General features: G+C 57.9%; 6 protein-coding genes across 19 annotated transcripts in view; 4 read left to right on the forward strand and 2 right to left on the reverse strand.

The window, feature by feature from the left end:
* The first annotated feature begins 1,177 nt into the window (after positions 1-1,177).
* Positions 1,178-8,563, forward strand: LOC119848289 (cocaine- and amphetamine-regulated transcript protein-like). Its single transcript, XM_038383910.2, is given in 4 exon segments — positions 1,178-1,328; positions 1,331-1,372; positions 4,219-4,302; positions 5,218-8,563. Coding segments are annotated over 4 exon segments (369 nt in total). The 5' UTR covers positions 1,178-1,193; the 3' UTR covers positions 5,326-8,563.
* A 2,436-nt stretch (positions 8,564-10,999) lies between these two features.
* Positions 11,000-19,050, reverse strand: LOC119848374 (zona pellucida sperm-binding protein 4-like). 2 transcript variants are annotated; one of them, XM_043502643.1, is made up of 12 exons: positions 18,818-19,050; positions 17,764-17,885; positions 16,503-16,582; positions 15,939-16,099; positions 15,382-15,569; positions 14,493-14,590; positions 14,046-14,173; positions 13,295-13,484; positions 13,067-13,214; positions 12,464-12,551; positions 11,741-11,857; positions 11,000-11,175 (listed from the first exon to the last, which is right to left on the reverse strand). In XM_043502643.1, exons 1-12 carry the CDS (start codon positions 18,990-18,992, stop codon positions 11,021-11,023), a joined length of 1,650 nt encoding a protein of 549 aa, XP_043358578.1. In that variant the 5' UTR covers positions 18,993-19,050; the 3' UTR covers positions 11,000-11,020. The 2 variants fall into 2 exon arrangements, with proteins under 2 accessions (XP_043358578.1, XP_038240051.1); XM_038384123.2 differs by having other exon boundaries at positions 15,939-16,094; positions 16,501-16,582.
* A 9,236-nt stretch (positions 19,051-28,286) lies between these two features.
* On the forward strand, positions 28,287-51,544 carry MAP1S (microtubule associated protein 1S). The gene is made up of 7 exons (XM_038384022.2): positions 28,287-28,482; positions 35,806-35,907; positions 41,725-41,807; positions 42,196-42,336; positions 43,438-46,768; positions 47,732-47,949; positions 49,222-51,544. The coding sequence occupies exons 1-7, from the start codon at positions 28,326-28,328 to the stop codon at positions 49,375-49,377; spliced, it is 4,188 nt and encodes a 1,395-aa protein (XP_038239950.1). The 5' UTR covers positions 28,287-28,325; the 3' UTR covers positions 49,378-51,544.
* A 7,525-nt stretch (positions 51,545-59,069) lies between these two features.
* Positions 59,070-85,956, forward strand: FCHO1 (FCH and mu domain containing endocytic adaptor 1). Of its 9 annotated transcripts, none has more exons than XM_043502744.1 (30): positions 60,167-60,487; positions 66,816-66,885; positions 68,663-68,747; positions 69,808-70,002; positions 72,303-72,394; positions 72,703-72,777; positions 73,130-73,271; positions 73,585-73,737; positions 73,952-74,056; positions 74,356-74,454; positions 75,194-75,290; positions 75,465-75,509; positions 75,769-75,841; positions 75,998-76,019; positions 76,461-76,518; positions 77,363-77,544; positions 77,767-77,791; positions 78,342-78,461; positions 78,895-78,946; positions 79,322-79,413; positions 79,717-80,331; positions 80,871-80,983; positions 81,761-81,866; positions 82,057-82,168; positions 83,541-83,696; positions 83,813-83,945; positions 84,303-84,502; positions 84,823-84,887; positions 85,283-85,447; positions 85,795-85,956. In XM_043502744.1, the coding sequence occupies exons 3-30, from the start codon at positions 68,721-68,723 to the stop codon at positions 85,815-85,817; spliced, it is 3,342 nt and encodes a 1,113-aa protein (XP_043358679.1). In that variant the 5' UTR covers positions 60,167-60,487; positions 66,816-66,885; positions 68,663-68,720; the 3' UTR covers positions 85,818-85,956. The 9 variants fall into 9 exon arrangements, with proteins under 9 accessions (XP_038239763.1, XP_043358682.1, XP_043358679.1 ...); XM_043502743.1 differs by having other exon boundaries at positions 78,399-78,461; positions 80,871-81,058; XM_043502745.1 differs by having other exon boundaries at positions 60,170-60,487; positions 78,399-78,461.
* A 9,678-nt stretch (positions 85,957-95,634) lies between these two features.
* Positions 95,635-111,145, forward strand: B3GNT3 (UDP-GlcNAc:betaGal beta-1,3-N-acetylglucosaminyltransferase 3). Of its 4 annotated transcripts, XM_043502752.1 has the most exons (5): positions 95,638-95,965; positions 105,715-105,905; positions 106,622-106,884; positions 107,309-107,424; positions 107,952-111,145. In XM_043502752.1, the coding sequence occupies exon 5, from the start codon at positions 107,958-107,960 to the stop codon at positions 109,113-109,115; it is 1,158 nt and encodes a 385-aa protein (XP_043358687.1). In that variant the 5' UTR covers positions 95,638-95,965; positions 105,715-105,905; positions 106,622-106,884; positions 107,309-107,424; positions 107,952-107,957; the 3' UTR covers positions 109,116-111,145. The 4 variants fall into 4 exon arrangements, with proteins under 4 accessions (XP_043358686.1, XP_043358687.1, XP_038240076.1 ...); XM_043502751.1 differs by lacking the exon at positions 107,309-107,424 and having other exon boundaries at positions 95,635-95,965; XM_043502750.1 differs by lacking the exons at positions 95,638-95,965; positions 107,309-107,424 and adding an exon at positions 101,716-101,733.
* A 7-nt stretch (positions 111,146-111,152) lies between these two features.
* JAK3 (Janus kinase 3) overlaps positions 111,153-135,920 on the reverse strand; it is a 25,228-nt gene continuing 460 nt past the window's right edge. Inside the window, exons 1-24 of one of the 2 annotated variants that reach the window (XM_038384147.2) lie at positions 135,315-135,920; positions 132,891-133,105; positions 131,886-132,009; positions 130,612-130,723; positions 129,740-129,885; positions 129,081-129,378; positions 128,113-128,235; positions 125,826-125,983; positions 124,787-124,892; positions 124,187-124,373; positions 123,590-123,711; positions 122,720-122,851; positions 122,471-122,555; positions 121,354-121,487; positions 120,417-120,555; positions 119,866-120,017; positions 118,513-118,663; positions 117,925-118,064; positions 116,975-117,164; positions 116,081-116,205; positions 115,556-115,728; positions 114,536-114,653; positions 113,348-113,458; positions 111,153-113,248 (exon numbers count right to left, since the gene is read on the reverse strand). The exon at positions 135,315-135,920 is cut by the window's right edge and continues 460 nt beyond it. In XM_038384147.2, coding sequence (XP_038240075.1) covers positions 113,132-113,248; positions 113,348-113,458; positions 114,536-114,653; positions 115,556-115,728; positions 116,081-116,205; positions 116,975-117,164; positions 117,925-118,064; positions 118,513-118,663; positions 119,866-120,017; positions 120,417-120,555; positions 121,354-121,487; positions 122,471-122,555; positions 122,720-122,851; positions 123,590-123,711; positions 124,187-124,373; positions 124,787-124,892; positions 125,826-125,983; positions 128,113-128,235; positions 129,081-129,378; positions 129,740-129,885; positions 130,612-130,723; positions 131,886-132,009; positions 132,891-133,105; positions 135,315-135,421 — 3,465 coding nt within the window. In that variant the 5' untranslated portion in view covers positions 135,422-135,920 and the 3' untranslated portion in view covers positions 111,153-113,131. Of the gene's footprint in view, positions 113,249-113,347; positions 113,459-114,535; positions 114,654-115,555; positions 115,729-116,080; positions 116,206-116,974; positions 117,165-117,924; positions 118,065-118,512; positions 118,664-119,865; positions 120,018-120,416; positions 120,556-121,353; positions 121,488-122,470; positions 122,556-122,719; positions 122,852-123,589; positions 123,712-124,186; positions 124,374-124,786; positions 124,893-125,825; positions 125,984-128,112; positions 128,236-129,080; positions 129,379-129,739; positions 129,886-130,611; positions 130,724-131,885; positions 132,010-132,890; positions 133,109-135,314 lie in introns of both variants that reach the window. The other variant, XM_038384146.2, reaches the window with a different exon arrangement.

The following is a 135,920-nucleotide window of genomic DNA, read 5'->3' on the forward strand; positions in this document are numbered from 1 at the left end:
TCTATTACAGCAGTGGGTGGGTGAGGTTCTGTGGCTTGCAATGTGCTGGAGGTCAGACTAGATGATCACAATGGTCCCTTCTGACCTTAACATCTGTGAGCTCCGAAGGGTGACATCACACAGCCAGAGCCCCATCACTCTGCACCGAGGGATGAGCCAGGATGTAGCCTTCAAAGAGAAATCCCTTCACCGGCCTGTCTGCCACTTTTCAGCCCCTGCCATGCACCGAGGAAATCCCGTGCTCCGGCCTCATACAGCCGCCCAGGGGCTGGCTGGTCCCCATAGGCCCATTAGTGTGTGTGGGCTGGACAGTTCCAGTGATTTACCGGCGGGGACGCAGCGTCCTGGCGGAGCAGCCCTGATGCTTCTTGACAAGGTGGAATTGCTTTGTGATGAGGATCTGGGGGTCCCAGCCCTGGCCCGTTTCATCCATTGATTTTCCACCCTTTGGAGTTAAGCTGTCTAAGCGCAGCTCTTGGGCCTTGTCTCCACCTACTTAAGACTCTCTGAGCCAGGCAGCCTGAGTTATTGCCTGTCTCTCAAGCAGCCTTTGCCCCTTCCGCTCGGTTCACTGTCGAACCGGGTTCCTTGCAGAGCTTAGGGCCTAAATGAAACAGGGGTTTCACCTCCCCACAACAAGCTCCGGCGCTTGGGGTTCCCGGCTGCATGGCTCCAGCTCTTCACAAAGGCATCATTAACTATTGTACAGACTGGGGATACTGAGGCAGGAAAAGTGGGACTGGCTCAGTTACCTGGTGGTAATGGGATTAGAACCCAGCTGGTCCAGAGCCGCTTGGCTTGTGCTGCTCCTGCTGAGCCAGGCCTAATTACCCTGCTCCCAGGGCTAGCCTTAGCCCCCGGAAGGGCCCCTGCCTGGCAGTGTGCCGGCAGCCCAGTGCTGGGCCCGGGGCCCGGTGGTGTTGCTGCCTTTCAGCCCTTGGCAGGGTGCTCCTGGCACTCAGAGTCACTGCGCTCTGGGGGAAGCTGGGTGGTGGCGGGGGGGAGCGGGGGGTGCCCTGGGGCCAGGAGGCTAAAATTCATCACAGGAGGCCTGGTGCTACCAGCCAGCTCCAGCTCCCCGGCCAGCCCCCCAAGGCCGCCCTCGCCCCATTTCCACCAATCCGGTGCCTGTGGAGGAATTCAAAGTGCTGGCGACACGCTGCATAAAGCCGGCCACCCCCAGCGCAGAGCTGATGGAGCTGCCGTACCGGGGTGAGCCAAGGGGGGGGTCACGCCTGAACTTCAGGACCATGGCCAGCTCCTGGCTCTGCCAGCTCTGCTCCTTGCTCTTCCTGCTGGTCGCCGGCCAGGAGACCCTGGGGCCCAAGCTGCAGACAGCCCGGCTAGCAAAAGCCAAGAAGAAAAGGAGCTGGTAAGGGGTGAAGGATGCTGTGACTGGGGGCAGCGTGCAAGGGGCTGCCCGTCTCCTTAAGGACTAGGTGGGAGGACAGGCGGGTGGCTCAGACACTCTGCTGGGCCTCTGGGTTCATTGCCCGGCTCTGCCGCTGACACCGTGTGCCCTTGGGCAAGTCGCTTAGGCTGAGATTTTTTTTTCTGCGGCCCGGCCCAACTCCCACTGAAAACCCCTGGCAGCAGGTCCCTTCACCCCTGCCCCTGAAGGTGTTATTTCCAGCTCACGTGGACTTAGGCACGCTAGCTCTAATCAGGCTAGCTGCCCCGAGCACCGCCCTGCCTGGGACCCTAGGTAGCTACTGCTATGGCAACACCGCTAATTTTAGGATGCTAGTTCCATCAATGCTTGCCTGCGCACTTCTACCCGAGCTGGCAATCACAGCTCCAGCTCAAAGGGTAGCTGTACTCTGGTCTCTTTCACGCCCCAGGTCAATAGCATGGGCTCAAGTCTATTGCTGAACCAGGGTAATGCTTGGGTATTGCAAGGATAAAGTCACTGATGCTCAGGAGGTGTTTGCATGCTACTGTAATCAGCTCAGATAGATAGAAAGGGGCTTCCTATGTCCAGAACAAACAGGCTAGCCAGTGACTAGGAAGTGGGTCTAGCGAAGTAACAGTGACAACTAGACTCTCCGTTCTCTGCCAGCCATAAATCAGTCATGGCTGTTGATTTGCTAAACCTTTGTCCAATGAAAACCAGGCACTTTCTTTAAAAAGCTGATTGTTTTTTATTGCACTGATTTATAGATGTTGTTTGGTTAAAACCGACATGAAACAAATCATAAATATGCCTGTATAATTAGATTAAACCACACCCAGCCTCTGCGTACAGATTGTTGCATAAAGAAACTGAATGGATCCCACTGCTTTATTTTCCTTTCATTTCTTGACCTGGATGCAAATGTATCAGCGTGGATGATTTTTTTTCTGGGTCTGGTATTTTAATGAATGTTTTAAACTTTTTAACTAGCAGTTCAGTGCTCGAGGTGGGTTATTGGAACAAGAAATATGGACCGGGGCTCTGAATTTCTGAGCTTTCATGCTGTTTATCTGGTCTCCATTTTTAAAGTTTGTCAGCAAATGGCTGTTCTAATGCATGTGAATCTAACACTCCTTTTTGTGTCACATTTTATCCAGGGTTGCAGCAGCAACAGGCAGTAGAGCTTCAAGGAGTTAACGTAACAATAGTGGATAGGGCCGGAAAGATACAAAGATCCCTTCTCGCTATGTGAGAGAGATCTACAGAGATCCCTGCTTGTCCTGGGTAGTAGAATGGGAAATAATACTTCAAGAGGCATTTAGATACTGCAGTAATAGGGACCATCAAAGTACTGAGCGAGAGGGCGGGTATTTACTGTTGTCATAGCATCTAGAATCCTGAACTAAGATCAGGGCCCCATTGTGCCACACGCTGCACAGATGTGCACTGAGAACAGTCCTTGTGCTAAAGAGCTCCCAGTCTAAGCAGCCAAGACAGAGAACGGGTGAGGCCCAGCTTCGTACAGGTGCAGACAGGTGACTAGTGGGATTTTCAAGATCACCTATAACTCCATCCTTAGCTGCCTAAGTAACTCTTAAAATCTGGGCCTTGCCACGCGACTCACCCAAGGTTGCACAGATACATGAGATGCCCAGCCAGTGTTTAAAGTAAAGGGGTAGCAGAGGGTGGAAGATGGAACTGAGCGAGAGAACAACCTCCCTCCATAAAAAACCCCAGAACGCATTCCGCTTACATGCCCTTCAGTGTCCTCCTTTGTGGAGTGATGGCTAAAATCCTAAGCAACAGGAAAACACCAGTGGACTTGCAGAATAAACATGCCTCCCTGCTGGGACGGGGGTTTGAGGCTAAAGCACCAAGAGAACGCGGGCAGCACCGGTCCTGGTTTGTTCGTGCCACTGGCTGCTCCAGTCACCCAAACAACCCCCTAGAGACACTGATTCAGGGGCTTTGAAAGTAAAGCAGTTGGGCTTGTGGCTATGGCACTTTGGGGTCAATTCCTCGGGGGACTCACTGAATCTTTCGTGGTGCAAATATTCTTTGGGGCAGGGCCCATCTCTCGCTCAGGGTCCATCCACACTGCCAATGAAATGTGATTACAGCGCAGGTCGGCACACCCGGACTAGCCTTGATCTAGCTAGTGTGGGTAACAACAGGAGGGTAGCCGGGGCAGCTAGACTACCCAGGCTCCCCTGTGGGCTTGCAGTCCAGTTGCCAGCCCATGCTGCCACGTCCACACTACCATTGTTACCAGCACAAGCTATATTTAAGCTGGCACAGGTATGCCAAGCTGGGCTGTCCATGCAGATGTCCCGTGTGTATCTTTGCAGCCCCATGCAAGGTGAAGCTTTCCAGCCCACCTCAGTGACGTAAGCTCCTAAGCCCCATTGACTTTCACAGTGGCTACACGGACAATTCTTAGCACCCTAGCTCCGTCGCTCAGGGTTGTGAGAAATTCACACCTGAATGATGGAGTTAAGACAACCTTCCCCCCCACCCCCCCAATCCCCTTGTATCAACGCTGCTAGGGTAATGGGCGAATTCTTCCATCAACCGGGCTACTGTGGCATGGGGAGGTGGAAGGGAAACCCCATCAGGCGCGGCAGGAAATAGCTACACTATGGCACCCATAGCGTAGCTGTGGCTGAAGACTCCAGTGCTTGTGACAAGCTGATCCTCTTGTCATGCTAATAGCTGGTGCGACCAATCTCAGCTCCCCGCTGCACGGCGGCCTGCAGTGCTGGCTGTGGAGAAGGACCCTGGCGCCCTGCTCAGTGCCCACCCGACTCGCTCTTTCTCGCCCGCAGATTGAAGCTCTCCAAGAGGTGCTGGAGAAACTGAAGACGGAGCGGCTGCCCTCCATAGAGAAGAAGCTGGGCTCAGTGCCTTCAGTAAGGAGCCTTTATTTCGGGCCCTCACAGCTCGCTCCACCCGTGTCTGGCTCAGGACCGAGGCTTTAACGAAGGCCTGGGGGTAAACGTGACCTGGCCGATTTGCCTTGGGGAGGTGGTGAGTAAATCTCCCTGCAGCTGCGAGTGCCACCTCGGCACGGCCACCGCGATTGCTGTGCTCAGCTCCCACTTGGGAGCCTGAATGACGAAGCCAAATCTTCTGTAGGGCCCAGCCCCCAGTAGCTCCCATGGCGAGCAATGGAGACATCCCGTGTGCCCCTGCCAGTGAGAGCAAGGGGGGGCTCCCCCAGCCCCCCGTGTTCCCCCACCAGTATGAGCAATGGGGGCTCCCCCAGCCTCATGTCCCCCTGTATTTGGCTCCTTGAAAGATACGGTTAACCCCCCTTCCCCCCCCGACACACATTCTGCCCTTGCCAGCGGTTACGCAGGCAGGTCTCGTGCTCTGGAAGCAGGCCAGCCATCTCCCAGCTCTCTGCAAACACACTCCACAGTCCAGAGCCCCCCCCCCATTAAAGAGACAACGCCCAGTAACCTAAATGCAAACAATGCAATATCCAACGTGGCTCCCCGAGACAAGGTTTTGCCATATAAACTCCTTGTTTGGCAGTCTTAGATTTGTAGTTTCTCAGGCCAGCAGGGTCCCTCGTGATCCTCTAGTCTCACCGTTCTGTTTACTCCAAGGTCCTTACCCGACAGCCTCGGCTGCAGTGTTACTGGGAGTTGATTGTGAGCTCTTGGGGCGGGGGCCGTGTGCCATGCACATCTGCAGTGCTGTGTAAGCCCTGACCGAACAGATCGGCGCCTGGGAATGGCTTGTCAGCCAGGCGGACGGCAGCTTTGAGCCAGGGGCATCCGACTGGCTGTTCCAACCCGAGTGGCCCTTCTCTCCCCCAGTGCAATGCCAGCGAGCCGTGTGCCATGAGGAAAGGAGCCCGGATCGGGAGACTCTGCATGTGCCCCCGCGGGACAGCCTGCAACTTCTACATCCTCAAGTGCTTGTGAGGAGGACAGGAATGCAAGGACAGGACGGGGCGGGAGGGGGAGGGCTTGGGGAGCAGCTTCTGATCCTAATATCTCCACCTTGCCTGTTTCAGGAGGTGGGTTTGGTTTTTCTCCTGTGCTAGGAAATGTAGCTCGTCACTTCCCCCACGGCCCTTAAGGCTCCCCCCTCATTCCAGTGCCTGCGATGGAAGAAGCTCTCTGTGCACAGTTTATAATTGCTTTGATCCCTTGCTGCCCTGCAAGATGCTAGGAGAAGCCAGCCTCGCCTGCTTTTCTGAGGTGCCAAGCCCCTGATCTCAGTGGGGCCAGCAGGGGCTCAGCAGCTCTGAGAATCAGCCTCCAGCCCCACTTACATTTCCCACATCCCTTCTTCCCGCTTTCCCTGCCTGGAGACACGTGACCAAAGATTCTCTGCTTGGTCCCTGGCTGTGGGTAGAGTAGCCTGGGGGTTGCTCTAACATGTCCCCGAGGTACCAGCCACCAGCACGCTGCTCTCCTGCCCCATCTCACCCTGCCGTGGCTCCTGCACAAGAGGCCGTGAGGAGGCTAGCATAGGAGCCAGCTATGGAGACTTCAGAGCCTTCTGGGAATCCCTCATGCCAGGTGAAGGGAAGCAGGCGGAGGAGCTTTGCTCCCAGGGGCTGGCTGTTGAGGCATGGTCTCCAAGTTCTCTGTTATCTGAGCACTAGGGGCATCCCTGCAGCGTCAATAGGGGTGGTTTTGGATTGTCTCTCCAGGGGAGGAAGGAGCAGCAGGAAGAGGGGACCTGAGCCAACCATGCTGCATGCAAACACCAGAGATCAGCAGACTCTCAAGGAACGTCCCCCACACACGTCTAAAACCTCCCCCCAGCCAACTGTTCTCCCTGCTCCCCAGCTGCTGCACGAAGCCCACTCACCCTGACACTGGGCAAAGAGCCAGGCTGTGCAGCATGGCAGCAAATGGGGTGGAGGAAGGGGGAGCGCTGGAGGCAATAGGTAACAAGAGGAAGGCTGGCCTGGGAGGTTAAGGCACGGGGCTGGGATCCAGGTTCAAGCCCCAGTTCTGCTATTGACTCCTGGTGTGACCGGGGCAAATCACTCAACCTCGTGGACCCCCGGTAACAGGGATAATAACGCTTCCTTGGCCCATCATGTCTGTTTAGACTGTGAACTCCGTTTAGACTCGGTGTTTGTGCAGCACCCAGAAAACAGGGCCCCCATCCCAGCTGGGACCTCTAGGCATAGAGAATCAGACTTGGTTCCAGGTAATCTTCTAGCATTCCCCAAAGGCAGCAGTCAGTGTATGTGGGGATTTTGTCTTGCTTCCAGATCTTAACTGCTTTAGCCCATCTCTGCAATTCAAACTGACATTGGGAAATAAACGGAGACCAAGACATGCCACATCAGCAGCATGCACCCATGGAAATACAGGGGGCAGCTGCACTGTCTGTGCTCTCCGCCTGTAGCAGCAGCAAAGAAACCTGCCCCCCTACCCCTACCTGAGACACAATATGAAGTGTGCACATAGACCCGCCCATTGCAATGACCACCAGAGCTCCCAGTGCTGGAGCAGAAGGGAAGCTCTAGCTGCTATTGCAGCAGGAAAACCGTCACACTGAAGGCCCTGATTTGCCAGGTGTTTATTAGCCCCGGTGCCAGCTGGGTATGAGAAACGTTCCCGAAGCAGCATGGTAAAACAGCTGCTGTGCACTTTGCCTGGTTTTGTGAATGGCCAAACAAGGGGCAGGCCAAGGGAGGGGCAGTCCCCAAAGGGCCTGGAGAGTAAAGGGGGATGGGAAAGAAATAATGACACTGGCCCTTAAAGGGGTCAGTTTATTTCAAAAGCTGCATCTGCCCTGAAATTCCACCCCATTCCTTTTCCAGAGCACATTGAGCCTGTGCGGAGCCCAAACAGTGATGGACAAGAATGGGGGTTCTAACACCTGGTCCCTATTAAATTATTTGTACTCAGGCCCCTGCCTCAAGCCTCCTCTTCTCAGTAATGTACCATTTCCACTTCCCTACCTGCCAGCCTCCCAGGGCTTTCAGGGGACCCTGTTCCTGCTCTGAAGGTTTCCCAGACCTCCCAGGCCTGCTCTACACAGAGTTTGTACCCCTGGAAGTGGATCGGTCGGGGTGAAACCGACAGTTCTAGCAGAGACAAGGTGGGGCCGACCCAGCATACAACATAGACCTTATTCCCATACAGGTACAAGCCCCATTTCCATCCTGGGGTGGTGTAGGGGTGTCTACAAACAGCACCAAAGCAGGACAGCATGTATTTAGACCAGCCTCAGGGGTACCTCGTCACATTGTCAGCGCTAGAGGCACGGTGAGGAGCTTTTCAGAGGTGTTGACTCACAGTGGGCCCACGATACCTACATGCCCCTTGAAAGCTTCGGTCTAGCTCTTCCTAAGTCAGCTGGTATTTACAGTAGCACCTTCTAAAAGGGACTGCTCAGGATCAGGGCCTTGTTGGCCAGGGCAAACCCTGCCCCAGGCCCAGCCCGTGGAGAATTTCCAAGTGACCCCTGCAGGAGACCAGGAGAGGGTCTAGCCCCATCAATACATGGCTGCGTGTCCAGTCAGACTCCAGCCACATGCTGGGAAACACAGCTAGAGGAACAGATAAGCAGAACAGAGGAGCAGAGCCTAGCCTGGGAGGGGAGCATGGGTAACAAACAGGGTGCAGACACAGAGCTGCCTCCAGCCCAGCTGGCTTTGGAGGAGTGTAGGCCCTGGCAGCATACAAGCAGCACATACACCCCACAGCAGCTGGCACAGACCTGCTCTGCTCAGTGGCTAGGCACCAGCTGGCCTAGACGGCCTGAAGGGGAAATGCTAATGATCCTCTCTCCTCCCAGGCTCTCTGCAACTTGTTATGGATCTGCCACTTTGAGAGGCCATGTACCCTGCCCTCACCAGCTCTATTCTGTTACAGAGGGAATAGACCATGCAAATACCAGATGCATATGGCCAGCTGACTGCTCCAGCCCTAGAATATTAGATTGGGCTCAGGAGAAGGAAGGTTCTCTCTCTCCCCCTGCCTCACTCCTGAGCCTCAAGGTGGGATTCAAAATCAGCACTAGCAGCAAAGGGAATTCACACTAAAGAAAAACCCACCCACTGGCACCTGTGGGAGTGTCACAGCAGCCTTCAGGCCTCTCTGGGAGCAGCCATTTCTGGCCATGTTCTCCTCCCTCTTCAGCCCAGGCGCTGCTGTCTGTCATACCACAAGAGGACCCAGCACACCCCACAGTGGTTGTTAGCCCTAGAGGGGAAAAGGAGGTTTCCCCTCACACAGCTGACCTAATGCACCCAGGGGGAAGAAACTGAAACCTGCTCTTGTGCCGTGAAGGCCATTTGCTGCAATTCTCTATCATGTGACATACAGCCGCTGAGCTGTGTGTGTTGGATGGGCCAGGAGTCAGAGTCTGAGTCCCACCATGGCAGAAACCCCACAGCCTGCAGCAGGCAGTGGGGTGAGAGACTAGTTCACGCTGGTCCTAAGAATCTTACAGCTGGAGCCCTGTCCCCACCAGCATGTGGCCTGTGGAATAGGCAGACCCCTGCCCAGCTAGTACTTTGGTCCCCACTCCCCACTAACAGGAGGCTACCCATGAGCCTTTGCCCCCCAGTGTTAATGTAACACCATCAAGGCTCAACCTGTTCCCATATAGCCAGAGAAACCACTGATTACCTGCCTCTTAGCTGGGGCAGGGCCTGACTAGCCTCTGCTGCAAGCTGTTTGTTGAAGGCCAAGTGGGGTATTGACCTTAGGCCAGGTCACTTGAACAGCCTAGCCCTGAAGTAAGGAAGGGGAATTGGTTCTTCTCCTCCCCCCCCCCCTCCTTTTTTTTTTTTTTAAGTTTCAAAGTAAGTTGGTTATTGTTTTACTGCAGAATGCCTCAATTAAAAAAAACATACTTGCTAAAAGTTGAGCTGTGCAAAATGGTACAGAGTCCTTAAGTACAATAGACTAGACATGTTTTGTTAACTATGCAAACAATTTTATGGTTCTGTAAGACAGAAAACTAGAGAATGATTAGAGGGCAAATATAAAACCAACAACAACTTTGCCTAAACTGCTTCTGTGGACCCAGAACTACAGCCATGGATATCCCAACACTGATGCAAAAAAAAAAAAAAAACAAAAACGCATGCTGAATTTTCTGTAGACACTGAAACTGACAGTTCAGCAATCTTGAAATGGATCAGTTCCCTTGATAAGTTTAGCCCCATCTACCACTGTAATCTGACCCTGATAAATGAGACAGGAATTTCTTGAAGGTCAATGGTCCATAATGGTAAAGTTATTCTACATGATCTGCTCAACTTAGTTTCCAATTCTAGTTAGGCTGTTTTTAATTCATCATACAGAATGATGACAAAAGCACCACCCATGAATACAAGAGACACTCCCAACATGATCTAGAGAAATGGTGTATCCTAGAACCAGCCCAAAGAGACTCCCTCTTGGACCTGCTCCCCCTCCTCTCAGCCCAGCAGTGGATTACCTGGTTGCCCTGGCTCAAGCATGAGCTGTGGAGTAACTTTGCACCATGTTGTCTGATTGTATAGCCAAGGCTCCAGCCAGACTTTCCACTGTAACCAGTTATTTTTTTACTCACTGTGCTCCACCTAGCCAAGGCACTGCAGTGCTCTGTGGGGAAACCCACTGCAGCTGGGGCAGCACCTGCCTGATCTTCTACCATCCCTGCAGCTACTCACAGGCACTCCAATGAATTGAAAAGGTGATTGAATTTCCCCTTCCCAGGGGTTTGATACCTTCTCAGGGGACAGGGATAAACCTAGCTGCCACCAGGAGCTTAGAGGTAAATTGTACTAGAGGTTGCCTTGTGGCAGGGTGGCATTACCACCACAGACCCTCTGCACAGGGGTCTCTTTTGTTAGAGACACCCCCTTTCCCTGGACTGGGCCCCAGCATAGGCCTATAGCTGAGAGTCCAGAGCACACCTCCCCTCCACCCCATAGGGAGGGACAGAGTCCACTTGTTCCAATAGTGGCAAACAGCAGAATGTGGCTCAGAACAGTAAGACTAGCCCCAGGAAGAGCTGGACAAATTGGGGTTGGCCCTGACTGCCAGCACAGCAGCCCCCCATTTGCCTTTCTGTAGGTGGAGGGTTTAATTTCTGCTGGAGTGCCCTGGCCATTAACCTTCCTCATGTAGCAGCTGATCAGTGTGTTCTGTGGAGGGAAGACATGGCCTGGTGCCCTTGGGACAAGGCTGCCTAGCTGGTTGCTGATACCAGCATGCAGGAATCTCATCCCAGCTCTGCTGTACTGCCCCCCCCCCCCATGCTGCCAGTCACAGGGGGGGCCTGCTGAGCCCAGGGAGCTGGAGACTCAGCAGAGCTCTGGAACCAGCTGCTTTATCGGGCAAGACCTTGACAAGATGCCCACACTTCTCTCCCTATGGGTCTTTGCCTTCTGTGTGCAGGACATTTGCCTCCCTTAAGCACTAGCTGCTACCAGCCCTGCAGGTCCCCCTCTGTACCACTCATCAGCAAGGCCTGCACCCTTGAGCTGCCTCCTGGTGTGATGAGCCAGGACTGCCCAGTGCCTCAATTCCCTTGGGATTCCACGCTTCTCCCCCTCCCCAGTGCACAATGGCAGACCCACACTGCCAAGGAGACTCTGCTATGCACCATCAGTAATGACATGAGGCATCATTCACTTGATTAGTTTATTCCTTAGGCACTTGTGGTCCCATTGGCATGTCCCCACCTGCCCCAGTGCTTCCTCAGGCCCAGAGCCACCACAACAGCAACTGTGAGCGCAGCAACAGCCCCTGCCAGTGGCACCAGCACCTCTCCCCACTCCACCAGGGGCCTGAGTCCATGGGAACCTGTGGAGGGAGGGGCTGGTTAGGAGCAAGGACACAGCAATCAGTGCTCAGGTGGTCACTGCCAGATCCTGCCCTAGTCCTCCCCACTGCCCTGCAGGGGCCTCACCCCCCACAGCCCCCTTCTATTCCACACTAGGCCTGCCAAGGCTTGGCAGAGCTCAGCCATCCCTCTACTGAAGGAGGTGCATTAGCTTTGAGGGGCTCCCTCAGATAATCTCCAGGGTGGGGGTGACTGGCTGCTAGGGAGCTGCTGAAGTGCTAAGTGGCTTTACACTAGGCCCTGACTGGAAGCAAGGGGCTCCTCACATCTCTGGTCAGGTTTAAGCACTGCCTCATGGTGCCACCAGCAGCCTGGGGGCTGTTCTGTGCCTCCTCCCTGACTCAGCTGCTTCACCACTGGATGGAGGGACAAGCCCCTCCTTCCACTGATCCCCATCACCCCCCTCCAGGGGAGGGGAACTGAGGTTCTGAGCTGGCCCCCCCGTTCCCAGAATACCCAAACACCCACCCCATGAGGCAGGTGGGTGCCATGGTCCCATTTCACCCCCAGGGCCTGCTCCATTACCTTCCTGGGCAAGGTCATCCTCTGCTTCTTGGCCAGCCTGGAAGTCCACAGGCCCCTCAGCTGTCACCAGGCTCAGGGGCTCCTCCCCCCAGCCTTGGCTCTCGGAGGCTCTTCTCACTAGGAGAGAGTGAGGAAAGTGTCATCATGACAGTTCTCTTCCCAGTCCCTGAAGAGCCAATCCCCCAACCCTATGTGGGCTAGGGCTTTGCAGACTGTCTCCAGCACAAGGCCTGTGGCCCAGTTCCAGCCCCCATGGGAAAGTCCAGATGACACTCAGATGCCCAGGGTCACTGCTGGGGGAGAGGCTCAACAGAAGTCATTGTGCACACAGACAAGGAAGGGAAGATCCATGGTCTCATTTCAATCCCCTTGGCTAGGGCCTGGGAGCCTTGCCAGAGGCCTATGACCAATCTAAGGAGGGGAGAGGGGTGTCTGAGAGGTGCCCTCCCAACAGGGTCATGTCCCCTGAAGGGGTAACCTGCAGGAGGCATGAAGGTGGCTTCAATCTAGCCAGAAGCAAGAAGGCTTGGCTGCAAGCCATCATGCCCTATGTATCCCTGCAGAGTGGAGACCTTCCTGCCATGGCCTGTCTTAACCAGCACCCCAGACCCATGGATCTGGGTTCTAGAGCTGGCACTTGCCAAGGGAGGAGAGACCCAAGGGTCTCATGCCTGTTGAGAGCCAGAGGCACAAGAGGGAGATGCCAAGGAGGAACAGACTTACTTCTCCCCTGTAGGTCTGTGGGGCATTGGACTACACAGTGTTCCAGCCCGGAGGGCATGCAGGCAGAGGCACTGCAGTGGAAATACACCTGGAAGCAGAGAGAATTCATGTTTGGCAAGGAAGGACTAAGGGGACCTGCACCAGAGCATCACTGCCTCCTTCCACTCTAAGATTGCTTCCAGCTCTTTTGAAAGCTGGAGACATCTCCAGCCAGCTACAGCAATGGGATTCTTTAAGTTCCTGCTCTTAACAGCTCTGCAGGAGGCAGTTTGCCATGTTGCTGCCCAGGTATGACCTGGCATGGGGCTTTGCAGCCTAAGACCATGAGAAATGCAGCAGGGTCATGATTGCCCCCAGACACTGGATGGGGTTTGCTTTAGGCCAGGTAAGCCAGTGCTGGTCACTCTAGGCTACACAAAGTAGCCTAGAATCTGTCCACTCAGGTGCTCCCCACCCAAGCTATCAGGAGAGGGGCAGAATTGCATTTGGAGGTTGCAAAGCAGCTTCTGGTCAGTCTCAGCTGCATTTGCAGAAGGATCCTTGACCCACTGGATTGGCCAAGGGAAGTCCCAGGACTAATCCTCTGGGGGAGTGGGACCATACCGGGCCTGAGAGCGCTCGCTGGGAGGTGATGTCCACAAAGGTGAAAGTGCTGACAATGAAGCGCTGATGGTGAGATGGGAACTGCAGCCCCGAGGCCTCGCCCACAGGCACCAGCTGAGTCTGGTAGTTGTCACCTTCATAAGGGCACCTGGAAGGACACAAGCAGTGATGAGTTGAGGCTTCTTACCTGGCAGAGACTGCCCCGCTCCCATCCCCACCCAGACTCACCCATCCACAAGGATCGGCCACTCTGGCTGCTGCAGGGGGTTGGTGCTCGGGGTAGCCCAGCACTGATGCAGGACCAGAACCAGGCTTGGGTCCATTCTCTGGAGGATGCGGACCTCCACATACACCGGGTCCCGGAGAAGCTTCACCACTGGGTACTCATGGTCTGAGTAGTAGGTGCTGTAATGCTCATCTGCAGCAAGAATGAAATGACCAAGTCCTGCCCTGACCCTGGACAGGATCACTGATTCCATGGGGGGCTTTGCAGGGCAAGTACTGGGGCAGAATCACCCACTTCCCTCTGGTTCCTATTCACTCTCTAGGATCATGGGGTGAGGCTCTCACCTCCTGGTGACCAGGTCCCACCGGCATTGGCCAAGTATCAGAGCCATGATCAGCAGAAGCAGTTGTGCCCTGGGACCCAGCTGGGACACTACAAGGAAGGCCAGGGAAGTCATTTCAGACAGTAGTGATCTCCCTGAAGGGCCAGAGGCTAGTGCAGCCAAGCTGAGAGACCACCCAGGCTAGGTCATGGCCAAGCCAAGCTTCCTTCCCAGTGGGTACCAGCTGCTCTAGGAGCAGAGTCACCCCTACCATCCTGGTAGATGGCCCCCCACCCCCAAGGAGCAGCAATCCAAGTCTTGAGTGCCACTCAGCAGCCCAAGGCTCTGGAGCTAGCTAGGCACAGAAGTGGGCCAGACACTTCAACATTTCAGAAGCATCTCAAGTGCTTGGCAGGCCTGTGTGCAGTCACCTGTAGCAATCCTCATCTCCAAGGCCAGGGGTCCCTGCCCAACTGCGGGTGGAGGTGGAGGAAGGGTGGAGACCATGACATTCACAGGGAGGAAGTCCTCAGCTGAGTAGCTGCAGCGGATGGTCAGCCTGGGTGGGGAAAGGCCAGACAGCTGGTCACCTCTGGACCCCCCTAGAGAGCATGCTCAGACAGGGGGAGAGCTGAGACCTCAGTGAGTGGGGAGTGCCTCCCCCACTTTAATTCCAGGGAATCAGGTGGCCTCCCCCAGGAGGATGAGATGCAGGCAGGGTGTTCAGCAGTGGGCTGATGAAGAGCCAGTGCACATGCCCTAGCCCTCCCTGGGAGGGGAGGTGTCCCCCTGGGAAAGGGACCCAAACACTGCTTGGCTGACAAGGGCCCCCCTCCTCATTTCCAGCAGAGGCCTCCAAGCTTTGCCAGGCCTATTACCTGAAGGTGCTGTCCCGAGTGATTGAGCCAGAATGGGATGTGAGCACTTTGCGGTCTGCTACCAGCTCATTCTCATACACCCTCTGGTCACCAGATGCCTGCACAGGGGGGGAGGAGAGAGGCTAGAGGCACCAGAAAGGCCTTCCCATTGGAGCCGCTGAGTTCTTGTGCAAGAGAGAATTCACGTGTGGTAACCAGCTTAGCCCTCCACAGACAATAGGTCTGAGATCTAATGGCCCAGGCTGCACCTCTCCCTGCCCCTACCCTGCCATGCTTTTGCAGGAGTAGTGTCCTATGAGGATTGACTGGAGTCAGTCTGCATAGGAGACACCCAGCCCAGCTTTACTTGGCTCATGTTCAAGTCAACCAGAAACTGATCAATATGCCAGTCCTGGAAGGGGGTGGGGACAAGCACACACCCAGTGTTCATAAGCCACTAGACTTCCAGCTACACTGAACAGGCTGGTTTCATGGCCAGTCTGTAGCAGACACCAAAGACACTAAGGTTTTTCCATGTAGGCACCCATTGATCTGCCTGGGTGCCATGTCCCCCCTTTAGCTCCAAGGCTATTTGGCCTTTCTACACTTACACAAGCATTAGCAGCCACTGGGGAGCAGGGTCTGTAGGCTGCTTGTGCATCACCACAACTCCACCTTTTGTAGGGCCCAAAACTTGGGAGATCACCCATAAGCAGAGGCTGTAGGCTCAGAACCCCAGGCTGCAAGGGGCAAGTCTGATGGTCTCAGGACACATCAAATACAGCCTCATGGTGACTGTTAGTGACCCCCCCCATAACCTTAAGGACAATCAGGTGGCAGAGAGTGATAAGAGTTCATGAAGTGCCTTGCCCAGCAGAGGGTGGACTGACCAACAGGTGCCCTTCTTTACCTGGGCAGTGGTCCCGCAGGCTGAGAGTGGGAAGCGGTACACAACAAAGTCTTCATTCCTAGACACCGGGGTACATCTGCTGCCATGAGTGCTGACCAGGTGCACGGAGCTCAGGTCCAGGGGTGGTATGGTCACATCCCTTGAGATTGCAACTGAGAACTGGCCATCTGGGGTGCACTGTGCAGTCACTAGAGGAGACCCATACAGCCTCTCAGCAGGGAGCTGCAGCCTCTGCTGGAGCCATTTGCCTGGGGACCCCAGCCACCCCCCCCAAAAACCCAGGCTAGCACCCCAGTGAAGCAGGAGTCTCTAGACACAGGGGAGGAGAAGACTTGCTAGAACTAGTCCTGCCCCCCCAACAGTCACTGGGATGAAAGCGACAGGACAGGCCTGGGCTCAAAGGGACAGGAACTCCATCACTAGGTGATGAAGCCCACCAAGGCCCTGGGGTGGCCCTAGGCCCCAACAGGGTTCTTCCTCCCGGACACACCCTCCAGTATCGGTCCGCTGCAGAGATCCTCAGCAGGTCCCTCTGGCAGAGGAAAGCCCCCGCTCACCCTTGGCGCCATAGTAGCAGGGAGTCAGCCTGTCACCGGGCTGGTAGCAGCAGCCGAGTGCTTCGCAGTCGCCTCGTGTGATGGGTGGGGCAGCGCATGGCAGCCTAGCCGAGGCCTGGATGGCAGAGCACACGCTAGGGCTCGGGGCATCCCGGGCTAGGGAGAGAGGCAAAGATGGTGCTTGCTCAGACAGCCCCCCCTCCACCCTGAACTGCCAGAACCTGTCCATGGGTAGAGGAAGCCCCATGGGGTGGCTGAGAGAGGCCTGGGAACCAGACAAGGCCTGGCCTCCTCCTGCAGCACCATGGGCTGGAACTCCTGCTTCTCTTCAGCCATGCATGAGAAGTTTGTCAGTGCCTGGACCCCCAGTTATCCACCCCAAAGGATGGACCAGGAGACAACAGCCTCTCCCATGGCCCAGTCCCTCCTCAAGGAGGTGGCTAACTCCTGGCAGCTGGTACAACATGCCCAGAGACAAGGCCTCCTGCCACACCAAGCAGTATCCTTCAGGAAGATCCCAACAGTGCAGTCCCTTCCATGGCCAGGGCATGGAGCCCCTTACCTAGGTGGTTTGGGCACCTCAGCTCCTCCTTGTAGGAAACCACAGGGCCTTCGATCTGGACTGTCATCACGAAGCTGCCATCCTAGGCAGGAAGCAGAGATACACCACAGTGATCGTTCAAGTATTCAGAGTCCCTCCTCAGCACCATATGCTTAAGGAGAGCCAGGGGGACGAATGATTTAGGGGGACAGCAGGATTCACAGGCAGCCCAACCTATGCCCTGGGTGGGCACATGGCCCCACAAGTCTCACCAGGGCTGCAAGCAGCAGACACAAGCAGGCAGCCGCCAAGCAAAGCAAACACTAAAGTAGGTTTCAGTTTCAGGGGAAGAAGTACAGCAAAGCCAAGATCACCCTCATGAAAGCTTATGCTCAAATAAATTGGTTAGTCTAAGGTGCCACAAGTCCTCCTTTTCTTTCTCCCCAGCCTTGACACTCTGCCTTTGGTGCCACGGCTCCTCGAGGGGAGAACATTGGCATTGCCTGTGTCACCAACCCTAGCACCGGTTGGCCTGGAGGGGTTTGGCATCTCAGTGGCAGATTAGACAAGAAACCAAGATTTGACTTTCACACCCTGGCCTAGCTGCTAGGCTAGGCTACTCCCCGCACAGGAAGGCACTGAACCATGGTCTAATCAAGAGACAGCCAGGAGCCAGCTTTACAGGGAGAGAAGCAACAAGGGGGAGATTTCAGGCCTTCCATTACAAACTGGGGTTGTTGTCCTCCCCACATTGCTGTGGCCAAACTCCCTCCATGTGGGGGACTCCACCCTCTGAGCTGGGCCAGCAGAGGGATTGCTGGCCAGAGCAGCAAATCCAGGGGCAAGACAAGCCAGCTGCAATGACATCACTCTGGAAGCAGTGAGATCACTAGCTCCCAGCTCCAGGGATGGAAGCCAGGCCAGTGTAAGCATTTCCAAGGCAGGGGTGGGGAAGGAGTGTAGTATGAACATATGTCAAGTCCCCCCAGCTAGTAACACCACATGTTCACAGCACTGGCCAGTCTAGGTTCTCAGGACACCAGCCAAGCCTCAGTCTTCCTGAAGCTCAGGAGCAGGCTTGGGTATGTGTAAACTGAGGCACATATGTGAAGAGACTTGCCACATATGGGAAGTTAGTGGCAGGATTAGCACTCAGGTCTCCCAACTCTGTGCACTAGTGGCTAGGCCCTTGCAGACAGATCCAACCATGGTCTCCTCACACCCCCTTCATAAGCACTGCTACCCATCCCATTCACACCAGGGGGTTCCCAGACAGGGCCTTACTCTCTCGTTGACATAACATCCAGCATAGGACGCTTCAACCACCACGGAGCCATTGGCTTGCTGCTCGACATGTGTCCCACAGGCAGGGTTGCTCTGCAGAGCATGGGGCTTGCCTTCTGCATCTAGAGGCCAAGAGGGGCATCAGACAAAGCACCTTCAGCACTGTTCTTCCTAGTCCCAGATCCACTGCACCCCCCCCATTGCCAGATCCTGAGCAGGGAGGCTCTGCAGAGGAGTTACACCAGCCTCAAGGAGCCACTGACCCCTCCCTTCCACCACTTGACCTTAAGTGGCAGTGCCTCAAGCATCAGCAGTGTGGTTGGGGAGGGGATGGAGTAGGAGCCTTCCTCACAGTGCACAGACTGAGTTTGTTCAGAGACAGGCCAATGCTATGGGCTAGCCCACGTGGTTTAGGGCTAGTTTCGTTCCATTTGGCCTCACAAAGGCCACTCCGCCACTTCCTTGCACCACCTCAGCAGCTTGGCATCCTCCATATTGGGAGGAGGAGAGTTCCCCCCTACAGCTATAGCCAAGGGCTAATATTAGCCAACTCAAGTCATTCAGCATACAATGCACCTCCCCCCAGAGCCAGGTCTCCAGCAGACATGGGGATGGATCACCAGATGATTCCCTGGTCTGTTCATTCCCTCTGGGGCACCTGGCATTGGCCACTGTTACAAGACAGGTTACTAGGCTAGATGGACCTTTGGTCTGACCCAGTCTGGCTGTTATGTTCTTATGCATTACTAGATTTGTTAGTGCACCAGCAGCCAGGGGTTTTGGCTCCCTTTGGGCACTTGCCAGTTTCTGGCAAGTAACTGAACCAATTGCTCCCAAGGCATTCCCTGGTCTAGCATCTGAACAGCTAGAATCTTTGGGGACAGTCAATAAGCATTGACTTTGTACCCTCATTGGAAGCAAGCAGACAAAACACCCCAGGAAGTTACTTGTAAACAAAGACCCCACAGCACCACCTCAGCTTTACCTGAAAGGGGAAGCTTCCTCCCAGCAACGCCTTAGAGAGACCAAAGGATTTTAGCTTTGTTCAACTTACCCAGAGCTCTCAGCACAAGGGGAGCCATCTCAGTCTGGTTTGGGAGTAGGGTGAACACCAAGCTTCTCTGCCCACAGGTCAGCCAGCTAATATCCCAAAGAACCCCCCCATTCCTAAAACCACCCCAAACTCCCCCAATCAGAAAAAAGAGGTCACAAAAGAACCAAAACATCATGGCACCTATCAGCCTCACTTCACAGACTAGCCCACCTAGGCAGCTACTCACAACTTTCCAAGCTATTAGCACAGGTCTTATACCTTTCAAGGAGCTCTGATTGGCCAACACTGAGGTCTAAATTCCCATATTGACCCAGCTGGCCAGCAGTCAGTTTACACCTTCCAATGGGCCTTGATTTGAAACCCACTGCACTTGCTTCAAATTGATCAAAACCTTCCCTTCTCCCTTCTAAAATGTTTTATTGATTCTTTGTCATCCCCAAGCCCTTGTTAAGACCCGTACCGGTTTTGCTAATTCAAAAGGAAATATTTAAAAAGGGAAAGAAAGTGTTTGAAGGCTAAGGAGGTACCTAGTGGACGAGGGGCTATTTATTGGCTGGAAAAAAAAACAACAAAAAAACAAGTTTGGAAAGGGAAGAAAGCCAGAATGCTTTGGAGATTGAGAACTCCTTTTGTCAGACAACTGTAAAGTGCTAGGAGGTTTAATTATTTATAGAGGGGTAAACTGAGCCCCAGTCTTATCCCTCCCTCCCATAGGAGACGTATCTGTGCAAATTAATCCAATTGCAGCTTCCCTAGGCCTATCCTCTCCTTCCCCCACGGGATCACTTTTCTCCTCTCATCCTGTTCCCCCTCAGGTTACGTCTACACTGAAATCCAGGGAGGTGACTGCAGCACAGGTAGGTGTACCCCAGCTAGCTCGGGGACAGGAGCAGAGAAGCTATGTGGCATGGACTATCCAAGCCTGCCTGGGCCCCTGGGTTCTTACTCAGGGGGCTAGCCTGTGCTGAGACCCCTGCTGCTGCAGCTTTGCTGCTGTTGGTACCCACGTTAGCTAGATCAAAGCTGGCTCTGGTCTGTGGAGACATGCCCTCCATGGGCCCCGCGCTTTGCCCCTCCCTGCACGTGTGCCTGCATCTCTCCACACCCCCGTGGTGCTGATGGCACTAGTTCAGGCCTGATTTTGCGATGGTCTCACGTGCCTATTCCTCCACCGGGCCCCCCTCTGCTCCCCTAGGGGACAGAAACCTCCCTCCTTTGCCAGGCACTCCCAGGAAAGTGCGACTTATGAAGGAGCTGGGCCTCTCGGCCTGCCAGGCCAGCCTGGCCCAGCTTGTGAGGGGAACATCACCAAGGCACCACTGATCCCATTCAGCGGGTCACGACCGAAATGATCTCAGCTCCTTGGCACAGCTGGGATTTTGTCAAGTCAATCCCCCCACACCCCGCAAAGAGTAGACACAGACAGCCGGCAAAGAACTGGGGAGAGGACAAAGGGAAAAACACATGGTCTGCTATGGGCAGATGCAGGTGGCTGGTTGTAGACTGGCACCTTCTCCGGAGCTGGCAGGGGCACCTCTATTCATGGCCATTTGGGTCAGGCTGGAGGGCAGGTCAGCTTGACAGACTCGGCAGGGCTCAGCCAGCAGGAGCCTCCTGCAGGACGACAGGGGCCCATCACCCGAACCTGACAGACACCAGGGCTTGCAACTCAGGTGGCTTGGCGGCAGTGTGGCCTATTGGCCAGAGCCCTGGACTGGGGCACTAGAGATGTCAGTTCTATTCCTAGCTGTGACCTGCTGGATGACCTAGGGCAAGTTACTTCTGCTCTCTGTGCCTCAGTTTCCCCATCTGTAAAATGGTGGTTGACCTGCTTCGTAAAGCTCTTTGAGATGAAAGGATGAAATGTGCTGGATGAGACCTGGGTGTTATCATGACTAGACCCACGCTGCAGAGCAGCAAATAAGAAAAAGGAGAGACACCAACATACAAAGTGAAAAAGGCAACTCTTGCTGGGGATTCCTTTATATCGCTTCTTCACCCATGGGTCATCATCAGCCACCATGGCAACGATGGAAGGTTCTCACGCCAACTTCTCATGAGCATCAGGAGCTTGACTTTCCTGGAAAACAGGCATGTTTCCTATAGGCTGGGCCAGACCTGCCAGAGCTGCTCAAAAATGTTTTTTTTCCCCCTGTAAAAATTTCAATTTTTTGGTGAAAATTCGAAAACTGAAAAATTCAGCCAAAACTCAAAATCTTGGACAGGAGAGGCATCATGGGACTCCATAGCCATGGTGCATTGTGGGAGATGCAGTGCAGCCAGGGAGCCCGGCCCATAGAGGAAAATGGGGATGTGGAGTAATTGAACTACAGTTCCCAGGAGGCATTGCAGCAGCATAGCCAAACTGAAATATTTTGGTTGTCAGGTGTTTGGAGGGTTTTTTGTTGGTTTTTTTTCATGAAAAATCAAAATTGTCTGTAGAAAACAGGCACTTGTTCGGAAAAAGTGTGTGGTGGAAAACCCAATTTTTCAAAAACAACAAGGAGTCCGGTGGCACTTTAAAGACTAACAGATTTGTTTGGGCATAAACTTTTGTGCATAAAAAGCGACTTCTTCAGATGCACGGGGTGCATTTTTCAAAGTTTTGATGGAAAATGTTCAAGCAGCCATAACCTCCACCTCAGCAATAGCCCACCTGTGCTCCCTGCAGACAGTGTCCCAATTCTCCAGCGGGAGCTCCCAGCATGAGTCTTCTTCAAGGGAAAAAGACCTTCCCTTAATTCCAAGACAATCGTCTATAGCCCTTAAACCACTGCAGGCTCCATCCCGAAGGGGAGGTCCTTTGGCAGGCAGCTTCCCTTGTTATAACACCCCATCTTGGCACCTCAGGATTCAACTATGTAAATCCATGCAGATTATGCATTTTATGCAAAGTTGTATACATTTAATGCCAGTAAAAATATACAGGGTTTTGCCTTGCTGATATGGTTCTGTCTCTGCTAATGATATTGAGCTACATCCTAGGGTTGGCCGGTGTTTTGACTTGTGCTGTGGGTTATATAGGTGCGGGGAAATGCCTAAAATCCACATCAGGAAACATTTTCATTCACTTCTGAAAGGAAGCAGTGGGGCCTATGGGTGAAAGAAGATGCTCTGCCACAGGAGGCCTGGGGCCTATCCCGTTCTGGGTGAACTCAGGCAAGTCACGTCCCTACTCTGTGGCTCAGTTTTGTCATCTGTAAAATGGGAAGGATCAGACAGGGATAGAACACACCAAATTCCCTCTGCAGTTGGGCAGCTGAGTGAGTGTGTGTGTGTCTGTGTGCATGCATGCACACATTCACACACGAGGGCATGTGCGTATTAGAGATCCAGTCTTGTGCTTCGTTTCTCAGTCAGATCAGCAGGTGGCAGCTGTCAGTTGTAATTTCCCAGTGAAGGGCTCTAGCATGCAGTGGTGAAATCAGTTTCACTTCAGCACAGATCTTTAGATGTTAGTTATGGACTGTAACTAGCTATAGCTTTCGTCGCCTCAGTTTCACCGCCCAGGGGCAAGTCACCTTTCCTGGGACAATGGCTGCAAGTCCCTTCTCAAGTTGCTAGATTTTAAAGTAGAATTGCACAGAATGTGGCTAAGGTATCTCACAGAGGGGACTCGCATGGAGCTGACTTTCCCAATGAATGCTCTGTTCATTTCCCCCAGCACCTTCCCTGTGCCATGGCTCCTCCCCAGAGTCAGATGCAGGAGTTTAACTCCATGGCCCATTTCATCCTCTCCTCTCTGTTGAGCCTGCCATCAAAGGGCCGTGTGTCATGGGTGCCCACCTGGACCAAGACCCACCTAACCTACAAAGAGCCACTGGATGGTCACAAGTTTTGGCCACTGCTAGCCTGACCTTGGGGGTTGCAACTCTTCAAATGTCATCTTCTGGGACAAGGATGTCATGTTGTGACAACACCAGCATCACGATGTCACATTGGCCCCTCCCAAGGTCACATCTATGGTTTATATTTCAGCAGCACCTCCAGGCCCCTTCTGAACTCAAGGAGCAGTTGTGCTTGATGCTGGATATTCACATCATGAGCGACGTTCCCTGCCAGTGCAAGAGACAAATCCCCATTGAGCAGATGGGGAACGGAGATACACAGCGGTTCAGCGACTGGCCTGAGAACACGCAGTCGGGGAGATGGCAGAAACGGGAGTTGACTCCAGGTCTCAGGGCTCCCAAAGCAGAAGGCCACCCTCTCAAAACCAGAGGGCGCTGCATTAGCCCCAAAGGTATTTCAGTTCTGTGGGTGTGTTTCTGTGCAGTGTTTAATGGCTCCCGTGGTTAGGGCTGGGGCTATAGGAGAACCAAATCCATATTGGGAGTGTATAACTTAATCTACCAATTGCCACGGGGCAGAAACCCACACAGGCTTCTAGCTGTGCATGCTGGAGCTTCCCCCCAAGGAGAATGCACCAGAACAGCAGCAGGTGTGGGGTAAGGTTTGATAACCTACTTTCAGCCCCGCTTCTGCAAACATGTTGTGGTTTGGGTGCCACTGGAAATGCAGAAGTGGCCAAGGAGCAGGTGACCTTTGACACAGACTGTCTTGCACCCCTAGCACGCACACACGCACATGCACACACACACTCCGGTGGTTTGTTTTCAGACTGGCTTTTCGCCACCTTTCACACCCAGCAGAGTATGGGGCTGGCTGCCAGCCGGGAAAGCTGTCTCCTGTCCTTGGCCAGCCTGTGCAGGGTGAGGATGCAGATGCAAACTGGCCTGGGCACGGGAAGCAGGGCCAGCCTGGAGGGAGTGGCAGTTCAACTGTCCTGATTGCAAAAAGCCTAACGAGCAGAACACGGGGGAAGTGGCAGCCGCAGCTGTCTGCCTGTCCTGATGCCGCTATCTAGGGCTCTGAGTAGAGCAAAGGGGAATTATTAAGGAAGCCTAGGTTGCGTGTGAGGGTGGGTGCTCACCTGGGCTGCACACCCCTCCTGGGGGGAATGCACAGAGCCAGGTGGGGGAGCATGCAGTTCCCAGGGCTGGGGTGTCCTCGCCAGGCAACGTGATGACAGGGTGGGGGAAAGCTCACGACGTATGACCTTTGCTGTAGCTCCTTGAGCAGAGTTGTGGGAAGTCCAGTGCTCCAACTTGCTTCCTTCCCTTGCAGATGGGCCCAGAAAAGAGGCTGGCAGGGGAATCCACCCCCAACATAGCAAACTCCCACTCAGATGGTCCTCCCTTGGCCAGGCTGCAACCCCCAGCAGTGGAGGAGAAATAGTCACCCTCATGCAGATGTGGCTGTAAACTTAGGCTGTAATGTATTATTATGAATGACGTGTGATTAATAAAGGGGCAAGTTGCGCTTGATGGGAATTTCATATCCTGTTAAACAGAAGATGTTGAAAGGCCCCCTTTAAACGAAGGGTTGATTGGGAGAATGTCAAGCCAAAACTTTTAATCTTTAGTCAGATTTTGAGTCTGTAAATATGGCTCTGTATTCAAAACTTACTCAATGCAAGGGATGGTAGAGTAATCACCCCGCCTGTATGTTTTCTGGTTTCACTTGACTATGGGGCCAGCCTTGTGCAGCATGTCCCGCTCCTTCCCCAGAAGTGGCTGCATTTTGGTGGGGCTGAGAGTAGACAGTCAGGATGCATGGGAATGAAAGATGCTATGGGAAGGTCAGAGGTCATTAGGGATGGACACAGTGGGGAGTACTGCTCTTTGCAAATGTCCCTGCTCCAATGCTCCCCCCACCCCCCCGCTTCCTGCTCTGATGCCCCCACTGCTCCCAACCCTGTGTTCACCTGTGTGTAAGTACATTTGTACTTAAGTATTTAAAGTACTCTACATGCTTGTACTTTCATAGATTCATAGATACTAAGGTCAGAAGGGACCATTCTGATCATCTAGTCCGACCTCCTGCACAGTGCAGGCCACAGAATCTCACCCACCCACTCCTACGAAAAACCTCACCCATGTCTGAGCTATTGAAGTCCTTAAATCATGGTTCAAAGACTTCAAGGAGCAGAGAAGCCTCCCTCAAGTCAACCATGCCCCATGCTACAGAGGAAGGCGAAAAACCTCCAGGGCCTCTCCAATCTGCCCTGGAGGAAAATTCCTTCCCGACCCCAAATATGGCAATCAGCTAAACCCTGAGCATATGGGCAAGATTCACCAGCCAGATACCCAGGAAAGAATTTTCTATAGTAACTCAGATCCCATCCATCTAATATCCCATCTCAGGGGATTAGGCCTATTTACCCTGAATATTTAAAGATCCATTACTTACCAAAATCCCATTATCCCATCATACCATCTCCTCCATAAACTTATCAAGTAGAATTTTAAAGCCAGATAGATCTTTTGCCCCCACTGCTTCCCTTGGAAGGCTATTCCAAAACTTCACTCCTCTGATGGTTAAAAACCTTCGTCTGATTTCAAATCTAAACTTCCTGGTGGCCAGTTTATACCCATTTGTTCTTGTGTCCACATTGGTGCTGAGGTTAAATAATTCCTCTCCCTCTCCTGTATTTATCCCTCTGATATATTTATAGAGAGCAATCATATCTCCCCTCAACCTTCTTTTAGTTAGGCTAAACAAGCCAAGCTCTTTAAGTCTCCTTTCATAAGACAAGTTTTCCATTCCTCGGATCATCCTAGTAGCCCTTCTCTGTACCTGCTCCAGTTTGAATTCATCCTTTTTAAACATGGGAGACCAGAACTGCACACAGTATTCTAGGTGAGGTCTCACCAGTGCCTTGTATAATGGTACTAAAACCTCCTTATCCCTACTGGAAATGCCTCTCCTGATGCATCCCAAAACCGCATTAGCTTTTTTCACAGCCATATCACATTGGCAGCTCATAGTCATCCTATGATCAACCAATACTCCAAGGTCCTTCTCCTCTTCCGTTACTTCTAATTGATGCGTCCCCAACTTATAGCTAAAATTCTTGTTATTAATCCCTAAATGCATAACCTTACACTTCTCACTATTAAATTTCATCCTATTACTATTACTCCAGTTTACAAGGTAATCCAGATCCTCCTGTATAATATCCCGATCCTTCTCCGAATTGGCAATACCTCCCAGCTTTGTATCATCTGCAAACTTTATTAGCACACTTCCACTTTTTGTGCCAAGGTCAGTAATAAAAAGATTAAATAAGATTGGTCCCAAAACCGATCCCTGAGGAACTCCACTGGTAACCTCCCTCCAACCTGACAGTTCGCCTTTCAGTAGGACCTGTTGCAGTCTCCCCTTTAACCAATTCCTTATCCACCTTTTGATGTTCATATTGATCCCCATCTTCTCCAATTTAACTAATAATTCCCCATGTGGCACGGTATCAAATGCCTTACTGAAATCTAGGTAAATTAGATCCACTGCATTTCCTTTATCTAAAAAATCTGTTACTTTTTCAAAAAAGAAGATTAGGTTGGTTTGGCACGATCTACCTTTTGTAAAACCATGTTGTATTTTGTCCCATTTACCATTGACTTCAATGTCCTTAACTAATTTCTCCTTCAAAATTTTTTCCAGGACCTTGCATACTACAGATGTCAAACTAACTGGCCTGTAGTTACCCGGATCACTTTTTTTTCCTTTCTTAAAAATAGGAACTATATTAGCAATTCTCCAATCATTCGGTACTATTCCTGAGTTTACAGATTCATTAAAAATTCTTGTTAATGGGCTTGCAATTTCAGGTGCCAATTCCTTTAATATTCTTGGATGAAGATTATCTGGGCCCCCCGATTTAGTCCCATTAAGCTGTTTCAGTTTCGCTTCTACCTCAGATATGGTAATATCTACCTCTATATCCTCCTTCCCATTTGTCATGCTACCATTATCCCCAAGATCCTCTTTAGCCTTATTAAAGACTGAGGCAAAGTATTTGTTTAGATATTGGGCCATGCCTAGATTATCTTTAACCTCCACTCCATCCTCAGTGTTTAGCGGCCCCACTTCTTCTTCTTTCTTAGTTTTCTTCTTATTTATATGGCTATAGAACCTTTTACTATTGGTTTTAATTCCCTTTGCAAGGTCCAACTCTGTACTTAAGTACTTTACATATTCTGTACTTAGTGCTTGTATTTCAATACATTCTAAAAGTACGTAAAGGATAACTTTCTTTTATCTGCGAGTACCTTTTCAAAATAGTTTTTTGAAACAATCACCTGCCTCCCCACTATCCTCTATTCTGTTTGGCCCTTAGAACCTGGCTTGGGAGCTTCAGGCCCTGAGTTCTGGCTGCCAGGGCTTTTTTCTTGCTTGGTAGAAAATGTGAAGGCAGGACTTAGAAACTGGAATATTTTGCTCCGTGATATAATATTACAGCTGTGAGTAACAGAAGTACAAACAAACATTTGTTGCTGTTTCTGTATCCCATACGTTTTTTAAGTTGCGTTGGCGGCAGGATCAGGATTAGAGAAAAAATGTAAAGGAACTGGGGTTTTTAATAAGATCTGGACTGTTATGACAAATGCTGCCTTGTGTAGATGAATAAAAAGTAATTGTTGCTCTTTTTCTTTCTCTTCCACTATGTGTTATTGTTTACGTAGTTGTTCATATATTGACCAGACAATCGTAGGGAATACAGGAGTTGAAAACACTTGCACGTATACTTTTAAATACATAAATACTATCTCCACAGCCTACTTGTACTCCTATGTACTTCTGTAATGCTGTACTTGGCACCTAGACTTAAGTGCTTTTTATCGGTACTTATGGCAACACTGTGGGAGCAGCGCCGCTTCCTCCCCAGTTCCCAGCCCTGATACTCCCCAAACTCCAGCCCTGATGCCCCCCAGCCCCAATGCCCCTTGATGTCCCAGTCCTGATACCACCAGCCCTGCTACCTCCCCACCTCCGATCCCCCCAGGCCGGATGCCCCCCCAGCCCTGACACCCCCAGCCCAGATACTCCCACCTCCAATACCCCCAGCCCGGATACCCCACCTCCGATACCCCCAGCCCGGATACCCCCAGGCCAGAAACCCCACCTCCAATACCCCCAGCCTGGATACCCCCCACTTCCGATACCCCCAGCCCGAATACCCCCAGGCTGGAAGCCCCCACCTCCGATACCCCCAGCCCGGATACCCCCCACTTCCGATACCCCCAGGCCGGAAGCCCCCACCTCCGATACCCCCAGCCCGGATGCCCCCCCAGGCCGGATGCCCCCACCTCCGATACCCCCAGCAGGCAGGATGCCCCCCTGTGCTGATGCCCCATCCCCAATATCTGAAACCCTGATACCCCCATCCCCGATACCCCCCACCCCAATACCCCCAAAGTCCCCCAAGCCCTGAAGCCCCCCAGCCCCACCCCCTTTGGTTCCTGGTCTTTCCCCTCTGACAGCCCCACCCCCATTGTCCCCTCCTAGTGCCCGGCCCCTTTAAGAGCCCCGCCCAGCCTGGCCCCTCTCCGTGCCCCCTGATTGGCCGGCGATGACATCAGCGGGGCGGGGTTTTCGCCGCGGTGACGTAAAAGCGGGGAGGGGCGGGGCCATCTAGCGCACGTCGTGCTGGAGCCCGGGCCGGAAGATGGCGGCGGCGGGAGCCGCGGAGCGCGCGAGCCAGGGGAAGGAGCCGCCGCCGCCGCCCCTCCGCGGGCCCCGTCGCTACTCGCTGCTCGTGATCGTGGGCGGCGGCTGCCACCGGCCCGGCCTGCTGGGCGCCGTGCTGGCCGCGCTGGAGAGAGGTGAGCAGGGCCCCGCCCGGGCTCGTGCAGCGCCGAGCACCCCCCGGCCGGGCGCCGTTGCAGCCCCCGGGCAGCACGGGCCGAGGCGCCGCGGGCCCCATTCATTGCCCTGCTTGTACCCAATGCAGCGGTGCACGCGGCTCCTGTGTCCAGGGCACCCCCCCACCCCCGCTTTCCCGGGGCTCCCCTTGCAGCGGTGCACGCGGCTCCTGTGTCCAGGGCACCCCCCCACCCCCGCATTCCCGGGGTTTCCCTTGCACCGGTGCACGTAGCTTCTGTGTCGGGGCACCCGCCCCTGTGTCCAAGGGACCCCCTTTTCCTGGGGCTCCCCCATGCGCCAGCGTATAAGGTCGCACTCGTGCACCCTGCAACGTTCCTCTGCTGCCCTTGTCCATGTTGGTGCCCCATGCCCTTATTCCGCAGGGTGCTGTTTTATGCACTGGTGGGTGGCCCTGCTTCTCACCCCCCTGAGTAGCGTGGCCCAGATCTTACACTTGCCCTGCTGCATTTCGTGCTGTTCTGTGTGCATTGATGCACTCGGGCAATTCCCCCTTTGCATTGGTTTATGTACTTGCAAGGTGCAACGCTCCCAGATGTAGCTGTGCCCTGTGTGTGAGTGTAGCGCCCCTCGATTCATTGCAGCACCTCGTTTCCTTTCCTTTCCTTGCTGAGTTGCATGGTCCGGGAGCGGGGGGGCATTGATACTTCAGACTAGGTGGGGGAAGGGTATGCAAAGTCCAGTTGTGGTGGTCTAGTGCAGCCCTCCTTCTTCCCCCCCCCCCCGATTATTGCTTATGTTTAAAGGGAGTCTCTCCTATGGGGAGACAGTTCATGGTGCTTTTAATGTGTGTGGGGGTGATAGCAGATCTGTCCCCAACTGCGTGAATTCTGCACACTTTTATTGCTTAGTGCATATGTATAATTCCATCCCATTTCCCCCTCTAGACTTGCACCTGGGCACCCTATGCGTGGACGCCCGTGGTGCTGAGCGTAGCAGCAACAGACAAAGGTTGGGGGTTGCTTTGTTAACGCTGGGATGGGCTGGGACCTGTTTTCAACTCAAGAAACTAGAGTGGGGCGGGGGAGTATCAGACATGATGGATGGGGCAGCTGGCCCGCACTGAGCCGTCTGCCTGGAGAAGCTTGTCTGGCATCGGGAAGTGATCTGGAGCTCAGGCAGAACACACCCTGATAGACCATAGTGGGTCAGCATGGACTGGAGAAACTGCCAGCTGAAACTAGGAAGGGCTGACTTGTAATTAAACCTGCTTTATAGCTTCCTCCAAGGACTTGCTGTGGATCTGCATTTACTGTTAATGAACTGGTGATTAAAACCTTCGCCTGGAATGGGATGTCTGAGAGTCAGGGAATTCCAGTCTTGGAACTGGCTGGCTGCAGGGGTTCTCTGTTCTTAGCATGGCCCTGGCATAAACTATATTAATGCTGGGGACTTGAGGTGCTGGGAGTAGGGTGAGAGTTGGTGTCTCCTTCCGTGGAAGGTGCTTTCAAGGCCTGGAAGGGGGCACAAATTTGGAAGTGATCTTTTAAAAATAAATAAATATCTCTCTACCATGCGTGAACTGAGAAGGCTAAAACTGTTACGTTGAGCAAGGTTTGTGCAACTCTGCATCTTTCCCTCCATCGCTTCTAATGCCCTAATCTTGCACCATCTCCCTTTGGTTGGAAGGATCGTTAACCATTCCACAGTCTGGGGGATGGTGGGGGAATGAATCCATCGGTATTTTTCTTCATTTGCTGTCCTGGTGGCTCATGCGATGGGCAAGAGGCCTGCCCGCTAAGCCAGTTCGTAAATCACTACTCGGGAGCCTGCTTCCCAGGGACTAGACATGATGGGAGTGAAACAGGCGGCTTCTCTGTAATTCCTGCACAGGGGCCTGGGGTTTGTGTTTTGTTGCTGAGCTGGGGTTAGGATTCCTGAAGCATTAGTGGCCACAGGGAGCAAACCCGCTCTTCTGGAGTGGGGAGAGGAGCCCAGCTGGCTAGTGTGACTGGCCATTGTGGGACAGGAATGAACAGATGGCTGCTGTACAAGGGTGTCTGGTAGCTGGGGAGGCAGAGTGCAGAGAGATGCAGCGGCTGTCGCTGGCTTTTGGAACACGGCTTCTAACGCAGCTGATTGCTGTACGTGCTGCCTCTTGCAGAGCAGCCCGGGAAGGTGGCTGCGCTCGCAGCCGGAGGGAACGCTCTTCTGTCTGGCTGAGGCCGGCGCGGCTGAGTCACTCCTGCAAGGTGCGTGCCTCCAGGGGAAGCAAGCGTGCACCTGTCTTAAGTGGTGAACGTCAAGGAACCTGTAATGTGGTGGGAACCTGAAGGCACGTCTTTGGTGCTGCCTTTAAAGACGCTCCTGACCCACCTCCGTTAATATCCCCTATGAGGCAGGCATGTCCCAGCCAGACCTGTGGAGTGGCTCTGTCCTCTCCAGGGGTGAGGAAGCTGTGAAGGACTAGTGGAGGCACACGGAGAGCTGAGATTGAACCTCAAAGCCTCAGGTAGTTATGTATGCAAAGAAACCAGCAGCATGTGACGTCTAAGGGAGCTTGAAGCTGAGGAGTGAGCTGCTCTGTTCATTTCACCTGGTGCTGACTCGGAGGGCTGTGGATGCTTAAAAATGGATGCCTGTAAGGAAGGGGGCAGAAGTCTAATTGTGAAGATTTCCACCAGCCGTCTGGGGCAGGGAGTGTGCAGCTATAAACCAAGGTTCATTGAACTCTCCGGGGAGGCTGCCCGAGGGGGAATATATATCTAAATATATATAGATGCAGTAAATGCAGATCCACAGCAAGCGGTTTCCTTTCCCCAAGGAGCCACTTGGCGGGCGTCAGGAGTTCTGAACCCTGGGTAAAGCTGTCTGCGCACAGCAGGGGGATCTGATCCTGTTGTCTTCCAGCTGACTCACCATGAGTGATCTGGAGCCGTGACCCCTTCTGACCTTTCGTTTTCAAACCTGAATTGGAGAAGGATGTTACTCTGCCGGGGCTGGGGGTCAGCTGGGGTGTTGGCATGTGTCACCGGGTCCCGGCATCTAGGAAATGCGGCAAATGCCATAGATGCTCTGACTCTATGGGCCTAATTAAGCCTATTCCAGAGCTTAATTATCCTTAGAGTTGAAGAGTCTTTCCTAATATCTAACCTACATCTCCTTTGCTTCCCATCCTACCTTCAGTGGACGTGGCACACAGTTGATCACCATCTTCTTTGTAACAGCCTGTAGCTGTCTCCAGATAGGTTATCAGGTCCCCCTTTGTCTTCGGGGGGCAGCATACTGGGACCTAGTCTCCCCACATGCTGCTCTGGGTGCCCTGGTCACCCTGCATCTGACCCACACCTCAGAACTGTCCGAATTGCCATGGGCTCTTTCCCTGCTGGTGTCCTGTCCCCTACCCGAGCGGGAGCAACAGGGTTCAAAAAAGAGTGAGACAAATTCATGGAGCATCAATCCATCAATGGCTATTAGCCAGGATGGGCAGGGCATCGTGTCCCCAGCCTCTGTTTGCCAGAAGCTGGGAGTGGGTGACTGGGTGGATCACTTGATTCCCTGTTCTGGTCAGTCCCTCTGGGACACCTGGCATTGGCCACTGTCGGAAGACAGGCTACTGGGCTAGATGGACCTTTGGTCTGACCCAGTATGGTCGTCGTTATGTAATGGCAGATTCTCCTTCCTCCCCCCCCCTCCCCCGCAGCCAGACCTGTCCTCACTCAGCAGTCATCCCAGTGGGTTCTTTTCCCACGCTGGAGGGGTGGGGGGACTCTGCTCTTATAGCAGGGGTCTGGGAGTTGGGACCCCTGCGCTGTATTGCTGGCTTTGCCAGGAACTGATCTTCACATCCCAAGTGCATGTCACTGGACATCCATGCCTCAGTTTCCCATCAGTGTAATAGGGTTGATTTCACAGGAGACTATTTACAAGCCTCAAGACTCAGTTCTGTGGACAAAAGTAGCAGGGACGGGGTTGGGGGCAGACTCCGGATCTTCTCCTCTGTTTTCAGCACGCTGATACCACTCCTAGCTAGCATCACATTCTGTGCTGGTGGTCCAGCTGTCCCTCCTTTGGCCTGCCGGGCAGTCACCCAACCTGCAGCCAGTAGCTCTAATGCAAACTTAGGGGAAGCCTCTTAAGTTACTTAAAAGCCTGGGTGACACTATTAGCACTGGCTCTGTTCTTATCTGGCTTGCTATGGATGTTGCTTTCCGTTTTCCAGGCCCCATGATGAGCTCAGCCTCCGGCTGATGCACTGCCCTGTCATGCAGGCCTCTCTCCTGACACCAAACAGGAAGCGAGCCACAAAGGGATTGTAGTCAAGTGTTGTGTACAGCTGAGGTGGCGATGGTTCCTGCCCCATGGGGCGGTTGCTACAGTCTGTCGGGGGGTTTCCTAGCATGTCTGCCGAGTTGACGTAGCAGCAAAATGCTCTCCCCTTTGCAGTGAGAGTTTTGAGCAGGATGCTGCCCCAGCAAGTTCTCCGCTTGGAATGGATGGTCGAGGAGGCAGAACGCAATGCAGCTGGCTCATCCCGGCTTGCACAGGTCTCGGCAGCGTAGGTTCTCATTGGGAAAGGTAGGGCAGTCCTGGTATTGTGCCCCCAAGGGACTTCTTCGATAGCAGGTGCTGAATGAGGCAGCCTGGCTCTGCTGCCTTGTGCAGGAGATCAGAGCAGTTTAAGTAAGTCTCTGTGCAGTAAGGAGCTGGGGAGAAGAAATGGGCAGGTCGGATGGGTTGGTAAATGCTGAGGTAAAGAACAGCAGAGAGCTCAGCTGTGTGGACTCTGCTTGAAGGAGGTGTGGGAGCCATTTGCAGAGTGACCCTGCTTTGCAGCAGGATGTGACTTGAATTTGTTGCAAGAGACCCATGTTAACCTAGTCAGTGCATGTGAGCAGGGACTAGTCAGTGACTCCAAATGCAGGTGAAGTGACAGCCATCATCTGAGTTTTACTTAGCCACAGCTGGTGCCATGCCAACTTCCCTAAACTGCCCTGCCAGCACACCGTAGCCCTGCTTGGCAAGGGCCAGCACTAGAGGCAAGGGGGCTCCTGTTTGGTGGCAGAGACCAAGGGCTGCACAGGCCAAGGGTGCTGTGATGTGAACAGCTGTCTCTGGGGAGCTTGCCTGTGAGCAACTGAACTCCCATGGGGGCCACCAAACAGCGCCTGGTAACGACTGAGCCGCTACTCATCTGGGCCAGGGTTTGAACCCATGACCCCTAGGAAGGAAACCAAGGGGCCATCACTCTGGAAGAAGGCCGCAAAACTGACTCCTAGCCTGGAACGCAGCTGCAGCTGGTTGGTCGGGCTGCATGGTGACTGGGCCACCCTTGCTGCTCATGTCTCTAGTTCTGGGTTGCGAGGAAGAGTCGGTCTGGGAATTGCACTGGGGCAGCTGCAGGTCAGGGGCTGAGAGGTCCCTGGGCTGGACTAGAGGGACGGTCTGTGCAGACATGGAAGAGGTTGTCTTGCGCCAGCCAGCCCGGTAGTCTACCTTCCCTCCTGCCGCCACAAGAAGCTACCTCTTCTCTGCCAGACAGGTTCTGCAGAGAGGCTGGAGGCAAAAGCTCCCGCAGGCACAGGCTGTGCAGCTGCCTTGTGGGCTGGGACTGCAGCAGTCTCGGGGGCCAGGCGTGACTGGGCAGTTCCTCCTGTCAGCTGCAGCATGGCAGCACCTGACTCCCTCACTTACTGAGAAGGGGAGCAGCTCAGACCCTCGCCGGAGCGACTGGACTCCTGTTTGAGGCCTGGGTTCTCAGGGCGTCGAGGCAGGATTGGGTGGCACAGCACTGGCCTGTTGGGTCCAACCTGCCTTTGGCTGAATGTCCCAGGAGTCGGGATCCCAGCTGGAACCTCCGTGTTCCTTGCTGCTGAGCATCGATGCAGACTGACGTGTCCCTCTGGCTTCACCCCCCTTTCCTTCCTCTCCCCGCCTAGTCACAGCCCAGTTACACCAGGACAGCGTTGGAGCAATGGCAACTGAAGGCCAGGCTTGCTGGGTTGCCCGTTGCTGGACACAGGCCCCTTCTCTCTCTGGCAAGGGTTCAGGGCAGCACTTGACTCAACACCCCCTCGATTGGCACGGGGGGCTCCCGCTACCTTTGCGCTGTGCTGACCTCTCCCTCGTGAGGCTGGGAGCGATTCTCGCTAGCCCGGCCCCTGCGAGTGTCTGCAGGTGCTTTGCCCTTTCACTGGCCAATTGGCAGAGGGAAATGGCCTGTTGTTGCCAGAGCCAGAAGCCCATTCCTCCCCCATGGCTGTTCGTAGGCCTCCAGACGTGTCTGTCTCAGGACACGCCCTGCCAGGTGGGAGGGAGGCTGAGGAACCTGAGGGGCTTCCAGTGTTGGGGGGCCAGTGGCAGCAGCTTGTGCCCTGGGCTGGGGCAGCTGTGTGGAGCTGTCAGGGCGCCTGGATCATGCTGCGTTTCATTGAAGGAACTCGCTGGTCTCCTAGAAGCTGCTCATGTTTATAGGCTGCGCCTGCAGGGCTGGACACTAGCCAGACAAGTTGTGGGACCTGCCTGGGAACGCTTATGCTTGCCTGTGGGAATGAGGACAGGGGTAGGGCGGGGGGAGCGGCTCGTATGACCCTGAGGGCTTACAGTGCAGGGTCACATGCTCTTCCCTCCGGTCCATTTTGTGCATTCCCTGTAACTTGTGATGAGGGGCCAGCGATCCCAGGGCAGAGCTCCCATCCCTGCTCCTCGGGCTGCTAGCTGAGTAGGGCACCATACCCCCGGCGTGGGGCAAGAAGATCCTTCACCTGGGGCAGTTCTACTGGTCCTGGTTTTCCTTCCTTGGCTTGTCCTGGCCTTGCAGCTGCCTGGGCAAAGGGGGCCCTATAAGGGCCTGCTCTGGGGGCTGGGAAAGTTCTTCCTTAAATGGCTCAGTAGGAGATGGCTGGGAGCTGACCCTTTTGATAGCCCAGGATGTCCTGTAGGTCCTGCCTTCTCCCCAGGACTCGCTGTCCGTGAGCTGGAGAGGAATCTGCCCTGACAGCCAGGCATGTCCTCTCCCGCTCCCCTGTAGCCAGGTTCCCGCAGGGTCCCCAGTGCTTGCATTCCCCAGGGGTGAAGCCCTTGGAGCAGATTGATTGCTCATCCCTATGCCAAGGCAGCTGGCCTCGTTCCACGGGTGGGCAGGGAGGCAGAAGCCGCTGAGGGTGAAGTTACTTGCCCAGCCGGGATTAGTGTCACAGCCAAGATCAGCCCCTGGGAATCCTTGCGGTGGCTGGTCTCCGTGAGCCTTGTGCCTCTCCTGGCAGCGTTGGGGTGGGGTGGGCTCTGCACAGAGCTGTGGGTGCTGATTGTTCTCTCTCCCCCAGGGATCCGCTGCTGGGACATCGACCTCGCCTCCTGCAACCTGGACGAGCAGCTGAAGCTGTTTGTGTCCCGGCACTCAGCCACTTTCTCCAGCATCGTGAAAGGTAAGGGCGAGCTGCCAGGCCTCTCCTGTCTCCACCTTCCCAGCTGTGCAGTCCCTGAGGGGGCTGTGAGGGGCCCAGCCCTCTGCCGGGAAGAGCAGCCCTGCTGTAGTGGGCTTGGCACCTTGCTGGAGATGGCCCCTGTCTGCACGTTGCTGCTTTCAGGTGGGGACTCCCCAGTGTGAATTTCCAGGGACTGTCCTGTCCCCACACCCTGGGAATTCACTCATCCCTGGAGTATTTAAAGGAGCTCTCCAGGCTGCTTGGCCCAGAACTCGCCCTGCTCTGGTCTGGGGGGAATCTATTGCGAGCCCAACTGACTGTCTGAACGTTGCTGGAGTGAGGCAGCAGCTCTGCTCTGCTGTGAGCTGGGGATGGGTTTCACAAACACCCACCCTGCTGTAGAAGCAGCATTGGAAATAACCTGTCGGGGATACTCCAGTGCCCCCCAGTATCTGAGCATCTCAACTCCTGACTGCTCCCTGTGAGGCAGGGGGTGCATAGGGCTGGTCCCCTTTGCTCCAGTTTCTGGGGGGTTGCGGTGGGAGGGCAGGGTTGTATGACTCGGATCCATGCTGTCTGCCCTTGACAAAGTGCTGGCTACGCCCACCAGGAGCAGATGGCAACGTGTGCCCGGACACATCCAGCGGCAGAAGCAGCATCTGGGAGCTCGTGTTCTGCTTGGCATCAGAAACCTCGTGTGACCCACTCCACGCATGCCCGGCCTGGATTTTGGTGTTTAATTCATGTTGCAATCTGTATCTCGGGCCAGGCCGCCCAGAGAGTTGGAAATAGACACGGAGGCAGTGCCGTCCTGCCTGCTGTGTGGGGAGGGGTCGCTCCGGGGGCTGCCTGTCGGCTGCAGATCCGGACCTTGCCCTCTCCTGATGGTGTTTTGCTGGGTTGGGCAAACATTTAGCCAGGGCTACAAAGTGGCTTTTGTGCCGAGTTGCTTGCGTGTGCTCTCCCTCAGCTGATGCCTCTGTCCTGGCCCCTCCAAGCAGACAAACGCACTCATTCTTCCTGGGGAGCGGCTCGCAGAGGGGTTCCCGGGCTGGGAGGATGGGCTGGCGGCCCTCTCCACGTGCCTTCCAGTGAGGCCTTGTCATACCCAGGCTTGCTCCTGGCTGCACTGCCCCACCGCCTCCAGCTGCAGTGCCTAGACTCGGCCCGGCCCTCCCAGATCGAGGGACGGGCTTGTTCCGTCTAACTCGCTCGGAGTGGGACGTCTTGACTCCAAGTCAAAACCATGCTGTAGCAAGATACTCCTCTGCTCATCTTGTGGGGGGAACCACTGGTTCACCACATCTGTGCCTAGACACAAGTGTTGGGAGGGTCCCTGTTGCTCCACTGTGTGGGGTTAACCCACTTTGGTACTGCCTCCTCTATCCCCTTCTCTAAGGCATCCAAGGCAGGGAGCTTCTTGCATGAGGGTCTGAGCTCCCTGTTGCTTGTCAGGCGTAGCTGGGTCCTGCGGACTATCCCCTTTCCAGGGGGGCTGAAGAACTCAGGGACCCCAATGGGTGGAGCAGGATGTTGGCCTGGCTGTGCTTTTCTAATGTAACCCCCGGAGGCTGGCTGAGGTGAAGCCAGGCCTTGTGCTCCAGAGTGGGGAGAAGTGTGGCTGTTGCGGGGGATGCTAGGCACTGTACAGACAGAACAGAGCCCCTTCCCCAAGGAGTTTAGAGGCTCCCGTGCTGGTAGCATCCCTCTACTGTAGCACAGGTAGAGCAGAGGCACCAGTTGGGCTAGGTTCAAACTCTGTCGGCTAGTGCTGCTGCTATGGGTAAAACCCTCCCCCAGCCTCGGCAAGCAATGGGGCACTGGAGAGGGGGACACCAGCATGTGCACTGCCATGTACCACGTGTCGAGCCTAGGGAGAGCCTAGGGTTGCTCCATCAGCACTATTGTCCCCATGGCCCCGGGCTGCTGCTGGGGCTGGACATGTGTCTGATCCCCGGTCCCCTGCCAGGGAACAGGCCGGCTTTGTGCAGCTAGTTGCTGAGCTGCTGGCTCTCGCCGCAGGTCGGGGCTGGGAGCTGCAGCCTCCGGCCTGGCATCGGGGCTCATCTGTTGCCTTGTGATTTACTTGGGCTGTGGCACATGCTCCGGTTGGGACTTGGGGTGAGCTGAGACCCGTGCAGCCGCTGGCTGGGAGGAGAAAGGGGCTGGGGCAGCGGCCAGTGACCGCGGTGCAGGGAGAGGTGGCTCATGGGCTAGCGCTGTGTGGCATCGTTCCTGCGCTGTCGGTCTGGGAAGAGCCGCTGATCCCGTCCGAGGGGCTGGGCTGAGCCAGCTATGCACAGGGGTCCCGACAGCCCGCAGCCCAGCGCAGGGTCTCCTTGCCGGAACTCGTGTGCTGAGGGTTTTACGGGCCTCTCTCCAGAAGTGACTAGCCAGGGGAGAGTAGAAATGCCTTCATTCCTGACCAGCTCAGGCTACCCTGTGGGTAAGGTAGCTGGGTCGTGAATACAGGTACGTGGACAGAGAGCCCTTCCTCGGGCCCGTCTCTGGCAGCGGCTGGCCCTGGATGCGTTTGAGGAAGGTGGAAGAAATACCCTTGTGGGCTAGTGTCCCACATCTGCCTGTGTCTGGCTTGCTCAAGATCTAAGGGGCTGGCTTACACCCCCAAATCTGTGTGGTTAAAATCCCTTCTGGGTGCCCTGCCTGTGAAATGGGTTCCCCGCAGCCAGCGCTGTGCTCGCCTTGCTCTCCCTCCTGCCCAGGTGTCTCCGGCTGGCCCCTCCAGTCTGGTCAGACCAGCCTCTCCGGATACTTCCCTTTGGGTTTGTTTGTTTTGCTCTTCCAAACGAGCTCTCTGGAAACTAAGGTGGCTGTGCTCACAGAGGCCCCTTCTGTGCACGGAGCTAGGTGGCTCGGGGGCTTGGTAACCAGATAGGGAGCCGCTGACCCCCAGGCTGCTGGTTCAAAGGCAGCCCTGGTCAGCAGTAATGGAATTGCTGCTCGCAGGCAGCTGCTCGGTGGCCTTGTGACCTGGGTGTGGCGAGGGGTGTCCCATTCCCAGTCCACATGCTTGATCAGCCTTTGCTCTGGGGGAGGCCAAGGGTGGAAGGGACTATGGGCTGCTCCGGGGGGGAGGGGCTGCAGCTTCCAGCCCAGCTCAGGTGCTTAGCCCTGGACTGAACCATTTTTTGTTCTGATTTAACTGTGGGTTGGGGTGGGATGTCTCTAAATGGACAGTGGCCCCCATTACAACGGGATGGTGCTATAAAGGTGCCGTGTGCCAGGAAGGTTTAATACCATTCCTGTGTGGGAATAGCTAGTGAGGTGTGAAATGCCTTCACACCGATACAGCTACGTCGGCACTGGGAGGCTGGTCTGCTCTAATGATACTGGGCTGGCTTAAATCGGTCCAGCTTTCTTGTGTCTGAGCCCCTCAGCCCATCCACCACCCTTGTGAGGCAGGGAAATCACCCCCACCCCCCGTTGTACAGATGGGGAAACTGAGGCAGTGACTTGCCCAAGGTCAGTCTCTGACAGTGCGGGGAATTGAATGTCGGTTTCTGAGTCCCAGGCCAGCCCTTAGTGACTCAACTCCCCCGTGCTGTGGGGTACAGGCCTCCAGACCCCAAGGCACTCGGCCCAGCAGCCAGCTGGCTCAGGGAGGGGGAATTTAACTGCCGACAGGCCTGTGCTTGGCAGGCTCGTGAATTCTCTTCGTTCCTGAGTCTGAGCTGCAGTAAACTATCGGCTTACAGGCGCCAACACTCTGAGGTGCCCTGTGGCCTAATTGTCCATCGGATCTTCCTGCCCCCCAGACCGTAAATTGGCCTTCGTGGGCCTGGAGCCCCATGAGCTGGGGCATGCAGAGCAGATTGTTAGCAGCTCAATGGAACCACTTCCCTCCGTGCTCTGGGTGTACGCTGCACACGTGCCCCGGGGAGCTGGCTGCACACGTGGAGTTAAAGCCAACTCGGTTCCCTTCCTGGGGCACTAAAGGTCAGCTCCCAGCTAACGTAGGAGCCGTGCCCATGGCCCCCCCGTTGAGCCTCCAGCCTGGTTCACTAGGCAGCTGGGCTTCCTGCTCGTTTTCCCTTCCTCTGCACTGAGCCATTTCTCTGCCCCATTGCTGCCCTCTAACGAAGGGCAGCGCAGCTCTCTGCATTAGATGCCATCTGCATGGTGCCCAACTGTGTGCCTGGGGGCACAGAGCTTGGGCTCCCAGGGTGTTCCCAACCCTGCAGTGGACTGGCAGGGCCAAGTCATCTAGCTGCTCTGGGCCTGGCCTATCTTCCGGTGGGGGGGCGCGGCAGCGCAGTGGGGGAAGGGGGGCTGGAGTGGCAGCTATGGTCAATCACCCAGGGGGTCTGTGTGGTTTCCAGCTCTCCCGCTGACTACATGGGTGACCTGGCCAGTCACTTCCTCTCCATGGGCCCCGCTCCATCAGTAAAATGTGGGTTATTCTTTGTGCTTTCCATTTAAGTTCTTCAGGCCAGGGCTCCCTCCCCCCATCTGTGGACTCCTAGGACCTTGAGAGTAATGGGGGTAAGGGGCTGAGGTGCCCATGGGGCCTTGGCAGAGCCGGCCACTTAGCAAGGCTGCTACGTTTCTCATTCCAGCCGGAGCGGTAAGGGAGTCCAGAGAGTTGTTTGTAGCTTAAAAACAATCCCTGTCCGGCTCTTGTGCTGTTGCCATATTGGGGGCAGAGCACAGGAGTGGGGGGGTCCCTCGTGGGCTGAGTCAGCCCCTTCGCTTCCTTCTTTCCGCCCCCAGCAGTGGGAAGGAAGTGTGTGTGTGTGTGTGTGTGTGTGTGTGTGTGTGGAGGGGGAGGGGTGTCTCATACTTCAACTCAGCAGATCTGCTGGTCTCTTGTGGCATCCGGGCTCACAGCTCTGCTTTCCGGCCAGTGGGGTCCTGCAGCTGCTGTGCCCCCAGCCTGGCTGAAAGGGGTGGGGGAGGCTGGGAAGGGGGCATGCAGCAGCAGGGTCTGTGTATGGGCCTGTGTCCCCTGCCTGCTGCCAGAATGACTGGTCTTGCCTGGGAGCTTGGCCGGAGCTTGTGCTGGGCAAACTCCCCGTCATACCTGTGTTCTGCGGTAGCTGCCGGCACGCCAATCCCGTCCGGCACCTCTAGCTTTAGCTGGGATTGTGGTATGTTCCGTCAGGAACTCCAGGTACCCCATTCTCTCGTACTCGCCCACCACCCTTCCAGGGGCTGCCTTGGATCACCCTGCTTCCTGGGTGGAGAAACTGTGGCACAGACTTAGCACCTTGCTGCAGGCTACTCGGAGCCTGTGCCAGAGCCAGGGACCCAGAACTCTTGGCTCCAGGGCCTCAGCCCCAAGCCCGGCCTTCCTCTGCCCCTCCCTGTGCCCTGCCTGATAGGCAGTGCAATGCAGACACAGCTGACAGGTGTCTCCTTAGCCAGCCTTGGTTACTGTCCGGCACAGGCATCTCCCTGAAATGCCACCCAGCTGTGCTCTCCATGCCCGGGGTCCCAGAGGTGCTGGGAGGCAGTGCTGCGGCATTACAGAGGGGAGCAGTGCTGCAGAAAGCAGGTGAACTGTGCACGCTCTGAACAGCCTCTTTGGTCAGCCAAGAGCTTCCTGGGGTTCCCTGCTCTCGGACGGGTTGCGTACATTGGGACAGATCATGCCAGCTGAGTGCTGTATGGCATGTTCCAGGCTCCCGTCTGGAGGCTCCTTGCTGCCCGGCCTCTTGCCATTCCATGAATTCGTTGTGCCCTGGGCAGCCACCCTCTGTGCAACTCTCGGGCCAGCCTGGCCCTTCCCTGAAGGGAGTGGGGCCAAAACCTGGAGGGGAGCTGGTCTCAATGCCAAGGCCTCTTGTTCCCGGACAGGTCAGCGGACCCTCCACCACCGGGGGGATGTCCTGGAGACACTGGTGCTGCTCAACCCTTCAGATAAATCCCTGTGCGATGAGGTGAGCAGGTGGGGAGGGAACTGGGTTCCAGTGGGGCCCTTACCATGTTGGGGGGGCAAGGAGGTGCCAGGCCACTGGCCGCAAGAACACCCTGCAGGGATGGAGTGTGGGGGTTGCATTCCCCTCCGTAATCTTCTCGTGTCCTGTCCTCCTTCCCCCTCCATCAGGCCAGGTGCCTACTGCCTCCCCAGCCCAAACGCACCGTGCGCCCCCCCCACCGATACACCTCCCACTCCTGGGACTTGGTCTCTGCTCCATTGTGTGTCAGCAAAGATCCCCTAGAGCTGGTGTAGGCCGGTGTGCCTGGGTGGTGGGCCCGAGTGGGGTGGGGGTGGGTGGGGACAGCTGAACTCAACCATTCTCACTTCCCCGAGCCCTCTGTCCCCAGCTGCGAAACCTGATCACGGATGTGTCCCAGCACAAGCTGCTGGTGTTCGCCGGACCCTGCGTGGAGGAGACCGGGGAGCTGATGCTGCAGACGGGCTGCTTCTCTCTGCGGGACTTCATCCAGATCTTCACGGACAAAGAGGTGTGTCCTGGCACTGTGCCCGTGATCCGTCCCTTGGCGGCTAACCCTCTGGGCCAGGAAACGCCTTCCTTCAGGCAGCTCTGGCTCCTAACAGGGCTGAGGGAGAGGCCTGGGTAATCCCATTACTGTCTGATGCAGAGACAGATGCGTGTCTCTCTCCTGGCTCAGGGCTCGTGTGCCTTTCCATCTCTGGCTGCAGGAGGAAACGCTGCAGAACCTTGATACTGCTGCTGGCAGTGAAGGTGACTCCAGTGTGGGCCCCTCTGGACCCTGGTCACTTTTTTCTCACTAGCCCCTTGGATCCTGAGCCCCAGCTGGACTGGCTGTAAACTGACTGAATGTGCAGCTCCAGGCACCAGCAGCGAAGCCCTGTGGGAAGGGCGTGGGGCTGGCGGAGTCCGTCTCTCTAGTGGTGCTGATGAAGCTGGGTTGTTTGTCAGTTCTGGATGCAGCACTGAGCATTGAGGCCTCTTCATCCCCACCGTCAAGCAGACATAGCAGCAGTTTCAATCCCCTTGCCGTGTGTGGCCAAGGCTTTGCTTTTCCAGCAGCCCTGGAACTGCTCCCCATCCAGGCCCATACTTCTGGGCAAACGTGGCCTTGCTCGGCAGTAGCGTCTCTCCTTCCCCAGCAGGGAGCGCGCTCTGAATCGCACCAGCAGCCAGGGCTGCTCAATTAGGAAGTGGCAGGGGTGGGAACTGGAGGATTGGGTGCAGGGTAGGTGGGGCATGTTCCCAGGATGCAAAGGGAAGAGTCTGGGCTCGCAGTGATCGCCCCTGTGCACAATCATCCGGTAGCACAGACCATAGGGGAAACGATGCTGAGCCGAGCAACGCTGCGGTGTCACAGCCGAGCCTGCTATGGGATGGCTTTCCCTGTACTGGTGAAGGAGGGTGGGGTGGGGCTGTCCAGTGGCTGCCCGCTGGCCTCACCCGTCTGGGAACTCGTGTCTAAGTCCGGGTCAGAGGTGGAGTGTCTGTCTAATCCCTGGGATGGCCTGGCTGGAGCTCTGGATCGGCTGACAAGGGATGACTCAGCAGCCTGTCCTTTACACTGAACTCGGCCAGGTGCTGGCATTGACCATGGGTTGTCTCTCTGTAGGTCGGGGAGATACTGAGCTCTGCAGACCCTTCGGCCAAGGCCAGCCTGACCGTCAGCTGCCCTGATTTCGGGGAGTGGCAGGACTCCAGTCTGGAGCAGTACAACCTCCAGGACTTCATTGAGCTGCAGATCAACCCGGGCTGCGTGCTACCGGAGATGGAGGGGCTGCAGGAGTTCGTGGAATACCTCTCAGAGTCCCTGGAGCCACAGTCCCCCTTCGACCTGCTGGAGCCCCCGACCATGGTGGGCTTTCTGAAGCTCTCCAAGCCGTGCTGCTATGTCTTCCCCGGTGGGAGGGGGGATACAGCCTTCTTTGCTGTCAACGGGTTCAATGTCCTGGTGAACGGGGGCTCCAACCCCAAATCCTCCTTCTGGAAGCTGGTTCGCCACCTGGACCGGATTGACTCCATCCTGGTGACGCACATCGGCACAGACAGCCTGCCGGGGGTCAACAGCCTGCTGCAGAGGAAGGTCGCTGAGCTGGAGGAGGACTCCTGCTCACAAGGCTCCCAGAGCAACGGGGACTGGGTGAAGAACCTCATCTCCCCCGAGCTGGGTGTCATGTTCCTCAATGCGTCCGAGAAGCTGAAGGGTATTGAGGGAAACTCTAGGGTGCTGAAGAGCTGTGACGAAGCCAGCCTGACTCTACGCTACCTGGAGAAGCTGGGGATCAGGCCCAACCCGCTCTGCAGGGATAGCAGCCCCAAGGTGGGGCCCACGGTGCTGTTTCAAAAGATGGGCGTTGGCAGATTGGACATGTACGTGCTGAACCCGGTGCGGGGCAGCAAGGAGCTGGAGTTCCTGCTGCAGCACTGGTCTGGCAATGGCCACCCCAGTGAGCAGGAGCTGCCCTTGCAGTGCCTGACCTCCATCTGCGCCCTGCTGGTCTGGCATCCCGCCAGCCCTTTGGAGAAGATCATCCGGGTCCTGTTCCCTGGCTGCACCCCGCAGGGCAGGATCTTGGAGGGGCTGGAGAAGGTGAAGCACCTGGAGTTTTTGAAACACCCGGTGGTCACTGAGAAGGACTTGAAGGTGCTGGCTGCTCCCCGTCCCGAGAAGCAGCTTACGCCAAAGAGGGCGGAAAGCAAGGAGAGCCTCAAGTCAGCGTCCAAGGAGAGCCTCCGGTCTGCTTCCAAACTGAGCCTGGTGGAGGCCGGGCCTCCAGCTCCCAAGGAGAAAGCCCTCAAGTCAGAGAGGAGGAAGGAGAAGGCCAGAGGGCCGGGCGAGGTGGCCAAGGCAAGGCCAGAGGAGGATAGAGCCGAGGAGGCCAGAGCCAAGCTTGACTCCTCAGCTGAGAAGCTCAAGCCGGATGTGAGGCTGAAGCTGAGCAAGGAGAAGGCCCTGCCCAAGAAAGAGTCCCTGCCCCAGGAGGTGAGGAAGGAGGAGAAGAGGCCTCTGAAGAAGGAAGATGGCGCTGAGGGGAAGGCGGATGGCAGGAAGGAGGTGAAGGCCGTGAAGAGGGAGGGGAAAGCCGAGCTGCTGCGGAAGGATGCCAAGGAGAGCAAGGCTGAGGGGAAGGCTGCAAAGCTGCCTGCCCGCAAACCGCCTGGGCTGGAGCCCCGCAAGCTGGCCCTCAGGACAGGGAGCCTTAAGAAATCCACTCTCAAGAAGGAGCTGGAGAAGCCCAAGGCCAAAGCGGCCAAGGAGGCAAGTGCGGCCAGCAAGAAGCCCCCAAGCCCTGAGGCTGGTGGGTCAGAAGGCTCCAAGTCGCTGTCCCTGGAGGCCCTGACACGGGAGGCGGCATGGGCGGGCACCGAAGCCAGGCAGAAGGAGGAGTCAACAGATGAGGGAATCACCGGGGCGGAGAGCGAGCTGGAGCCATCCCTGCTGGAGAATGGGGAGGCTGGGCAATGTGCCGGCACCGAGGGCCCAGCTGGCTGCGCCAGGCTGGGGCCCATGGACTGCCAGGAGAACGGCCTCGACCCAGAGGCGCTGGACAGCCCCCAGGGGTTCCGGTACCTAGAGACTAGCCCGCTCAAGGCCATCTGGCCCCCTTCCCCCCTCGCCAAGACCCCCAAGAGCGACCGCAGCATGGACTTCGACCTGACGCCCACAGGGCTTCTCAACCACTGCCAGGAGGGCACCGAGGACCCATGCGGCAGCTCCGAGGAGAAGACCTTGGAGATGATGTCCCCCTCTAGCTCGGGGCCAGCCAGCGCCAGGCACACCCCATTCCACCAGTCCCCGGTGGAGAACGCAGTCATGGTAGAGGAGCCGGCGTCGGGCCCCAATGACGACAAACAGTTCAACTCCTGTCATTCCTCCCAGGAGAAGCAGGCGGGCTGCCTGTCCCTCAGCCCCTTCAAGGACGAGCTCCCCGACGTCTCGCCCACCATCACCACCCCCTCGCTGCCAGCTGAGGTGGGCTCCCCCCACTCCACTGAGGTGGATGAGTCGCTGTCGGTCTCCTTCGAGCAGGTGCTGCCCCCAGTGAGCGAGTTGCCCCAAGAGGAGCTGAACAGGCCGCAGGCGGCCAGGCTGACCCCGGAGCCAGATGCCTCGGCGAGCAAAGGCGGCCTGTCCCTGCCCATCCAGCCCTGCCACCATGCCCAGCTGGGCAGCGACAGGGCAGACGGGCTGCGCCAGCATGGGCGCCGCTCCGACTCCCCCCACGACGTGGACCTGTGCCTGGTGTCGCCCTGCGAGTTTGAGCACCCCAAGTCTGAGCGCCCCCCCTCCCTCAGCGTCAGCCCACGGGACCTGTCCAACGACAGCGACCTCTCCCAGGAGCTGGCCAAGCCCCTGGCCCAGAGGAGAGGCCTGAGGAGCCAGGGCCGCCGGCTGCAGCCACCGCACGCCACAGAGACCCCCCCCACTTCTGGGAGCGAGTCCCTCCCCACGCTCTCCGACTCAGACATCCCTCCTGCCACAGACGACTGCCCCTCCATCACGGCCGACGGCGGGCTGGACTCCGACGAGGAGTCGGAGCACCTGCCCAGGGGCCCTGTCCAGGCCAGAGACCCTCCTCCTGGCCCCCTGAAAGACCCCTGCCCCCTTCCTGCCCAACCTGGCATCTGCATGGTGGATCCAGAGGCCATGCCCACAGAGCAGGCCCGCCCAGGGAAGAAGGAGCCCGCTGGCAAGGTGAAGAGGATTCCCTCCCGCCTGGGCTCGACCCCCATGTCCCAGAAGGCCGAAACCCCCAAACACTCGACCCTGGGCAGCAAGGCCAGAGGCCCCATGGGCTCAGCAGACAAGGTCAGGACACTTCCCCCAGCCAAGGGCACCCCCATGGAGAAGGGCCCACGCTTCGGGGACACAAGAGCTTCGCTCACGAGCCGCAGCGCTGGGGCCAGGCCGCTCTCAGGAGCCGGCAGATCGTCTCCCGCAGGTAACTGCTGCAGTCACGCTGAGTGGGGTTGGGGCGTAGAGTCCAGCTGATCCCAGGCCAGGAGCAAGGGCTTGTCACTCCCATGCTAACTCAGCCCCAGGGCGAGGGGACTGGCTGGTTCGGGGGGTGGAGGATATATGGGGTCTTGTAACCCAGGGCAGTCACTGAGGGTGTTTGTTGGCCTGTGGGATGAGCTGTGTTGCTGTCGGTGCCCATGGCACCACCAGAATTTGCATGTGCCAGGTGGGAGCTGCTCTGGCTCGTGGGGAGTGTGCCACGGAGACTGGGTGGCCATGCCCCAGATGTTGGCTCCTTTGGGGCTGAGTTGAGGCATGTGAGCGGGGGGGGGGGCTTGGCCAGCTGTTGCCTGGGCTGTCTGGATCCTGGGAGATCCTGCAGCACATAGGAACTAAAAGGCTGCTGTTCCTGCATGGTGGTGAGCCCGAGTCCCACGTAACTCAGGGCCCAGATGAGATTCCAGAAGAGCCTCTTGCAAAGTTTCTGGAGCCCCCCTGCTGCATTGCAGACCCAGGGAGCAAGTGACCCATTCCTTGCACTGCCAGGCTCAGCCAGATGCAGAGTGACCATCCCTAATAGCAAAGGGAGCAAGATGCTGGATTTAAAATCTAGTTAAAACTCCAGTAAAGAGACAGTGCTGGAAGTGCCCTAGCAGGTGTGGCTGTGCGAGAGAGAGCCTGGGATCGTGGATCGAATGTATCAAGTGACTGGCCATTGTTGGGTGTCCCAACGGGAGATGCCTGGAAGGGCCAGACTGTGGGCTGGCACTCAGCACTGGGCACAAATTGAGCCCTTCTGCAGTGCCCAAAATCAAGGTTCCCAAAATCACTGATCGTGTTTCAATAGTGTGGCCCTCGTGCACCAGGCCTTCTGGCATTCCCTGCTGGAGCCCGAGCCCTGGCCCTGCCCCCTGTGTCTAAAAGGTCCCCCGTCTTGCAATTTCAGGCTCCAAGGCCCTCTCTCCCCCCGAGCCGCCAATCTACTTGGATCTGGCCTACGTCCCTGGCTCCTGGAGCGCCAGGACAGTGGACGAGGAGTTCTTCCGGCGAATCCGCTCCCTCTGCTATGTCATCAGCGGAGATGACCATGTCAAAGAGGGTGTCATGCGACCCATCCTGGATGCGCTGCTAGCGGGCAAACGTCACTGGGGGAGCGATGTCCAGGTGGGGCATGGCAGGGCAGCGGCAGGGGGCAGCGCTGAGCATGGCCAGGCAGGCACGGGGGGGGGGGCTTGGTTGGGGTCTCAGGTAACCATATCCCTGCCCCATGCTCCAACCCCGAGCCCTCTGCTTGTGGGGGTGTTTCTGCCTTGAGCGGGAGCCGGGAGTGCTGCTCCACTGCATGGGCTGCGCCATCCAGCTGGCTGTGGATGCTGCTGGCCTCCTTTCCCCCCCCGCCCGCCGCAGAGTCCTGTGAGGAGAACCTGCTCCCCCTATTGGCCAGATCCGAGAAGACCCCGGTGTGTATCGTTTAGGGTGTCTGGCTCAGCCGGGGGTGGGGGTGTAGGGGTGGCTATAGGGAGTTGCAGTGGGAGGGGGGACTCCGCAGAGGCCACCAAGGAACTGGACTCTGGCCTGGTCTGAACAGCAGTTGTGCCGGGGTAGCTGTGTGGTTGGGGGGGGGGGGGAATCAGAGGATGGGATCAGCTACCCCGACAACCCCGCAGTGCAGAGGCACTTGGGTGGGGTGACCAGACAGCAAGTGTGAAAAATCGGAATGGGGGTGGGGGGCAATAGGAGCCTTTATAAGAAAGACCCCAAAAAGGGACTGTCCCTATAAAATCAGGACATCTGGTCACCCTACACTCAGGGCACAGCTGTGTCTGTTGGCATGGCACAGCTTGGTGGGGGAGGTGGCGGTACTACGCTGACGGAAAAGCTGCGGCCTTGCGCATGTCGACGTAGGGGGCTCAGCCACGTAGCCGTGGCTTGGAGCAGGGGCGGCTGGGTCCTTCTGAAGCAGGAGGGGCCCTGACCTTTGAACTGTGAACTCTGTGACCTCACCTGGGGGTGGTCACTGGTGTGCCTCAGTGTCCCTGTGTGGCACAAGTGTTGGTGGCTGGGGCAGGGCGGCTTTGAGCTGGTGCAGAAGCAGCTGGAGACGTGGTGAGGCTGTTTGTGTCCGTATTTCGAGGAAGGCAGAACCTCCCCTTGCTCTGGCCTCCATCTGCCCCCCCCCAGGGTATTTAATACAGCAGTGTCCCATCCCCAGTTGAGATCAGAGCCCCGTGGGCTGGGTGCTGCTCAGATGCACTGCAAGCAGCTGGGGTCTGAAACAGATGGGACAAAGGGGGAGAGGGGAAACAGAGATGTGACATGCCCAGGGTCCCCCAGCAGGGAAGTGTCAGAAATGGAAGCCCTGGTGCCCTGGCTCAATCAGGGCCAGGCCCACTAGACCTTGCTGCCTCCGAGTGACTGTCAAATTGGTCTCTTCAGGTGACCCTGATCCCAACCTTTGATTCGCTGGTGATGCACGAATGGTACCAGGAAACCCACGAGCGCCAGCAGGAGCTGGGCATCACGGTGCTGGGCAGCAATAGTACGGTGGCCATGCAGGACGAGACCTTCCCAGCATGCAAAGTGGAGTTCTGAAGGGGGCCCGCGTTAACCCTTTCCAGCCAGGCTTGGAGCAGGTGCTTTGGACCTTGCAGAGGGGAGATCGCCCACAGTCGTCACACATTGCAACCCACAGGAGGGGGGAGGGCTTCCCCCTGCAGGACTTGGCAAGGCCCCATTGGCCACGGGTGATTGGGAAGAGGCACTGTAGGATTGGAGTGAGCTCTGCATGGCCAGCTCCCTGCAAGATGGGAGGCGTGGGAAGGAATCTCCCCTGGACTGGAAAGGATTACACGACTGCTTGCCTCTCCCATCCTGTGCGCCACAGCCACTCACCGTCTGGTTATTGCATGCACACAGGCCCCAGCCTATTGCTCTGTATCCCCACGGGGGGAGGGGGGCTGGATCGTGGGTTGGCAGGGTCTGTAATCCCGATTGCTGGCAGAGGTGGGGAGCAGGTTCTGTGGCTGGGGGCTGAGGCGTACTACAGGATAGCTGTTCCTCGCCTCCCACCCCAGCCCAGCCACTTCCCCCACAGCTGCTACATAGGGACAGGCACAGCCCTCTTCTGTCCACCCCAGTGATGGAAATGGGATCAGTCCACCCTCCCTGATGTCAAGCAGGTACCTTACATTGGTCAGGTGATGCAGCAATGGCCACCCCACTGCAGCATTGCGCCAGAGCTCCCACAGGCAGCCTGGAGTGGGGTTCCAGTTGCTGGTGGCATCCAGTTGCTTCCCTGTTGTGTAGGGGCCAGTTGGAGTCCCATCCTCTGGCTGAGGGCACAAGTGAAACCAGTCTGCAAGTCATACACCCCAGTGATGCCCCTGACAGCTTAGCCATGTGCCAGGGAGGGGGGCTGCTATAGTGGTGGAGGGGCTGATCCCAGTTGACTGCCCTTCCCCCAGCTGCTATTTGTCTCCTTTGTGCCCCTCAAAACTAAAGCCCCAGCTGTCCTGTTGCCCCCACAGAGATGCCAGATTCCCAGGTAGACACAATCTCTCTGACCCAGATTAAGGGAGGTTGGAAGCTGAATGGGGGGTGGGGGCTGATGGGTTCCTGCCTTCTAAAGCAGTGGAGCCTGGAGTGGGTTCTCCCTGCATGGTGGTGAGGTCACAGTTCCACACCTGCTAGAGCTTTCCCTTGCCAGTCCCACCCCATGGCAGACCTCAGAAGCCCTAATGTTGCTGTAAATGTTTTAAAGCCAAATTTCACGGGCCTTTTGAAAGTTCGTGTTAAGTGTGATCGCTGGGAGTAGAGGGTCTGGAGGGTGTGTGTGTGTGTGTCTGTCTCCCCGGGAGGAGAGGAATTGGAGTTGTCTTGTAACACCCCCCCCCTTCTCCAATCCCTGTGTCAAAACTGACCGGGAGTGCTCCCAACTTCAGCTAACATCCCCCTTCTGCAAACCCTGCTGCTCCTGTCTCCCGTACCCTGCGTCCCTGCTGCTGACCCCAGCCCTCTGTGTAGGCCAAGCAGATCCAGGGGGCACCGCTGGGCATGAAACTTGTGGGGGGCCTGAATCCCCAGCCACTTCCAGCTTCTCCATGGCTTTTGCATCTTTTTCTCTAACTCATCTTGAAGAGCAAGTTTTGGGAGTGAATGTGACACTAACCTGTTTTGTAAGTTTGCAACTTACCTTTTTTTGTAATTTTTTTTAAATGAAAAAAAACCCCTGCTATACACAGAAGGTTCTTATTTATCTGATTGCCACTGTGAGGCACTAGTACACCCCCTCCAGGCGAGCTGCTGGGAAGGGGGGCTCCCCAGCTCCCTGAAGATTTCATCCTCTTGTATCCATGGCAGAAGGGTTTAATCCTGTTCTCAGTGCTCACCTGGCTGGGCTTGGAAGCCTTTTTACATTTGATTGTATTGTACTGTGTGTCTAGGAGATGTTTGGGGGGTGGGTGGGGAAAGGGGAATTGAACGTTTCACTTTTTAGTGCTTTATATATTTTCTTAGCTAGAAGATCTTTTTAAAGAGGGGGTGAGGGAAGGAGCTCATGAGGTTGCCCCACTTTTCATAGCTCAAAATGTGGCGGGTGGTAACCACCTCTTTCTCCACCCCCTTGTGCCTTCTCCCAGGCCGGGGCAGTGGGTGGGTTTGCTAGAAGTTTTAGGCACCGACACACACTCCACGATGTTGCACACACGATGTTATGGTTTGGTAAATATATTGAACAAGCATTAAAGAGACACTAGCCCAACAAATTGCTGTGCGCTCTGTGGCTGCCTAGCAGGGCCGGGCGACCTTGGTTCCAAACACACAACGAGAGGGTGGCAGTGGGGTTTGTGGGGGTTCTTGGAGCAAGACCCGGGGGCGGCCAGTGAAAGTTCAGGGCTGATCTACCCAAGAACTCAAACTGGTGCACCAGGCTGCAGCTGTTCACACAGACTCTTGCACTGGTTTTCATCACTGTAAATTCCTGCCTCAGGCTATGGGGGTGCAGCTCTCGCATCACCAAGTTCTCCTTGCTGGGCGAAGCCTGGGACGTGCAGACATCAAGCTGGGTCCTTCAGGTTGGACCCTGGTGGAACTGGCCTGTGCTTCACTGTCTCGGCAGAGGGGGATGATGGATTAAATTAGCCTTGGTGACTGCCCTCTGATTGAAGTAATCCAAGCTACGATGTGAGGAGCCTGGGTAGGGCCAGGGCTAGGTAAGCACTGCTAACAGCAGCCTGTACCATGCAGCTGCCAGAGCTAGCTGGGGTCATTGGTGCTAAACTCACCTTGGGTACATCTACAGTGAAAATGCTGCAGCCACTCAGTGTGTCTGCTCACTACAGGGCCTGGAGGGGTTCTCCCTTCCCTGTAAACTAATCCCACCTCCCCAAGGGGCAGGAGCTAGGATTCTTCCAGCAGTGTAGTGCTGTCTACGCCAGGGCATGGCTGTGGATTCTCCCCCTCCTCCCCCCCCCCCCCCCAGCTTGTGGCACTCTCTCCACCAGCGCTAGAGGTGTAACTGCTGGCTGGAGGAGCCACTCATGCTAGCCCTGGTTGTGAGAGCATGCTGAACCCTGCAGTGTCACACTGCTGGGAGGGGCCAGCCAGCCTGTGTCTGTACCTAGGGTTCAAACAGTCACCCTGGGGGCTACTCCTGGGCTCCCTTCGTGGGGCAGCCCTTGGTGGCGGGGGATGTAGCTGCTCAGCAGCCTAGGGTGCCACCCTGCCTCTCCTGATCCTATGGGAAGAGTAGAGCCTGCGTGGCACTGGATGGGAGGGATGCGGGAAGGCGCAGCCCGCAAGCACCGTTTCCCGCTGTCCCTCCTCCCTGGCGTTACCTGTTTCTCCAACACGGGGCAGGGCTGGATTAGAACCAGGCTGTGCAATTGCTGTGGCTCCAGGAGGGGGCGCTGCCTCTGCATCCCTTGCTGGAGGCTGGCCTGGCCTGCACCCCTGGCTCTCCGCGATCAGGACCTGGGTGGGTGGGGGATCCTTGCTGGGCCCCTTGTGGCCCAGCAGCAGCCTGGTGCAGCTGCAGCCAGAACCCTGCTCCTCTTTCAGCTCAAGTGAACTCCCCTCACCTCCCCCCAGGAGATGCCCGTGGGGTGAATCTCCAGCAGCAAGGGGCATTGGCTAAACGGGGGGCCAGGCTCGCTGAGCTGCTCGCTAAGACAGGCCGTGGTGGACGGGAGGTCTAGCTCTCCCAAGGACCTGTCCCCGCTAGGCGTTGCCCCCTCGCCCCCGGCCTGGTGTGGCTGCTGGGAGCCAAGCAGGGCAGCCCTGGGTACCTTAGCAGGGCTGTACGGCCAAGCGGCCCTCCCCATGCGCTGTGCCGGGAGGGGGCCGGGGCTCTGCCTTGCATGCACCGTCATCGCCGCTTGCTGAGGCTGCTGCCCTGAGCCCCTGGCACTGGGCAGCCTGGGGGGAGCACAGGCCCTTCCAGGAGTTTGGGGGGGTGGAAATCCCTGACTTGGGGTGTTTTTGTTTTTAGAGCTGCGTGAAATCAGGCCTGGGAAGCCGGGGCCTGAGCGTTGCCATTGGCTACGTGGCCAGGGATGGGGTGAGGAGTTGCCATGGCAACTGGCTGGGAAACTTCTGAAGCTGAGATCCCTGCATTTGGGGAAGAAGGGCGGGGGGGGGGGTGCCTGGCCTGCAGCTGTAACCGCTTCCCTTCCCAGTAATGGGGGGGGGGCTTTAAGGCCCAATGCACAGAGCAGGGCAGCTGGGGGGATGCACCCTGCAGACCTGTTCTTGCTTCAGTGGTGGTGGGGAGCGGGGCTTGGGGTGGGGTGGGAGTCTGGGGACAGGAGCAAGAAGGATGGGGAGTTGGCCTGGTGGGAGTGAGGGGCAGGGGTGATGTGCAGGGACTGGTACATTTATAATGCCGTGGGGCTATGCATGCCTGCCTGGCCCTGCCATTCCTGCACCCCCGGCTACTGCTGCGTGGCAAGAGACAGCCACTCCACGGAGGCTGAGGAGTCCCTGAGGCCCTGGCTGTGCTGGGAAGTGGGAGTGCATCGCAGGGGGCTCATTGCTGAATGGTTGGGCATTGTTCAGCCCCTTTAACCCAGTCCCCTAGGCCACACCAGCCCCTTCCCTCATCCATCACCCAGCAGAGAGGCTGCCAGCTGGGCACTGTCCTAGCATGCTGGCTCTTGGCCCGGGTTCTACTGTGTCTGTTCAGCCAGAGCGGGGCCTGCAGCCAGTGAGGTGGGGGTGAAGCAGAGGGATGCCCGGCTCTGCAGCCTTCGTGCAGCTCGATGGAGGGGGAGAGGGTTTGAATCCTGCCCTCCAGTGGGCCTGTCCCAGCCCTGTGCCTCTGAGCTCCTGCACTCAGGCCCAGTTTCAGGAGCAGCCACCTTTCTGTTTCCCAACCTCACAGTTGGTTCTTGGAGGGGCTGAGCCCCATGTAAGCCTCAAGGCCCTGAGCCGGAGCTGTGGGTGCTCAGCCCTGCTGGGAATCAGGTCCAAAGGTGGTGCTCCAGGTGTGGGTGTTTTAATGGTAACAGTGTGTGCCCTCAAAGCACAGCACTAGGGTATGTTTGTTAAGCCCAGTCTTGGCCTGAGAGGCAAGTATCCATCCCCCAGGCAGGAAAACGGAGCCAGAGAGGGAATACGACTGGACCCAGGTCATGTGCCAGATCAGTGCCAGAAGCTGGTATGTAGCCCCTTATATCTGGCTCCCAGGCCTCTGCTCCAGCTGCTAGCAGAAGGGAAGAGGTTGGGGCTGGGTTTTGCCCCCCTCCTAGTGAATCCTGAGTGTGGGGTGCACGGGGCTGTACTGACCCCCTGTAACCAAATTGCCGCTGTGCTGCACGGAGACCAGCTGGCGACCGCCTGAGCTACAATTCAGCCTGGCTGCTCCTTGGGGGCTGGAAGCCCCTCGCCTGCACTAGCTGTAGCAGGCGGGCAGCTGGGGGCTGAGGCGACCCCTCCCTACTGCTCGCTGGAACCAAGGCTTGGCCAGAGCAGCCAGATAAAAGCCGGCCGGGCAGCGTCCCAGGTGCCAGAGCGCTGCAGGGAGCTCCCACCATGGGCAGGGGCAGCCCGAGGAGCCTACAACTCCTATGGTGCATTGGTAAGAGCAGGCCAGGCTCTACAAAGCAATCCCCCAGCTGTTCCCACGGTCTGGCTCTGGGCTTCAAGCTGGGCCCTTTGCCTGCTGCAGCAGTGGGCAAGGCTGCTAATCCAGCCTTGGGGAGGCAGGCCTGGGAACCATGCCAGCTTCTGGCACGTGTGTGCTGTGTGACCTGGGCTTTGGTAGGTGTGTCCCTGAGATTCAGTAAGGCACCTCCCTGCCTTTATCTCCAACCACCTGCTGTTAACGCCCCAGCTGTGGGTCAGAGATGGCCACTCCCCAGCGGGCTGAATTGGGTGACGCCTTGCACAAAGCAGCTCCCAGCTGAGCCCAGCTCAGTCTGGCCCAAACCAGTGAGGCCAGGGCTAAGAGAGGGAGCAGCCTCCCAGCAGAGGGTTCCCCCTGGCTCACTAAGGTCTTGGGTCCTAGCTTGGGCCATGTGGGCCATCCCCAGCAGGGACTGTGCTAAGCACTGACTGCAGGGCTCCCCCAGCCCCATGGGGCTGGAACAGCTAAGCACCCCGCGAAGCAGCAGTGCACTGGTTACGAGAGGGCTCCTCAGCAGCAGAAATCCCAGTGCAGCTACCCTTCCCCAACAGCTGCTTCCTGAGGCTGCAGAGGCTGCTTCCCCCCCCCCCCACACCTTTGTTATTGTTTATGTGTAGGTCCTTCTCCCCTCCCTGCTCCCAACCTCCCACCCTGGCCTAAGAGCTTCTCCTCTGCATCAGCCTCTCTCCATCTCTCCCCTGTCCTTGCTGTCTCTCTCCCCCCCCCACTCCCTTCCTCGAATCCTCTCTTCCCCAAGCGCTCTGGGAGGCAGGATTTTCACCCCGGATTCAGCTGGGCGGGAAGTGAAAAGCGGTCGGATAGGCGGACACCAGCTGAGCCGACGGGCCGTTTTCACCATCAGTTGCAATGGCACCTCTTTAAACACAGGGGCCTCCTTCACCACGGCATGGTGCAGCCCTGAACTCAGTGCAAAGTGGGGGTGAAACGCTTCCCTGCTGGCTCGGGGGGGGGGCAGCCGTGAAAAGGGGAGACTCCTTTTCAAACTGGCCATGGCCCTCCCTTGCCGATTCCCTGACTCCAGGGCTCAGCTGCTGCTCACAGCCGCAATCTGTAACCCTGCAGAGGGCAGAGCTGAGCCCAGTGTCTTGGTGGCAGTTGCACCACACGGATGTTAAAGAAGGGGTGGCAGCAACATTGGGGTGAACTCTGACCTACCCGTGACCCCTCCAAAATGAACCAAGTCTTCACAAAGAAACCCCAAGTCCTTCCCCGTTGCTCCTTAGCATTGGGATTGTCTGGAACAGGGCCTGCCCGAGCCCTGATGCCCCAGGTTGGGGGCCCTGCTGCCTAGGGCAGGGGGTCCTAAAGTCTGACCCCCACTGCCCTGCACCGGGGGAGCCAAAGTCTGTAACCCTTGGGCTGCGGCGTCAGCCCTGGGTGGTGGGGCTCAGGCTTCAGCTTCGGCCCCAGGAAGTCTAACACCAGCTCTGGCAACCCCATTAAAACGGGGTTGCGACCACAGTTTGAAGAACTGCTGGTCTGGAATGTGCAAGAGAACCAGAACCAGCTTCCTTCTGTGAGTGAAAATGGGCTCAGCAATTGGAAAGGGAAGAGGGGTCCATTTAAAAGGGTTTTAAAATGAGCTGGGGGTTTTTCCTGCATCAGACTTTAAAAAAATAAATAAGCCCCACGTACCTCAAAGTAGCAAAGAATCCGGCATTGACAGCTTGTTTGAAAGAATGTTTTCCATAAGCCCACCCCATGGGCCAGCTCCTCAGTGTTGCTAACTCTCACAATTTGATGCCATATTGGGTGATTTTCTTAAAACTCCAGCTCCTGGAGTCAGGTGAATATGGGATTAGCTCAGCTTTCATTAAGAAGTAAATTTGCTGTGTTGTTGACCTGTTGTTCCAGGATATGAAAGAGACAAAGTGGGTGAGGGAATATCTTTTATTGACTCGCTTCTGTTGGTGAAAGAGAAGCTTTCAAGCTTGCACAGAGCTCTTCTTCAGGTCTGGAAGCTCTGTGGAGCTTGAAATCTTCTCTTTCACCCACACAAGTTGGTGCAATAAAAGATATTACTTCATCCACCTTATCCTCACATTAAAAAATAAGTAAGTTTCTAACCCTTCTGCTTGCAGAGAAAAACTTGACCCTGAGTGTGGCCCTGAAGGCTCAGAAATCAGAAGCAAAGAAGACGACTCCAGTGTGTCATGTTTTGATAAAATCTCATGATTTTAAAGTCACTGTCATGATTTTGGGGGTGTCTGACTCAGAGTTTTGCATGCTCAGACCTGGCCATACAGAGCTTCTCTGTGGAAGAAGATTGGTGCAGAAATGTCTTCCAATGACTTGGCTAACAGGAAAACCTGAGGCAATCCAGCAACTCAAGGAGACTCGCTGGGGGTCATCGCTGTCATTTGGGTTTAGCTGTCATTTGTGTTACTGTACAGCCTAGGAGCTCCAGTCATGGATCAGAGCCCTGCTGGGCTAGCACTGCACAGACACAGAACAAAATAACAGCCCCTGCCTCCAAAACCTTAGGCTGTAAATACTTACATCAGGCTGTCTGGCGCAGCCTTCCTTTAGCTCTCCTCTGCTTCCCCTTTTGTGATGGGGGGGGGGTTTCTGGCTTGTTCCCTGTGGGGAAGTACCTGCAACTCAGCCAGAGAGGAGTGGTTGTCCACCGGTTAGCACAGGAGAAAGGAGTCAGGCTTCCGAGGTGCTAGTTCTGACGTGTGGTGGAAGTGGAGTCTAGGGCTTAGAACAGGGAGCTAGGAGTCAGGGTCCTGGGTTCTAGTTCTGGCTCTGATGCTGCCTGGCTGCATGTTCTCAGGCAAGTCGTTGTCCTTCTATGTGCTTCACTTTGTCCCTATGTTCCCGGGGACAAGTCATGCCCCGAGCCTTGGTTAATGAATGTGTTTATGTGAAGCCGGTTGAGAGGCACCACTCAGGGCAGGAGAATGAGCAGGGTTGCCCATCTGTTAGTGGGACACGGAGACTGATGGCACGTCAGGGCACATCTGGCAGGCTAGTGAGCGCATCCTCCCCCCGCCACCAGCAGCTGCTGAACAGTCAGTGACGGGCTCCAGCCTGAAAACAAACCTGTCCTGGTGTCAGCTGGAGCAGGGCTATGAGCTCACTTCAGGCTGCAGCCAGAGGAAGGGAAGGTACCAGCCAGCGTGAGCGCCGGCAGCGCAGACAAAGGCCAGTCCAACCAGGACCGCCCTGATCCTGAATATCCTTGCAGGGCCTCTGCGCCTGGCAGCGTGGTAAGGACACTAGACCCAGGCTGAAACGGGATATGATGGAGTCGGGTCATTATACCCAGTGCAGGTGTGTTACAACCAACACAAGGGACGAGGGATTCAGGCTGAGGCGCATTCTAGTGTTAAGAAAAGGAGTACTTGTGGCACCTTAGAGACTAACAAATTTATTAGAGCATAAGCTTTCGTGAGCTACAGCTCACTTCATCGGATGAAGTGAGCTGTAGCTCACGAAAGCTTATGCTCTAATAAATTTGTTAGTCTCTAAGGTGCCACAAGTACTCCTTTTCTTTTTGCGAATACAGACTAACACGGCTGCTACTCTGAATTCTAGTGTTAGGAGCTGTAGATATGGTTTTAAGGGCATTGGCTTGTAGGGTGATTGGATCCACCCGGGTTTAGGTATATTAGCTTCAGGGGCTTTATAGCCAGATCTTGGTGGATTAGAGACTTAGGGGCATTAGAGGCCAATCAGGGCGCCTGATAGGTTTAGGGACATTAAATCCGTGATTGCATTAGTGCTGCCCACGACACCTACTTCACGCCCCTCCCCCGCAGGTGCCCAGATCCAGGTTTCAGGGTTTATTATTTATTCATTGTTTTTCCCCTGGGTCTGGCCCAGCGCCTGGCTCCTTTGCGCACAGGCGGAGGCCCCGGGTCCCTGACCCCAGCAGAGGAGCAGCCCAGCTCGGGGGTGCCTCTGCGGCTCCCCTCGGCGACATACAAAGCAACGGGCTAAGGGAGGGGGGCTGACGGGAAAGGGGGCGCTGTCACTTTAAAGATGCAAATATCCAGCCAAGCGCAACATCGCCGCCGGCTGGGCCAATCAGGAGCCGCTCCTGTTTCCTTTTGTAACCACCACCCGCCAATCCCGACGGGCCCCCCCCCCCCCGGCGGGCCCCGCCCCCGCTCCAGCCCGGCCGGCTGCAGGGCGGGCAGGCGGCTGCCGCGGAGGCTCGGAGAGGTGAGTGCGTCCTGCCCCGGGGCCGGGCTGCTGCTCCGGGCGGGGGTGCCCCCCCCCGGGGTCCCGCCGCCCGTGAGCTGCCCTCGCCATGGGGAGCTGGGGGGGCCAGCTCGCCCCACTGATCCCCCCGCCCATACAGGGGGCCGCCCCTCCCCTCTGCGAGCCGCCTGCGCTTCTTCCCCTCCCCCGCCCGCGGCCGATCCCGCGTGGGGTCCCCCTCTGTGGGCCTGGGGTGCGCCCGGGGGTGACCTGCTGGTCTGAGACCCCTGGCAGGGACTGGCCGCCCCGCAAACCTCCCCCCTCGGGCTGGGGGGGCAGGTGCCTGTCCGTCATGGGAAAGGGAGGATAAAATGAATTCTGTGTGGGGCCACTTTCCCCTCCCCTCTCCGGCTGGTGTCAGTGCGCCCCCGCTCCAGATCCCCTGCCCCCCAATCCCCTCGTTTGGTGGCTCTGGGCCCCAGCCCCACTGAAGACAATAATCACACCAGCTGAGGGTCTGGCCTGGAAAAACCTAGTGTTTGTCATTAGCAGGCAAGGGCTGGGGGAGAGCATGAGCTGAGCCAGGTGCTAGGAAGGTGAGATGGGGGGGCTGGCAAGTGTGTAGCTTTGCTGTGAAGGCGCTTTTAATAATTTTGGCAGAGTCCCTGCGGCTGGGGGATTCACTCCCTGCTCCCAAGCTGCCTGAGCCCAGCCACCTGCCTGAAATTTTCCAGCCTTACAGGTTTGGGGCAGGTGTCTGTGCTCTCGGGTGAAGGCCGTTGGATGAGGACTCAGAAATGTGCTTCCCCCTTGTCTGATCCTTGCAGCGGATGCAAATTTCTCCTCCTGCGCTATGGGGGTGTAGAAGGATTTTAGTGTTTGTGGCGGGGAGGGGGGGGGTTAACTCCAGCCTTACTTGGCGTGCACGCAGGTTGTGATCCCCATGTCGGGTAAGCGGTTGCCCCTTGGCTGGCTTCAGACGGGTGCAAGATGCCAGCAGGTTTCTGCCTGTCAGGGAAGGGTAGGGGTGGGGGGGAGAGAACGCCTTCCCAAGCAGTTGTCTCTGTTGAAGCCTGAACGATGGCGAGGCTGTCAGGTTGTCTCCGTGGCTTGCGTGTGGGAGAGGCAGACCCGAAAGCACACCAGCTCACTAAGTGTTCTTCAGAGGCGCAGTTTAAACGTTCTGTTTCTCTTTCATCTGCCACACACATGGAAGCACGCGCCATTTGAGACCTCTGACGTGGGGCGACAGGGAGTGCTCGCTGGATGTGGTTTGTGGGCGGCCGCTGAGAGCGTTGCAGGGTTGAGTTGTGTGCTGCACACCCTCCGGAGCAAAGGGGCTCATGGGTGGCCGGAGCTCTCCTTGCTAATGCATGGATCCTCTCCTTTGAATGAAGGGCTGACGCTCAGGTGGGTGGAAACATTTTGAGCGGGGGGGAGAGCGGCTGTATGTGTTGGCATCTGGCCTGGGATTACCCATGGTTTCCTTGACCTGTTGCCTATGGAGCAAGTGGGTGGTGGGTCCTTTGAGGTCCATCGTGGACCTCCAGCCCTTCCTGAGATGTGTCCGCAGTGACCTTCTTGCATATTTCATTCCCTGGGATGCTCAGGTTGTCTGGATCTTGTGCCCTTTGTCATCTCAGTTGATGAGGATCCTTTGAGAGTCCGTGTGGTGACTGGATCCTGGGAAGCACCGTTGCTGGGGCTGGTGCTTCAGGCTGGCGGGGCTGGCTGTGTGCTTCCTGCCCCTCTTTGACGAGCTCCAATAATGTTACTGCTCATCTACCATTCTGGCTCCCACCTGCTCTGGTGCTGATCCGAGCAGGGTTTGAACCTGGGATCTTCAGCCCAGACCTGGGTGAGCCAAAGGGGTAAGGCTATTAGCTGGTAGCAGTAGTAGAGTGTTATCCTCCATACACCAGCCACTAGAGGGCAGCATACTGCCCACTTTGCAAGCATGGCACATGCTATGTGGGAAGTGCTGCCATGTCTTGCTCTAGTCTTACGCTGGCAGAGTAGGACAGGGTTGGCACGCAGTGGCTCCCAGATCGGGCCATCCATGGTTGTAGCTAAGGGAGGGCCCGTTTACCTCCTTAAACCTAGGTGTTAGATCTGCTGAGAGCTCGAGAGCCCTGCCTCCCCTCAGCAGAGCTTCCAGGCCAGTTCTGAAACCCCGCACCTTGAGCCGTAAAGCTCCTAGTTTGGGACTGTCGATGGGAAGGGTTGAAAGCCTCGTGGGCCGCTTTGTTCCAGCCTCTCCAGTGTTCCCGTGCCCCAGAGGGTGGGCGAGGGTAGTGGGAAAGGGCTCGCTCTGCCCCTGAGAGCTTGGCTCAGCGATGGGGCATGTTCTCCTATTGCAGCTTCTCCCTGCGTGCGGCTGGATCTGAGCCGGGGAAAGCCTGCTATGCCAGTGACTGAAGGAAGCTGACTGGCAATACCGGACCTAGAGCCCTGGCAGGCCTTGTGCCCTGGCATTTGGGAGGAGGCAGGGCCAAGCACTGACCGGGGGTGAGGGAGCTTCTTGATGCAAATTTGCTGTGGTACCAGTTGCCTGGGGAGGTTTGGCAGCTGCTCCAGGAAGGGGGTGAGATCGGGGCCTGGCGTGCTCATTTCCTGCGTCCACGCAGGAGGTGCTGGCAGTGCCAGGCTGCTGAGACGACCGCTTGTTGTTTGTTTCTGTGTTCATCTGCTCCAGCGCACTGCCCGGTTCCTGCCAAGCCCGGTGCCCGCAGGTCCAGCCCTGCGTGTCTTCCTCTTGCATCTTATTCAGGCCTTGCCCAGAGTGGCAGCTTGGCCTGGAATGACCCCGTGGAGCGGTGCAGCTTCTGTTGCTAGCTGGGAGAGCTGAATTCTGCCCCCCCCATTCCCCCAGGGCTGAGCGGTCCAGCTGGGCACTGGGTTCCAGGAGACGTCTCCCCATGGCTGCAACATCTGAAGATGTTTGGTTGGTTTGAGTGGGGCGTCTGGCAAATCAAAGGCAGGCGTGCGCTCGTGTGCCTAGAGCAGGGACCTAGGGATCGGGGGAGCTGGGGGTTGGAGTGCCTGTGCCCTAGAGATCAGGGCATGCATGGGTGTGGGAGAGCTCCTGGGTTATGGCTCCAGGATGGGCTGGCAAGCAAGGTGCCGCTCCCCCCGTCTCTGTCCCCTCCTCCACTGCTGGGGACCGGGGAGCCCTCAAACCAGCGCCCTGCCCCACCATCCTCTCGCCCTCCGCTTGCGGCTCATCCTAGGATGTGGGGCTGTGCTGGGCTTCTTGATGCTCGTGGAGGGAAGGCTGCTGGAGCGGCCCTAGCTGGGGAGAAAGGACCCAGGCATCCAATTCCGCTGCCAGGTGCACACAATGAGACTGATGTCACAAGCCCCTCCCTGCGAGCTTCCGTTGCCAATGGGAGGGGTAACTCTGGGCCTGCACCCCCTCTGCCCCCCCCAAAAACTGGACCAAGTACCCTCGAGAAGGTACAAGTACCTTGAACCAAGTACCCTGCCCTAGAAGTTGCTGGTGGCATACGGGGGGGGCCAGGCCTTGGGTTAGCAGGGGGCAGCGTTCGGGGTGGGGGCCTGGTACTGAGAAGGGCAGGGGGGTGGCTGGAGGGGGGGTATCCCCATGTTTAAGGCAGGCTCTGTGCTCCCTACCCTAGAATCATAGAATCATAGAATATCAGGGTTGGAAGGGACCCCAGAAGGTCATCTAGTCCAACCCCCTGCTCAAAGCAGGACCAAGTCCCAGTTAAATCATCCCAGCTAGGGCTTTGTCAAGCCTGACCTTAAAAACCTCTAAGGAAGGAGATTCTACCACCTCCCTAGGTAACGCATTCCAGTGTTTCACCACCCTCTTAGTGAAAAAGTTTTTCCTAATATCCAATCTAAACCTCCCCCATTGCAACTTGAGACCATTACTCCTCGTTCTGTCATCTGCTACCATTGAGAACAGTCTAGAGCCATCCTCTTTGAAACCCCCTTTCAGGTAGTTGAAAGCAGCTATCAAATCCCCCCTCATTCTTCTCTTCTGCAGACTAACAATCCCAGCTCCCTCAGCCTCTCCTCATAAGTCATGTGCTCTAGACCCCTAATCATTTTCGTTGCCCTTCGTTGTACTCTTTCCAATTTATCCACATCCTTCCTGTAGTGTGGGGCCCAAAACTGGACACTACTCCAGATGAGGCCTCACCAGTGTCGAATAGAGGGGAACGATCACGTCCCTCGATCTGCTCGCTATGCCCCTACTTATACAACCCAAAATGCCATTGGCCTTCTTGGCAACAAGGGCACACTGCTGACTCATATCCAGCTTCTCGTCCACTGTCACCCCTAGGTCCTTTTCCGCAGAACTGCTGCCGAGCCATTCGGTCCCTAGTCTGTAGCGGTGCATTGGATTCTTCCATCCTAAGTGCAGGACCCTGCACTTATCCTTATTGAACCTCATTAGATTTCTTTTGGCCCAATCCTCCAATTTGTCTAGGTCCTTCTGTATCCTATCCCTCCCCTCCAGCGTATCTACCACTCCTCCCAGTTTAGTATCATCCGCAAATTTGCTGAGAGTGCAATCCACACCATCCTCCAGATCATTTATGAAGATATTGAACAAAACGGGCCCCAGGACCGACCCCTGGGGCACTCCACTTGACACCGGCTGCCAACTAGACATGGAGCCATTGATCACTACCCGTTGAGCCCGACAATCTAGCCAGCTTTCTACCCACCTTATAGTGCATTCATCCAGCCCATACTTCCTTAACTTGCTGACAAGAATGCTGTGGGAGACCGTGTCAAAAGCTTTGCTAAAGTCAAGAAACAATACATCCACTGCTTTCCCTTCATCCACAGAACCAGTAATCTCATCATAAAAGGCGATTAGATTAGTCAGGCATGACCTTCCCTTGGTGAATCCATGCTGACTGTTCCTGATCACTTTCCTCTCCTCTAAGTGCTTCAGGATTGATTCTTTGAGGACCTGCTCCATGATTTTTCCAGGGACTGAGGTGAGGCTGACCGGCCTGTAGTTCCCAGGATCCTCCTTCTTCCCTTTTTTAAAGATGGGCACTACATTAGCCTTTTTCCAGTCATCCGGGACTTCCCCCGTTCGCCACGAGTTTTCAAAGATAATGGCCAAGGGCTCTGCAATCACAGCCGCCAATTCCTTCAGCACTCTCGGATGCAATTCGTCCGGCCCCATGGACTTGTGCACGTCCAGCTTTTCTAAATAGTCCCTAACCACCTCTATCTCTACAGAGGGCTGGCCATCTCTTCCCCATTTTGTGTTGCCCAGCACAGCAGTCTGGGAGCTGACCTTGTTAGTGAAAACAGAGGCAAAAAAAGCATTGAGTACATTAGCTTTTTCCACATCCTCTGTCACTAGCTTGCCTCCCTCATTCAGTAAGGGGCCCACACTTTCCTTGGCTTTCTTCTTGTTGCCAACATACCTGAAGAAACCCTTCTTGTTACTCTTGACATCTCTTGCTAGCTGCAGCTCCAGGTGCGATTTGGCCCTCCTGATATCTTTCCTACATGCCCGAGCAATATTTTTATACTCTTCCCTGGTCATATGTCCAAGCTTCCACTTCTTGTAAGCTTCTTTTTTATGTTTAAGATCCGCTAGGATTTCACCATTAAGCCAAGCTGGTCGCCTGCCATATTTACTATTCTTTCGACTCATCGGGATGGTTTGTCCCTGTAACCTCAACAGGGACCCTGCTCTGCCTGAGCTGAGTTTAATGTTTAAACCCCAGCCCCTGATGTTTAAACCGGGCAGACACGTCTGGGTTTGGGGACTTCTGTCCGCAGGCCTTGCTGCTCCCTGGGGGCCGGTGCTGCTGGACCTGATCAGGCTCCCGCCCCCCCCCCCCCGGTTTGCTTTGTTCCTTGCGCTCTGGGCCTTTTCCATCTTCTGTGCGTTAATTTTAGTGCTTGTGAAATGGAGAGATTGGCAGCGCAGGTGGGTGTTGTGCAAGCTTCTCTCTGCAGCAGTTTGAATCTACCCCCGTCCGCCTCTGCTGATGGCCCTCAGTCCTGACCCACGGCCCCCTGCCCTCCCAGCCCTGCGCCCTCCATGGGCTGGCGCTGTACGTCTCCCTAAATGCTGCGCTGACTCCAGCGGGATGTGACCCCCACCCCCGCTCCAGCGTGCGCTTGTGCCCCCTGCAGGTCAGAGCTGGGCAGCGTGAGTCTGGCACCAGCTCTGGGGCACCCCAGAGGAGTCACAAGCAGCTAGGGCCTCTTGATCCCTCTGACTCCCTTCCGTGCTTCCAGGTGACCAGCGTCTGCCGGGCCTGTGCTGGCGGAGATGGCACCAGCGCCGACAGGTGCCCATCACCATGTGGCTGCTGTACCATGGCATGAGCCAGGCCTTGCCAACCTCTGTGGGCGGTGTGCATAGAAGATCTCGGCCTGCCTGGCAAGGTGGGGGTGGGGGCATTGGGAGACCTGATTCTGGGGTCTTATGGCTGAGATGCAGAGCTCCAGAATGCAGCCTGCGTTGACCTGGTGAGAGTCTGCCCTGGGGAGCTTCCGTCCCTTCTGCAGCTCCATCCGGGGGCTGGGTCCATCCCAGCCTGCTGTGGGGGTTCCCTGCTCTTTGGTGTGTGCCAGGTTGCTGGGTGCGGTTAAACAGCTGCCATGTTCCGTCCCAGAGTTGGCTGCATTTCACCAATAAGCAGGGGTCACGTTGGCCGAGGCGCGGGGGGGGAGAGGAGGGACTATAGAAATATGAACCCTTTTGTTGGCAGAGTGCCCTCCAGGCTGGGAAAGGGGGCAGACTCCGACCTCCCCCCCACACCCGCCAACAATTGCAGCAGATTCTTGCCGACCCTGGGACGCCAAAGCCCATCAGAGAAGAGGGCTGGTGGAGTCGTCCCCTCTGCCTGGCGAGGGGCCGTGCAGGGGATGCCATGGGTGCATCGGGAATCTCTGTGGCACATCTAGGGTAGTCTGGCTGCAAAGCCCATTCCCCATTTGGTGTAAGGGGGTGCCCAGCTGGCGTCCCAGCATTGGGGACGAGGGCCCCTGCTTTGATTGCTTCCTAGCACTGGCGGAGGAGTCCCTAGTTTCCTCCCCCTGCTGGGCAGGGCAGCAGGACTGATCCATTTCCACACTGGGTTGTTGCTCCCAGAGTGGATTCCGCTCCGCTCCCGTTTGGGTCCCCCTCCCTGCTCCTGTGCCCAGCCCCACATCTGCGTGCGTGCGTGAGGCTGCCGTGGAGAGACAGGGCTAGCAGGGATGGGCAGCTCCATCTAACTGGGTTTCTCTGGTAGAGCGGACGGTGGTGGTGGGGGCGTGAGCCTTCAATGCCAGGGGGTGAGTATGACTAGGCCGGAGGCAGAGGGGTGTGGTGGGTAGAGCATTGGCCGGAGACTCAGGAGCTCTGAGTTCTGTTGCTGGCTCTGCTGTGTGACCTCAGGCAAGTTGCTTTCCCTTTCCATGCCTCAGTTTCCCCTAACCATTCTTCTCCTTTAGAAAGTGCCCTGGGCCCCGGGGATGGGAGGTGGTAAGTGTGCAGAGCAGCCCCACGTGTGTGGGAGGGGCAGATGTGGCTTGGCGGGGGGGCTGGTTAGGAAATGCCCTGAGTTGAGACCTGCCCATTTGTGTCACATGCCAGAGGAGCGGGGGTGCCAGGCCGGGCCAGGGGTGGGTGGGGGCAGCAGACACTCACAGGTGTTGGTTCTGCTTAACTGGCTGGTGGCCCCCCCGGGGCCCCCATAGCGGAAGTGGTGCTGTGCTAACTTCTGGTTTCTCTCTCTCTCAGCAGCACTGGGTCCCCCAGGAGGACAGAGCTGAGGATGAACCAGCCGGGACTGTGCGCCCGTCAGCGCTGGGTGAGTCTGGTGGCCCTGGGGGGTCCACGGGGGCTGGCCCTGCTGCAGATGGGGCCAGGGCTCAGCACCGGGGCAAGAACTGAGCAGCTTGGCCCCCACCCCAACCCCAAGGCCCGAAAGAGAGAAGGAAAAAACTGAGCGTGCAAAGATTTTCTAGTTTCCTGTTTTTCTCTCCTGCACGGAGGGGGAGGGGTAGGCTGGGAGGAGAGCTCAGGGGGCTGTGAATGAGCCTAGGGGCTAGGGCTGCCCCCATGGTCTGCGGTGCTGTGCTGGGAACTAGAGACCCCAGGCCCACCTCACGGCGCTGTGGGAGCAGGTGATGCAGGGGACGGTTACAGGCCAGCCAGGTGTGCCCCCACTCTGGGCTAGAGAACTAGGGACCTGGCAGGCTGTGAGCGTCTCTACAAAGTCATGCTTGTGCCTCACCTTGCTATATGGCCCAGGGATCCCCTCTGAGCTGGGGGCTCCAGCAATCTGGCAGAGTCAGCTGAGAGCCAGGACTCCTGGGTTCTCTTCCCCAGCGCTGAGAAGGGAGTGGGATTTAGTGGCTAGGATGGGGGAGGGAGGATTGGGACTTGGGACTCCTGGGTTCTGTTCCCGTTTCTGACTCGCTCTGCAACCTTGGGCAACTCCACGCCCTGTGCCTCTGTTTCCCCATAGGGAAGGTGCCCCAGGCATTAGGTGGTTTGGTGAGTGCGCTGGGACGCTGCAGGCGGAGGTGCTGGGGGAGAATGGCAGAGCCTCATTCATTATTCAGCCGCGTATCTGGTGTCAGCCCTAGCCCTCGCCCTGGCCGCATTCCTGAAGCGTCCAATCCCTGGGTCCTCGCCGTGACATTTAGCACCTGCTCGCAGCCTGGCGCTGATCAGCCCTCCTTGTTGGCTTGTGCCAGCCCCGAGGGAGGCTCCCTGCATGGTGGGGACTCGCTGCCAGGGTCCAAAACCTCCTTGGGTTTGGAGAGAGCCACCCTGCACACGCCACCCGATGGTCCAGGGGCGTCTGGGCGGCAGGGCCGGCCCTGTCGAGGAGGGTGAGGACAGGGCAGTACACGCAGGCACGGCCGCTCTCCGGGCTCCAGCGAGTGTGGGATATAAAGAACAGCCCGTTTCCATGGATACGGCAGCGATTAGTTTTTAAAAGAAACATGCACCCTGTTCCAAAGTGCTTTGCCCCCATTAGACCCTGGCTCTGCCCCCGAGCACCACGCGGGCGCGGCTTGTCCCTGCTGGCCTGCGGGGAGGGAAGGGAGGCTGGCTGGTCCTGCGTTGAGTGGGGAAACTGAGGCACTGGGCTGCACTGACTCATGCAGGGAGTCGGTGGCAGAATCCGAGGTGGAACCCAGGACTCCCGAGTCCTAGTCTGCAGGCTGTCCTTGTGAGGGGCTCTGTGCCTTGGGGGTGGGGAAACCGAGGCACCAGAAGAATTAACCATTACAAGTCTGGTAGAGCTGGGACTAGAACTCAAGAGTCTAGAGTCCCAGCTCCTTCCAGCTCTAACCACTAGATCCCATTTCTTCCTGGAGTTGAGAATAGAACCCAGGAGTCCTGACACCCTGCTTGCCTTGCTCTAACCTCCCAAGCATGTTCCTACCCTTGGAGGATTATGTATCACACCTATTCCCCGGTGTCCCCATGGGCCTGTCCCCTTGTTGTCTCGTTAAGCAGCTCTTCCCTCACCCCCCCGCCCCCAGCAGAGATCTCTCCGTCCCGCCGTGCTCCTTGTGGGGCGTCGGGAAGAAACCTGCCTCGGCACCACCTGATCTCTGTGTTTGCTCCAGAGGCTGGAGAGCTGAGCTGCAGGATCCGGGAGGGAACGTTGTCCCGCCCAGTTCCAAGATGTCCTGTTTTGGGGAGCATTTCTGGGTAAGTGTCTCCTTTGGGGGCATGGGGGAGATTCTGAGCTGTGGGGTTCGAATGGAGCTGGGTTGTTTCTTAGTGTCCTTGGAGAGATGGGTCCTGTCCATAAACCCCAGAACTGACGGAGGAGCAATTGCTGGGGAAGGTGGGGGCAGCCCAGATGGAGGGAGAGCCAAGCAAGACTACATATCCCAGCGTGCATTGCTCCTCCTCCATGGCTCTGGTCCGCTAGTGCTGGCGTGGGGATGGATCTGTTCCCATCGGACAGGGCCCTTCCCGCGGTGGAGCACTGAGGCCCTGGTCCGGAAACGGATCTGCGTGGAGGACAGAGGGCTACATTCCTTCTCTGGCTCCAGCTGGCGCTTGCTGCCTCCTTGGGTCCCAAAGCAGAGCTGGGCCCCGACTGCGGCGTGAAGGTCTGTGTCGGGGTATGTGCCTGGCTCGGACAGTGTCATGCCCCGCTCTGGCTGGGGTGGGGCTGGCTTAGGAGGCTGGTGGACACTAGCTCTGGAGTCTTATTCCCATTACACAGCTGGGAAACTGAGGCAGTAATTTGCCTGAGGTCCCGCTGCAGATTGGTGGCAATGCTGGGAAGAGAACCCAGGAGTCCAGACTCCCCTTGCACCGGACTCTAACTCGCGCTCCTGCTCCTAGGCTGTGCTGCCCCTCTGCCAGTTGGAAATGTGGGGCTGACCATCCCTGCTGCAAACTGGCTTTGAACTGGGACTGCCCCGTGGGGTGGCAGGGCGGATGTGGCCCAGGGGACTGAGCGCAGATCTGGGAACCAGGGAACATAGGTTGTCCCTGGTGCAGAGCTGCGGGAAGGGGCTCCCCGAACGATTGGGCTGTGCTGGCCATGGGTATGCTGGCCCGGATTTCCCCGGCTTGGGTGGCTCTGACCATCTGGTGCATTGTAACACCCTGGCTGGGCTTCCCCCCCCCCCCCCCCCGCGCCCACTCTGCCAAAAAAGGGGGATTTCCAGGCTCTGTGCTCTCTGCTCTGCGGATGTCAGGGGGGTGTTCTTTCCTCCAGCCATGGGAAGTTAGGGGCTCTCCACTTCTGCAGCTCACTGCTGGGAAGGGAAACAGCCCCGGGAGGGCTGCGGAGTTGCCGAAATGCCTTGGTGATGGACGCACATTGTGCGGGGAGATCCGGGCCCCGCTGCTGCCCTGCAGGCAGTCCCCTCCTGGCCCTGGAGGCCTGGCTGCGCTGGGGAGATTTCTAACCGGCGGGAGTCGTGATGGGGGAGACCTGCCCCAGGTACAGGGGCAAGGAGCCCATTAGACTCTGGGCGGGGGGTAGATGTGGAGAGAGCACAGATCTGGGAGCCTGGAGATGGGCTATGAGGCCACTGGTTCTCCTCCGTGTGGACTGCTCCGCTGTGACTAGCTGGGGGGCGTTTGCATGGCCAGAGAGTGGCATGCCTGGTATGGCTGCAGGGCACATGCCCGCTGCTGTCCAGCCCCACTGGGATGGGAGGGGGAATCCCCCCGCTTGTGTAGTTGGGGGTGAGCCGTGAGCAGGTATGGGTCACTTCCATCTCTCGGGGCCTGGGCTGGGTGGGTCTGGCTTGGGCGCGAGCCGATACCTGCCTGGTCCAAGTGCGCCCAGCCTGGTGCCGCCTGCCTGCAGCCATGCCTCGCTCAGCACCCGGGAAGTGTGTGGGGGGTGTCTCTGTTCTTCCCCCAGAAATGATGCCCCCCCTTGCATTCCTCAAACCAGATCCAGTTTATAAGCAGGAGGGTAAAGTTGTAGCTAGGCAACCCCATCGCCCGTAGCAACGGGACCCAGGTGCTGGTGCCAGCCCTGTGCACTGCTCTCTCCTTGCTGCCCCAATGGCTCTGCCAGGCGGCTTTCTTAAAGCGACAGCGCCCCCTCCCCGTCCCCCCACCCGCACCTGGAATCTCCAGAGGCAGAGGTGTGGGGCAGGGGGCTGCCAAGGACATGGGGACTGGATCCGGGCCATGCTGACTGCAGCCCACCTCGGAAAGGCCATGGGGTGGATGGTGTGTGCCAGAGCTGGGCCTAGAACCCAGGAGTTCTGCCTCCCATGCTCAGTGCTCTGTGCTGGGGCGCACGTGGGTGCTGGTGGTGCAGGGAAATTGCCAGGGGGCTGCCAGAGTGAATTGCCCCCCCCATCATTCCCCATTGGGTTCAGCCCCAACCTCTGATGACAGAGCCGGCTGCTCCCTGCCCCCCTCTCCTCGCACACAGGCCTGGGAGCTAAGGATGCCTGGGGTCAAAGGCTGCCCCTCCCACCTTGCACTGGTCACTTCCCTGCCCTGTGCCTCAGTTTCCCCATGGCTGTAACACGGGGCTAGTGATGCTGATTTGGGAGGGAGTGGGGTTGTGAGTCTTCATTAACTGCTGCATCTCCTTTACCCTCCTGCCCCCCACCTCTGCCGTGGCTATCACACCCCACTTCTTACCCAGCGGGGGGAGGGATCAGATTTCCCCTGGGCCACCCCTCCCTGACGTCCTGCGCTTCCAGCCTGACTCACCAGCAGCTGTGGCTGCTGCTTCATGGGGTGCTGGGTGTGGGGCGGGAATGGGCTGTCCACGGGCACTCGTGAGCTCACCCACGGGGTGCCCACAGCCCCCCTTGGTAACCGGCCCAGGATGTGGGGGGCTGGTGTGTTCCAGTGGCATTGCCCACCCATCCCCCTTCTCCTCTGCTGCAGGATGTGGCCCCCCCCCCCCGACCAATGGGCATTTCATACCCATATCCAGCACAGAGCTGGGGAGCACCGCCACCCGGGCCTCTTCCCTCTCTGCCCAGCCCTGGTTCTGGTGCCTGCTGCCTGGCTGGGGGAGGCTCCAGGAGGAGCTGAGGTAGCGGGAAGGTGCATCCGTACCACCCCCATCCCAGAACGTGACTGGGAGCCCTCCCAGCTGCCCACCCATGGCTGGCACCACATGCCTGTTGGAGCTTGGCACTGAGCAGGTTCCCGTCAGCCCCTCTCCCTGCACGGCGCTGCCCGGACTCCTGCTTTCCTACACAGCGGCTGTGGCTGGCACGGACCCCCCTCCCACATTGGGGGGGTCACTAATCAGCCTGCGGCCACATGGCTGGTTTGTTTACAAGAAGGCCAAATGGGGGGGGGCTGACTTGGGGGAAGGGTTGAAATAGTCCAAGGGGATCCTAGAGCTGGGGGAGAGCAGCCCCATGGCACCCCGTGCTCCTGGCGTGAGTGCTGGGGAGGGCTCGCAAATGCCATTCTGCCACTTTGCCCCCCATGGCCACTGCTCTGCGCTAGTGGCCACTGGGGGCTCCCTGGCAAATGCTGAGCTGGGGGGTGGGCAGAGTTCAGGCCTGGCTGTGTTTCCCTGCCACCATGGGGCAGGGAGAGCTGGGGCTGTGGATCGGGCAGGAGGGAAGGCACTGGGCAGCGACTGTGGGGGGGACCCCCCATGGGGTCCTGTCTGGCCTGTAGGCAGAGCCAGGGACCCCAGATGGCCCTCCCCTGAAGCCCACTGGAGAGCGCCCAGGGATGGGGGTAGGGTCTGGGCCCGGTGGTGCTCTGCCCCCTTCAATCTCTGCTCTCTGCCGCCCGCTGCAGGGAGAGAAGACCCAGGGCTTCGACGTGCTGTACCACAACATGAAGCACGGGCAGGTCTCCACCAAGGAGCTGGCCGACTTCATCCGCGAGAGGTAGGGCCGGGGGTGCGGGAGGGGCACCTGGGCCCTAGCAGCGTGGCGCTTCCTGCCCCCTCCCTCCACAGCCGCCACGAGGGGGGCGCTGGTGTTGCCCCGGCTCCGGGCCAGCGGGGAGCTGGTGCTCGGGGCAATGCAGTCCTGTGCCCTGGGAGTGGAGCTGAGCCCCGCCAGGGCCCTGGGGCTGTCTTGGCCCTTCCCTGGCGTGTGGCAGGGCAGTGCCCCTTCCCCCGCCAGGTGCTGCCCCCCGGGCACTGCCCATTTGCTCCCCTCATGCTCCCTCCCCTCTCTTTCTCTGCTTCCAGGGCCACCGTGGAGGAGATCTATGGCAAGTCCATGGCCAAGCTGGCCAAGATAGCCACCAATGGCACGCAGCTCGGGTGAGCGGGGCAGGGCGTGGGGGGCAGGGGACGGGGATGGGGGGAGTGGCCGGGCCTGCGTGTCTGAACCCCGTCGCTGTGTGAACCTTCTGCTGCTGGAATGCCCCCCCTCCAGCCGTGTGGGGCCTTGCAGAGATGAGGGCTCCCCTGTATCTTCCAATTCCCCCATCCACTCCCCAATCCTGGCAGGAGCGCCTTTGGACCCACTCAGCTCTGGCCACTGGGGGGTGCCGATGGGACTGGAGGCTTCCCACTGCCCACAGACCCAGTTGTCCATCCCAGGGTGGTGCAAGGTCCCGGGCGGGGGTAAGGGGGGGGCCTGCTCTCAGCGCCTGCGTCTTTGCTCCGGCAGGACTTTCGCGCCGCTCTGGGAGGTGTTCCGGGTCTCCTCCGACAAGCTGGCACTCTGCCACCTGGAGCTGGTGAAGAAGCTGCACGACCTGCTCAAGGAGATCGCCCGCTATGGGGAGGAGCAGGGCAAGGTTCACAAGAAGGTACATGCCGCCCCGTCCCGGGTACAATCCCACCCCTTACGCTCGGGGCTGCTGTCAGCGTGGCTCCCTGGGTGCCATGGGCTCAGGGAGCTGGGAGCCCTGCTTGGGCATCTGCCGGCAGGGGGTGGCTGCACCTGGCTCTCGCTGGGCCAGTCGCCCCTTGCCTGGCAGGCTGAGATGCCAAGGGCTGAATGGGCCCAGAAAGCCAAATTCCCTGCTCCCCACCAGGGGGCATCCCTGGGACAGGGACATTTGGGTTGTGGGGGGAGTTCCCTTCCCTCCCCATCTCCAGGCCCCTCTCTTGCCCCCCCAGTCCAAGGAGGAGGTGTCGGGGACCCTGGAAGCCATCCAGCTGCTGCAGGGTGTCGCCCAGCTGGTGCCCAAGTCCAAGGAGAATTATCACAGCAAGTGCTTGGAGGCCGAGCGCCTGCGTCGGGAGGGAACCAACCAGAAGGAGATCAACAAGGTACTGGGGGTGGGCGGCTGGCAGTGTGGGGGGAGAATGGGGCTGTGGCCCATCACCCAGGGGTCTGACCGGCATGGGAGGGGCTGGGGTGATTGGGGCAGGCAGTGCCCCATTGATGAGTGGGGACTGCCCCGATGCCCGCTCACCATGGCAGGGCAGAGCAGCTGAGCCCTTGCTCCCAGCTCCCACCCCCTTTCTGTCCTGCCCCTGCCAGGCCGAGCGGAAGTCGAAGAAGGCGGCTGAGGCCCTGCGCTGCGCGGTGGAGAAGTACAACGTGGCCCGGGCCGACTTTGAGCAGAGGATGCTGGACTCAGCCGTGGTAAGTGGGGAGGTGGGCGCAGAGGCAAGGACACATGGGGGGAGGTGGGCATCAGTGGGGTCGGGAGGCTGTGGGGGCCAAGGGGCAGCCACGGGAGGGTGTGGGGGCAGAGGGAATCTGGCTCGAATCTCATTCGGGGTGGGGCGGGGTGGGATGGTGATGGGACTGGGAGGGGGGCAACATACTGCAGGGGTGCAGCTGGGCTGGGGGGGCCTGAGAGAGACGCTGTTGGAAGCTCCACCCTCTGCACAGATTCCCCCCCCCCATCTAACTGCTCCACACCCCTGCCCCTCCGGCAGCGGTTCCAGGAGCTGGAGGAGATCCACCTGCGCCACATGAAGGGGCTGATCAACTCCTACTCGCACTCCGTGGAGGACACGCATGTGCAGATCGGACAGGTGCGCGCCCGGGGGGGGGTGTTCAGTGGGGGTGGGCTGAGGAGAGAGGGGTGGGTGCGTGTAGTGGGGTGGGGGGGTGGGCTGAGGAGAGAGGGGTGGGTGCGTGTAGTGGGCCGGGGGGGGCGAGCTGTGGAGAGGGGGGCGGGGGCGTGCACCAGGGCCGGGGGGGCGAGCTGTGGAGAGGGGGGCGGGGGCGTGCACCAGGGCCGGGGGGGCGAGCTGTGGAGGGGGGGGGCGGGGGCGTGCACCAGGGCCGGGGGGGCTGAGCTGTGGAGGGGGGGGCGGGGGCGTGCACCAGGGCCGGGGGGGCTGAGCTGTGGAGGGGGGGGCGGGGGCGTGCACCAGGGGCGGGGGGGGCTGTGCTGTGGAGGGGGGGCAGGGGGCGTGCACTGGGGCGGAGGGGCTGTGCTGTGGAGGGGGGCGGAGGAGCGTGTACTGGGGCGGAGGGGAGAGCTGTGGAGAGGGGGATGTGCAGGGGGGCGAGCTGTGGAAAGGGGAGCGGGGGGTGTGCAGGGGGGCGAGCTGTGGAAAGGGGAGCGGGGGGCATGCAGTGGGGCATCAGGTGTTGGGGGGCAGTGGGAAGGGGGGGTGCAGGAGAGGGCCGCTGTAACCCCCACAATCTCATCCTGCCCGAAGGAGACGCTGCTGGGGGTGGGGAGCGAATGGGGGAGGAGGGTCTGGACAGTCATCAGCGAGATGAGCTCAGCAGCCTGAGCTCTTCCTCCTGCCCCCCCCCCAGGTGCACGAGGAATTCAAGCAGAACGTGGAGAACATTGGCATCGAGATGCTGCTGCAGAGATTCGCCGAGAGCAAGGGCACCGGGCGCGAGAGGCCGGGTGAGGGCACGCGAGGGAGGGGCTCGCTCTTGCATGGGGCTGAGGGGCGGGGCTTGCACTGTTGCATGTGGAGGGACGGGGCTTGCTCTTGCACACGTTGCACGGGGCCAGGGGCAGGTGGGTGAGCGTGGGCATCTCTGCCGGGCTGACCCCTGCCCTGCTCTCTGTTGGCAGGGGCGCTGGATTTCGACGAGTGCAGAACGGCCCCAGCGCAGGAAGGCAAGTACGTCTCTGCAGCTGGCAGCCCCGTGGGTGCTGGGGCATCGCCTGGAGGGAGGCGGCCACGGGGGCAGGGGAGCTGGGACATTGGGATCATCCCTGGGGAAGGGCTCTGGGCGGGCAGCGGAGGCGATCCCTGCGGGGAGGAGCTGGGAGCACCCGGGGCCCAGCTGTCCCGGCTCGGGGGGCCGAGCCGTCTCCGGGGGGAAGAGGGGCTGGATCTGCGCCAGGAGCCGCTCACCTGCTCTGTCCCCCGCAGGGCCCAAGAGGAGCCTCAGCAAAGCCTTCCGCATCCCCGGGCTGAGCCGGAGAGACCGAGAGCGAGACACTGTGTGAGCCCCCCCGCCCCTACTGCTTCTCTTCCCCTCCTGCCCCCTTCTCCATCTCCCCCACCCCGGGCCCGCCTGTCCATCCATCCTCCCTGCCTTGCTGGGCTTCTTTGGGCAGGTCCAGGGGGTTTGATTCTCTCTCTCTCTCTCTTCCCCCAGGGAGTCCCCAGACACTGACTTGGTGAGTAGCTGCCCTGGGTGACGCGCTGCCAGCTGGGGGGAAGTAGGGGGTGGATCCGGCCTGGTTCCTTCCTTCACTGGCACCTGCCCATGGTGCTGCCAGACTCTCTAGGGCCCAGCAGCTCTTGCTAATGTGGGGCTGGGCGGTGTGTGCCTGGGGCAAGTTCGGGGTGGGGCGGGGAGGAGACCCCTGCCCCAGGGGTTCTGCAGCACTGAAATCACACATTCCTGACCCGCAGCACCCTGTTGTCCCAGCCCTGGGCTCCCCCCAGCTTTGCCAGCGCCCCTCAATCCTGACCCCCAGCCCCTGCTGTCCCCCTCACTGGCAGGCCCGGTAGATGCCCCTGGGATTGAATGGGTGATGGAGGAGGGTCCCTCCTGGGCAGGGTGGGGCATGTGGCCTCTAACCCCCCTGCCCCCCGCTGCATTCTCCCCCCCGCAGACCTGCCCGGATGTGGACGAGGAGGGATTCACTGTACGGCCTGACATCAACCAGAGCAGTATCCTTGGGCTGACTGGCAGGGCGAGTGCCAGGATGGGGCCCAGCTGGGGGTGGGAGGGGCTGGTGGGCTCAGCCCCTGGTTCCCTGGCTAGACAGTTCCTCTCCTGCCTGGCAGCGCCCGGGTCCATATCCTGGGGGTCGGGGGCAGAGGTGCCAGGCAGCCAGCCCCCCTGCTTGGCCGCACTAACGCGCCAGGGCAGGAACTCTGTCTCCAAACCCTCTGCGCCGGGGGAAACAGGCTGGGCTCAGACCTGCTGGCCCTGGAACAGCAGGGCCTAGGCCGAGCCCAAGAGATGTAGGCTTGGATCAGGGGAGGACTCCCCTGGTTTTGTGGCAGGGAACCCCAGCCTGGCAGGACTCTCCCCTACAGATCCACGCCTGGCATAGGCCCTGTGAGCTAGGGGCACGTGGTGTTGCCCAAACTGGCACTAGGGGGCCTTATTGGCACTCAAGACCCCAGCTGGGATCCGGGCCCATTGGGCCGGGTGCTGCCCCAAACAGCTTGTGGCCTGATTAGACCCAGACCCCGCTTCACAGATGGGGGAAGCTGCAGCTCAGTGCTGCAGGGACCTGCCCAGGGACCCTGGGGGGTTGGGGGTGGAGCTGGGAACAGAACCTAGGGGTCTGGGGGGCCCAGCCCAGCCTGGCTGCTGATTCAGGGCTGATGGAGGGGGAACCAGTTAGGCTGGGCAAGGGTTTGGCGTCAGGCCATCTGGTCCGGACTCCTGGGTTCGATGCAGTGAACTGGGGTGGAGGCAACACCTAATGGGCGACCAGGGCAATGGCAGGCAGGGGCCCAACGCCACTCCTGTCTGGGGGCTTTTCCCTTGACCCCCGCTCAGACTTGGGCGGGACCCACGGCTGCTCATCCAGCGACTCGGACTACGAGGACGAGGACGAGCCCCGCAAGTTCTACGTCCGCATCAAGCCCCTGCAACCCTGCGACACCGCTGGCAGCGGCCAGGCCGCTGTGGAGCAGCTCAAGGCGACGGTGGGGAACCTCCCCCTGCCCCCCAGCACCGGGGTGAGAATCGGGGGAAGCAGGGGACCTCTGGGGTGCAGTGGCATGGGACCAGGGGCTGGTGACTGGGAGGGAGCAGTGGTGGGGCTGGGGGGGAGTGGAGTGGAGGGGGTGGCTGTGGGTCTGGGAGGGCAGGGGTCGCCATGGGGCTGGGGGCTGCAGGGCTGGGCTGCTAACTGCTGCCCTGGTGATCCCCCCCCCCCCATCTCCCTTGTTCTCTTGCAGGGCACAGTGAAGAGACAGGCCTGCAGTAAGTGTGGCTCAGCTGTTCTCTTCCCTCCCGCCCCCCCAGCTCTGAAGCAGAGGGTGCTGTAGGGGTGGACAGTGGAGATGCTAATCCCGGGTGGGGTGGGGTGGGGTGGGGTGGGGGGAGATTGTTGTGGGTACAATGGGCCATGCAGCAGGGGAGGTCCACACAGGGTGCCTGAGCCTCCCCCACCTTCCCAACCTGTCTGGGGAGACGGGTGCCAATCCTGTCCTGGCAGCGCCCCCCAGAGGCTGGCTCTGCACCCCGGCCCTCTGGGCAGTTCTGAGCTGTCCTTTGCACAGAGCAGTTTCTGATGGGCGGTCTTAATTTTGTGAGGACTCAGCCAGATCTCCCTCCTCCTAGCTCCGGGTGCCCTGGATAACAGGGGGCTGCCCCTTCCCCATGACCCCAGCACTGCTCAGCCCCTAGTGACTCTCCCATCTGGATGCAAGAGCATGAGCCCTGCTGCAGGAGGCACTGGCAGGCATTGTGATCCCCTCCCGGCCAGCCTTCTGAAGAGGGGGGGTTATTTCTCATTTTGCTGTGTCGGGAGCTGTCCAGGTTCCAGTCCCGGAGCCCCAGTGTTGCCTTCCATCTGGTTATTCCCCAGGGCACTTGCCGGTAGTGACGACTGTCACAGTGGATGTGGGCTCTGACATGGCCCTGGGTACAGGTGAGGCCGTGATTGGAAACAGTGGTGGGGAGAGGGGGGCAAGGAGGGAAATGTGGTGCTTTGCAAGTGCCACCCCTGTGGCCACAGGCCCCGCCCTAGCGTGCTAGAGTAGCTGGATGGTTCTTCCCAAAGGCTTGGCAGTGACGTGGTTAATACTGAGATCAAGGTGACCATCGGTCGGGGTCAGAGTTAACGCCCGTGCAAGAGGCCTCGGGGCAGCACCCCATCCCCGGTCCTGTTGGTTCAGCCTCTCTGCAGACTCAGGCAGGCAGCCCCAGAAGCTTTCACCAGCCTGAGGGGAGTTGGTGGGGCTGACTGTGTGATGGGTGGGGGCTGTGGCCAGTCGCTTGGGGATGGTTGCGGGAGGGGTGCGATGGCTCTGGGTGCTGGCTGGGGGCTGGGTCCTGGCTCAGATCTGTCTCCTTTCCTGCAGGTGACGAGTCTGGGAAGCTGCAGCCCCCCCACCCTGCCGTATGGACTCCCAGGTACCGGGGTACCCTTGGCGTGGGCAGCGAGGGCTCATGGGGAGGGATGGACGTCGGGGTCTTTGTATGATGCGCCTGCTCTCCGGAGCACCAGCGCCCGGCAGCTGGGGTGGTTTTGGGACCGCATGGTCAGCTCGTGGTGGGGGCTCCCATCCTCGATACACCAGCCCTTCCCAGGCCCTTCCTGTGCTGGAGCCCCACGGGGCTGCAACGGGCCCCCTTCGCAGCAGGGCCCACCCAGCCTGGCCTTCCCCATGGCTAACGCTGCCAGAGCCCCAGATGTCTGGGGCTGACGCCCTGGGGCACAGGATGGGGCCAGGAGTGACCGTGTGCGCGGGGCCCCACTGATCTCTCCCTACTTTGGTCCGTCCCCAGCTGCGCAGGGAAGCCCCGGCTGGACGTAGCCCCTTCTGCAGCCCTGTTCGGGCCCCCGCTGGAGTCTGCCTTCGAAGCAGAGGATTTCCCAGGTAGGCGTGATCTGCCAGTGCCCACCTCACAGGAGGGGAAACTGAGGCACAGCGGGGTGGGGCAGTCCCACAGTGTGTGAGACAGAGCTGGGAATAGGACCAGGACTCCTGGGTTCTGTGCTCTGGCTTCAGCTTGGAGCCAGGGCTCCCCCCCGCTGGCCTTTCTGTGCAGTGCAGCCCCTGTGCTGAGCTCTGCGAAGCTGCTCTTTGCCCCTGCCCTTGCCGGCTCCCTCCGGTGGCGCGGGGCAGCAGGCGGCTCTGCGCCAGCGGATCCGTGACAGGAAGGTCACCCTGTCTCCACAGCCTCCCGAGCCTGTGGCCTGGGCTCCAGCCCGTCTCCCTTCTCCTCCTCGTCTCCAGAGAACGTGGAAGACTCGGGGCTGGACTCTCCCTCGCATCCCCCCACGGGCCCCTCGCCGGACTCCAGGCCCTGGACGCCCCAGAGCCCCCTCGCCAGATGGCCTGCCAAGGGCTCCCCGAGGCTCCAGGAGGAGCGGGGTGCCCTGCCCCCCACGACAGCTGCCTCGGAGGAGCAGGGCGCCTGGCTGCCCCCACCCGCCAGCCCCACGGCGTGGCCCCGGGACAACCCCTGCTTTGCCACCTTCGGCTCAGAGCCCAGCGGGGAGGACTCGGGGACGGGGTCTCGGCACGATTCCCACTGTCCCAGCGCCACAGCCCCTTCGCTCGACCCCTCCAGGGACCCCCAGGCCTGGGTGGCCAGGCCTCCCAGTCCTGTCCTGGACCAGGCCCTGCAGCCCTGCAAGCATGGGGCCTGCCCCCCCTCCAACACCTCGTCCTCTCTGGTGCCCCTCAGCTGCAGGGAGCCCTCCGGCCCCTCCCCGTGGACTCCCCAGGGGCCCGGCCCCAGGCTGACAGACAGCAGCACTCCGGCCATTCCTGAGCTCCGGGCTGAGCCTGGTGAGTACGGCCCGGGGGGCTGTGAAAGGACTTGCCTCTCGGCTCCCTGCTTCCCAGAGCACGAGAGTGGGGCACTGCGTGGAGTGGTGACCCTTTTCCCCCCCTCCCCACAACTGCTCTTCCGGTGACCCTCAATTCAGTCCTGCAGCCCCCTGAAATCCCCCCCGCTATCCCAGCTCTGGGCTCCCCCCAGCTCTGCTGGTGCCCCTCAGTCCTGACCAGCGCCAGCCCCACTATTCTCGCTCCAGGTCTCTCGGGCACTGGCTGATCCGACCCGCCTGGCGCTCTTAGTGAGGAGGAAACATGTCTGTTTAGACGCCAGGCTGAGTCGCTTCCCCGCGTGACCCAGCTCTGGTTCCTGAGCTCCTGGACCGATCCCTCTGAGCGCCTGGCCCCGGCAACGTGGCTGGGGGGCACTACTGCCCCTGCGTCCCCACCCCACAGACACCTCCCATGTGCCTCCCCTCCCCCCGCTCCCAATGCCATGGGATGGACCCTGCCCCACCCCCGCCTCTCACTCCTGCCTTGTGCTTCCGCAGAGCCTCCCCCTGCGCCCGCCCCACCCAGCACTGCCCCCAAGGTGGCCCCCCCACGGCGTTCCAGGACGAAGAGGCCCTCGACAGGGCAGGCCGCCTGCAGCCACGGTGACCCGGTGGGTGGCGCTGCGCTGTGCTGGCAAGGAGCCGGGGTGTGTGTGGAGGGATGGGGAAACCGAGGCACGGAGCGAGTAAGTCACTTGTTGTCCAGGGAGTTGGGCAGAGCTGGGGTTTGAACCCCAATCACCTGAGTCCCAGCGTGGGGCTCTGCAGGGATCCGGCGTTGCTGACCCTTAGTGGGGGCTGGGGAGTGGATCCGCAACTCTGCCCGAGCTGGAGTTGAAGTGAAGCAGGCGGGAACCTGAGGAATTTTTCAAGTGTGTAGAGGCGGATTCAGGCTAAAGGCTCCTTCCCCCACCGTGTGGGGTTTGTCTGTGTCTGAAGGGAAAAACCAGCCATGACCAACATCAAGGGGTCTCCAGGGTGGCCGATCTCCGGCCGTCGCTGAGATCTCGGAGCAGATGCTAGCGCACAGACCACCTGGGGTGGCTGGTTTATCCTTTATGGCAGGGGGCATATGCTTTCCTGGGGAGTCTAATGGTTAGCGGTGGGGCTGGCACTCCTGGGTCCAGGAGGGAAGTGAGGTTTGGTAGGTAGCAGGAGACTGGGACCCATTTCCAGCTCAGTCCTGACCAGCTGGATGGCCTGGGCAAGTCTGTGTCTCATCCCATGCCTCTGTTTCCCCACCTGTAGAATGGGGCTAATGATCCTTCTCCCATTTGCAAAGTGCTTTGGGATCCCAGGCCCTTGGATTCTCCCATCCCCTCCTTGCCCTGCTGCCGGGTTAACCCATCCCTGGCCTGGATGGTCACGTACTGCCCTTCGTTTTGCAGTCCCGCTCCCTGAGCCCCTCTCCCCTGTGGAATTCGGGTCCTTCCCACTCGGCTCCGCCCAGCCTGGGTGAGCGCAGTTTCTTCACGGTCTCTCAGCCGGCACTCGGTATGTACCCCGGGGGTCGCATGGGCCGGGTGGGAGGGTAGGGGACCGGCCCCGAGCATTGGGGTGGGGGTAGGGGGTGAACCTGTGGATAGAAGGGAGGAGACCCAAGCTGGGGGAGGGAAGGGGGAGCTTTGGGCTGGGATTGAGCGGAGGCTCTGTACTTGACCCCACCTCCCCTCTCGCCCCCCAGGGCTCTCCCGAGGCCCCAGCCCCGTGGTGCTGGGATCCCAGGATGCTCTTCCTGTGGCAACTGCCTTCACTGAGTACATCCATGCTTACTTCAAGGGCCAGGACCCCGACAGGTAAGGTGGGGGATTGGGCCCAGCCTCATTTACAGCCTGGGCTCCCTGAATCCAGGCACTGTTGGGCCCAGCCTAGAGATGCCCTGGTTATGGGGAGGGAAAGAGAGACACAGCTTGGAGGAGCGCCAGGGCTAGATATCTGCCCCGAAATCTCATGTGGCACTGGGGGGGGGGGGGGGATAGGGGCTCACTCCCTCACTCCCTGCCCCTTCCCACAATCCTGCTGGGCACTGGGGGGTGGATCTCCCATCTCTTCCCCCTCGCGACCCGCCCCCCGCTCCGCCGTGGTGCCACACTCAGGGCAGACCGTTGGGAAGCAGGGCTTGCCCCTGGGATTCCTTGCTTCGATTTCACCAGCTCACGGAGTCCCAGCCTGTCCCCTGGGGTGCCCTGCTCTGTCTCGCCACCCAGGTGAGATGGTCCCTCCCGCCAAAAATCGCAACAATAGGCAGGTTCCTCCCAGCCCCAAAGCACCAGTCGCTTGCCCCAGGTCAGTTGCACCTTAGATCTGGCACCGAACCCTTGTAGCCAGTCTGATCCTAGATAATCTAAAGATTCATTAACTAGGAAAAGGAAATGGGCGAGCTATTGACAAGGGCAAAGCAGGCAACAGAGATGTATTCAAAGCAGTTCCAGTCTGGCTTCCAACGGAAGCTTCTATGATAAACAAGTTCTGTGTGTCCTTTGGGGCTAACCCAAGCCAAGCCCTGGAGATCTTCTGCTTCTGCCTAGCAATCCTTCTCCCCGGAGCCCAAGCAGTGTAAAAGATCCCGTTCCTCCTCGTTAGGGCTTTCGATTCCTTCCCAGCCTTGTGCTTCGAGCTGCAGGGACTCACGGGCACGTCTCCTGCTGTGGTGGGGGGAGCCCAGGCAAAGTCTTGTCCTCTGATGTCCCATGCTGGTTGGTCTGCTGCGGGTGGGTGGGCCTGGACCCCTCTTGTGGGAGGCTGGTATCTGGTTCTCTCCAGGCTGGTGCTTTGCAGCGGTAGAGCAAACATGTGGGATCTGGCTGCTTATAACCCTAATCCCCCTCCTGGCCCCACCAACATGCCAAACCTGGCCAGGTCCAGCCCCAGGTAAGTCAGGGCTCAGGGAAGACCTAGGGGCCTTGGCATGAGCTGGGACCTGGTTTGCCAGCGTCACACCCACATTGGGGTGACTGGATCTCCCGTCCCCGAGCCCCAGGGAATTGTGGGAATGGGGTGGGGGGAAAGATGGGAGATCCGGCCACCCCATTGTCCTGGGGGATTGTGGGGATGGGGAGATCCCCCTCCCTCCATTTCCACAATCCCCCGGAGGCTGTGGGGGGCTGGGCTCTCCTCGCCTGTTGCCTGGGCGGGGGGGCTCTGAGTTAACGCCTGGCTCCCCCACAGCTGTCTGGTGAAGATCACTGGCGAGCTCACCATGTCCTTCCCCGCCGGCATCGTCCACGTCTTCAGCGGGAGCCCAGCCCCGCCCGTCCTGAGCTTCCGCCTGCTCAACACGGCACTCATCAAGCAGTTTCTGCCCAGCGCCGAGCTGCTGTACAGGTACCGGGGTGGGGCCAGCTCGGCCACAGAGCTGGGGGGCGGGAGGGGGCGGGGGCTTTGCTGGGGCTCTGAGGCTGCCTCCCAGCCAGTCTGACCTGCCCCTTTCTCTCCCGCAGTGACCCGTCCCAGAGCGACCCCAGCACCAAGGACTTCTGGCTCAACATGCCGGCGCTGACCGGGCACCTGCAGAAGCAGGCGGAGCAGACCCCGGCCGCCTCCTACTACAACGTGGCCCTTCTCAAGTACCAGGTGAGGTGCCAGCAGGGAAGTTCTGCCTGCTCAGGATCCCCCTGTCGCCAGGCAGCGCCGTCAGGACTCCTGGGTTCTCTCCGTGGCTCTGGGAGGGGAGTGGGGTCTAGTGGGTTAGAGCAGGGGGGTGGCTGGGAGCCCGGGGAGTGAGGTCTATTGGTCTAGAAAGTGCCGGGGTGGGGGGGAGGCTGGGAGTCAGGACTCCTGGGTTCTCGCAGGGCGGGGGAGTCTAGGGTGGGCTGGGAGCCAGGACTCCTGGGTTCTACCCCGGGCTCTGGGGGGGAGCAGAAGCTGTTCCCAGCCCCACATTGTTGCTGAGGCGCCGGCCCCTCAAGCCGCTCTCTGCTCCCCTGGCAGTTTTCCAAGCTGGGCCCAAGCGCGGCCCCCCTGCAGCTGGCCGTGCGCTGGGACTGCACCACGGCGGCCACCCAGGTCAGCGTGGAGTACGGGTACAATGCCAGTGCCATGGCCACGCCCAGGCCCCTCACCAACGTCCAGGTGCTGCTGCCCGTGGAGGAGCCGGTCGCCAATGTGCAGCTGCAGCCTGCGGCCAGCTGGTGAGAGCTGGGGTGGGGGCGGCTCAGGCCTGGGGGAAACTCGGGAGGGCATGTTGGGGGGAGGGGGCAGGAGGCAGCTGGGAGCCCCGAGGGGGAGGAAGGATGGGGGGCAGGAGGCTGGAAGCCCCGGGGGGGGGGAAGAGGGATGGAGGAGGGGGGACAAGAGGCAGCTGGGGGCTATGGGGGGAGGAGGGATGGGGTGCAGGAGGCAGCTGGGAGTTCTGTGCGGGCGGGGAAAATCAGGTAATGGCTGGCGCTGTGTGTGCCCCCAGCCCTTGCCTGGTGGGGTGACACCCCCCCTGGTCTCTCTCGCCCCGCAGGAACCTGGAGGAGAAGCGTCTGTTGTGGAGGCTGCTGGACGTTCCTGGGGCCCCGGATCATGGCGGTGAGAGCTCTGTGCCTCTGGCAGGTTTTTTGGGGGGGGTCTGTCGGGGGGAGGGCTGAGCCTCCCTTCCTCTGATGTTGGGGCAGCCAGGGGCTGCGTGTGAGCTGCAAACCCATGGCCCCTATGCCCACTGGCCATAGCGGCTCCTGGGGGGGCTGCAGGTGGCTGGTAGCTGGGTATGGTGCCTCCTGCTGGCCTGTTGCCAGCTCCTGGTTCTGAACAGGGTTTGCTGGGTGAGCTAAGGGGAAGGGGGTGGCTCTTGGCACCCCCAACCCCAGGGTGTGTCAGCCCCCCCCCCCAGCTCAGTGCTCTGGAGTCTGTTTTCCCCCAGGGTGGGCAGGGTCTGAACCCTCAGTGAGATCCTGAGCCCCGTCTGTCTCTGTGTTGGTCCCCAGGCTGCGGCCACCTCTCCGCCAGCTGGGAGCCCCTCTACGGCCCCAGCAAACCCAGCCCCGTGGCAGCCCAGTTCACCAGCGAGGGCAGCACCCTGTCGGGCGTGGAGGTGGAGCTGGCGGGCAGCGGGTACAGGATGTCACTGGTGAAGAAGAGATTCGCCACAGGTAACCGCAGGAGCTGGGCACATCACTGGTGGGGGCAGGGACGACACTTCCACCTGATTGCACGTGGAGAACTCCTCCCACTCCTGTCCATCACTGTACCTCAGTTTCCCCTCTCATCCTTTGTTTAGATTGGAGCTCTTTTTGGAGCCAGGGCCTCTCTCTCTACAGGGCCTGGCACGATGCAGCCTGATCTGGGGTGGGATTGGTAATAAGCTGTACTAACAAAGGGATCCCACGGAGGGAATACGATCCGAGCACAGGGGCGTGGAGGAGGCTGGGTAGGTGGGGGGGCCTATATCGGGAGTCCCCGGTGTCTGTCTCCGCCTCTCACGGTTGTTTCCTCCTAGGCATTTATCTGGCTGGCTCCTGACCGGCTGCGCTCGTCCCCCTTGTTCATTCCTGGTTTTAAAGCCGCAGTGGACGTTCGCTCGTTCAGCCATTTGCAGCCCTGGGGGTTTCTCTGCTGTTGGATTTTTAAACACTGGAACAAAGTCGGATCTGGGGGGAGGGGAGTGGGGGGGGTCCGGCCCCTGGCCCGTGAGACTGGCTGCCACAGGTGGGAGGAGTGATGCTGCTGGGATCATGCTGGGCTGGAGGTTTGGCCCCTGGACGGGCTGACCGGCTCGAGAATTGCACTGGACAGAGAACAGCCCTGCTCCCTGTTAGCCTAACTCCGGCCCAGCTGGGGGCTCCCTGCTCATGGAACAGAGAATTCCACTCTCCCAGCTGCTGTACGGGGGTGGGGGGAGGAGGGGAAGTTGGAGGGGGGGGCATCACCCTTTTAATAAACACTTTATTTTCTAATAAAACACCCCATCTGCTTCCGCTGCCCCTTTTTTCCCATGCCCTGAAATCCTTCCACGATCAAGGCGGAACCTGCTGCCAGCTTTCATGTAGTAAGACGCGCGCCAAACTCTCTGCTAATTAATCGCCTGCCCCTTAGCTTGCCGTGAGTGGCAGCAGAGGCTAGTCTGGCCCGGCCCCAGCTGTTTGTTCCAGGCCGAGTGGGGTATTTACGAGTGCACCCCGGGCCTGGAGGAAGTATGGGGAATTGCTGCCCCCTTGGAAAGGGAGACACAAGGGAGACTCCCTGCTTGTTCCAGAGAGCAGGCCTGGTTCTTGGATCCACCCACAGAGACTCCCCCTTGGGGGTCTGGTCCCCCTGCCAAGGCTGAAGCACGAGCCATAGGGGGCCATGTTGTCTGATTGGTTACGGTGGGAGCTGGCTGGCTCCTTTGCTCCGCAGCTGCTGTTTTCCCCTCCTTGCCCACCCCTCGCCAAGGTATGGCCGTGCTCGACCGCAGCGGTTTTCAAACTGGGTCCGAAGCGCAGGGGTGCACGCCTCCCGCCTGCTCCCACGCCCTGGCCCTGGTGTTGCCAGGGCCGGCTCGGGGCTCGTGTTTGCATCCGACCTTCAGGCTGTGCTCTGGGATGGGCCCTGGCTGGAGCCCAGGGCAGTCCCAGGATCCGGGCCCTGCTGCTGGGATAGCCTGTCTGCTGCAGATGCACTGAGTGTTGTGCTCGCTGCCCCCTCAGGAGGGCGATAGCGAAGAGCCGCACCTGGTTTTGCTGGTCCTCTGGCCAGCCACGGGACTTTGTCTACACGGGGATGTTAATGTGGAGTTGGGTGGGGGGAGTTCAAACACACGAGTTGTTCCTGATTAACCCCAGGCGTCGACAAGGGCCAAGGCCCTGGGGCAATCAGAGGGTTGGGGAAGGGGACACAGGGCCTTTCCCGTCCCAGGGGTGCAGGCTGCACGCTGTGGCGTATCGGGGAATGGGGCCCAGGACCTTTCATCTTCTCGAGGCCACTCAGCCTCCAGCCTTGCTGTGGCCAAGGTGCTGTTCAGGGGCAGGGAGCCTGGTTAAACGAGGGGGTCACGGAGTCCCCAGGCAATGCTCTGGAGCTGCTCCCTACAAAGCCAGGCAGGACTCTGGGACGTCTCCTCCCTGGGAGCAGCCTGTCTGCAGGACACACAGCTCCCCCAGCCCCCCCCTTCCTGGGTCTGACCTCGGAGCATCCAGCATCCTCTGCCCTCCCCGTGCGCTTCCCACAGCGAGTCCACCCAGGCTGGGTCCTGGGGAAGCCAGAGGGTCCTGCCCCCTAACTCCGCAGTCAGACGTGACTCTCAGCCAGCCAGTAAAACAGAGGGTTTATTAGATGACAGGAACATGGTCTAACACAGAGCTTGTAGGTGTAGAGAACAGGACCCCTCAGCCGGGTCCATTTTGCAGGGCAGTGAGCCAGACAACCACGTCTGCACTTCACTCCATGTCCCCAGCCAGCCCCTAACTGATTGACCCTCCAGGCCCCCCCCCCTCTGGGCTTTGTCCCTTTCCGGGCCAGGAGGTCACCGGATTCCTTTGTTCTCCAACCTTGCAGGGGGAAGGTCCCAGGCCATCAGTTGCCAGGAAACAGGGTGTTGGCCATTCTCTGTGTCCAGACCCCTGCATACACCTTCCCTCTAGGGCTCTGTAACGATCATACACCCTTATCCCACCACCTAGCTACTTAAGAACTGCATAGGGGAAACTGAGGCACCCCCACACTATTCAGAGGAAACATTAAGAACAATCCCGCTTCGTCGTGGGGGGGGAGAGCCTATGCCCCACTGTGGCGCTGGTACAACCTGGCAGGTTCAGCCCCGAGAGCCAGGCCCAAAGGGGCTGTGGGACCGGAGCTCGGCCTGTCACCTGATGACCGCCAGGGAAGCTGGGCGTGGGGCCATTTTGCGCTGCTCCTTGCACCATGCTCTAAGGCCATGCCAAGGACTCTCTCCCCCTGCAGCCGTGGGAGGGGGAGCTGGGCTGATCCCCTTCTTGCCCAGAGCTGTGTAATCTCCATCCTGGGGGGCTTGGCGGTGCAAGCCAGTCCTTGCCACCCACCCTAGTCTGAATAGAGCACAGGCCTGAAGTGCAGGGTCTCTGGTCAGCCTACGTCCAGGGGGGACCCCACTACCCACGCTGCCTGCCTCCAGACGTCTCTGCCTGCCCAGCCCCCGGGCCTGCTGTGCATTGCTGAGATGCTGCCCCCAGCTCCCACCCCACATCAAACCCATGATCAGCCCTGCCCCTGTGCAATAGACATGAGGGGCAGCCCCATAGCTGCAGTGCTTGCAAGCAACCATGCCCCCCCAGGAGCCCTGGGGTTAACTTCCTTGGGGTACCCCACAAACTGGGATAGAATCAGTGTTTTTGCAGGTCACCCATCCTGCTGTTACCTGGGGCCTGTGGGGGCAGGATAGGCTAGAGGCGGCTGGGGGGAGAAGATGGGTCTGTCCCACAACACGTGCTGCGTCCAGGATCCCAGGGTGGTGGCAGGGAAAACAGACAGTGCCAGGGCCCCCCAAGCCTCGAGGCCTGTGAGTGCCAGGCAATCTAAGAGCCAAACGCTGGTGTGCTCATCACAGGGGCGTTAGGCCATGGCCTGGCTGGGCAAAGCCACTCAGAGGCAAGAGGGAGAATTCCCAGCTGGGCCTGGCCCAGGAGCAGTTGAGGAATAAGGTGATGGGCTCCAGGCCACCTGGGGGGGGAGCAGGGAGGGGGTGGAGAAAAGGGAGTTTTGGAGGGAGGGAGAGTGGGAGCCAAACGCTCTGGAAGGCTCCAGGCTGAGCCCTCAGAGCTCCTGCTAAGCTGGGCTTTCGGTGCACTGCAGCCGTCCCACATGCCCAAGGGAGCAGGGACAGAGCAGGGAACTCAAACTGGCTCTCGCAGGTCCCAGGGCAGTGCCCGAACCATTGCACCCTCCTCTGCATCCAACTGGGCCGAGTGCTGCCAGGGGCCTCCGGCAGCCGCGGACAGGTTAAAGGTCCTGGCCGTCTGTACCGAGCCCACCAGCACCCTCTGTGCTGTGTGCAGCTGGGGCTACCTGGCCGAGCACTCTAGGTTGGGGCACAAGCCCGGAATGGCTGCAGGTGTCGGCTGCCCTTGGGTCAGGTTACACATTCAGCACAGCAGCGGGCCCCGGGGATCCAAGCAAGCTGGTGGGAGGACACCACAAAGGGCTTGTCTTGGGCTAAGCGACATGGGTGCAGTCGAAGACGATCAGGACACGCCCTGCTTGGGCCAGCCGGCGGAGTGTGTTGGTGCCGCTAGCAGGTGGCTTTGGGGCTGCCTCTGTTCTGGGCAAAGGCTGTTGCCTGTTTGGGGTCAGTCCCCATGACAGCCTCACTGGCACCTTCTCCGCCCACCCCAACGAGCCGCTGGCCCTGGGCGTTGACCAGGTGTGACGAAGTGGGACCGTTCTTAATGTTTCCTCTGAATATTGTGGGGGTGCCTCAGTTTCCCCTATGCAGTTCTTAAGTATCTAGGCCCTGGTCTACACTAGGCGTTGAGGTCAAATTTAGCAGCGTTAAATCGATGTAACCCTGCACCCGTCCACATGACAAAGCCCTTTTTTTCGACTTAAAGGGCTCTTAAAATCAATTTCCTTACTCCACCCCCGACAAGGGGATTAGTGCTGAAATCGGTTTTGCTGGGTCGAATTTGGGGTACTGTGGACGCAATTAGATGGTATTGGCCTCCGGGAGCTATCCCAGAGTGCTCCATTGTGACCGCTCTGGACAGCACTCTTAACTCAGATGCACTAACCAGGTAGACAGGAAAAGGCCCGCGAACTTTTGAATTTCAATTTCCTGTTTGGCCAGTGTGGCAAGCAGCAGGTGACCATGCAGAGCTCATCAGCAGAGGTGACCATGATGGAGTCCCAAAATCGCAAAAGAGCTCCAGCATGGACTGAATGGGAGGTACGGGATCTGATCGCTGTATGGGGAGAGGAATCCGTGCTATCAGAACTATGTTCCAGTTTTCAAAATACCAAAACATTTGTGAAAATCTCCCAGGGCATGAAGGACAGAGGCCATAACAGGGACCCAAAGCAGTGCCGTTTGAAACTTAAGGAGCTGAGGCAAGCCTATCAGAAAACCAGAGAGGTGAACGGTCGCTCTGGGTCAGAGCCCCAAACATGCTGCTTCTATGGTGAGCTGCATGCCATTTTAGGGGGTTCAGCCACCACTACCCCAGCCGTGTTGTTTGACTCCTTCAATGGAGATGGAGGCAACACGGAAGCAGGTTTTGGGGACGAGGAAGACGAGGAGGAGGAGGCTGTAGATAGCTCACAGCAAACAAGCGGAGAAACCGGTTTTCCCGACAGCCAGGAACTGTTTCTCACCATGGACCTGGAGCCACTCCCCCCAAGCCCACCCAAGGCTGCCTCCCAGACCACCAGGTGGAGAAGGGACATCTGGTGAGTGTACCTTTTAAAATACTATAAAAGGTTTAAAAGCCAGCATGTTTAATGATTAATTTGCCCCGGCATTCGTGGCTCTCCTGGATATACTCCCAAAGCCTTTGCAAAAGGTTTCTGGGGAGGGCAGCCTTATCCCATCTACCATGGTAGGACACTTTACCACTCCAGGCCAGTAGCACGTACTCAGAAATCATTGTAGAACAAAGCATTGCAATGTATGTTTGCTGGTGTTCAAACAACATCCATTCTTTATCTCTCTGTGTTATCCTCAGAGAGTGATATCATTCATGGTCACCTGGTTGAAATAGGGTGCTTTTCTTAAGGGGACATTCAGAGGTGCCCGTTCCTGATGGGCTGTTTGCCTTTGAACAGAACAGAAATGTTCCCCGCTGTTAGCCACGCCGGGGGTGGGGGAGGCAAAATGCGACCTTGTAACGAAAGCATATGTGCTCTGTATGTAGTGTTAACAGCAAGGTTTACCGTGAAAGAGTGTACCCATTGTTCTATAAAATGTGTCTTTTTAAATACCACTGTCCCTTTTTTTTTCTCCTCCAGCCGCATGTGTTTCAAGGATCACAGGATCTTCTCCTTCCCAGAGGCTAGCGAAGATTAGAAGGTGAAAAAAAAAGCACTTGCGATGACATGTTCTCTGAGCTCATGCTGTCCTCCCACACTGACAGAGCACAGAAGAATGTGTGGAGGCAGACAATGTCAGAGTGCAGGAAAGCACAAAATGACCGGGAGGAGAGGTGGCAGGCTGAAGAGAGTAAGTGGCGGGCTGAAGAGAGGGCTGAAGCTGAAAGGTGGTGGCAGCGTGATGAGAGGAGGCAGGATTCAATGCTGAGGCTGCTGGAGGATCAAACTAATATGCTCCAGCATACGGTTGAGCTGCAGGAAAGGCAGCAGGAGCACAGACCGCTGCTACAGCCCCTGTGTAACCAACCCCTCTCCTCCCCAAGTTCCATCGCCTCCTCACCCAGACACCCAAGAACGCGGTGGGGGAGCCTCCAGCCACTCCACCCCAGAGGATTGCTCAAGTAACAGAAGGCTGGCATTCAATAAGTTTTAAACTTTTAAAGTGCTGTGTGGCCTTGTCCTTCCCTCCTCCACCACCCCTCCTGGGCTACCTTGGTAATTATCCCCCTATTTGTGTGATGAATTAATAAAGAATGCATGAATGTGAAGCAATAATGACTTTATTGCCTCTGCAAGCGGTGATCGAAGGGAGGTGGGGAGGGTGGTTAGCTTACAGGGAAGTAGAGTGAACCAAGGGGCGGGGGGTTTCATCAAGGAGAAGCAAACAGAACTTTCACACCGTAGCCTGGCCAGTCATGAAACTGGTTTTCAAAGCTTCTCTGATGCGCACTGCACCCTCCTGTGCTCTTCTAACTGCCCTGGTGTCTGGCTGTGCGTAACCAGCAGCCAGTCGATTTGCCTCAACCTCCCACCCCACCATAAACGTCTCCCCCTTACTCTCACAGATATTGTGGAGCGCACAGCAAGCAGTAATAACAGTGGGAATATTGATTTCACTGAGGTCTAACCGAGTCAGTAAACTGCACCAGCGCGCTTTTAAACATCCAAATGCACGTTCTACCACCATTCTGCACTTGCTCAGCCTGTAGTTGAACAGCTCCTGACTACTCTCCAGGCTGCCTATGTATGGCTTCATAAGCCATGGCATTAAGGGGTAGGTGGGTCCCCAAGGATAACTATAGGCATTTCAACATCCCCAACGGTTATTTTCTGGTCTGGGAAGAAAGTCCCTTCCTGCAGCTTTTGAAACAGACCAGAGTTCCTGAAGATGCGAGCATCATGTACCTTTCCCGGCCATCCCACGCTGATGTTGGTGAAACGTCCCTTGTGATCCACCAGTGCTTGCAGCACTATAGAAAAGTACCCCTTGCGGTTTATGTACTTGCTGGCTTGGTGCTCTGGTGCCAAGATAGGGATATGGGTTCCGTCTATGGCCCCACCACAGTTAGGAAATCCCATTGCAGCAAAGCCATCCACTATGACCTGCACATTTCCCAGGGTCACTACACTTGATAGCAGCAGCTCTTTGATTGTGTTGGCTACTTGCATCACAGCAGCCCCCACAGTAGATTTGCCCACTCCAAATTGATTCCCGACTGACTGGTAGCTTTCTGGAGTTGCAAGCTTCCACAGGGCTATTGCCATTCGCTTCTCAACTGTGAGGGCTGCTCTCATCTTGGTATTCTTGCACCTCAGGGCAGGGGAAAGCAAGTCACAAAGTTCCATGAAAGTGCCCTTACGCATGCAAAAGTTTTGCAGCCACTGGGAATCATCCCAGACCTGCAACAGTATGCGGTCCCATCAGTCTGTGCTTGTTTCCCGAGCCCAGAATCGGCGTTCCACCGCATGAACCTGCCCCATTAGCACCATGATGCCCACATTACCAGGGCCCGTGCTTTGAGAGAAGTCTGTGTCCATGTCCTCATCACTCTCGTCACCACGCTGATGTTGCCTACTCGCCAGGTTTCGCTTTGCCAGGTTCTGGTGCTGCATATACTGCTGGATAACGCGTGTGGTGTTTAATGTGCTCCTAATTGCCAAAGTGATCTGAGCGGGCTCCATGCTTGCCGTGGTATGGCGTCTGCACAGGTAACTCAAGAAAAAAGGTGCAAAATGATTGTCTGCCCTTGCTTTTACGGAGGGAGGGAGGGAATGGGGGCCTGACGATATGTACCCAGAACCACCCGCGACAATGTTTTAGCCCCATCAGGCACTGGGATTTCTATCCAGAATTCAAATGGGCAGTGGAGACTGCGGGAACTGTGGGATAGCTACCCACAGTGCAAAGCTCTGGAAGTCGACTGTTGCCTCGTTACTGTGGACACAGTCCGCCGACTACATGCACTTAGAGCATTTGTGTGGGGACACACACACTCGACTGTATAAAAATGCTTTCTACAAAACCGACTTCTATAAATTCGACCTAATTTCATAGTGTAGACATACCCTAGGGGGTGGGATAAGGGTGTATGATCATTGCAGAGCCCTAGAGGGCAGGTGTGTGCAAGGGTCTGGACACAGAGAATGGCCGACACCCTGTTTCCTGGCAACTGATGGCCTGGGCCCTTCCCCCCTGCAAGGTGAGAGCTAAAGGGTTGGAGAACAAAGGAATCAGGAGACCTCCTGGCCTGGGAAAGGGACAAAGCCCAGAGGAGGAGGGGTGGAGAGAGTTTCAGTTTGGGGCTGGCTGGGGACATGGAGTGAAGTGCAGACGGGGTTGTCTGGCTCACGGTCCCCCATAATGGACTCAGCTGAGGGGTCCTGTTCTCTGCACCAGCAAGCTCTGTGTTAGACCATGTTCCTGTCGTCTAATAAACCTTCTGTTTTACTGACTGGCTGAGAGTCAGCAACCCTGCCCCTTGCTGCCTCAGTTTCCCCATTCCATAGACTGGGGGTAGGGCCCTAACTCCTAACTCTGCTGGGGAGGGGATTGAAGGGCAGGGCCTGGTTACTCATCCAGCAGCTCAGGAACCCACTGAAGACAAAGCCGCTGCTGCCACCCCAGGCTGGGATGCGGCAAAGGGCTCTGGTCTGGTCTGGTCACAGACTCTAGATCATTTCCCGAGTTAGTGAAACACCCTTCCAGCTGCTGCTGAGTCGAGGCAGGTGGAGGTGCAGCTAGGTGTGCCAAACCAGGGGAGTGGGGGAACAGGTGTATGTGTGTGCCCCGTCCCCCTACAGGGGAGCTGGGGCAGGGCCTGATCCCCCAGCCTCCCCCAATTTGCCTGTCCTGCCTTGGCATTTACAGAAAATTCTATGGGAGGAGGTGAAGGGGACCAGTGAGGGGTCCAGCGTTAGGCAGTTCAAGGGGGCTTTCCAGTTGGGTTTCCAGCCTCGGCTGCTCCCCCCATCCCCCCAAAAAAATCAAAGCAGCAACGTTCAGTTGTTGTAAAAGGAAATATCTGGGGCTTTCTCTGAGCAGTCAGGGCAGCAGGTGGGAACTGTGGGAGGGGTCCTGAGGGGGAGTGGCCCAGTGTCCTGGCTTTGCCAGCTGCTTCACGGGGAGAGGAACCAATGCCCCGGAGAAACTAGAACTCTTCTTGATGGTACCACTTCCTGGCTGGCAGGGCCGGGAGTCACCAGGGGAAGTGCCCAAGGGTAGCGAGAGGCCGTGGCACTGGGATCCGAGTGGGAGCCATCCTGGAGCTTGGCAGAGTGATCCCGAGCTGGCGTTTTGCTCTGCAGCCGCCCCAGCCCAGCGGGAAGCCGCTCCTGCAGGGACGCTGGGCCAGCAGCTGGGTTTACTAAAGTGCCAAGGCTGCTTAGCGGCAGGATGAGGTGGTGGGTGAGGTGCAAGCAGGGCACCAGCTGACCCAGCCCAGCCAGCTGGCTGAGCCATGCCCCAGGCGGAGTGGAGGGGGACCAGCCTGTCTCACAGTCAATGATCCCCCAGGTCATGCTGCCCTACCCTGACTCCGCTGCCCTGCGTGGGCCACGCCACCCCAGTCTGAGTAAGCAGGAAGGGAGGTGCCACCTGCCCTGGGGCTGGCCTCCATGGAGCTAGGCTCAGGTTGTATCTCCTGGCCTCCCAGCACTGCCCTGGGTTTGTGGGGTGGCCCAGTGCCATGTGGCTCAAGGCCGGCCCTGTTTCATTGCAGGGCAAAGGGCTTCTCTTACCACCCACCAGTCAGTCCTGCCACACCTAAGCTGGATCTGGCTGGAACTGGATCCTCCAGGGCTCAGACTTCCCAGCCTACTCCCCACTCACATGCCACCTGCTCCTGGGAGTGGTACTTGGTCCTGCCCTTCCCAGCTGGGGATCTCCAAGCGTTCCTACCCCTGGGAGGCGGGGACTGTTATCTGCTCCCAGCCATCGCCAATCACCTTCCCAGGCAGCTGGGGAGCAGGAACAGCACAAGAGTGTGGGAAGAAACCCCCAGGCAAGGGGGTGGTCTCTTCCATTGGGAGGAGGTGCTGAAGAGCCAGTGAAACACCGGGGAGGGGCCAGCCCCAGCCCCAGCCCTCCTGCTGAATGGCTCCTCTGGGGATTAATTTGTGAGGGGGGGAGACTCACAAAGAGTCTTTCCTATCAGTTGTGTTAGCAACAAAATAGCAAGTAGGCCCTACTCCTATAGCCTAAGGGGGTTGTTTCTGTGTCCTCAAGGCTAAAAGTCATATTACTGCTGCCAGCTAATGGAGAGGCTCCTCTTGGCCCTGCGGTAGCGTTCCCTACTTTTTGCTCTGGTGCTGCAGGTTTGTGTGTCAGCTGGCTGCAGCTTTTGCCTGTCTGCAAGGTATGTGCCAGTCTTGCTGAGGCCAGGTGCCTGCTGAGTTTGGAGAGCAGTATCAAGTCCGTTTTTGCAAACTCTTAGCCCTTATCACCTGGGCTGTTCCTGCCCTTGGCAGCATCAGCTTGCTCTAAAGCTATGGCATTCGCTTATGTGTTTCCCTGCAAAATGCCAGACTCTTCTAATGTAGAGGTATTACCTCAGCACCGAGAGGCCCCTGAAGGGAGCAGGATGGGGCCAGGCACTGCACAAATATATGCTGAGTCCCTGCTCCAAAGAGCTTACAATCTAAGGAGGCCAGCTAGACAAAGGGTGGGAGGGGAAACTGAGGCATTGCAAGGGGAAGTGGTCATGGAGCAGAAGCAGGAAGAAAGCCCAGCTCGGAGCGCTAGCCCGGTGCCCTGCCCACTGCTTCACAGGGCAGAACCTCCCCTTTGACCACACTTTGCTCTAAGGCCCCAGGGTTAACTTTGAGCGGGGATCTGCCCAGTGGCACACACGCCTGAGGCACACCTTGGCGGCACTTTGCCAGTGGCTTCTGACCCAGCTCCTTCCCGGGGAGCTGGCTGGAGCAGCTGCTGCCAGCTGAACTCCTCCTGAGTGGGAGGGGGCAAACACCCTGATTGTCTCGTTAGCCTGCAGGGGCCAGGTTCCAGTCACCTGCTGGAGGCAGCTGGCAGGTGAGAGGGGCTGCTCCATGGTGTTGGAATCCGCACCCCGCATTGAGTAGCTATGCTCGGCTCAGCTGCTGTAGGGGGAGATGGGGGGGGCTGCGCTTTGCTCTGTGTCTGGGGGGGGGCTTGCAGAAGCGGAGTGGGCTATGCGGGGGGGGGAAGAACTGGAGGGACTAAGAGGGTTTCCTTGCTATTGTTCTAGTCAGCTGCCCTCTTCCCTTTCCAGATTCACTCCCTTTTTCCTGGCTTCAAGCTCCGGGCAGTAACAGGCCACTGGGTTTTCCTGCCTGAGCTGGGGGGAGGTTTCTTCCTTTGTATGCAACAAATGACACGGCTCCTGTTTCTGATGACCGGCTAAAAGGGAGCTGGGATGGGGGAGCGTCTTGGGGCAGAAGGGACCTAGGCTGTGCCGGCCCCAAAGAGGCCTGAGATATAGCAATGTCCCCTCCAGGTGAACTATGGACTCGGTGGAGGAGATCCTCTCCCTTCCCTTGGGAATGAGCTTGTGTTGGTGGTGGGAGAGACCTGCCCTGGGATGATGGCACCAGAGATCGTGCTGAGCAGGGCACTGTGTCCGCCGGGGGGGGATCCCCAGAGTCTGGCTGCTAAAGGGCCCGAATGGGAGCTTTGAAAATCCCGTCTGGATAGTGAGTGCCGCAGTGTTTTGGAAACCTGGCCCCACCGGCTGGGTTAGGGGGCAGGAGCCAGGCCTTGTCGGAGAAGATCTGAATGACCAGGCCCTGGCAGCAGGATGCTACCCTCTTCTCTCCCGTCCCCACCAGAACCAGTGCCTTCCCCACACATCTGCTCCCAGTCCAAGGGAGCCGAGATCAGGCTGCAAGGGAGGCAGGATGGTGCAGTGGTTAGTGCAGTGGGCGGGGGAGCCCTGGGTTCAAGTCTGAGCTGCTCCAGACTGCCTGGGTGATCTCAGCCACGCTGTGCTGTGGTACCCCCTCTGTAACGGGCGCTGGGAGGAGAAAGACACCACAGACTGCAAGGCGAGCGGGTACCTTAGAGGCAGGTAGTATATTCTAATATAGTGCCCAATTCCCCCTCCCTTCGGTCTGCTCATGGCTGCGGCCCGGCCCTGCCCTCCCTCCTTGCTGAGAGGAACGGGTACCACGATTGGCTGGGAGGATGGAATAGAACCAGCCAAAGGTACAGAAAGTCTCCTCGGGGCTGCAGATTTTTGCCCCTTGACAAATGGCCCCCACGCTCGCTGTTTTCGATGAAGAGCCATCACAGCCCAGTCCCAGAGGGTTCCTCCTTCTTCCAGCTAGGGGAGAGCTCACAGATACACAAAGCCAGCAGCGGCAGGCGGAAGAAACTCCCTGAGCTCGTCCACGCCCCATATCTACCTGTTCCATGGGGCCAGGTCAGACTCGGTGGAGCTCGGCTGGGTGTGGCAGGCTGGGGATCCGTCCCCTTGGTTCTTCGGGTCCGAACTCCGCAGCCCTGGCATCTTCCCCTCCTGGCCCCGGTGCATGTTTCCTGCGGTGGCATTAACTCCTTGCTGCAGCCCTGGGCCTGGCCCTGCCTCGGGTGCTTCCTGAACTCCCGGCTGGTTTCTGAGATGGCACCAGCTGCTGTTTCTGTTTCGTCTCTGCTCCCTCAAGGCTCCTCGTGCCTGGAGTGAAGTGTAATCTTCCCCGACCAGGAGGGTGCCGGTCCCATGCCGCTCACATGTGTCTCTGGGTGACAACTCCTGCCTCCCTTCGCCCCCGGCTGTTGCTCCTCTATCTTCTTTACTTTGTCTTTCCCGTCCCCAATGTTGCACGATTCCCCCCGCGCGGGAGCCCCCTTCCCCGGTCTGTCGGGAGAGTGAGGTGTTCTCTGAGCCCCGGGCCGGGAGCTAGCAGCTGACATGGGCTTTGGACAAGTAGCTCAGGCCTGCTCCAGAGCATGGTGCAATGTGCAGCATAGACCGGCCCCAGGAGCGGGGCTAGAGCCTTGGACAGTCTGGGAGACAGGAGAGGAGGATGTCCCATTGACCCCAAGGCTGGGTATTAAAGGGTTAAAGAGCTAAAGGCTTTAAAGGACCCAGTGGGGCAGAACCCAGCTGACCTGTCCCAGCCTCTCAGGCGGGGGCAGCCCCCGGGGTGTATCCTGACCTGGTTCTGGGGGCTCAGCCAGGGAAGCAGGAGCGACTCCTAGGCAGACCTACTCCTGTTGGACACCCAGGAATTAGCTGCATCAGTGACGGGGATAAGCAGGAGGCTGGCAGACTCCCAGCTGTCCCCGATGCCAGGCCCACATCCTGGGACCTGGGCCTGGTGTTAACAGGCTGGCTGCAAAACCACCTGCTGGGTCGGTGATCTGACAGCCTTTGGCTTCCATGCCAGGACAGCTCAGCTTGGTTCTGCTGCAGAGCTGGCTGCCCGGGGCCCGGGCTGGGGGCATCTTGGGGCGATTCCTGCCCTTTGTGCTGCCAGGGGGTGCAGGGCAGATTCTCCATGTGCTAGGGAGCTAAGCTGAATAGCTGGGTTCAGGGTGGGGGCTCCTTAGGTCCAGTGCTGCCTTGCCGGGGGGCAACGACTTCCGTGCCTACCAGGCCTTGGGTTGAAGGGAGAGGGAATTCCTGTGCCCCATGAGGTCCTGGAGTCAGCAGAGGGGTATGTGCTGAGCCGGCTGCTCCCTGATGCTAAGCAGGGCGAGGCGGGGTAATGGCGGGGACGGGAGCCCTCGCAGGAAGGTGCTGTCTCCCTTCTGCAGCGTCCAGGTGTAACCAGGCTGTTGGCTGACATTTAAAACCTGGGATTACTCCCCCAACAGCCCCATTCTGCAAAGGGCAGGGCTGTCCCCTGGCTAAGGCCCGCTCGGCTCTTCCGTTCCACTTCCCTGCGGTCTGGGTTGGATGTAGGGCTCTGTTTCACTCTGGAGCGGTGGCTGCATCGTGTGCCGGGCAAGCCCTCTGCCCGGTGGGGCTCGTTCTGGTGATCTAGGCGAACCGGCTGCTCCGGTGGGTGGCGGTGGCTGCTGAGAGGAGGGAGTGCAGCAATGCCAAGGTGCTGGGTTGCAAAGCAGCCCAGCACCTGGGCGAGGGGAGATTTGGGGGATGGGTGTTTCCTTGCTTCCACCTTCTTGCCACTTCTGCTCCCTGACCCCTCATGCCAGGCTTCTCTGCCTCGCTGCTGGCTTCCATCTGCCCAGGGAGTCCCTGAGGCTGAGCCATCCCCGACCAGAGGATTAACCGCAGGACAGGGGACAGACCCCTCCCTGGGCTTCTGGCATGAGTTGTCCCAGGAATTGGAGGGGAGGGGCTTTGTGGCTAATGCTGGGGAGGGGGTCGGGGGGTTGCTAGCCATGAGCTGGGACCAGCTAGGCTGGAGCAAACGGGCGCGAGGCCCAGCCTCTCCACCAGGAGCAGAGTCTGTACTGCCAGGTCTGGCGTGGGTTTTGGGGTGGGCAGTGAAGGCCTGCACCCTGGCAAGTCTGCGCCCCGCAAAGCCCCCTAGGGGCCAATGATGCAGGGGTGTAACCTAGGCGTGTTCTCAGGGCTGCTCTGGTTGGCATGCGCCAGGGCACGGCAGTCCTTGCAGCCCAGACCGGGGGTGGCGCAAGCTGCTTAGGGCCCAATCCTGCACAGGGGCTGAGGTTCTGCCAGGGATGTGCACTCCTGTGGGGGCACGTGGCAGCTGGCATGGAGCACGTGACGCCTTGCAAGAGGCACTTGGCACTCCTTGGCCTCAGGAAGGTCCCTTTTGAAGTAACAGCCAGGCTCTGCCTGTCACGGGGCCAGCTTGCTGAAGGAAAGTTTAACTGGTGCTAAGCAAACACCCTGGGAGATGCTTGCTTGCAGCTCTGGCTGATTGGACAGGTGTGCCTCTGGAGAATAAATATACTGATCAGGGCTCCAGATGCTGCCAGCAAGTCGTGGAGACTCAAGTGGCACAGGGGGATTTGCCAGGCTGGCATCGCCATAGCTACGTGGGGGAGGTGACCCCTTTCTGCTGCTCAGCGCACCCCCAAAGTGACTGAAGCAGCTGGCGCCATCTCTCCTGTATTGAGATGCTGCTCTCGGTGGCTGGGTGACTCGGCCCATCTGAGATGGCACCCTTGGAGCTGGCACACGTCGCTAACCCCCTGTGAGGAACGTGGTTTAATACGGTGAGTGGGTCGGGGTGTGGCGAGGTGAAGGCAAGGCCCTAGGGATGCTGCAGCCCGAGGGCTCTCCTGCAGCTCTGCTCCTGCGCCGTTGGCCTCTCCCCATGCCATGGCCCTCCTCCCCACTTTGAGTGACAGTGATTGGGGGGGGTCAATGCCCCTCTCCTCCCAGGATTAGCCGTGTGTGGGGTGGGGTGGGGTGGGCGCAGGAAGCAGTTGGTTTTGGAGTTTAGTTCTTTGAGATGTATGGGGCAGCACCCCCCCACCCCGGCCCCGAGGAGCAATTGACTCTGGCTCTCAGCGGATTTAGGGAGCCATCACTGTGTCAGTTACGCTCAGGGCAGCTGTCCCCGCTCTCAGAGTGATTGTCTCAGACCCTCTGCGGGCCTTGCTCCACAGGTTGTTTGGAGCTTTAATGGGAACCATGTGGGCTAGAAATGTTTTGTGTTTTTGGACGTTGAGAATCTGGTGTCATCCTGTGACTCCAAGGGTTGGGGCCCTAGGCCCAGCTTAGAGCATCCATGAACCCCCACAAAGCTTAGTTAATGCAGAGCCAAGGCTGCTGCCCTCTGCAATTTGCACCTCTGCAGACGGAGAGAGTTTAATGATTAAAATTCAAACATGGGGAAACCAGAAAAGGCTGAGCATGAGTGACGGTGAACACAGAGCCTTAACTCTGCCCGAGAGGAGCCCCTGAGGATGAATTACAGGCATTGACTCCAGATAAAGCAGGGTTCCAGATACAGGGGAGCTACTGGGCGAAAAATCAATTGAAACATTTTCCCATTGAAAAATCAGCATGTTCGATGGGAAAAGATTGATTTGTGGCCAGGCTACATCTCCCTAGAGGCACGGGGTGCCTTCCTGAGGCCACTCCTTCCACGGTGATCGGTAAATGTCGATTTTGCCAGACACACGAACCAACGAACTATTTCCACGGATGATGATGACTGAAATTTATGGAGCGGCAAAGTAAGATCAGCGCTGCTGGAGAAGGTAGGGTTGCCATTAAGGCAGCTCCCTTTGGATATCTTGACATGTGACCCTGACAATTTGTGTTTTAATGGCTACGAAGCTGGAACTTTTTGAATCTCAACAGTAGATAATTGTCCGAGCCGCCAGGAGTTTCTCACAAATGTGAAAATTTCAATTGATGATTTTTTTTAAAAAAAAAAGCTTAAACATGAATGTCACTCGTCTCCGTCGGAATGCAAAAACCCGAACGCCCCCAACCTAATCCCAGGGGCTGTCATCCAGCAGATGGGGCAGGGATGGAAGGTTTGGGGGACCCAGACCTAAAGTCCCAGGGAAGCGGCCAGTGGCAGCCGCAGGGATGAATGCTGCCCCCCAAACGAGACAGCTCCAGGGTTCTGAGTCGTTTTGCTCATTTCGGGATGACACCAGAGAATCCCCCTTTTTCCCGATCAGCGCTGGGAGTGGCCGTTGCACGGCCCTTTGCTGGGCCAAAGGGGGGTGACGCACATGGCAGCGTGACGGGAAAGTGATCTCGTGTTGAACAGTAGGGTAAGGTGATGCCAATGCAAACCACAGAGAGCCCGGGCAGTGGCTCTAACCCACCTGCTAGTAGAGGTGGGACGTTGGGAAGCCCTGGACCTTGTGCCCCTATGGGTGCATCCAGGGAATGCCTGGACAGGCTGCTAACAATGGCAGTGTAGCATGGGCAGAGGATCAGACTGCCCACAAACCCACCCCGAGGGGACTTGCTCAGGTGCCTCCCTGGTCTCCCTGGGCTGGGCAGCCTGCTCCCAGCTGCATGTGGGCGAAGAAGACTTTAGACCCCAGTGAAACTCTTTGCCCCACTAGGAGGGGACTGGAGGAAAAGTGACATCTGGGCACGAGCCGCCTCAAGGAACCTGCCCCTTGGCCTGGTGGGGACTGGAAACACAGGTACCTTATCAGTGTCCTGGAGGCCGAGGAGATAAAGATATGGGCAGGCAACGAACAAGGCCTTGGAACGAACAAGAGCAGCCATTGTCCTTCAGCACTGTGTGCAGGTGCGCTGCATCCGGGGACCTGAGCATGCTGCCCCTGGGGGGCTGCCCCTTGGCCTGCAGCCCTGCCAGTGGCCAGAGCTCAGGGGGAGAGGGGACAAGACCTAGCTGCCAGAAAGTCGCTGGGGCTGCCAACGCTTGGGAGAAGCGGCTCCCGCGGGCGGGTAGGCAGAGCCCTGGGACCTGGGACTGAGCAGCAGTCTGCATGCAGGGGAGTGGTTGGGCCAGGAGTGGTGGTCATGAAAATGAGAGAGAAAAACACCCTGGGTGGGGAGGAGATTTTCCTTTTTCTTTTGTGTGTTGAAAAAATGTTTTAATTTGGGGATTTTCTTTTAGTGTTTTACAGAAAAAAAACAACCCAAGAAAATACAAAATCTTGTTTTTTGAAAACTGATTTTTTTTTTGGTTCCACATTTTTGTTGGGGGAGAATAGAAGAGGAATGCGAGAATGTTGAGGGATGTGGGGAGGAAAACCCCCAAATATTTTCACCATTTCCCTAGACGATTTGGAACTTCTGGGTCGAGCCGGGGAAAACTTTTTCAATGAACAATAAATGCACCAAAAATACATTTTATTTATTTTTTCCAGGGCACTAAAACTATTTGCAAATTTGGGTCGAATTCAGTGAATAGTTTCAGCTAAAAAAAAATTCCATAGTTTTCTAAAGAAGTCAAAACTCTTTCATCCGTTTTGAAATGAAACCTTTCAGGTTTTTGTTTGGTGATGGTGTGTCATTTAGAAAGGTAGCAAATTGAAATAAAAAAAGGGGAAAAACATTTCCCCTCCCCCCAAATTATTTTGTAACAAACAAAATGTTTCATTTGACTTAAAACAAACAAATATTTGGTGAGAAATAACTGGACAAATTCCGAGTTCAAACTGAAACAATTTTTTCTTTTCTTCCTTTTCAGTTTGTCTTTTCCCCCACCCCCCAAACTGACATCAATTCACTTGGTTTCGCTTCTGGATTCTGTTCCTGGCTCTGCTTCTGACTGTGACTTTTGTGCAAATCATTTCCCAGGGCTGTAGCATGGGGCTAAGCGGCTACTTCCTGGGTGGGTGGCATTGAGAGGGTTAATTTAAGTCTGTACCATACATTTAGATCCACTGGTGACAAATGCATTAGCAATGCAGCTTACTGCAGATCTGATTTCTGTTTGTTTTTAGATGCTCTGCCAATGTCCACATTCTGCTATTCAGGTTCCTTTGCTGGGTGTCAGCAAGCTCTGCAAACATGGACTAATCATAGAATATCAGGGTTGGAAGGGACCTCAGGAGGTATCTAGTCCAACCCCCTGCTCAAAGCAGGACCAATCCCCAACTAAATCATCCCAGCCAGGGCTTTGTCAAGCCTGACCTTAAAAACCTCTAAGGAAGGAGATTCTACCACCTCCCAAGGGAACCCATTCTAGTGTTTCACCACCCTCCTAGTGAAAAAGTTTTTCCTAATATCCAACCTAACCTCCCCCACTGCAACTTGAGACCATTACTCCTCGTTCTGTCATCTGCTACAACTGAGAACAGTCTAGATCCATCCTCTTTGGAACCCCCTTTCAGGTAGTTGAAAGCAGCTTCAAATCCCCCCCATTTGTCTCTTCCACAGACTAAACAATCCCAGTTCCCTCAGCCTCTCCTCATAAGTCATGTGTTCCAGTCCCCTAATCATTTTTGTTGCCCTCCGCTGGACGTTTTCCAATTTTTCCACATCCTTCTTGTAGTGTGGGGCCCAAAACTGGACACTACTCCAGATGAGGCCTCACCAATGTCGAATAGAGGGGAACGATCACGTCCCTCGATCTGCTGGCAATGCCCCTACTTATACATCCCAAAATGCCATTGGCCTTCTTGGCAACAAGGGCACACTGTTGACTCGTATCCAGCTTCTCGTCCACTGTAACCCCTGGGTCCTTTTCTGCAGAACTGCTGCCTAGCCATTCGGTCCCTAGTCTGTAGCAGTGCATGGGATTCTTCCATCCTAAGTGCAGGACTCTGCACTTGTCCTTGTTGAACCTCATCAGATTTCTTTTGGCCCAATCCAAATCCTTGCAAACTCCCAGGAAGTCGGGGGTTACCAAGCCAGCTGAGCCCCAAAGTGGGTAGGTTTATTTTTTTTTTGTGCTGAGGCTTCATGGTGAAATGGGATTAGATGCCAGGCTCCCAGCCTGCTGCTTGCAACACTGTCTCTGGTGTTTCTGTGAGGGGACATGTGCATGCCAGAGCTCCATCTGGGGCTAGCTAGGGACTGCTCTTTAAATAGGTGCATGCTGTCACCATGGTAGGGGGGCCAGAGGCAGAGGCTGTTTACCTGTGGGGAACTAAGATGAACGCTTTGTTGTCGCTGACCCCAAAGTTCACGGCGAGGGAGCAAGCAGGGGTAGTTCTGTCCCTGGGAAATGCTGCTGGAGATGGGGTTCTTGTGGTGCAAGCCACTTGAGAGCCTGAGGCTGGCTCCTTTCATCCTCCCCACCTCGCTGTGACACCAAATGCCCTGTTTGCACTGTGGTTTTGCAGCGATATGGCTGAGTGAGTCAATTTATCCCTTGGTTAAAAAATGCACCTTTCTGTAGTGATGGCAAAGCTGCAGAGCGCTGCAGCGACCTATCCAGTGAATGAAACCCCAAGCTCCTGGCTCCTCGTTCAGCCTCTTAATTGTAGGGATGCCTTCTTTGTCAGTAGGCTTTGGTGGGCGGGGGGGAGGGGCAGATGAGAGTAGCTAAAAGCACAGAGGGTGGCCTGAGGCTAGCGTGCGAGTGTCTGTGTGTGACCATAGGGCATGGAGCCGGGGTGGGGCACCCGACCTGTGGCCTGACCATTGTTAAGCATGTCCATGAGATAGGGTAGCCACCCAGCTGGTTTTGGACTAGCGGGGCTGGTTTTGGACTGGCCCGGCTGGTTTTTGTACTCTCTTGCCAGCCTAGACATGTCATTTGCTGGTGCGGTTTTTTTTGCCATGTGTGCGTGCAGCTGAGAGCACAGAGATTGGGCGAGTGGCTACTGCACGCATCATGGCCAGGGGTGTGCCGGGGCTGGCACCCAGATCCTGCTCTGCCAGCACAGTGGGCTGGGTCCTCACCTGCCAACTGCCAAAACCAGGGCAGCTCTTCTCATTCCGGGGCCAGCCGGGAAGTGGGCAGACCTGTCATCCAAGGGGTAAGGTGAGGAAGGGGCAGGGAGGGACAGCAGAGCGAGTCCCTCAAGGACTGAGACTCCAGGAAGGGGGTGGGTGCAGGGGCTCCTGGGCCATGGGGGATAAGGCTGCTGGTGGGAGAGGTGGGGCACCTAATAGGGGAAGAAGAGGGTCAGATGAGATGGGGATGGGGCAAATCTATGCCCCACTTTAAATGGTACTCTGCAGCCCCCCCCATTCTCCCATGTGAGACAACTAGGGCGTGGTGAGCATGGCTGCTGTGTTTGGGTGTCTGATGGTGGGAGAAGAAGGAAGCTGATTCAGCAAGGAACAGGTCTACACGTACAACACTCTGTGTGTGTGTGTGTGGGGGGGGAAGAATACAGAGTGTTTGGGGAGGAGAGCACAAGATGTGAAACCACACAAGAGAAAAGCGGCCAATGGTGCTACTTTAAAATCTCCTTTCAATGCAGTGCGAGCTGGGCTCTGGCCCAGGCTGCTGAGGGACATGCCAGAAGCTGCTTTGACCAAAGCACCCTCCCAAAAGGCGTTGGCTGTGGTTGGCATTTGCTGCAGCAAGCCTCAAACAAAATCGAGATGAGCCTGGACTGTCACTGATCAGTTTTTTCTTTGTTTTTTTAAAATCCCTGGAGAGCTCTCCCCTGAATGTCTTGGTCATCCCTTGAAGCAGCTCTGGGCCTCTGTTGGGTGCAGGAGAAATGAGATTCTCCTCCCCGTTTTCAGTCAGAAACGGGCGGGTAGAGCCAGTTTTGCTCTGTGTAGACTCATGAATCCTCCTATGCTGGCGAGGGTTGGTGACTGCGACGGGTGGCGTCCCCGTGGGAGAAGCAGCAGCATCACCGGTCTTCTCAGCTGCAGGGATGGGAGAGGGGATGAATTGCTGGCTTTCCCAGGCTCTGGAGCTGGTGTCCCAAAGCGACTGGAGCCCCAGACAGGCCTCCTCTGCACCCGAGCTGTGTGAAGCTGAGCCTGCCTCAACCCACCAGGTAGCTGATTGATAATGCTGCTGTCCTTGTGGGGCACCTTGCCTCTCCAGGGCTCCCCCCAGTTGCAGTCTCTCCACTGAGCTCGTTGGCCTTCCTGGCTGACCCTAAGGGTCTGTTGGGTGCTGAGGGGCAAGCTGCTGCCACTGCCCCATCCGGTCTAGGAAGCAAAGGATCCTGGGGCTCTAGAATGCAAGGTTCCCACGCCAACGCCAAGCAGTAACCGAGCTGGGGGGGACACCTTGCATCCCCCTGTGATGTCCAGTCCCTGACGGGTGTGTGTCTGTGCTTACAGTGTGAATGGAGGGCTGGAGTCTAAAGTGTGTGTGTGTGTGTGTCTGTGCTCCTTCTATTGGGTGGAACTGGAACTTCTAGACTGTGTGTCATAGGGCCTATACTGCTTCATGTAGCTTCTCCCTTAGTTTAGGTGGGAGGAGGAGCTGACTTCGGCCCCTAGCGTTGCTGTGATGTTCTGCATGGTGCCCTGGTGGGCAGCACAGCATCAGTCATGACATCCAGGGTGTGCAGGGCATTTTTCCCCAGGTGCGTTGGGAATCTGATTTCCAAATCCCTGCAGCAATGGAGCGACGTGTAAGTCCTGGCACGTACTGTGAGAGATTCTCCTAAACTGATTGGTGGGGGCAGTGGGAATGGAGAAATGCCCCGAACTGATGCAGTCACCTTTTCTCAACCTGCCCATCCACCTCTCGAATAAGCTGTGGAGAAGTACCAGTCAGGGGCTGTTGCTGGGAAGCGGGTGGGGATGCCAGGCTGGCTGCCTACCGGCAGGAGTCCAGCATGGCTTTAGCAGCCAGACTTTCCATTGATGATGAAGGGCCGCTGGGCACCTCTGAAAATCGGGGCGCTTCAAATCAGATGCCTAAAAATGGCTTTTGGAATTGAGCTTTGGGGCCAGGCTCTAACTAAGGGGAGAGGAATGGAGAGAAGAGCCCTGGGGATGCAGGGCAGAGGAGGAGGTGCTTATGCCCCCAGCAGGGCAGGGAGGGGGCGAATGGTTGGAGGTGCAGCCATGTGTCGGTTCTCAGCTCTCGCCTCTGTCTCTCTTGCAGGGGAAGATGCTGTCCCGCCGGGGCTGTAAGCTTGAGGTCCTTGTCCTGACCGTGGTGGGGATCCTCTGCCTCCTTTTCCTTCTCAACACCAACAAGGGCGAGTGGGTGATGATGGCTGCCATGACAGTCAGCAATACCAGCTCCCTTGCCCCCATGCCCAGCATCCCCACAATCCCGCGTCGCGTTCCCCAGTGCAAGGAGAACTCCTCGGTGGCCAACATCTCTGGCTTCACCAGCCTGCCCGGCCACATCCAGGACTTCCTGCGCTACAAGCACTGCAAGGAGTTCCCCCAGCTGCTGGACGCCCCCGACAAGTGCGGGGGGGCTGAGGGCTCCCGGGGGGTCTTCCTCCTCCTGGCCATCAAGTCGTCCCCTGGGAACTATGAGCGGCGGGAGATCATCCGCAAGACCTGGGGGGCGGAGAGGACATACCAAGGGGTCCACATCCGCAGGCTCTTCCTCTCCGGGGAGGCGGGGGACGCGCGGGAGGCTTGGAAGCTGAACCGGCTGCTGCGGCTGGAGGCGGAGGAGTACGGGGACATCCTGCAGTGGGCGTTCCGCGACAGCTTCTTCAACCTGACCCTCAAGCAGGTGCTGTTCCATGGCTGGCTGGAGGCCCGCTGCCCCGGCGCCCGCTTCCTCTTCAATGGGGACGACGACGTCTTCGCCAACACGGACAACGTGGTGCACTACCTGCTGGGCATGCAGGACGCCAACGACGGCGACGGGCACCTCTACGTGGGGCAGCTCATCGTCGACGTGGGGCCCATCCGCGAGAAGTGGAGCAAGTACTACGTGCCCGAGCAGGTCACTGCCGTCAAGTCCTACCCGCCCTACTGCGGGGGTGGCGGGTTGCTCATGTCTGGCTTCACCGCCCGCACCCTCTACAAGGAGTCGCTGGGCATCGAGCTCTTCCCCATAGACGACGTCTACCTGGGTATGTGCCTGCAGAAAGCCGGGCTGGCCCCAGCCTCCCACATGGGCATCCGGACCGTGGGCATCAGGGTGCCCTCTGCCAAGCTGGAGCCTTTTGATCCCTGCTACTACAAGGAGCTGCTGCTGGTGCACCGCTTCGTGCCCTACGAGATGCTGGTGATGTGGCGGGCCATTCACGAGCCAGACCTGCCCTGTGGGAAGAAGCTGCAGGTCTATCAGGGCGTCTGAGCGGACCCTGGAATCCGAGGGGAGGGGGCAATGGGGAGGGATTTCATGCGAGGTTGAAGTTGCTAGGGCATCCGCGGGTGATGCCGCCTGTCTAGGTCTTTGCTGCTGTGCCCCGAATGCTCCAGACCAGTCACCTCTTTCTTGCTCTTGATGCCTATTCCAGGAAGTCCTAGATCCAGGGGATGGGACTTCTGGGAATGAGCCTCAGCAGGACTTACGGTTGACACTCTGTTGGCTGGTGTGCATGGGGTGCACAGACATGCTGAATGGCTCACTGGCTTCTGGGTCCTGTCCCAACTGGTTTGGCCCGTTGGCCGTTCCTGGGATGTCAGAGGCTTTTCCCCTCCCTTCCCCGTGGCTGCAGTAGGCATTTCAAGCTGCTGCAGGGATCCCTTTGCAGCGATGTCCTTGGGGCAGCTACCTCCAAGAAAGCAAATGCCAGGAGGCCGCCAGACTGGGGTCTCTGTGGCATGGAGGGGGGAATTTGTCTCCTTGACTAATGGGCATGTTGCCACCTGGGTGCCCAAATCTTGGGGCAGGATGTCACTGGCTTGGCCGATGTCTGGATCTCGGCCTAGACGCTGCATCTCTGGGGCCAAAGGTCCAAACGCTGCAGGAAATGGGTAGGGTATCTGGCGTGATGAGCTTGGCTCGGGTCCCAGCCCCAGCCCCAGCCCCAGCCCCTGTTTTACTGGGGGTACTAAGAGCAGGAGATGGGCATCATACATATCCCCGCCCCAGAGCTCTGGAGCCAGATCTGCCCCGGCGTAACCAGCTGTGGTCCCGTGAAGTCAATGGAGTCATGCTTAGCTCTGGGGCTATGACGCAGAAGCAGACAGTACTAGGGGGATGAATCTGGTGTTCTCAGCTGGGCCCACAGGGGATCTCTGTCCTCAGCTCCTGCCCAGTCCATTGCTGCTAACGGTCTGGTTGTTGGATATATTGACTGGCAGGGCTAGTGCTTCTAGATGCTCAAAACAGCAGAGAGAAGCAGTGTCTGCTCCCTGCTCCTTGTGAGTCGGTTTGCCCTGTGAATTATGGCAAGGGGTGAAGGAGGAGATGAACCAGATTGAAGGATCGTGGCATTGGCCCTCTGGGTAGCTCGGGGAAGCTGTAGAAAACCTCAGGAGGGCGTGTGTGTGTGGCTGCCTCTCCTCTCTCCCAGCGCCTGTCTGTGCAGATGTTCCAGTGAGAACTTGTGCTCCAGGACAAAAATCTGCCTGGGGGCTTGGTCCTGCTGGTGAGACAGAGTCCCCACGCTGAGATGCGCCAGGAGACCGACCGAACCCAGCTGGCTTCAGGGTACACCATTTTGCGCTGAGTCAGCGCGAGAGACTCAGGGTATAAAACTGCATCTCTCCTGGCAGGAGAGGGAGCTAATGGGGGCCTCTCTTCACCTTTGGCTCAGCTGTGTCCTGACTGTACTAATAAACCCCCGATATGGACCCCCACTCCTCCCCGGGGCACAGTCCTGCATGGCACCAAGGGGTGATTTTCCAAAGAGCTGCCCTGTCCCTGAAAATCAGGCCCTTGCAGGACACGGCTGATATTTACTAACTGAACTGGGCCCTTTGAATTCAGGCCTATGGCTTGGCATGGCCAGACGGGCACGGGCTTGGCAGAAGCCCGACATATGACCCTGCCCTGCTCTGCCCAAGTGGAGGGCAAACCTGAGATCTGAATTGCTGTTAAACTTGACCCACCGGCAATGTCTATTGTTAATCAAGAAAGGTACAAGTGTGCACCACAGAGCTGTGCGTCTCTCAAACTGCCTGTTGTCCCCTGAGCTCAGACAAACTGCTGCTGAGGCTTTATCAGTTCATTCTGTTTTAGGAGATAATGCTAGAACAAGTCTAAAGTTACCTAGGACATTGGCCTTGGTTTGTTTGTTTTATGTTTAAAACCAGCTGTTCCTCTCCCCAGCTCCGCCTTGTGTTAAAACACACCCTCCCTTCTGAACCTGCCACATCCGAATTGTTCAATTTCACGTGTAGCATTGCTCTGGAGTCAGGAACTGCACAGGTTAAATCTGTCGCCTTCAAGGTTCAAAAAGTTAAAGCTTTATAACCATTAAATTGAAAATTGTCAATGTCATGGGTAGAAACGTATAAAGTCACACTCCTTAAATCAAAGTCTGTTATTGACAAGCAGCCTTTCTTACTTTACCTCTCTGTAAATGTCTCTTGTTATCACTGGCAATAGTCCTTCCTAAGTTTGTGTGTGTACAGAGAAATCAACGGTTCCCGACATTTACTGATTACAACTTGAATCCTGCCCACCCGAGCTGTGCTGGTTTAAAAAGCAATCTAGTTCATCTCGAATGCACCAGAACACCCTGTTTTTACCTCGTATATATAAACTCTTTGCTAAGCGGCTCAGGTGTCCCCGGGGTAAAGCTCCTGCTATGCTGTCAAACAGTTGAGTTTCGGATAAATGAAATATTTTGGGAAAAGGTTTCATAGGACAAAAACATTCCTACTTTTGCTGAAGAGCCAAACACGTTTCAGCTTTTGGCCACTACATACAAAGCGTTTTCAGCGTTTTGAAAACAAACACATGTCAATTGTTTTTTAAATGAAAACCTGAACATTTTCACAAACTTTCACTGCCTGTAACAAAAGAAAAGTTTTTCATTTTCATTTAAATTTCATTTTTGGGGAGGTGTGGGAGGGGAATTCCCCAACCACCTGTCTGCTTCAAAGACCAAAACTGCTTCACCTTAAGAGTCCTTGCATTCAGACCTTGCTGCTTTCTCTGAATAATTAAATTAATTCATACTGGTGCTGCTCTTCTGTGTCTCTCTTTAACTGGTGACACTCTGGGGATGTGGGGGGGGGAGGATTGCTGAGATTTCCAGTCCTTTCTCCCCCTCCATGAAAAACTGGGGTGTGAAAAGCCCCCCGCAGGTATCTTAAAAGATAGAGGGTCTTTGGTGTAAGCTCCAGCAGCAAATGGGGGCTGTGGGAAAAGCTCCGCAGCTCCCTGGGCAATACAGAGCAGTTCAGCTGGTAGCATCACTAGATGGGGGGAGGGGGGCAAGTACAATCCAGGTACAATTCCCAGCAGATGGTTCTGATTTGTGTTCAAAGAGCATGTTGCATCACATGAGCAAAACACAGGGGGCAGCGAGGGCCTGCCCGCCCTAGGGCGGCGTGGGGGGGCCTTTCTAGGCGGTGCTTTGTCGAACACGAGCTCCCAGGGACAGGACGGGGTCAGGGGGTGAAGTTCTCCAGCCCATGTTATACAGGAGGGTCAGACTAGATGGGCTGATTGACTCTGCGGCCCATGGCATGCCGCACCAACAAGCGGCTGACTCAGTCTCCCCGTCACCCACACTGGCGAATAGCTGGGCACCGCAGCTGGGAACGTGCCTCGACCTCTGCCCTGCTGAAGCGGATCCTTGGGAGCCAAGGCCTAAGCTGGGGAAGCGATGATCCGGGACAGCACCAGCCGTGGCTGAGTCAAACCCATTAGCCACCAGGCTGGGCCAGTGACGCCGCCCAGCGGGAGGGCACCTGGTGGCTCTGGGGCTGGCAGTCTGGTCCCAGTCCCCCAACCTGCTGAAGTGGGGAGGACAAAGGTGTCTCTGCAGGAGCCTTGGAGGGATCAGAGCGGCTCTGTGGCCTTGAAGCCTTCAGACTAGCCCTCGGCAGTGAACCCGGGGCCCTTTGCTGCTCTGCCTCGAGCACACGTCTGGCTTAGCCCCGGAGCCTGGCTGGAGGCTGGGTCGTGGAGCTGCCAGAGCCATCGTCAAGCCCCCTGCATGTCCCGCCGTCCTCTTCTCTGTCCCAGGTGGGAGGGCCCTGGCCCGAGTTCAGTCCCTGCAGTTTCACTGCATGGGCCCATGAGTGGGATCCTGCGCAGGCCACGACCCCGCAGTCCGTGGTGGCCCTGGCCTGTAGGCGGGGGGGGGGGCGGCGTGCGTGGCAGGGTGCGAGGTGCGGTGTAAAGTCCAGACAGGAACAGAGGCCCGGGAGCTGCCGAGGGGGCCCCTGTGCCGCCTCTCCCCGATCCTGCTAGCCTCGGACCTTGCTCCGGCTGTCACGCAGTGCCTCGAGCTTCGGCCCCAGGTCGCTGAATTTGGGCCTCTTGCTCTGGCTGAAGGCCCAGCAGCTCAGCATCAGGCCATGCACCTGGGAGGAGAAAGAGGTGCGGAGCCGTGAACATGGAGGGGGGAGAGGGATGCGTGTGACGGAGCCACCCCCGCCCTCGGGGAAGCACTGGCTCCTTACCTCGGCGGGGCAGCCTGGGGGCGCGGGGAGCCGCCTGTCGTCCTTCAGCAGCTCCAGCAGGTGGCAAATGATTGGCAAGGGCTTGTCGAGTCCCATCATGCGGAGAAATTCCTGCGAGGCAGGGAGGGAAAACAAGGCAGGAAATGGAAACTCTGGGAGTGGATTGGTCTCCCTGCGCAGGCAGGAGTGGGGATTGCGAGGTCTCTTTATAAACCGGTTCTCCCCCCCCATATAATCTCCATGGTCAGATGGGACTTTGTCTCTCTCTGCAGGCAGGAGGGGGGACTGCAAGATAATTTGCCTTTTTTTAAATCTGATTTTTCCCCATTCTATATAGTCCCCATGGTCACCCTTTACTCTATCAAAGCTCCATTTACAAAGGGGTAATCAATAACAAATTGAAGTTTTGTAAGTAGGTAACAGATGTGAAAGGAGGGCGTCGGGGATGGTTATGTACACAGCAAGGTAAGGTGGTACAGAGGCTGTAAGCAATCTATGACAGGTTGGACTCTAAGGTGTTAACCAGGTATTAAAGCATCCTTCCATTTGTCATTTATTATCCCTTTATCAACTAAAGTTCAGTTTGTAGCTAACATAACCAACGGCCGCCTTCAGGAGAGGAAGCTGCCAGTTTAGTCTGCCGTGGATGGTCACTTGTGTGCAATGTTTGCTCAGATAAGTGACCAAGGGGGGACACCTTGCAGTGGGACAGCATTGGGGCTCACCTGTACAACTTACTGCTACAGAATATTAGTGAAGCAAGGAACTTAGTTGGCTTCTAGGGGCTTAGATATTTACTAAGCAACAAGGGTTCTCAGCTCTCAGGCTTCAGGGTATGAGCTGACTGGGGTCAGGAAGGAATCCCCGACCTCCCCTGATAGGATTGCCCATTAGGAGCACTCTGAGGCAGGGGAGTTAAACCTTCTGAGGCATCCAATGTTGGAGACTAAGTGGATCATGGGGTTGTTCAGCAATTCTTCTGGGGCAATCCTAAATGTACCAGGCCAAGTTCAGCTCTGGTGGTGGTGGTGGTGGGTGGGGAGCTCCCACAGAACTCCAGGGGGAGGTGTGCCTGATTCAGCCAAAGGTCTTTCCTGGCAGCAGAAGCTGAGAACCTCCAAACTCATGGCACCTGTGGTGCTTGCGGGAGATGGCGCCCTTAGGGGAAGCTGTGGCTAACAGTCTCACCTCGGAGGGGCTTTGGCTTCTGTTGCTGTATGTGAAGAGTTCGTAAAGGACGACTCCAAAGCTCCAGACATCGGACTCGCGGGAGAACACGTTATCTGACAGGGACTCAGGTGCGTACCTGGCCGGGGAGGAGATGGTTAGCGAGGTAGGTGGGTGAGCACCAAGCTGTGCAAGCAGAGGGCCCATCAGGGTACTTGTTTGAAGCAGGATGGTTGTGTGGGTGAGGGCTTCTCCCCTCCAGGGACAAGAGGGGCAGAGAGAAGGGGCAGTTTGCAGAGGCAGATACTGCAACAAATGGGCCAGATCCCCAGCTGGAGACATTGGGCCCAGCTCGATTGGTGTCAACGGGAGCTGCACCATTTTATGCAAGCTGAGCAGTTGGCTGCTTATTTTAAAATCAACATTTTTGACCTTAAAGTCCCCCAAATGCATGGGTGGGGGCCCTGTATCAGAGAACTCCAACATCCCCCCCAGCGTCCTGTTCCCCATCTAGCCAGGCATCATCCCTTGTCGCTGCTGTACGGGACCACTGGGGGAGGCAGCTGGGTCTCGTAGATAGACTGTAGGGCTAGGGGGTAAGAATCCCGAGGTTTTATTTCCAGCTTTTCCACTGATTTGTTTGGTGGCCGCAGGCGGGTGCCTCAGTTTCCCCATCTGTAGAATGGGGTTGACAATACCTCTCTCACAGGGCGACTGTTTAGCGGATGTTTGCAAAGTACCGTTGTTAGTATGGACTGCGTTAGAGGTGTGAAATGGCCCCTCCGGCAGGAAGGTTGGATTGTACTGTGGGTTGGGGGAGCACTCTGAATCTCCCCAGCATTCGGTAAGAGGTTTATCCCTCTTTTACAAAGGGGAAAAATGAGGCAGCAGAAATGTAATGGCCAAGGCTGCACAGGGAGTCTGTGGCAGAGCTGGGAAAAGAACCCAGGAGTCCTGGCTTTCAGCTGCTCTGTGAGCTGCAGCCCCTACCCCCGAGCGAAACGCAGACCAGCAGGTGCTGGCATCTCGGGCCTCCCTTACCAGAACACAGGGCTCTGTCCCGGCTCCCGCACCACATAGTACTCCTTGTCCTGGGGGAGCAGCTTGGCCAGGCCGAAGTCCCCGATCTTCACGTGGGTCTCATTCTCCACCAGGATGTTCCTGCTGGCCAAGTCCCTGTGGACGTAGCGCTGGGATCCCAGGTACTCCATGCCCTGGAACAGAGATGCTGAAAGCCTCCAGCCGGAGGGAATGCATGCCAATCCCACAGGGGGCCCTGGCTCCGGCCCTGGAAACCCCGCTCCCTGCCTACTCTGAATCAGAGAGCCAGCTGGCCTTGCTCCATGAACCCGCTTGGGGAAGGAAGGATGGTCATAAGGCGCTGGGGCCGGGCTGTGAAGACCTGGGCTCACGTCCCAGCTCTGCCACAGGTTCCCTGGGTGACCTTGGGGGAGTCATGTAACTGCTCCCTGCCTCAGTTTCCTGTCCCCCTTGCTGTGAATTGGGGGCACAGAGTAGAGAAGCTGCATGTGGGGAGGTGCCTGGGGGTGCAGCCAGGCTCCCTACCTTGCATATCTGCCACGCATAGAGCAGCAGCCTCTTGTGGTCCAGGCGCTCCTGGTTCTTCTGCAGATACTCCCTCAGGCAGCCTTTGGGCAGATACTCCATGACGAGCCGCAGGCTCCTCCGCCCTAGCAGGTGCAGAAAAGATGTCATGGCCAGGAGCCTGCCCCGCATCTGGCCCTCAGCCCCGACCCGGGAGCCTGCCCCGCGTCCGGCCCTCGGCTCTGGCCCTCTAACCACTGCGTCCTGAGCGGGTTTTCTTTAGTGAAAGCTCCACCAGGCAGTGAGGTGAGGGTCTCAGCTTGGAAAAACCAGCAAGGATTGAAGGGCACCAGCAGGGCTGTGGGGTTGGGGAAGCCCAGGGCTGGGATAGCAGAGGGCTGTGGGTCAGGGTTGAGGGGCATTGGTAGGGCTGGGATTGCAGAGGACTGTAGGTCAGGGTTGAGGGGCAGTGATAGGGCTGGGATAGCAGGGAGCTGTGGGTCGGGGTTGAGGAGCACTGGCAGGGCTGTGGGGCGGAGGGAGCCCAGGGCTGGGATAGCAGGGGGACTGCGTGTTGGGGTTGGGGGGGGAGCCCAGGGCTGGGATAGTAGGGGGCTGTGGGTCATGATTCAGGGGCAGCTGCAAAGAGTCTGGGACAGGCCCCTGCAGTGTGCTGAAGCCGTCACCAGCCCCTGGTGCCTCGGTCGGTGATTTCAGTGATTTCAGCGGCTTCCCATGGAGTGCGCTGCCCCCTCACGCACACTGCCCCCGGCTGCGAGGGCCGGGGCTGGTCTAACCGAATGTAGATCCACCCAGGCCGGACACTGGCTCCGGATGTGGCCCCAGCCTCAGACACCCCAAGGCTCCGGCCCAGCCCTAGCGTTAACCCTTCCTTGCCCAGGCCCCCCGGCTCACCCAGGCTGTAGCACACGCCCCGGTACTTGACGATGAAGTCGCTGTGCAGGGAGCGCAGGATGGCGATCTCCTGTTCGAAGTCCTGCAACTGCTCGGCTGAGCTCTGTTGCAGCCGCTTCACAGCCACCAGCTCCCCGGTGCTGTCGTCCAGCGGATCGTATCGACACAGCTCCACGCTGCCGAAGTTCCCCTGGCGCGGGAGAGGGAGTGGAGTGTGTGGGGCCTGGCAGCTGGGGGGCTGATGGATACAGCCGTGGCAACCCCCACAGGGCCTGCAGCAAGGGCCCTGATCCCCACAAGCCATGCCACGCCACCCACCCTGCCACGCCACGCCACGCCACCCACCCTAACCCAGCATGGCTCTTCATCTCCCCGTAGCAGTGGCTCCTGGAAACCCCACCAGCTGGATGCAGCAGTATAAACTCCTTAGCCAGACTGCCACGGGGGTGGGGCAAAGATTTGCACAGCACTTATGTGGGTGATACGTGCCTGTCCTGTGGAACTCCCTGCTACAAGAAACCATGGAGGCCAAGGGGTTTGAAGGCTTAGCTGTGGAGGTGGAAGACGGGAGTAACTGTCCCTTGTGTAGGGTGGCCGATGCACCATTTAAATCCTCCAAAGTAAGGCTTAGGCCTTGTTTTGGCCCCTCTGCAAAGGGTGACTTTAGCCCTGGGAGAAGATCCCCAATGACATTAGGCGGGGAAAGTCCCTGCTTGAGGAAAAGGAAATGCACAGCCCCAAGGGCGCCCTGGGGTCAGGCTGCCAACGAGAGAGCCGTGGGAGTCAGGGGACCGGGTCACCTGGCCGGGGAGCTGTTTAACACCCAAACACCAGGGTGAGGGTGGTGCAGAGACTCGGCCCTGCAGAGTGACTTGGCGGGAATGTAGAGCACACAGGGAGGCTGGGGCCTGACATGCAGGACCCAGCTGTGTTTCCTTTCGGGGTCTCACCTTGCCCAGCACACACATGTATTTCAGGTGCCGCTCCTCAAAGATGGCAGGGTCCTGGCACACTGGGCTTGTAACGTAGCCCCAGAAGCCATCCTTGGCTGGGAGCTCACTGGGCGACAGGTCTGACAGCAGCTCGTAATCTGAAATGTGGGGAGGATGGACATGTCAGGCTGCATGGCCAGCTCCCACCAGTACCCCCTGGCCCAGCCACCTCCTCTGGCTGCAAACTGGGCAGCGGCAGCACCGGTGTCATCCTGCAAGGGGTGATACCGAGCCAACAGCAAGCAGGGCTCCTGATTCACCACCCAGGCGAGCTGGCTGCTCTGTGCCTGCCCATGGAGCTGTACCCTGCTTGGTACCAGGCCCTGGAGCCATCCTGGCTTCACACCCAGCCAGGCCAGGGCTGGAGGCAAGAGAGACCATAGTCAGCCCGGTAAACAAGGGACCAGAGTCATCCATGGGGGCCAATAGGCTCGTAACGGACCTTGGCCGTTACCGCCGGGCTTGTGGCTCGGGAGCCGCTGTCTATTGCAATCCCACGACTGTGTTCTCGGCAGCCTGCCCCACGTGCGCAGGCCGGGCACTCACCTGAGGTGATCAGGCTGTTGAGGTCCCTGATGATGGCTCGGAAGGAGGGGCGCCAGCACGGCCGGTAGTCCATGCACTGGGTGATGAGATTGGCCAGCTCCGTCCACTTGGGAGCCGGTAACTGGAGGCTGTTCTCGTAGAACTGGAGTTTCTATCCAGGGGAAAGGGGGCAGGGGGGGCTAGGTGTTGCGCTGTCTGGGGATCACCTGGGTCCCCCCGCTGGGTCTCCCTTTGCTCGGTACCCGACACCGCCCTCTGCTTCTCGGTCACTTTTGGACCCAGCGATCTCCTGAGGGGCCAGGCTGCGTTTGCACAGCCTGGAAACCATCCTGATGCGCGTTCCCCTTGCCATGAATGGGGGGTGGATAAAGGCCTGCCTGGGTAGAAGCTGTGGCATTCGGGTCTCCCAGCCGGCTGGAGTTTCCACCTGCATTTGCCCCAGATGCAGGGGGATGCCAGGGGGAGGAGCCCAAACACCCTTGTCTTTCTCCACGGGGAAACCATCAGGTTTATAAAAAAAAAAAATCTTTAAAAATAACATGCAGCAGGGGAAGGGCAGATTGCCTTCCGGCACATGCCCCTCCCCTGGGGTCAGAAGGAACCTTGCCAATTGAAATGGCTTTATCACAAGTCGCAGGATACTGGGAGGTTTTCATAAAGTCCCAGCTCGGGAGTCATGGTAGTACATGCAAATCTTGGCTTCCATTTAAAAAACGAAAAGCAAAACGTTTGCCAGCCTTCCCGGCTGGTGAGGAAGGGTGGAAGTGGGGACCGAGGGGCTCAGACCCCTGAAGGCAAAGGTAAAAGAACCCAATGTTTTTATCTCATGGCTTTTAAGCTGATCGCAATTCTGGGGAGCTGACAAACTCATGTCATGGGAATGCTTGGGGTTGGCCCTACTCCCCTAGCTTTTGTGGGGGGGACATGTCTGACTCTGATTCCTGCACCCCAATGGCACCTCAGCTAACCAGAGTGACCCCGACCTTCCTACTACGCCAAGAATGTGGGCCCCAATCCTTGAACCGGATCTGCCTCTGCCCACCCAGGCTCGCCAGCAGCGTCAAGGGGCCTTGTAAGTTTCCAATGGTGCATCGCCGCCTGGCGCCTGTAAGCCAGAGCAGTGCTGTGAAGGAACAGCTGCTCTGGGCCGGGGCCCTCCGAAGAGGAACTTTGCAAAGAAGTTTTCATGGGAGTGACTGCAGGTCAGACCCGCTCTGCCGACACAAACCAGCACCTCCAGGCTGGTAAAATCCCAGCCGCAGGAACAGAGGAAGGGAAGTGACCCTTCTGGGGCTGCCGTGTGGCTCAGAACCATGGGAGGGGGGATTCCAGGGAGCAGAGGGGCCGACTCACCAACTGGGGCTCCAGGGCACTCGTGGGCATGGTGCCCCCGCTGAAGATCTCCCACATGGTGGCCCCAAAACTCCACTTGTCCGACTCAAGCGCCAGGTTCTTGGGGTTGCTGATGCACTCGGGGGCCACCCAGGGGATGCGGTCGATCAGCACTGCAAGGGAGCACACACCGGTGGGGTGAAGGCAGTTCCGCACGCGGGCACCCTGGTAACTGTTGTTGCCAAGTCTAAGTACCTTTCAGGATCTGGGCCTTAGCTGTCCCATGCCTCAGTTTCCCCTCTGTGCAGTGGGGATCGTAGCCCTGCCCTGCTATACATTGCAGACTCTGAGGTGCCCAGATACTATGGTGATGGGAACCAGGGAAGGCCCTGGTGGGATCCCAAGGGTCTTTCCTCAGTGGAGACAAACTGGTCAGTTTCAAGGGAGACTCTTTTCCTCAGCGGAAAGGCAGGGGATGGAAGGATGCCCCTCCCCAAAGGACGCCTCTGTCCCTCCCCAACCTCATGGGGCGTGAGTCATGATGGGAGCTGATTCTGCCCCAGGGAACTTACTTTCCTTGGTCAGCATGACAAGGCTGACTCCAGGGTCGCTGAGCTTTATGAAGGGGGGGCTGCCACTGGCGGCATCCCCCTCCCTGGCCAGCAGGACCTTCTTAGCAGAGACATTGCCATGCACGATCTTCTTATCCTCCTGGGGAAGGAGTGAGATGGTTAGTTGCAAATGTCAGAGCGAACAGCCCAGTGTGTCTCTTTGTTTCCCTGGTCACCAGGTTATTTGGGCCTGGGGCTGTTACTTACCACCCATCATTGTCCGTCTTTTACTACAGAATCTAGGGCTTTGATTTCCAGAGTACTGAAGGTGCCAGGGACATGCAGCTGCAGAGCTATTTCTGCTGACTCACCCTGGCTGCCAGACCAGGTGGGCCCTATCACCACCAACCAGGAGGATCAAATGCTTTGATTGCCTTGCAGAGGGAATGAAGGCTGGCCTGCAACCCTAGAAATGCTCCAGTAGCAAGGGGAGAAGGCTGGGCTGGGCTGGGCTCAGAAGATTTGGCTTCTATTCCTGGCTTTTTCACTGGCCTGCTGGGGGACCTTGGGTAAGTGACTTACCCTCTCTGGGCTTCAGTTTCCCCTTCTATAAAATGGGTTGATGATCCTGCCTGCCTTTGCAAAACGCATTGAGATTGACTGATGAAAAATGCTAGGTAAGAGCTATGGATTCTTATTATTACTGAAGTTAACCATGAGGGAAACCCCAGGGAAGGTGGGGGAGTGTGAGTGAGGAGCAGTATGAATCATTCTCAGGTTTAATAACTGCCCCGGGCGTTTGACCCCAACCCGGTCTTTGGCTCCTTGTAAATAACCGAGGGTCTGCCTGCAGGGCCCCAGGAGGGCATGCTGATATTGGGTGATTAAGGGGATATTGGCAAGGCGGTTGGGGGGGGGGGGGGCCTAGGGGCTGACTGCGAGTCATCTGCCAGCTTACCAAAAAGTTGAGGGCATAGGCCAGTTGTTTGGCCACCTCCAGCTTCCAGCTGGCTGTCACCTTACCCCCAGCCTGGTTCTTCTTCAGGTATATGTCCAGCGCGCCAAACCTGACGTATTCCTGCACCATGATACCTGTGGGGGAGGGCAAGGGATCAGCATCTCCCGGCAGCCGGTTGGGCCAGGTCCGCTTGGCTACAGAGGCAGAGTTTCCCTGACTCAGCCCAGGGAGGATGGCTCCTGTATCACAAATATCTGCAAGGACCTTCTAGTTGTGTCCTCAGGATGTGTTGCTGGTTCAGGGGAATAGAACCCAGGAGTTTGACTCCCAGCCCCTCACAATCCACTGGACCCCACTCCCTTCCCAGAGCTGGGACTAGAACCCAGGAGTCCTGACCCCCCCCCCCCCCAGCTCCAGTGCCCCATGCTGCTTTCCAACAGAAATGTTTTAGTGAGTCTGATTCCTAAATCTCACCATGTGTATTTTGGGGGGAACTTTAACAAGTTTTTTCCTCTGTGGAGTTAAAAACATGGATGCTGCAACACTGGCCCCAGCTCTGGGGGTGGAAGGGGAGCTAGTGGTTAAAGCTGCAGGGAATCAGGCCTCCTGTGTTCCCAGCTCTGGGGGCACGGTTAGGTCTGAGGGTTAGAATAGGGGTGGGAGAGGCAGTCAGGACCCTTGGGTTCTATCCCTAGCCCTGGGAATGGGCTGTGGGTTTGAGGAGGGGGCTGGGAGTCAGGACTCCTGGGTTCTGTCCCCAGCCCTGGGCACAGGGTGTAGTCTGGTGCGGGGATGGGCGTCAGGACTGCTAAGTTATTTCTCCTCCCAGCTCTGGGAGGGAGTGTGAGCTAGTGGTTAGAGCAAGGGACAGCTGGGTGATCTGGTGCTGAGAGAAGTGACTGTGAGCCAGGACACCTGGGTTCCAGCCTCCAGAAGTGAAACCGCCAGGGATTGACTTGCTGTGAGTGTAAACAGCAAACAAGCAGAATCAACTGTGGAGCAAGAAACTGGCATTTTGCCTGGACACCTCCCCATTCTAATGATCCAGGGGCCTTCACCGCCACGCACCTTCTCTGGGCAGCATCCTGGGAAAGGCCCTGGCAAGGGCGCTACTCACTGTTTTTCCTGATGCTGACCCCATACAGCAGGACCAGGTGCTTGTGGGAGATCTGGCTCATTATGCTGGCGGCTTCGAGGAAGGACTGGAACGGATGGAGAATCTGGGTTAGGCTGAGCTGCGATACCTGTCCCTTTGCTTTGTCTCTGGCTTAGCTGCTCTAGAGCCAGGCTGCCCCACACTGGGTGAGCTGCAGGGAGCCCAGTGTGTCAGCTCGTCCCCCTGCCCCCTGACAACCTCAGGCCTCACCTCGGAGCAGTTGCCGTGGCTGCTGTCCATCACCTTCAGCAGGACTTCGGTCTCATGGCACTCGTCGTCCTCCTGGTCCCGCTTGATGCCTCGGTAGATCTTGGTGAAGGATCCCTGGCCCAAGTTCTCGCACTGTCAGAAGCAAGAGTGCGGAGATGAGGGGAGGGGATAAATAACCAGGGGGCACCCCCCCCACACACACCCCTCCATCCGCCCTGGGTCATTCACCAGCTCCCCCCTGGAGCCAGGGCACAATCCTTCAGCGCCCCCTTTGCTGGGAGCTGGGCACCCAACTAACTCCCACAAGCCTCCTCTGGAAATCTCAGCCCTCTTGTGCCCATCACCCTGGTGTCTGTCTCCTCTCGCAGGCAGTGGTGGTGTGGGAGCAGTGCACAACCCTGCTGCCTGTCTTTGTTCCTGAGTGAATTGGAGTACTGTGCCTGCCAGCTACTCCCAGTTTACACCAGAGCGAAAGGATTAGGCCCTTGCCCTCAATATTGCCCATTTCACAGGGAGGGAAACTGAGGTACTGAGTGGGGAAGGAACTCCCCCAAGGTCACATGGTGAATCTGGGCCAGAGCTCAGGAGTCCTGACAATGCCCCCTCCTCTGCTGTAACCATTAGACCATGCAGTCCTTTCAGAACTGGGAAAAGAGCCCAGGAGTCCTGAGCTGCCTCCCCCAGGGCCCTGCTCTAAACACTAGAACATACTACTTCTTTCCCGGTTCTGGGCAGAGAACCCAGGAGTCCTGGGCATGTTGCCCGCTTCTGGGTTTGATCCAGAAATGTGTCTGGGAGAGGAGGGGCAGGGACTGTCCCCTGTCCAGCCAGACCCTGGCGTGGGCCCTGCCTCTTCCCCCACCCGCTTACCATTGTCAGGTTCTCTGGCTGGATCTTGTGGAACATCATCTGGTTGATGCTGCGGCGCGGGGCAGAGGGGGAGCTGGGGAGCTGGCAGCAGCTGCTTCGCACGATCAGCAGGTTGGATTTTTCTTGTGGGGAGAGGAGAAGGAAGGGGAAAAAGCAGCAGGGACCATGGTGTGGGGTGAGCGGGGGAGGTCTCGCCATGTAATGGTCAGATGCTCCCTCACTGCTCGGCACAGGGGCTCAGCAGGAGAAGGGAGGGGGACAAAGCTTCCACAGTTAGACCCAGGGCTTGGCCTGGATGTGCACGGCTTGTGGGGGGGGACTGGGAGACAGACCCTTAAACTGGAGACATCCTCGTCATCCTGGCACACGCAGTCTCCGGCTGGCACAATGATTCTCAGCAGTGCCCACAGGGCAGCCTGCACAACTGGGCTTTAAATATTGCTGGCCACACCCACTGTTGAGCTGCCATTGGTTTCCTCAACCCATTGGCCACACAGCACCTGGCTCCCCCCTATGGATCTGGCCCACCATGTGCCCCGAGTCCAGATCCAGGTGATGACCCCGGGTGCCATGTGGGGCATCACACCGTGGCTTTACCTTTGGGCTGGGGAGGGCAGCAGGTGCCCAGGTGCAGGGCCACCCCGTCGGCGTGCAGGGTGCAGTTCTGGTAGGTGCAGAGCAGCTCCTGGAGGCTGCAGAAGCGCCTGGCGACTCCGGAGAGGGAGTAGCTCCCATCCGTGTCCCTCTGGATCAGGCAGCCCTTGTAATCCGGTCCGAAGCAAGTCTGCATAGCAGAGCAGGGGGCAGTTAGCCAGCGGTACCACGTGTGACCCAAAAGATCCTTCAGCCACAAGGACCCAAATGATCCTTCAGCCATGCCGGGTCTTTCTCCTGGGGACCATGCCCAGCATCTGCTCCAGGTGAGAACTGAATCCCAGTTCCAGATCCTCTCTCCTCCCTCTGGTTGGCTGACTCAGCCGGACCCTTTCTAGCCTGGATGGGTCACGGGAGAGTCCAGTCCGGAATTCCCCCGCTGGACGGGAGTGGATCCCGGTGGGGTTGATGTCCTCCCTGGCACAGGGCTGGGAAGCATGAATAAACTCTGTGATGCTGAACAGCTTCGGGGAAGCAGCCTGGCATCCCCCTGCACCCCAGGCAGCCAGCAGAGGCCGAGTCCCGTCAATGGCGACGTCTCACCTTGATGCAGATGGTCAGCAAGTAGCTGTCAAAGTCCTGCGGGCTGCGGCGGAGGATGTAGACTCCCTCGTCATTCGCTGCCAGCTTCTTTGCTGCGAACTCGGACCTGCAAAGCCCAGGCCCGTGTCAGGACCATGCAAAGGTCCCAGCTGCCAGGAACCATCCAGAGCCCTCAGCGACTGGGTCCAGCACAGCTATACTCTGCACTGTCCCTTTAAGATACAGCAGACTCACTGAGCATGCTCAGTGCCCAGGCCTGGCACATGGCACCATCCTTTAGTGCGAGGGTGGAGGGGTCAGTTTGCAAAGGCCACGTGACGCTTTACATGCAATGAAGGGTTTTTAGAACGTGCTCCCCATTGCCTCCCCTCTGGATTCTGGCTCCTCCGTTTGGAAGGGGAGTTGGGGTCAGACAGAACATGAAAGGCAACGGGGGGCTTTCAAAAGAATTAGTTGGGATCTTTTCCCCTTTTGATGAGACTCCCCAGAAATGGTTCTCCGAGCCCTTTCCAAATATTAATGATGCCTCATAAGGACTCAGTCATTGGTAGACGCAAGTATAGAACCCAGGGGTCCTGGCTACCTTCCCTGCTCTAACCACTAGATCATTCTCCTTCCCAGAGCTGGGAATGCTATCCAAGAGTCTGGACTTCAGACCGCCCTGTTCTAACCCACCGGACCCCACTCCCCTCCCAGAGCTGGGAATACTACCCAGGAGCCCACACCCCCTATTTAAAAATGCTTTCCCTTAAAAACCAATTTCCTTGTTCAAGCATAATCTTCCCCCCCCCCTCCTATTTCAGCACAGCTCTGGTGAACAGAATAAGTGCAGTGCCCCTTCAGAGCCAAAACGGGGGAGCAGCAAGCATTGTTTTTGTGTAGGTCCTACCTAAATGATTACTTGACATTTCCCGCAGAGGGTATTTTTAACTCCCTGGCCCCAGGAATCTAGAGCCCGAGGCTGCCAAGTTGGCAGGGGAGTTGTTGTGCTCTAGCCAGGAGGAACTGCTGCTGGCAAGGGTCCTGTCACCATCCCCACCTGATAGGTCCATGACTCTGGTTCTCCATGTTCTCCAGCAGCCGGGGGGGAGCCACTGCCTTGCAGAAATAATGGTGAGCGTCTGCCGTCAGCCGATAGTAGCCATCGATGAGGGAGACGAAGGACAGGGCCTCCCGCAACGTGAGGAACTCCACCTCCTGGAGGGGGGGGCGGAGAGAGACAATGGGGGCACAGCTGGAAATGGAGCCACAAGCATCCCTCATGCTCAGCCAGGCCAAGATGGTGGCACTTAGCCCTGGCCCTGCACAGGGAATGGGCAGGGTACAAGGGCAAGTGCATTGTGCTGCTGTCACTGTGGTCAGGCAGTTTTGGAAGCCAATGGGAGTGGGGAGAAAATGGGGGTACAGCTTCCCTGAACCCCAGAACCTGGGATGCCCACTGTCCTTTGCCCATGTGGAGGCCTGGCAAGGAGGAGAAGGCTGCCCCTGAGCAGAGGGAAACCCTTGTGAGGGGCTGGTTCTGTGATGAAGCACTATACAGTAACAGCTGTGGCTTCATTTCCTGTGTACCGTGCCTTCTCTAAATCTCTAAGGACGCGGCTGTCTGCAGCAGGCCATTTTGAGTTGCGTCTAGTGCAGACCTCAGAGGAGACGCACATGTCCGGCTCTTGCTCACTCAGAGACTTTACTTTGGATCTTTCTGCACATATGCAAAATGGGGAATGACTGGCTCGGCTGCAGGACTGCAGAAAAGGTTCTGGCACCCATGGTGGATCGCACATGGAAGGAGTCCACAATGTGATACTGGTGCAGAAAATGCAAACAGCATGGTGGGCTGTATCTCTGGCTAAGGCTAAAAGGAGTGAAAATCTAGGGCGATCTCATGGGACGGGTCTACTGCAGGGCCCAGGATTGCTAACCAGAAAGAAGAGGTGGATGAGGCTTGTTTTTAAACAACGTTTCAATGGCTATCAGCCAGGATGGTATCCCTGGCCTCTGTGTGCCAGAAGCTGGGAATGGGTGACGCGGTGGGTCGCTTGATGATTCCCTGTTCTGTTCATTTGCTCTGGGGCAGCTGGCACCGGTCACTGTCGGAAGACAGGACACTGGGCTAGATAGACCCTTGGTCATAGGCGCCGACTCCGTGGGTGCTCTGGGGCTGAAGTGCGCACAGGGAAAAATTTGTACATGCCAAGCTCCCCGCCCCAGCTCACCTCTGCCTCTTCCCCTAAGCATGTCACCCCCGCTTCTCCTCTGAGCGCTTGCCACTGCAAAACAGCTGAGGAGGGAGGAGCGGGAACACGGGGCGCTCAGGGAAAGAGGCAGGGCCAGGGCAGGGATTTGGGGAAGGAGTCCAATAGGGGCAGGGAGGGGGCAGAGTTGGAATGGGGGTGGGAGGATGGAATCAGGGTTGGGGGGGGGGGCGCGAGCACCCACCAGCGCCAGGAGAAGTTGGCGCCTATGGGTCTGACCCAGTATGGCCATTCTTACTGTCTTATGTTAACTAACAAAATGATCCAAAGCACAGGACTTGGTGATGGGGAACTTCAGCTACTCCGACAGCTGTGGGAGCGGGGGGGGGGGAGGATAACGCAGCAGGGCCCAGATTATCCAGTTAGTTCTTGGAATGCCCTGGGGGCAAGTTTTTATTGCAGAGGAAGCGACAAGGGCAGAGGCTGTGGTGGATTTGCTCCTGACAGATACAGAGAAACTGGTTGAGAATTTGAAGGTGGAGGGGAGCTTGGGTGAAAGTGCTCATGACAGTAGGCTCATGTTTGCCCACAGGAGAGCAAGAAAGATGATGAAAGGTCTAGAAAACATGACCTCTGAGGAAAGATTGAAACAAAGGGGTTTGTTTAGCCTGGAGAAGAGAAGACTGAGGGGGGGACCTGATAAGTCTTCAAGTACGTAAAAAATTCCTCTGAAGAGGATGATGCATTGTTCTGAACTGCTGAGGACAGGACAAGCTGCAATTTAAGCCCATTGCTTCAAAGGAGATTGAGGTTAGACACTAGGAAAAACTTCCTAATTGTCAAGCGAGTTAAGCCTGGAATTTCCCTAGGGAGGTGGTGGAATCTCTGTCACTGGTGGTTTTTAAGACCAGGCTGGACAAACCCCTGCCAGGGATGGTCTAGGGTTACTTGGTCCTGCCTTAGTGCAGGGGGCTGGACTAGCTGACCTCTCGAGGTCCTTTCCCCTATATGTCTAGAAAGGACACGGAGACCCATGGGTGCCCAAAAGGGAACAGCAGACAGTCGTAATGAGGCAGCTCCCCCACCCGACACACACACACACACACACACACACACACACACACACACACTCACTAGGATCCTGTTGTCCGTCTTGGTGACGGTGACGATCCGGTTCTCCACGGGATTGCTATCCCGGCTCGCTTGCTTGATGCTGATGTCTGCAATTTCGGGGAAGTCGCAGAACGGCTGGCGGTTCTAGGGTGGAGAGGAGAAGTGGGTCTCTGAACTGAGCATTTTTTCCAACGTGAGGCAAAAAGAACCAACCCAAAACATCCCCCCGAGCCTCGGACCCTGGGTGAGGTTTCAGATGCAGCAGGAGGGTGGATTCTTCTTGCCCCTGGTTTTGCCTGAGGATACAGAAGCTCAAGTGAAGGGCTGGGGCTAGATCTTTCCTGGAGAGCAATCCTCCCACCTGGCTGGTCGGTGATGGGATTAAACAGGGGTAAGAGGACACATAAAATGCACAGAGGTTTAAGGCAGCTGGAGGACAAGTTACTTTCCCTCCCAGCTCCCTGGCCTGGTTTCCCTGATGCCGTAGACCTGCGAGTTCTCCAGCGGCCCATCGAGTTTCCCGGGAAAGCAAGAGCAAGATAAGGGCTGAATTTCACAGGTGAGAAAAAGGAAACGAAAACCCGTCCAGCCTTTCCTGGCATGTGGAGCTGGGTTTTCATTCCCTGTCTATGGAGGAGATGGAGAGCACATTGTGGTGTGCCCCACACCGACACCAGGCAGGGCTGTGGCCTCCTCTAGTGGCTGCAGCTTGCTATAGGTTTCGGAGGCTGCTATTGCTTTCCGGCTAATTAGCTCAAGCAGGAGAGGTTTGTGCTTTTAGATCCCACGGTCCCAGGGTGGGGGACGGACTACAAAAGTGTGTGTGTGGGGGGGGGGGGAGAATGGCCCCATGTTTCCAAAAGTATGGAGCAGCAACAGCCCTTTGCCCCCCAGCCCCATCTCTGGCATCAATAGCTCAAGCTTGGGGATTGAACCATGTGGGGCTGAGGGCTGGTGTTTGCTTCTGCCCCACACCCCCTCAGCCTCACCTCATCCCCGCTGTGGCTCCAGAAGATCCCGTTCTCCCCAGACACATGGATGATCCTCTGCCCCTCCTGGCCCCACTCACAAGCGCTGTGGGTTCGGACCGGGAAGCTCTCCTCCACCCAGGCCCTCTCCAGCTTCTCCAGGTCGATTAGGTACTTGAGCTTGAGGGCACAATCATCGGTCTGGCAGCCGCTGATCTTCTGCAGGGACTTGTGGAACTTCCTCCGGATCCGCTTGCGGGTCAGGAAGCTTTGCTGCTGGATCTGGTGCCGGAGCGTCTCTGGGATGCAGGATTTGTAGCTGGGGGTGGAAGAGGAGGATGGAGGAGACCTGGTCCTGGCCTAGCCTCCCCATCAGCCCCTTCTCCAGGTGTTATGTGAGGGGATGCGGGGTTGTTTGGCAGGTGGCCCTTGGTAGCTCGCCAACTGGGACCCATGGAACCTGCTGGCTGGGGTCCCTAGGAGGCTGAGAACAAAGCCTGGGCAGCTGGGGGGTGAGTCTGTGTGGTGGGCATTTGTGTCTCTGCTGGTGGCTGCTGCTGGAACCCAGCAGGGCAGGGAAGTGGATGCTTTGGCAGGTGGAACTTGGGGCCAGACGCTAGAAGGGACAGATCCGGATCCCCCTGCCCTGCTGCTCCCCCCCCGCCCCATCTCTCTCTCACCTGACGCTGTTGAAGATCTCCTCCAGGCTCCGCTTCCTCTCCTTGACCATCCTCAGCATGTCCAGCAAGGCCAGGCTGAGACACTCCTCCTGCATCTGCAGGCTCAGCGCCCCCTCCATTTGCCCGCTGATGAAATCGCTGCGGGACTGGGGGCCACCCCCAAGCACACCATGCAAGGTCAGCTCAGCACCAGGCTGTGATTACAACTGTCTCCCGTTGGGAGAGCCACTTTGCCCCACGCCCCACAGATCAGCTACACTAGCACAGCGGGCTCCAGCTGGTGCTCTGGGAACGCCTTCCCCCCACTTGCAGGGAAGTGGAAATGGGGCCACAAGTAAGTAAGCTTCCTTCCAAGGGATTGGGGGATGCTGAGGGATCCTGAGCCCCCTGAGAGAGATGCTTGATCTTGGGGTGACTCCATCCCTGGCAATATCCCCCCCACCCCTATTGTACAGCCACAGGCAGTTCCCAGCTTGCTGCACAGGGATTTCCCGCTCCAGTTACACCTTGTTCACAACCCAGTCTGGGCAGCGCCTGGGCCCTTTGTGCACCTGGGATCAGGCTGGCAGAGGCCCATGCTTGCAAGCAGCTCAGGTGCTGGGCTGGCACTTTGGAGAGGGGGGGTGCAGTTCCCAGCTCTGCCCCTGGGGCCTTGCAGGGCTGTGGGCAGCTGCTTTACCTCTCTGCGCCTCCCCTCCTCTGCTGTACAGTGGGGGGGGGGTGATGAAACAGGGTGCAGCCCAACCAGGAAAGTGGTTGGGCGATGCCATGTCCGAACCTCACAGCTGGATGTTGATACACCGGGCAGATGACACTGGTATCTGACTTTAGGGGATGAATGCTCTGTAGCAGCCCCCTAGGGCATCACTCACCTGCGCAAAGAGATAATTGATGGTGGGACAGTCTAGCACAGCGCTGGCTCGGTCATTCAGCAGCCCGAAGCGGTACGATTTCCCCAGCCCAAACCAGTTGGGGAAGAAAAACCTGCCGAGGAAAATGAGCCCAGCTCGCTTCTCTTCTCCACGTTTGACATGAACCTCCCTGTGGGCTGGCTGCTTGGGGGTGAGAACTGACCCTCTCGGAGTGTCACTTCTGCCCCTGGGATTACCAGCTCCCCTGTGGTGATTTTATAGGGGGGACAGCAATGTGCAGATATAATAACAAGGATTAAAGAGGACCAAGAATGTTGGCAGGGTGCAAAACTTGCCTGCATCGGGGCATGAGCCTCACCTCCTGCTGGGAGGGATGGGCACAGGATAAGAGCCTAGAGAGAATATAAGACACTATCATTCCCCCGGAGGCTCTATAGAGGCAGGTTATCCTATACCTGTTTCCTGTGGGGCTTCTTAGAATCATAGAAGATTAGGGTTGGAAGAGATCTCAGGAGGTGTCTAGTCCAATCCTCTGCTCAAAGCAGGACTAACCCCAACTAAATCATCCCAGCCAGGGCTTTGTCGAGCTGGGCCTTAAAAACTTCTGAGGCTGGAGATTCCACCCCGTCCCTAGGTAACCCATTCCAGTGCTTCACCATCCTCTTAGTGAAATAGTGTTTCCTAATATCCAACCGAGACCTCTCCCACCCAGACCTTCTTGCGTCTGTCTGTGGCAGAGACAGGATGCTGGACAAGATGGGCCGTGGGTCTGATCCAGTCGGATGGTTCCTAATCAAACGTGCCACCAATAGGTTCCCGAGCCAAACAACATCATCAGGCAACCCTGCCCCTGAGATGCACCCATGGCAAATTTTTTGCTTGGAGCGGCAAAAACCCTAGAGCCGGCCCTGGATGCACCATCATGAAATAATGGCCCTGCTCAGGAGCAGACAGACCTCACTGCCCTGCTGTTGAGGGGCCCTAGGCTTGGGCACTGAAACCCTGTGTGGAGACGCAGGGTAATTGCTGAGTGATCCCATGAGCTCCCGGCAGGACGGGAAGGAAGTAGGTGCGGCTCGTTGGACCAGAGGGAAGTAGGGGCTAGGACAGAGAAGCTCCTGCCTGGAATCCCCAGGAGCCTACGCTGGCGGGGAAGCTTAGCCAGAGGTCTCTGCTGGGTTTGTGAGTTCGCAGGCCCGCGAGGAAGGGGGTGACTCCGGACAACGCCTCGGGAGCTGGGCGCTCAGCGACTGGGGCAGGGAGTTTGTAAGCACCTGATTCTGTAGACGACAACCTGGCAGCTCGAATTATCCACCGTGAAGAGGTGGTTGGGCGGGAACCAGCATTTCAGATCCTCCGTTGCCAGGGCGAAGAGGGAGTGGCAAACGGGCAGGATCCCTGCAGGGAGGAGAGCGGCAGGTGACGCATTTTGGCAAACCCGGCAGGAAACTGACCAGCCCAGGCACCAGAGCGGCTCGCCCTGGGCACCGCAGGCCGGGCGCTCAGGGCTGGTGGACGGCTTGTGCCAAACAACACTGGGGAGGGGAGGGTGGCCGCGTTGGGAGGAAGCTGTGGCCACAGCAGCTGGTTAGCCAGGCGGCTGGGCCCGTCGACCCTGCACCCGGCTGCAAAGAGCAATGGCTGGGCTCCTTGGCCTGCTGTATGGGTGTCTGTGCCTGGTTTGAGGACACCCGGCTCAGCCATTCCTATAGCCCTGGGGTGGCTCTAGACAGGGCTCAGGCAAGGGGCTCCTTCCCCCCCCCCCCTTAGACTTCAGAGTCTGAGCTTCGGGTGGCCCCCTGCCGAGATTGGGGCAGCTGGGCACTGACACTCGGCCCCAGGCAGGTTACAATCTAGCTCAAGGGCTGGAGAAAGATGGGTTCATTCTCCCCATGGAACTGATGTGGGGGGGGGGGGAAGCGGCTCATCCCAGGCTACCCTGCAGCTAGGGGAAGAGCTGGGAATTGACCCTGGATCTCCTGGGCCGTAAGGGCCCCGGCACCGGACATGGTCCTTGATCTGCCTGTGAACGCTGGTGCAAGGGGATTGTGAAGCCCTGGGCGTTGGGCTCCTCCCAGAGACACAGGGCAGGTGCAGCACCCGGAGAGCGCCTGGCGGCTTCCCCCTGGCCGACTGGCGCTTCGGGCTGCGGCCACCAGGTGGTGACATAATTGCGGCAGCTCGGGAAGCGATGGCATTGCGTTTGGTGGGGCCACCTCCTCTCCTGCCTTCCCCCGCCCCGCCTGGATCCCATCCCCAGGCCCCCGCGCCCCTCTCACCGCAGGTCTTGGCTGCCGCCACGCAGAGCTCCTCGGCCAAGTACTCGCCATACGTGAAAGTCAGGACGCCGCCCAAGTCGGGGTCCAATTGTGGGCTGTTGGCCGGGTGGTACAGGTAGACCTGGAGTGTCCCCGATTCCATGGAGGACAGACTGCAGGACCTGTTTCCGATCAGGGGCGTCTCCTCCCCAAGGGGGGCCATGGTGGGAGGCAGCCTGCTGCAACACCAGGACGGGGCTGGTTAGCTGGGCTCGAGGCACATTCTCCGCTCACTGGGCTCCTTTTCTCTGCGCCCCCGGCTCTGGGCGGCTGCCTCCGGCACTAAACGCCAGCACCGCCGGGCTGATCCTGAGCCCAGCTGGTAGCGGGTCCGGAGCACCCAGACTTCCTGGGCCAGTCACCTCTAAAAATGGACCCTCCTGGCAAAACCAGGCCAGGTAGCGACACCACTCGGCTCCCCTCTGCTCCTGCAAGTGCCCCTGCCTGCTCTCTAGCTGGTGCTGGCTCCCCTCCCGTCCTGGCCACTTCACCCAGAGCGATGTGGGGGAGGTAAGAAGTTAAGAAGTCGTGTTCAGGCGGCTGCAAAGGCCCCGCCACTGCATTGAATGCACCTTCCCCCGCCCCGGCTTCCTTTCCAATGTGACTGCGCTCAGAAAGTCAACCATGAAAGCAGCCTCCTGCTTGCAGTCTGCTTCATTCCCGAGTGGGGTTTGAGTCACAGCGGCTCGGCTGGGTGCAGGACTCTAGGAAGGTGGGCAATGCAGAGGCCAGGTGGTCACCTGCTTGCTGGCCTGTCTGGGGCATCCCCTACCCCCCACCCTGCCTCTCCAACTGGAGCAAGGCTGGTCCGAGAGCCCTGCAGAACGGAGACGGTGAGTTATTCAGGTGGCTTCCCCCCCACACCTCTCTACTAGCCCTCCTGCACCCAGGCCTGGCGAGGCGAAGGCCTCAAAAGAAGGTGGTGCAGTCACTGAAATCCCTCCCCCACCCATCCCCAGAGCAAGCAGTGAGGAAGAATTCCTCCGGCAACCCCCCCGGTCTCTACGCAGGGGCATAAGTCGGCTCAGCTCGCTTGCCAAGGGCGGGACTTTTTCACGGCCCTCCGGGATGTGGCTACACTGGCCTGACATGGTATCGTAGACTAGTCCCCCGGCCAAGAGGGCAGGTCGCTCAATCCTTGAGTGGCCAATACATGGGCCAGCTGGTGCCAACGTCACGGGGCGTATTGTGGTCTCCTGGTTGAACTCATTTCACACTGGGACCACTCCCTTCCCAGTGAGCTGATGCTAATCTCATTTCTTGCCTCACTCTGCTGCCTTGTAAGACGCACCCGGAGTTGAACTGGGGAAGGGGCAGGGGGTTCTTGGTTACACTCCAGTTTCTGCAGGCACAGCCATGCAAATGGGCAGGGTAGCATTGCTCTTTGGTGTAAACATGCAGGAGAGCGAAGAATCGGGCCCCACAAGTTCAACTCAGTTCGACTTTTCAGCTTAGAATCAGAGTCATGTGGGGCTGAAAGGGACCTTGAGTCCAGAGCCCTGCGCTGAGGCAGGGCCAAGCGACCCCCAGTTTGGCCAACATGATCTTAAAACCCTCCAGGGAGGGGGATGTAGGAGTGCAATGAACATATTAGTTGTTTGCAGGCTGAGGTCATGTTCCTGCCGTATACAAGAGGGAGGGGGGTGTGTGTGTGTGTGAGAGAGTGTGCCGGGATTCTCGTAGTACGAAGTGAGAGCAGTACGTTCCCCTCCCTCCCCACCAAGTGAGGAATGGTCCCTGTCCTCCTGACAGGAGACTTGAATCCCGTGACCCCATCGGACCATCTAGCCAAAGGGCCTCAGCCCACTCCACAAACCAGGGAGCTGGGAGTGTGTTTTACAGATGGGGAAACTGAGGCACAGAGGCCCACCTGTTTAAAAAGTGGCCTGGCAGGGCTCTGAAAATCAGGCCCCTCTCAGACATCTGATGCTGAGCACCCAACTCTCTCGGCCAGCGAGGACAGATGACTAGCCAAAGGCCCCCCCCCCCGGGAGTCGTGGCAGAGCAGGGGGGGTGGAGCCCAGCTCCCCTGGTGCCCAGTTCAATGCCTTGACCCCAGACCTAGCCTTCCTCCAGCCCTGCCAAACCCCCTGCTCGCTGGCGGCTTTCTCTGTTTGCCTCTCGCTAGCCCGCTGGGCTCAGACAGAGCTCGCCTCTGCAGCGGGCCGGCCATGGTCCCAAGAGACAAACAACCGTGCGCAGCTGAGCAGCTTTGTCCGGTTTCCTCCTCTGTTATTAGCAACAGGCCTTTGCGATTTCCCTCCGGGTCTGGCTGACCTCGGGGGAGGGAACCGAGCCCCCCGTCGCACTAGCTACACCACGATGGGCTCGCGAGCCAGGCCCCGCTCTGCCCTGCATCCCAGCCGGTGAGACCCAGAGCGTTACCTTGTATGGGGTGACGTCTTCGTGGGTGCAGCTCTGCCCTCGCCGGAGGGACAAGGAGTCAGCGTGCTCGGTTTCCTCGCCCGGGGCCGGGGCAGGGAGCTGGGCATGGATCAAGCTGTGATGCAAATTAAAGATGGTGGTGGGGGAAAATCCCCCTTCTCGCTTCCTTCCTGCCCTCTGTGTATCTTGGCTTTGTGTGAACTTCCTGTCATTTGCTCGCAGAGGCCGGTGCGTGGGATGGGGAGGGGCCCAACCGGGCTGGAGGGGAGAACCACCAAGCGGGGGGGGGCGCAGGAGGGGGCCCTAGGAGCGAGCCGGGGCCCTGCTGCACCTGCTTGGGCGCTGGCTCTGGGCGGAGTCGGTGGCTCAGTCGGGCCCCACGGTACCACGCTAGGGGGCGCGATGGCTGCTCTGCTTGACTAGCCCCGAGTTGGCAGCATCCCCAGGCCTAAAGGGGGTCCCTGCAGGCCAGCGAGCAGCTGCCCTGTTCCAGGTATAAAGAGAAGCTGCCGAGCCAGCCCCTGGGAGCTGAGGCTGCTCTGATGTAGGGGCTCCGTTCTGCAGCTCCCCACTGAGTCCTTCCCAGCCCGCCGAGGTCTCAGGTGA

Source organism: Dermochelys coriacea, chromosome 25, assembly GCF_009764565.3.
Source record: "Dermochelys coriacea isolate rDerCor1 chromosome 25, rDerCor1.pri.v4, whole genome shotgun sequence".
In the NCBI taxonomy this organism is placed as follows: domain Eukaryota; kingdom Metazoa; phylum Chordata; order Testudines; family Dermochelyidae; genus Dermochelys; species Dermochelys coriacea.

Coding starts and splice junctions, on each gene's coding strand:
- LOC119848374 (XM_043502643.1), bottom strand. CDS start 18,992: ATGATGTTTTGGTTCTTTTGTGACCTCTTTTTTCTGATTGGGGGAGTT. Junction 15,570..15,938: donor CTGCTACTATGGCGCCAAGG/GTGAGCGGGGGC, acceptor GGTCTCCTCTAG/TGACTGCACAGTGCACCCCA. Junction 13,485..14,045: donor GGAGATGAGGATTGCTACAG/GTGACTGCACAC, acceptor TTCTTGCTGCAG/ATGAGCATTACAGCACCTAC.
- MAP1S (XM_038384022.2), top strand. CDS start 28,326: ATGGCGGCGGCGGGAGCCGCGGAGCGCGCGAGCCAGGGGAAGGAGCCG. Junction 28,483..35,805: donor GCTGGCCGCGCTGGAGAGAG/GTGAGCAGGGCC, acceptor TCTCTCCCCCAG/GGATCCGCTGCTGGGACATC. Junction 46,769..47,731: donor CGGCAGATCGTCTCCCGCAG/GTAACTGCTGCA, acceptor TTGCAATTTCAG/GCTCCAAGGCCCTCTCTCCC.
- FCHO1 (XM_043502743.1), top strand. CDS start 68,721: ATGTCCTGTTTTGGGGAGCATTTCTGG. Junction 80,332..80,870: donor TGAGCTCCGGGCTGAGCCTG/GTGAGTACGGCC, acceptor GTGCTTCCGCAG/AGCCTCCCCCTGCGCCCGCC. Junction 85,448..85,794: donor GAAGAAGAGATTCGCCACAG/GTAACCGCAGGA, acceptor GTTTCCTCCTAG/GCATTTATCTGGCTGGCTCC.
- B3GNT3 (XM_043502751.1), top strand. CDS start 106,759: ATGGGAGAGGGGATGAATTGCTGGCTTTCCCAGGCTCTGGAGCTGGTG. Junction 106,885..107,951: donor AGCCTGCCTCAACCCACCAG/GTAGCTGATTGA, acceptor TCTCTCTTGCAG/GGGAAGATGCTGTCCCGCCG.